The 120077-nt window shown below is 32.1% G+C and overlaps 2 protein-coding genes, 1 long non-coding RNA gene and 1 pseudogene across 30 annotated transcripts; 2 read left to right on the plus strand and 2 right to left on the minus strand.

Moving 5' to 3' along the window:
- Positions 1–5199: 5199 nt before the first annotated feature.
- Positions 5200–30085, minus strand: LOC143240902 (mitochondrial amidoxime reducing component 2-like). 5 transcript variants are annotated; one of them, XM_076484149.1, is made up of 9 exons: positions 29694–29823; positions 29486–29594; positions 28315–28555; positions 26651–26830; positions 24851–25019; positions 17069–17209; positions 15258–15319; positions 8712–8783; positions 5200–7689 (listed from the first exon to the last, which is right to left on the minus strand). In XM_076484149.1, exons 3-9 carry the CDS (start codon positions 28542–28544, stop codon positions 7557–7559), a joined length of 987 nt encoding a protein of 328 aa, XP_076340264.1. In that variant the 5' UTR covers positions 28545–28555; positions 29486–29594; positions 29694–29823; the 3' UTR covers positions 5200–7556. The 5 variants fall into 5 exon arrangements, with proteins under 5 accessions (XP_076340264.1, XP_076340263.1, XP_076340262.1 ...); XM_076484148.1 differs by having other exon boundaries at positions 29479–29594; XM_076484147.1 differs by lacking the exons at positions 29486–29594; positions 29694–29823 and adding an exon at positions 29920–30085.
- Positions 20797–21701, plus strand: LOC143239820 (uncharacterized; annotated as a pseudogene).
- Positions 30086–37564: 7479 nt separating the features above from the next.
- Positions 37565–71504, minus strand: LOC143236614 (transferrin-like). The gene is made up of 10 exons (XM_076474940.1): positions 71210–71504; positions 61991–62084; positions 60120–60247; positions 57619–57876; positions 56748–57032; positions 55747–55908; positions 50672–50921; positions 43119–43234; positions 41676–42154; positions 37565–40102 (listed from the first exon to the last, which is right to left on the minus strand). The coding sequence occupies exons 1-10, from the start codon at positions 71268–71270 to the stop codon at positions 39767–39769; spliced, it is 2169 nt and encodes a 722-aa protein (XP_076331055.1). The 5' UTR covers positions 71271–71504; the 3' UTR covers positions 37565–39766.
- Positions 63815–109973, plus strand: LOC143236615 (uncharacterized). Of its 24 annotated transcripts, none has more exons than XR_013019611.1 (4): positions 63815–63949; positions 73774–73847; positions 92436–92483; positions 101941–102286. It is a non-coding gene; the product is annotated as an uncharacterized LOC143236615 (long non-coding RNA). The 24 variants fall into 24 exon arrangements; XR_013019609.1 differs by lacking the exon at positions 63815–63949 and adding an exon at positions 65350–65479; XR_013019610.1 differs by lacking the exon at positions 63815–63949 and adding an exon at positions 73452–73630.
- The last annotated feature ends 10104 nt before the right edge of the window (positions 109974–120077 follow it).

The following is a 120077-nucleotide window of genomic DNA, read 5'->3' on the forward strand; positions in this document are numbered from 1 at the left end:
TGCGTCGTTTAATAATACTGTATTGGTATTTAATAAATAATTATATAGTGTTCTGTTTGTTTGTTTGTTTTGGAATTTCGCACAAAGCTACTCAAGGGCTATCTGTGCTAGCCGTCCCTAATTTAGTAGTGTAAGACTAGAGGGAAGGCAGCTAGTCATCACCACCCACCGCCAACTCTTGGGCTACTCTTTTACCAACGAAAAGTGGGATTGACCGTCACATTATAACGCCCCCACGGCTGGGAGGGCGAGCATGTTTGGCGCGACGGGGGCGCGAACCCGCGACCCTCAGATTACGAAGCGCACGCCTTAACGCGTTAGGCCATGCCAGGCCTATATAGTGTTCTACTATTGAGATTAGTTAAGTTACAGCTAAAATAAGTATGTTTATTGTTAAGATATCCTATTACTATGTTATTTGCATTGCGATTATTTAGGATATTTAGTAAAAATGTATTTTTATTTGATGAGCAGGAGATTCATACCACCGCTACAATAGATTCATTTAAGATTAGAATATCTAGTGTCAAACATGAGTTTGAGGAGGTGACTTGAATCTATTTTTACGCACAATAAGTTCAAATCTTTACAATAATAATATTTTTTCTGTTTTGGTCTCTGTTATTAGCTCTATCTTTTCGTCTTGCAACGTAGCTTTTAAGTATAAATGTACGATTTTCATATAAATGTTTCACTTATTACACATATATCTGGTTTTACTGTGTTAGTAACGTTTGCAATCTCATATTTCTTGAAAGGTAGTGCATCTTGAAAGCTGATACGAAATACTCTGATTTTTTTGGCTATGAGGTATCCCGTAACTGATTGTATCGTATGTGGTAAGTTTGGTGTTACGTTTTTTTGGCTATAGTTATTAACAGGTCTTGGCCAGGTGGGTTAAGGGGTTTTACTCGTTATCCGAGGGTTGCGGGTTTGAATCCCCGTCGCATCAAACATGCTCGCCCTTTCAGCCGTGGTGGCGTTATAATGTGAAGATCAATCCCACTATTCGTTATAGCCCAAGAGTTGGCGGTGGGTGGTGATGATTAGCTGCCTTTTCTCTAGTCTTACACTGCTAAATTAGGGACGGCTAGCGCAGATAGCCCTCGAGCAGCTTTGTGCGAAATTCAAAACAAACCAGTTATTAGTTCAATGCAGTTTTTGGTTTGTATTAGTTTCAAGTATTCTATGATAAAGTGTATAAAAAGGTTTTTAATAATGTTCATAAATATTTGGTGTTTTCGTTTCTGCTGGTAAGTCTTTATTAGTTGGAATATGTTTTTGTGCTTCTTGGTGGGGATATTGTTTTATGAATGATTGATTGTGCTGGTTGTTTAATAGTTTTGAGTATTTGTGCATATGTTATTGTACTTTGTTTCAGTGGTTATTTCGTCTGTTGATTAGTAGAGCTTATTGTTCCATTATTTCTGTTCAATTGGTTTCTATAATTTCGTAAATTATTTATGCGTTTGTACTTCTCACAGCTTTTGTAATTGACCGTGTGGTTTTTGCCAAAATCACAGCATTTAGGTTGTGGATTTTCTTTAAAGCATCGAGTAACGTGATGTCTATCATCTTCTCCGACGAACCTTAGTGTTGGCGGACATGTCCGAATCATTGCCGATAGAAACCTTATCGCTGATGTTTTTGTTTGTTTATCTTTGTCTTTGATACCATAGTAGTATTCTATTATTGCTTATGTTTAAAATGTTGTATGTGCTGTCTGTATCTATTCATGTTGATTGAGTAATGCACTCCTTGTTATGAAAGATTTTGATTGGGGTTTGTTTTCAGGATAGTGAACTTAACCTGTCCCGAAGGCATCTTTTCGATATCTGTTCAGGTCAGCGACTTCTTGTCCTCGTACAAGAACACCACCCCTGAGCAGACGCCTTATGTGTACTATGTGGCATTTGGTTTACACCTTTTTATTTCTGTTGCTAACAGTGTTTAGTTATAGTTTCTTGACATTCCTTCCATAATCATAGAGAATTTTGGTGTTGCTTGCGTATTGGTATTTGAATATTGAGTTTCTTTGTGTGGTGTTGCGTTTTTGCCTTTTTGACATAACAAGTGTGAACTCTTCTTAATTAGTGTACTCAACTTCTGAGTGTTGTGGCGCGTTGTTTTCTGTTTCATCAAGACCTAAGAATTTACTTTGGTTAGTTTCTGTATTATTGGATGTCTTTGGCTCTATGTTACTGTGTTCACCAACTTTGCAGTTATAGTGTCCAATCGTTTCTTAGCTTCTGAACAAAGAATTTTGTAGGGTGTATTTAAGAGTTCCTCAACAATTATAAGTTCTTTCTGGCTACCTAACAATCTAGACTTACACATTTTTGTTGAATTTTCATCCGGTGTTATTATTATGTTTTTGCTGATCTTGAAGTGAAAATACGTAATTTCAATGGTTTGCTGTAGTCAGCAACACTACAGGGAGTGCCAATTTCTCCTTGACGCAGACGGTGCCGTAGTTTTCGCTGGAGCTTGACTAGGTAACTGTAGCGTGCGTTCTATGTAAGTTGCTGCATGTCGTGTCTTCGTAAGCTGGGTGCACTGGTGAGCGTGACCCGCAGTAATTTTCTTTTTGAAGTCGGCACGTCTAGCTGAGAGCCTTTCTTTCTTTTGGCATGCACATTACTAATATTATATTGGTCATTTATAATGTTCTTACTTTAGTAACTGTTCTATTTAGGAGTAATTTCTCTATTCAACTGTGAATTGTATGTGTACTGCGCAACCGCAAATTTCGCGCTTTTAATAATTGAATGAAGTGAATTTTACATTAAGATCATATTTAAATAATATGTCAGTAACGTTTTTATATCAAGATATTGCTTGCATATAACAAGTTACAAACTGCGACATGTGAGAATATCAAAAGCTCCAAAAATGCATACCATGTAGTAATGTAGTAGTACCATAATATATATCACTGGCTGTAATTGCTATAATCTTATTTTTAATGTGTTTAGATTTTGACAACTATCAGATTAATATGTGATACTAAAATTCATATTATATAGATGATTTTGATTGACAGAAATGTCTTTTAAAATGTAGGATTATAAGTTATTAAATAGAGATAGATTATTAAAGAGAGGGTAAGAATAACTTTATATGATAAATGTGAGATGTATTCTCTTGAAATTGAGGATATTAAAGACAAAAGCAAGGAGATCGAATCTACTGGGGTTTATATTAACAGATATAAAAGGAAAAGGCTTTTAGGGGAAATTCGTTACAGAACACTAAATGGTACTAATGAAATTAGAGAAAATTTATCGTGAGATTAGGATGTCAGCTGTTAATGAAATAATAATTATGGGCGATTTTAATTTTAGGCATACTGACTGGGAAATGCTAAAGTTAAACCATGAAGAATGAAGAAGAAAGATTTTGAAAACTGTTCAAGATGGTTTTCTTCACCAATTCTAGAAACAGTGATATTTTAGGTTTATTGTTAACTTCTAATAATAGAAATTGTAGAGGGTGGTAACTGGGAAACATCTGGCTGCAAGTGATCATTACTGTATAAGGTTTGTTTTACTGCAAATGTAGATCAGGAATAATATTTTCGTCACAGATTAAAAAAAAAAAAGCAATAAATTTTGAAAGGATACAACAAAAATTACCTGCTGTAAATTGGGCAGCTAAGTTATTTGGAAACATTGATGAAATGTAGAAAGTATTTAAAGGTATAACTTTTTTAAATATTCAAAATAAACATACTCCTCAGGGAAAGAAGAGGGTAGCTGTAAGAAAACCAGATTCTCTCTCAAAGGGTATATATAACAGGTGAAATTAAAGAAAAACATCACAAATTTAAAAGTTTTCAATTGAAAGGAGATTCAGAAGATCAAGAAAGTTGGTTAAACAGAAAATTATGACATCAAAAATAATGTATGGAAAAAAGATTCACTGAAAGTGTAAACATTAATGGTAAGGATTTCTGTAAATATATTAAGGGTAGACAATTTTAGGATGAAGGTATGACTTTAAAGGATAAACGTTTTTATCTAATGATTATGAGAGACTGGGTTATTAAATTATGCTTTTACTTTAATTCTTACAAATGAATTTAAGAAGTATTCTTCATCATGAACAATTGACAAAATGAAAATGAGGCTGGAGAAGATGACTGCAGTAATCTGAGCTCAATGAAAAATTGAGAAGTTTAATAAATGATAATGCTCCTGGGTCAGCTAATATTTCCCCAGAGGTTTCAAAGGAAATTAATGATCAGACATGTGTGCTGCTATCTACTACTTTTTTTTGTGAGTCCTTGAAAAGTGAACAGGTGCCAAAGGATTGAAAGTTAGCTTATGTCAATTCTCTATTCAAGGGAAATAATAAAAATTGTCCTAGTAATTATAGACCTATTAGGCTTACATCCGTCATTGGAAAAATTTTGGTAAGTCTAATAAAAGATGATTTACAAGGAAGAGATCTTGGTGTAGTGGTTGATCAATCTCTTAGGCCATCCAAGTAGTGTGCTGTTGATAATGGTAGGGCAAATAGGATTCTAGATTTGATTTTATATTTGAATACAAGTCTAAAGAGGTCAATTTTATTGTATAGGTCACTGATTAGATCACATTTGGAGTATTAAGTTCCACCTTGGGCTTCTTACCTTACAAAGGATACTTAATTGTGGGAATAAATTCGGAAGAGTGTTACTAGAATAATGCCTGGGATTGATGGGTTGTCTGAAACTGTTTTCTCTTGAAAACAGAAGAGTTAGAAGGGATCTGACTGAGATGTTTAAGATTATAGAGAGAATTGATAGCGTTGATGCATCATCTTTCTTTCATATTTAATGGTGAGAACATAAGGGCTATGGAACATAAGTACAAATTTTGGCAAGATAGGAGTGATCTTCAGCCATGACAGATTTATTTTTCCAACAGGATTGCTGGCCTGTGGAATGAGTTACCTTTGGATGTTGTGGAGGTAGTAAATTTGAGTTTTAAGAGAAAGCTTTAACTATATCAATTATAAGGGCTAACTTTAAGGTTTTCAGTTCAGATTACAGTATGGGACACTTGAGATAGACCAACAGTTCCCTTGTTGCCCTGAAACATTGTTATGTATTATTTAACCTCAAATTCAGAGTGAAATGGTTAAAACTAACTCTTTGGTTTTAAATCTGTAATTAAAACAAGTTTATTTTATTATTATATAGTAAAATGCACATAATTCAAAGTAAAGTTTTTATTTTAGATATTGCTTTACAATTTGAATTTACAAATGTAAAATCACTCAATATCATCTAATTATTATTAACATACAACTAAGTTATTGTTGAAAAAATATCTAAGTACACGTACAATACAGAGTTTTGAACAGCTGGTCTTGCTTCCCCCTTTTAATTAGTTTACCGACATCCAGCTAAAACACTGCAAAGTTTATTTATCCTACTTAGCATTATTTTCTCTAAAGACAATCATTAGAATATTTATATTTTCACACAAGATTCATACTAACAGTAAAACCTATACAAGCAAAAGGTCAACCTAGAAGTTGTAAGTTTTCCTTTATTCTCTACAAACCACCCTGCTTCTTAAGTATACATTTTCTGCAATCACTTCAGTGTATACGTAGTTTGATAATTAACTTTATTCACATTTGATTCCCTTCAGTGCAGTTTGATTTCATTTAATTAATTTCAGTTTGAACAATGTTAAGTGCAGATATTTAGTCTGTGGAAATGTGAGGTTCAATATGAGAAAAACATCTAGTTTTATTTGGTGAATGTATATACCTTTTTTCCTTCTGCACTTCTTCTAACATTAATATTTGTACAATAAATCCTTAAACCTTTCATTATGTATAGGTGTCTTACCTGTGTTATAGATCTAAAATACCACAAACATTATATTTTTAAATTATATAAACATTTCATAACAAAAAAACTTAAAATTATAAAAAATATAATCAATTCTAAACAGTCCAATGTCGAAGAAATTGCTAAGAATGGTTTGTATGTTTCAACCATAAATACTAATTACATAACAATTACAAATTTCCTGAATATTAAATACCCAAACATGATTCAATTAAATCTATATAGATAACATTTTTCAAGAGTAAATTTAAGTAATATAGTTACATAATATAACATATAATAATCTAAAACTTTCTACTTATTTTAAACTTTTGTTAATTTTTCTCATGCATTCTGTACTTTAATTCTTAAACAGTGGAAATATTGTAGGTAACAACATCAATTGATGATGGCTGCCATTTAAGAGTTAATAGATCTACACCTTATCTGTATAGACAAGATTTATGCAATCAGCATCTAAGAGGTCATTTTTCAGTATAAAAGCCAACAAATACGTTAATACAAGTTAAACGTATTTCGTGACACTACCTTAAGGTTAATTACATTTTATAAGATGTATCTACCATACTTATTCTGATGGTCATGATTATACACTACTTACCACCACTTAACTTCTGCTGCAACAAGCTTCTGGGAAAAATACAAGAAGATTAAATCTTCATTTGTTTGTTTGTTTGGACGCAAGTGCATAGCTACACAATGGACTATCTGTGCTCTGCCCACCATGGGTATTAAAGTGCGGTTTCTATGAGTGGGAGTCTGCAGACATACCTCTCTGCCACTGGAGGGCCAAGATTAATCTTGGACCATACAGATTTATAATCTTTTCACAATATGAGCCTTCTTGAATTTCAAATTCTTGTTATTTTGTTGATGGTGCCAAGTGTATATACATATTTTTTGCAGTGTATATTGAAGTTGATATATTTACTTTTGTAAACATAGCCTTCATTTTTGTTTACAAAGGTATTGCTTGAGATTATTATGGGGTGTAGTTATGGAGCTTGTAGATGTTTTAAATTTCTTTACAGCATGAATTTGTCTTCCTTTGAGAACCTTGAAGGCACCTTTCTTTGAAATGTTGCAGCCTATAACTCCACATTGTTTTATAATTTTATTATGCAGGTAGTAAGGTGTTATAAATCACCTTAACATTATTATGTATTGTCAAATGTCTGTAATAGGCCATTAATCAAATATATTGGTGCTAAACAAGTCATGTGTAGTATGTATCATGAAATTGCAGCACCATTTTCCAATTACTCTTATAACATGCAATTAATCCTCTAATGTCATATGTTAAATTTTTGAAAACTTGAGAAATAAGTTATATGATTTTTTCTACTCATTATTTTAATCAATTTCTTAGCATGAAAATGGAAGCTAGGCATCTGAGGTTAGATATAAATTATATGTCTAGGTAATTTAGTTGATATGGCACTGACTGACCACAGGTCTTTGTACAATCTATGTACTACTTTTCATGTTCAGAGGAAAATAAGTCTGGAAAACATAATTTAAATAAATTTTCATATGCACAAGTTAGAGCAATGATATATTTTTGTGAAGCCTATATTTCATTTCTTGGGTACTTTTTATAATGTTTTTATAATATCCTTAAAAATACAATAATTTTAAGAGCAACAAACATAAGATGAAATACTTAATGAGATTAGCTACTATTTGAAGAAAACTGTATAAGAAGTGTTTAGTTATCAATAACAGCAAACACTTTATCTCCAACATGAACTTCTCCTTTCTCTTCTAATCCCAGGCTACAAGCCAGTATTGGTGTTTTTCCAAACTTCTGTTTCTCCTTTTCATCTTTTGTCACTCTGTAACTGAAATATATGAAAAGTATGTAATGCACGTACATTATGAATGCTTAAAATATTCCCAATTCCTCAAATAATAAGAAAATTAACATTTTAGTTAGTTTTTCTCTTACAAGATAGAATGACAAAACTTACTTTCATAAAGTACTCATTGAAGAAAAGCAGAAAAATTCCTGAAACTTTTTATAACCTGTTGTAACTGCAAATATGTAACTGTAAGTGAACACATAATTATTTATTTATTAAGATCTGAAGCTTAAACAAATTTCAGAATTAAATAGTTGCCAAAAGGAAACAAGTGTTAATCAATTATTGAAGAAGGTTATGTAAAAAATTTTCTAAATATGTCTTTTTATAGATATGAATGTGTGAATAGTAATCTCAGTTCTTTTTTACTGTTTAATTCTCAGTAAATGAACTGACTGTTATTAACTTTTGAACAAAGCAAGTTATCTGCATAATCAGAAGTTAGAATTAATTAAATAATTAATTCAACTAGTTTAATATAGCAGCCTAGCTAGAAGTATGCACAAAATAACATTTTAAGTAATTAGAATGCATTGATTAATCAGTTGGGTACCTTCATTATCAGCTATGTTTTCTATCATAATACTAATAACATCTTGCAATAATTAGAAAGCTTGAAAAGCCTGATTTAGATTTAGATCTAAAAGGTGGGTCCTCGTTTGTGTAGTATAGTTACACAACACAAACGAGGACCCACCTTTATATCATGATTTAGTTGCAATTTACAATTACTAATTAAATTACAGCAATTTTACCACAGTGAATTAGGTTACATTTCTTTTCAAATATTTTACATGAAAAAGGCTTTATACTTTTCAGTTACCACTTTTATTCCATTTTAAAAGAATACTTATTTAAACTATAAATAACAAATTATTATTTCAAAGGTAAAAACACTTATGTGTATCTTCTTTACTGTCTGTAAAATACTTTTATTACAACAGTGTATGATATGCTTCCATACTAAATTTATCATGATGCTGCTAATGTTGATTACATACGTTTTCAGGGTTTCAAGTGGTTCCTTGTTAGACTTTATACCAGTATCCGGGTTGACGGTAGTCACCAAACACCTAAAGTAGAAAGTACTCAAAAACCTGATAAAAATTGTACACATATCACCATAATAAAAGGGTTAATTGTATTTTTTTGGTTTGCTGTCTTAAGCTGTGCCGAGCCTTGAATAGGTGAAAATGCAGTACACAGCAGTGTGTGCAGTAAATTTAAGAGTGCATTAGGCTTTTACATCAGTTTAGATTTAGATTTTGCCTTAGGTGAAAAGAAATCTGTAATATAATCATCAAATAAACAGTAATTATGAAAAGAAAAATATAACATTGCTTGTGTAAGTGATGAAACACATACAAACAACTAATCCAACTCACATAACATGCATTTACATTACTCACGTTACTTACTTATAACAATGCATTTTTCCCTTTTATGCACTGAACTCCTTAATCAGATCAAAGAAATTAGTTTGTATTCTTTTCTAAACAGAACACTGTCAGCAATTCCAATGTCCTTGAAATATGGTAGAAGAGAGGTAAGTTTTGATAAGCTTTAGATGAGAAAACATCTTTCTACCAAAGCAACAGTAACTGGAATAGTCAGTACTACGCAAAGTGTTATATATACATTAAGACAGAACACACATAAGTCATTTTCTATAATAAATTGCCAGGTATAGCTTATTGTGATATTGGGTGGTATAATCGTGCAAAGCAGTGTTTTTTTTGTATATCTATAATTTATTTCTGGTGCATGAACTCTCAAAAGCTGAGTTTAATCATTAAATCTTTGCAATTCCACAAAGTTCTTCTTTAATAGTGTGAAATTTCAATATATCATATGGTAATCTAAAAAATTTCTCCATATTCTTAAAAGCCTTAAACTGAGTTTCAGTACTTACATAGATTGTATCATTGATAACATTAGAGTTATGAATCTTCAATACTTCTTTAGAATCATTAGTACATTCACCTTCACTTCCTTAATTCAACATTCTTTTTAACTGTTCTTCTCCATTTTGGAATTATTTCTCATTATCTAAACTTTCTGCCATTTTGTAACCTACTGATATGTATTCAGCAATCAAATTAAAAAATATCTTTTACATAATGCTGTCAGCAATTCTAATCTTTCATGAAATATGGCACAACAGAGGTACAGTTCTGATAAACTTAAGACAAGAAAAACTTCTTTCTACCAAAGCAACAATAGCTAGAAAAGTCAGTAACATTATTACCTTGCCTTATTTACTGATAGCATTTACATTTATTAAAAGATGATACCATATAATAAGACACACTAATATCATAAGAATAATCTTATTAAAGAGAGAATCACATTTTAAAACAATACAGATCTCTTTGAGATGAAATTACACTATGTGGTACTTCCATCTAATCTTCTAAAAGTAGTTGTAGGGTAATATTGACATTTATACACACACACACGCCATCTGCTTGAAGATGCTGAAAATAAAAACTTCTAAAGTAAACCAAAAAATATTTCAGCCATTGTACAAGATGAAATAGCATCTTTTAAGTTCAAATTACAACTATGAAAACCACATGGACAGAAGAAATATCATCAACTGATTTGAAGTATTCTTGCTTTTACACCATACATATTTTCACCATTATCATTTCCTTGTTCATGACAATCATTGTTAGATATACAAAACTTTTTAGTGTAAGTTATTATTTAGTTCACTTAATTATCTAATATTTGGTGATTATTTAATTTTCCTAACAAAGACTGTTGAAGGCAATAGTTATGACAAATTTTCTTACATAACCCAGTAAAAGCCATACATTGTGTATAGTTCAAATGTTGTAATTTGACACCACATCACTCAAACCTTCTGTATCTTTTGTTACTTTAAGTGAGTATTTTCACAGCATAACATTTTGTAGTTTATAGAAAGCTCTAGGCATCAATTTAGTAATGTAAACAAGTGAGCACAAGATAAGTGAAGAAGAGTTAGTGAAAGTAAAGATGAAATTAGATTTAGTGATTGCTAATTTAGCTACTATGGGTGATTTATAAATGAGAGCTTCACAGTTTGTATTGTAACAACAGAGATAAAAAAGAATAATTTGTCAAAGCATGTTCTAAAGTTACTGAACCCACCTGTGTAGACCTTAAATAAAAAGAAGACAATTATTTAAAATTCTGGATACAATTGTGGTAACCAACAGTTGCAGTGGTAATTTTGAAGTGAGATTCACAGCATGTATTGTAAACAGATACAAAGAGATATAACTCATCTCGTTAACTGAGTTTTAAAGTAATTTAATCAGTTTGTGTGGACTTCTGACAAAAAAAAATATTGTTGAAATTTATTGCCAGCAAGTCACAGACACCTACTGTAAAGAATCTGGCCCATAAAAAACGTGACATTTGGGGATCCAGCGAGGATTATACAGTGGTATACCTTTATGTGCTAACTGATGGAACAGTGAGAAAGTTTTCCTTAGCAAGAATAAAGATGGACTCTCCATACTGTCTGGGAGACCTTGAGGCCATATGTATAAAGACAGCCCTCTATTATTGGATGATTGGAAATATATGAGGTAGTTAAAATTTGGAAGAACCAAATAGAAGGAAGATGGATGAAGCATCTGCTGTCATGATTAGAGCTTAAGAAAAAAAAAAAAAAGCAAGTAAGACATCAAGCTCCTACAAGTATTAAATGATGACATCCTTAATGTAAGTCTGTAAGAAATAACTCTAACTAGATTCTGCAGATGCAGTCTTAACCAGAATTTTGAAACTCTAACTAAATGAATTTTACTAGTTGATGAACCAGTGCAATGCATAGTGAAAGGTTACTAACTGCAATACTGTATTACTGTAAACAGTCAATAATATTATTTTAATACCAGTAGCAGCTTTTACAAAAAAGGAATATTAATTTTTAGACATTGGTGACCAAAATATAGTATATGTTCTAAAAACAATCTTTCTCAGTGTGTAAAAGCTATAACTTGTGCTAAAATAATAGTTATAATCAATACATAAACTCAAAACTATCAAGTCAATAATAATGATTGTCCATTTTATTATTGTTATTTCTATGTGCAATTATAACATTCCTATGATCTAGTATTTTGAACAAACAAACAAAATCTGTAATAGAAAAAGATACTAAAAAAAAAGGAAAATAAAACAACACTTAACTAAGAAGAAATAAAATGATGATGAGCAAAATGAAGCATAGAGAATTCAAGCTACATACACAAGGTGTATTAAAACATTATGATGGCAGTCAGTACATAACAAACTACCTAAAGACCCACTGGAGAGCAAAAATGCCATTTACAAAACTTCTTACGAATAAGTATTACATTTAATCAGAGAAACAATTTCAGGGGCATGATAGATGCACAAGATTCTGTTACAATGATGTATCTCTAATATCCAAATCTGCCAGAGAAGACCATACAATGAAGTATAATAATACAACAATTATGGGATGTGAACCAAAGAAAAAATTTAAATAAGCTTTTTCCAACCATTTCTAACTAAAAATCTCACAATACAAATTGTAAATCACTTGGAACCCACTCCACCCTATCAAAGTACATAATGCATGAGCATACCTCATGAATAATTTCTATCATTATTTCTTCTTTATTTTATTCAATGTAATCTAATTAGTTTCTAATTTTTACAGTTTAATTACTTTTACAATAGTAAATAAAATTTACATGAAAAACAAGAAATATATAGTACTTACATGGGTCTTTTTTCTTTGCTGTTGACTACAGATGGACCTTAAACCTTTTTTTTTTAAACTAATGGTACTACCACACTAATTTTTTTCATTTAATTAAAACTACATAACTAAGATTAAAAATAATAACACAGAAAACTATACAATGTCCTGTAACTATCATAATTTTTCTTGTTTTCTATGAGAAAAGAATCATTTAAAATTCAACTCACTGGGAATAAAGTTTGAACTGAAAGTGACAACTTTCTGTATAAATATTAAAAAAAAAGTAATGTAATAAGTCATTTGATAGATTAAAACTCTGGCTTTCTGTTGTTTATAAATAGTATAGTATTAAAGATCAGAGACAACTATTTGTAATTTGTGAAATAGAGGATATTACAGTTGGGCTTGGGATGGCAAGAGAGGTCTGATTTTCTAGTTTATGGCTCATTAACCAAATAAAATAGAAGGAAGAAAAACAATTATGCTTTGCCTCAGTATTAACTATTATGATGAGTAACTTATGCTAAATTATGTATTTCTCAGAGGAGTGGTAAATAAATTACAGAAGAGATAAGTCCTAAAGCAAATGTCACAATTTTTATGCTTACTTATAAATTTGAGAACTTCAAATCTACATAACATTAAAAGATGATTCACTAGGTATGTTTCTGTGCCAAGTTTATTTGATAATAAAGCAGTTTAATTATATTTTGAATTTAACTTTGTAAAAGGTTGTGACATGCACTCTTTGATGCAAACAACAAAGGTGACTGATTTAGAAATGTTTATATTTTTATTCATGAAAAATCACTGGAAAACAAGCTACTGAGACTTGTTATACCTGCTACTATCAGCAGAAATTGATGTTACCCACTCTTAGTATTATGCATTCTCATACACACTGTGAAAAAGATAATACTTGGTGAGTTGACTACTTGTAAGATTATTTTAAATAAACACTTTCACAGTTAAAATAACTTGACCTTAAGTTAATACACTTCTCTTTCTTCAAGATTGGTTAATCAACTTCCAGAGAGGTTATTTACTGTAATTAGCAAGTAGATCACTGATACGTGCAAGTGATAAAGGAGTGGGATAAGTCATGCTTCATTTTGAAATGAAAACCATTAACACTATGATAATTTTTCAGGTTTATATTTGGATTTTACAGTAGGTAGCAACAGACATTCCAAAACTCTTTACTAGTAAATCTAGACAGTATGCAGATAGAAGGTGAACAATTGATGGACTGAACATCAGTATAGACTTACTGTAAAACACTAAAATTATTATGGTATTTTGATAAAAGTTAGTTCAAGTTTATGAATTTAAAAGTTTGTGAAAGTTTAACTTGCACATGGAATTTCTTAAAACAAGTAATAGATTTATGTAGTTTTGGTTATTAAACTTTAATTTTTCTATTAAATATGATGAATTATTTCTTAGTGAAAGTGTTATATAATGGTTAATTTCATTTTGATATTTTTACACAATTTGAATGTGTGGCTATCTGTTCATAGCCATTCCTAATTTTAAAGCAAGAGACAAGAGAAAAAATAACCAGTTCATATAATCTATCATCAACTCTTGGGCACTATTCTTATCTGACTATATAATGGGATTTGCTCATTAATCTTACACCACATTCATTGCTCCAAAATGCACTGAAAGTGAGTCTGGGTAGTTCAAATACTTATTACGGCATTATGTTTAATTTTTTAGTAATGGATTCCATTATCTGATCATTTTCAGATATAATACCACAGAGGACAGAATATTCAAATAAATTAAATTATATCTTGAGTATTAAAACATGTTAAAGTGACTTTTTATAATAATCTTACTAGCATATGCAAACATCTTTTGTATACAACAGCACCCTCTTTGATAAAATGTTTGTTGACCCCATTCACCTGAAATTAGTGTTAAAAATTCAAATATATGTATCTCAATGAGGTCTGCTGCTGGGACAGTGGTAAGTCTATGAATTTACAACGCTAAAATCAGGGGTTTGATTCCCCTTGGTGGACACAGCAGATAGCCCGATGTGGTTTTGCTATAAGAAAAACACACATCTCAATGAGATACTACTTTAATATACTAACTTTGATAGTATTAAAAGGCTATTTGTCATAAATTAATTACTGACCATATAAATTCATATACTGTTTTACTGCAATCAAACAATAAACATCATATTTAGTAGAACAATAATGTATGGTATGCAAATACCACATATCTCAATTATTATATACTCATAGTATGTATTTCACATTTCTAAAATTTCAAAGTGTTTTCTTAAAATTCTTGTTCACACATTGAAGTAGCCATGTATAGTTTTGTACAAAAACAAACAAAAGTACTTCCTGAAAAATTATGCATTTAGTAGTATATATTAAATAATACTATGGAATTTAGCCATGCCATAAATCTTCTTGAAAATGACTTTTAACTTCTAAGATTCTGTAATTAAAATTTACCAGCCCATGGAAACAAATGATATTGGTGACTGTATATAAAATTGAAGTCTTGAATGTATTGTTTCACAATAATATATGACAACTATATACATCAATTGATATGTAGTAATGACAAACCTTCCAAACCTATGATTCCAAAACACTGTGGCTTAAGGTTTATCAGTCCACTTAAATTAGCAATATTTTTTAAAAGTTACAAAACTGGTGGCCCATATGTTCAAATCAGGTTCAGATTTTTTTAAATATTTAATACTCTTAGCTAGTGTTTTCTTAAGAGATTAAAGGCATTAATTATTCTCTTTCATTTATATGCAAATTCCATGATTTAATTTTCTCACCTAGAAGTATGGTGTACTCGATAAAAGATAGCTTCACCCATCTTGATGAAAGTCCAATTGTCCTAAAGAAGATTTTTATAAAATTACAATACATTAACTTTAGATATGTACAAATCCTTTAATAAAAGAATACACTGGTAAACGGTTATAAGTCAAGGAATTCTTTTGTAGAAAAACACATAATGGCTTAAAGGCAAAAGCAGAGTAGGTCATGGTTGGAGAGTGTGATCTCCCTCAATTACTTTTATAATGAAATGATCACCAGTGACATGAGTCTTGCATGTGTTCGAGAAGTGAAGGTACTGTTCTGATAGTGAGTAGACATCTTGACTAGTCTCTGTAAATTTTTATGAGCAGTGTATTATTTATTTTCCAGCAACAGCAGTAAGTTTTTTATACCCTATCTTTCTTTAAGAGTACTTTAATGAATAGTATCTTAATTCTTAATATTATTATAAAGATTATTTCCTATTGCTAACTTAATTCATGGATTTAGGAGTAACCTAAATTTACTAATGTGGCTAAGTCAAGTGTAATTAATATTTACTATAGTGTGGTGGGTCTTACTTTAACATGGACCTAAATAACATATAGTTTTACCATATTGTGAATACACAATGTTGGTTAAAATACTTAATATATCTAATTTTATTTTGTATAGTTTAATTTGATGCTTATTATATTAATATAATGATTATTCTGTATTGTTAGCTTAACATATAGATATATAACTAATGTGCCATCTGAGTCGCTGGACATTGTAAAATATTGAGTTTACAGGCAAAAGCATTGTTAGAAAAGAAGAGTATTCAACTGGTGGAACAATTTGTTTTTAATCATGATAAGTAAAATGATGTGAACATTATATTTAATTAGCTATGCAAATCACTATTTTATATTATTTCTGATCTATGTATGTAGCTGGCTTTTATAAGAAGTTAATATTAAATTTAACTGGTTTTAAAAATGCATGTGTGTGTGGGAATTAGAATGGTTGTTATAGTTGGAATTGGATGATTCTATTGCTGTTAAACTTCACAGAAAATAAATTGACCATTAATGAAAAATTAAGGCATACATGTCTATAGGTAAATTACACTGTATACAACACAATTTAAAGACTGAAAACATAAACGTTTTGACTGGTAAAACAAATAACTAAGGAATGTATGAATATCTTTCTAATCTTTCTCATTATTACCCTAATAAAATTCTAGAATTCCACGAGACAGAAAGCAATACACGTACCAATTACTCTCTCAAAATACCATTTCTTAAAACCACAGTCTGAAAAATTTGTTAACAATTTCTGGTAAGAATATATGTAAAGATTTTTAACAAAAATCTGAAAAATACCAAGGTGACAAGGTACACTCACAGAAACATTAAAACACAGCCAGAGCTGATTCTCAAAGTAAAATGAGTGTTTACAGGCTTCAAAAGAAAAAAATCTCAACAGTATATTTATATACTAGAAAATGATTGCTATAGTGGCTGATAAAAAACAAACAAACCCATAAATAGCATATTCCTTAACAGATCCAAATTGCAGTTATTCACTGATTACTAATTGATTAACATATAATATATACATTTTTCAGTATGTAGTAATTATTCTAATAACCAATTCTGATTAAGCTGGGAAGTATGCATTTCACATCTGCATCTATTTTCTCTTAGAGGGTTAATTGTTATAATTTAATTATAAATATTTTCTTTGATTATTTTACTAAGAATAATTTTAACCACTTAGCAGACTCATTAAGGGCTTTTCTACTGAAAAACTTATAAAGTTAGTGTTAGCAACATGCCTCTTCATAAGGTTGACAGTGTTCAATTAGGAAATTTGGTCGAAAGTTGCGGTAGCTAACTTTTTCTGAAAGTCTAGAATTGAGATCTTCCACAGATTCTTCAGATAACAAGCTGAATGCTGATTCATCTTGAAGAGCAAACTGCAAGAATGAAAGTCAGTGATCTCTTTAAAGTAATACAAAAGACAATTCTTAAAATATAACTATTAATTACAGCATCAAATACTAGGTTCTCATATTTTAACATTTTTCTAACCTGATAATGTATTTCCAACAGATACTCACCTCATTACAGAGAATAGCTATATATCCCTTACACATTTACCTATGAAATTTGAATGAAAATAGTCATGACCTAAGCCCCACCTAAAATTCATGTTTAATGTGAAATGTACTGGTGCATGATGATGTTATCATGCAACAATAGCCCTTCACCACCAGGAGGGTGATACAACCTCTGTGCACAGTAACCCCTCCTCTAGTACTTGCACTTGAAATAATTTTATTCTTAGATAAGGCAAGAAGAAAGTGCACTGGAATTAAGGAGATTGTGTGAGAAGGTAAGCATCTATCATCCTATGAGAAATATATTTTCAGCTTAGGAAAACATTAACTTCCAAGATAATATCTTTCTTCCACACATAGAATAGCTACAGCTACACATTTAATTGATGAAGGGGCCAGTGCAAAATGAAATATTCTTGAGCACTCCATAGGATATGCTGAAAGAGGAATCCCAGGAAATGTGAAACCTGAAGGCAGGGGCTCCACAGGAGCACATCTGTGGGAAACAGCACCTTGTCTCAGCCAGAATTTTGTCTTTATTTGGAATGTGATGGGAGAAGAGAGCAAATAAGTCCAAACAGTCACAAGGATGGGCAGAATAAGAACACGATCATTCCAGCACTTGCACACAAGTAGTCAGTGAGTCAATAGGTGTAGTGTAGTTGGTGCACAATTAAATCATATGAGATCTGCTCTTTTCTCAACTGGACAAATTCAGGCTGTAAAGGCATTAGGTGTCATACACATACCAGCACATACAATTTCCTCCAGTGTGTGATGCAACAGAGTTGTCGGGGACATCGAGATACATCAAACTTGATGAGATGAGGCCTGAAGAAGTTTCTGTTCCTTCAATGAAAGGCCAGAGTAAGCCATATGAAGTAATCACTGAATCCAGCCTGTTGAAGTGACAGGGAATAAGTTTCTTGATATAATAGAACCCCATTGGATAAAATAAATGGTGACATGAGCCCAAAATGCTTCAATGCACACTACATAACATCAGAGAGCTTGAACCAGGCTTAAAAGATGATGCAGATCCAAGTGATAATATAACTGTGAGATGGAGGGAACATTAATAGGAGAGAAAAATAATTTCTTTTTTTAGGTGCTGAAGTTTTGGGTAGAAAAGATCTCTCTGGATACAATAAAAAACAAGTGGAATTGTAAAAAGTCCTGTGAAAATGAAGCACAAACACATTCACACGTCAATGCTCATTAGTCAATAACACAAGAAAATGAGTGTAAAGTGAAAGATGATATAGTGAACATGACTACAAGGTTCAAAAAGTCAAGATAAGGCATGATGAAGCATTGTGATATCCCAAATAGGAAACTGGAAAAATAATTAAAATAGATAGCTTGATAAGGTTTCATAAGTAATGACAAAACCTGGGACTCAAACACTTTTTCTTCTTAGAAAATGAAAGGTAGACAATAAAACATCCCCATACAGAACAGCATAGGAAGACACTAAAGCTTTGTCAAATAGATGTCAGAATTTGAGAGACATGTGGTACATTTATTTATTTTCATTGCTGAATACCAAATGAGCATGCAAGTTAGTGATATATATATATATATATATATATGTGTGTGTGTGTGTGTGTGTGTGTGTGTGTGTGTGTGCGCTGTGAACATGCCTGGTCTTGCTTAGAGCACATTGTTACTTAAAACTTTCAAAGTCACTACTACAGTTACAATTATGAGTCGTATTAACTGAAAATAATAAACATTTCTAAATATTTTACTTGTAGTTATTATGTTATGCATGAATTATGAAAAATATATTAAATACACAATAAGAGATTAGAATTACAATATGCATTAAAAGTGAAATTCTTATTGAATATACCATTTAAGCATAACGTATGTTACATCAGTTTAAGCCTGTAAGATAAGTGTAGACTGTAGACAAAGTAAAGTAAAATATATGATTGCACATTTAGCTTTCTCACAATGAAACCAGATGTACATAGAGCCAATCAAACCGCAAATCTTTCAAAATGATTTTATTAAGTTAATTAAATTAATAAAACAATACAAGTATGACTTGATTGAGCATAAGATGGTTATTGATTCAATTTTTCATGAATATCATATCCATACTAACTTGAATACCATGTTTTTGGAACATCTAACATTGACAAATTTAAACAAAATATACTCCTCATTAAAACAAAAATTGTTTGTACAATACATAATTGTTATATTGTTAAGCACATAAAAAATAGCTTTATAAAACTTAAAACTGCCAACATCTATATTAACCAAGATATTAATAACAGAAACATTCATGTGTTCATAAAATGTATTGTGCAGTCAGCTTTAGACTTTGTATGCAGGAAGGAAATTCCATATGAACAATAAATGCATTGTACAGTTATACATATATATAAAATCAAATATAGAAAATTACTCAATGAAACAACTACTGCATGTTTCATTTTATTATAATAAAGGTTTTAATGTTACTTACCTTATGTCTAATGCATAAGAACTCTTTATTGGATGCTATACCTCTGCTTATCTGCTCCTGGATCAACTTACAGAACTATGGTTTTAATGTTACCTCATTCAAACAACTTTTCCCATGATTGTGTTCAAATTACTCTGATCATGAAATAGTATGACTGAATTATTCAAGATGCTGTTATAAATGAGACACAAGAATCAATTTGTTAATGTAAAAGAGCATCATGTACAGGAAACTTATGCATAAGATTCAAAGGTAGTTAAATGTCAGTATGATAAACTAAACCTCAGTCCTATTGTTAGATATTAATTTTTAGCTGAGGTTTCCAAAATGGGTGAACAAAGAATCTAATCACCATCAACATCTGCATTGGGATAATGTTCAGATGTAAATGTAGCAAAATATTTGAAAGCTATAAGAGAAGTGTAAGAACTTAATAATAATGAACAGGTGCACAGTAGTGGCAGTATTAAGGACACATTATTCTCTAGCGAATCAGCTGAAGACTGTTTAAATCATGTTCAAATGTATCAGATATTTTAAGATACATTTAAAACTTTATATCTAAGACCCCAACCCATTGATACACATCTCCCAGCAACCAATTAGCAACCCTTATAGAGGTTAACCCAAAGAAGAGTTAAAAAGGTCAAAACATTGTTCTCTACTTTAAGAAAGGTTTTAATACCCATACCAGCTGTCTTAAGATACATTTTTACTTCAAGTGAGTTTATCATCATCATGTATTTAATTATATTCAGTTGATTGATTTTGCTCTTGGTATATTAAGTAATAATGCTATACAGATTGATACACAAAATTAATTTTGTAAAGAAGTTATGAAAAACACATAAATCTGAGTCTGATGGCCTTTCAGAAAATGAAAAAGTACACTAGCTGACAGTCTGAGAGGATAGATATTGGAATTTAACATTTCTCTTTAATTTTTCAGGTTGGAAGCACATTATTCAACACTGTCCAAGGATGCCAGGAATGTCAGATATTTAACAAGAAACCTGGTAGTTTTATTACCATTTTGAAATTCTCTCTGCAATGCAGGATATATTAATATCTCTAATGAATGGCATGTACAGTGTTCAGTGTTTGAAGCTGCAAATAAATATTGATGGACTTCCATATTTAATAGTTCCAGCCAACAATTATGGCTAATTCTGGGAATGCTTCAGGGCTTTTATCATATTCATTCTTTTATAACTGGACTTTTCTATGATAACAAAAACTAAGTTCATCTGGTCAATTCCTAGTTATAGTTGTGCACGACTTTCAACATTTGGAGTCAGAATACAAATTCCAAGGCTACAGACTAACAATAAAAATATCCTTAGTAGTATATGATGCTCCACTAGTACAATCATTGCAAAAATACTAAATCACACAATGGCTACTACAGCTGTGACAAATGCAGGCAATCTGGAGAATATGTGTCAAATCAAACGACGTATATTGAAACAAATGCAGAAATATAAATAGATGTTGGTTTTAATGAAATGGTAGATGAGGATCATTATCTAGGGTTGTCACCATTCCTTGAGTTACCTCTTGGAATGGTTCCACAGTTTCCACTACATTATATGTATTTGGTTTGCTTAGGGGTCATGAGATGCTTGCTACATTTCTGGATGAAAGGACCCCTAATATGTCAGTTGCCTTCTTTTAGTATTTCAGATTTATCAGAAAAACTGATTAGTCTTAAACAGCACAATTCTTTGGAGTTTCATAGGAAACCTAGATCTTTACATTCTTGATTAAGCTGTTCACAAACAGTTCCTACTATTGTTTGTTGGCATATATATACGTCTTAAGTTGTGCTTAACCAATTGTGATTATGCACATAATGTTTTAGCATCTTTTGTACAGCATTATGACCAAATTTATGGTAATTTGTTCATATATAATATTCAGGGACTGGTTCATCTTACAGATGGTGTTATTTTAAGGTTTTCCATAAGAAAATTTTCTGCAAACAGGTATTGACAATCTTATACATATGAGTATAACTTGTGTGTCTTTGTATGTCATAAATTGTTCATATTATTTTAGGTATTCATCCAAATAATGGAAATGGGAGGGGATAAGCACATTAAGGAATATAGATGTTTTTGCTATTAAAATTACTAAGAGTTGTATATGTTATATATCATGAAAAATAAATAATGAATTAGAGCAGGGAAGTCATTTTGTTTTGGAAAGGGAAGAGAGGACAACAAACGTTTGGAATAATTTGTTAGAAGTAGACAGATCAAGGAGAACTGAAGATATATTCACACAGTTTAATAACCTCACTAAAAATAATGAGCATTTCATTATTTAGTGTACATTGTCATACTACTTATATTCATATTTTCATAATTATTTCTTGAGAATTATTCAATTTTTTTTACTTGAATTAATTTATCTTGTACTGATGTAACCGGAAAAGTCAATATAAATTCACTGTTTAAAATATGTACTATAATTACTAGTTGATAGTGTCAATACATGATAATGTCTTTCTAATCACTACATGTAAAATAAGTTAAATATGTTTTAACCACTAACACTAGTAAACATGAAGAGGTGTGGAACATTAAACTCCCTTTATCCTCCTAGGTGGGATTAGGTATAACACACTGTCAAATCTTTTGTGCCCTTATTTTCACACAGCATACCAATAAATATATGATCCAGCTTCAGATGATGAAACATACAAACTCAGTTATAAAATAACTAAAGAGAAAAGGACAGCCAAGTATTCTTCAGCCACCAGAAATTCCTCGAAGTTTGACAATGAAAATAAAGTTTTAACCAAAGTTTATTAAACTGCAAGAGAATGTTTGGCTTCATTTGAATTTACTACTAATGATACACAGAAAAGACTTCTTACCACTTTATGTATAAATGATGAAATATTAATGCTTATTTTTTTCTTTGCAGCTTAACTGAGCAATTCCTTTCAGTGTAGTAAATGTTCAATTTATAATAACTCAATGTTTTGAACCTTCAGCACAAACATCATCACCTGAATCTGCAAAATCATGGACTCCAAGAAGTTCTTCCTTACAAAACATATCAAAACAAACATCATCTGGGCCAACTGAAAATCATGATGAATTTCATGTAGTTGTAATTTTTTTAAGTGTGTGTAATATGTACATCATGCTTTCAAAATGTATTACTTGTATTGAAGTATAATTTGTAAATTGAATGTTGACACCCAACTCAACCTACATAAATGATTTTAAGCTTCATCAACAGTGATTCAAAGGTATGCTGTAAATGTTAAAATTGATATTTGTCGATTGTGTAGTATTCAAATATGTTGAGTTCTATTCAGATTTTTTTTATACTTCACCTATTGAGACACATCTTAAAACATATTTGAAGTTTTAAAAGGTATTATGGAATTCAAGTATTTAATATAAAAAAATATTCTTTAAGTGGATAACAAACTTATAGGTCATAAATAATTAAAATCATTAATCACACATATAAATTAACCATAAAATACATTTGATATGCTAAATAAGACATATACAAGATATTTCAATAATATAAAATGTAAATATGGTTACATCTTATAACCAATATAAATATACACATACATACTAAATCTACATTAAATGAAAGTTGGCATAGAATTGATGCCTAATGTAGGACCAAGGAAGTCACACTAATATTGGACTGCTATGCAGTAGAAACTATCCTGTAGAAGATTTTTGGGATAGTTCAGAAGCTAAGGTAGAAAGGGAAGAGTGGCAATGGGCCACATCAACTTGAAATTTCAAAGAATTGGGAATCAAGCAAAAACATACTGTATGATGAAAGGAGCTTCTCTGAGATCTCCAAGAACTGAAGCAGACAAGCAAATTCCCTCCAGCAAGGCATCTCTTTTTAAAAGCTCCCAATAAGAAAGTAACCAATATACTATGGAAGAACACAAGCCAAAAATATAAGTCAATAAATGACTAAAATCAATCAAAAATTGTGGATGAGATTTGTGATAAAAATTAGATAACATTTGCAAAGATGATAAAAAAATACAAAACTGTTGTAAATGGGACAAATTATAGAAAACTAAGTGTAACTAAGGTAAACTGTGGCATCTTGTCTTTGACCCCAAATAGGAAGAGGATCTAACCTTTGAGAGTCCAAACAAAGGTCTTCCAAATGATGAAAGGCCAAGGTATGCTTATCCAGTAAATAATAAGAACAAGACATGGCAACACCCTTACCCTCTCTTAAATGACCAGTAAATCTTTTTGCATGCCCAGCAATGTCTGGTGGAAGTGGCAGGAACAAGTAATCAGATGAATGAAATTCCCCCATTAAAAAAGATTTGTAGGCTACAGAAGAAATACTCAAAATATGACAAAGTTGGCACACAAGTTATAGAAAAGTTCAGGAAGCAGAATGTCTACATGAAGCTTGTGACTAACTGTCTGAACAAAGAAAGATGCCTGAAGTATAGAGTTTATATTCTCACCAGTTTGCTCTTGATACCCACGAAGCTCAGCCTCAGAGCTAACAAGAGAAAAAATATCAAAGAACAAGTAAGACTCTACCTCTGCATATGAAAAACTGTATGCCTTCTGGTATCCCTGTTTTCCAATACCTAGATAACACCAGAGAAATGACAGAAAATAACTGAATCAAGAAATTTTATATACAAAAGGAAAAAAAACAAAAATACCTTTATGAAGAGCTAAAGTAATGAAACTAAAGATAACATATATAACTTTATCATGAAAATTAAATTTTATCTCTGTTTAAAATGTGGCAAGAGTACCAATGGCACTACTTTCTACTTTTCAAATTATGCACTTTTTATACTCTCGGGCTTGCTTAGTTTCAACAGTACAAATAGCTTCATTGATGAAAATGCCTATTGATAACTTAAAACAACTGTTGTAAAGCTAAAATTATATGTTTATTTTAGGTATATTTTAGACACACCAATAAAATTATGTATATTAGATTTACTTCTATGCTTTTAGGTATATTCAAAAAAGTGAAAAACTTACAGAATACTGTTTAGGCTTATGAAAAAACCCCATTTTGACAATGGTACATCTTGGTCTGAAGTCTGGTAAAAACTGAACAAATCGAAAATCATCTTTTTTCAGAAAATTCTGAATCCATTTTGCTGCTTCATCACCACAATCAACTGTTTCTATGGAATCTTGAAATATTCTGGTATACAATACAAAGGGTTTATTTACGGTAGTACAGAAATATACAATAAAGCATATTTATAATAGCTTTAACACTAACTGGTAAAATAAAATGATGATTTTTTTGTTTACTTTTTAAATTTGAGAAATTGTTTGAAAAAGCATAGAGAACATTACACAAAACCTTATTTCACAAGTAGAAATTTAAAGACATCTTAAGTAGTTAAAACAACAACAAAAAAAGATCTGTCTTAACAGCAATTGAAGGTTAGACTTTAAATTTGGTTGGATCACCTACCAGGAGATACAGGCTGGAATAACATAAGCTGACCAAAGACCATTCAATCCAATAAAGTCACTTATCATGCAATTTTTCTTATTAAGAAAAACTTTCTCAACCACAAAACTATTGTCCATTAATATTAAAATGATTCAGACAACATACAGAAAAACATCACCAGATAATTTATTTCACAAAAATTAATAGCTCCAAGATAAAAGTAATTATTTTTTGTAACAAATTAGTATTTAAAGGATGAATGCATAACTGAAAGATGTTTACACAGACAAGCCATTTTAAGTGTTGTCTAAAAGATCAGCTTACTTCATAAAGCTAAAAATAGAAGCTAGCCCATACACGCATACCATAAATATTACAATGTTAAATTTTACTAGATCTCTACTTTAATCCAAGATCTTGGTGTACCTTTATTGGTTAAATTTTAATACTCTATACAAGCAGATAATTTCTTTCCTGATTATAATATCTCCCTAACTCCAATCAATCAAAGTTTATTCATAAGCCTTCAATTACTTTCTTGATGATGAGAAACTCACTTGAAATAAAAATGTATCTCAGAACAGCTGCTATGGGTATTAACAGTTTTATTGAAAAGCAGTGAACGATGTTTTGACCTTCCTAGGTCATCTTCAGGTTAACAAAGAGAGTTAACTAGATAAACACACACAATATAGCTAATCTTACAAACAGTACCTTAGTTCAACCATTGCACCATGCATTTTCATAATTGGTTTGATTTACTATGTACTCAGATCTGACTGGTTTACATGGGCAAAATAATAACTGGTAAAGCACCAATTTAACAAATAAGTATGTTAATATCTTTCCTAACCAGAATTTAAACATAAGAAGCTTATATAACATTAATGGTGTGAAGCTGTTGTTTTTTTCAATTGAGATGACCAGGATGCAGATTTCAAGTATAACTCACAATCACTATAATGCCAAAATATTTTGCTAATGCAGTATACAGATTCTACCCAACTTTTACAAAAATCATTAAAGCTGAAAAGTTTTTAATTCAGTGTTCTTTTATGAAACATCACTACCCTAACTGTTAGTCTCTGTAGCCAATACACATTTTTGTTTTGCAAACAGACTTAAATATTAATTTTCTAAAAATATTAAAAAAACTTTATCAAATCTCTACAGTACAAAAGAGATGTAAGGTTAGCTGCTCTGAGTAGAGATTGAAACATAAACCAGATAAGGTCATTCACTGCTGGAGTGAAGAATTAAAATTTATGTTAAGAAATTGTTTATATCTAATTTCAGAAAGAGATAACTGAAATTAAATTTCAATATTTTAAATGTAACCATCAATTTATATTATTGGTGTTAGTGCTTACCTACATTTTGATACTTTTACACTATGGTTTAATTTTTGTAGGCATTCTAGTTTTAATGTCTCCATTCCTGGACCATCAATATGCAACTGATTTCCATGTAAAGATGGTGTCAAAAGTGCCAACTGAGGTTCCTGTCTCTGTGTAACGAAATTTCTACCACTCTTAACAATCATGAAGCATCTAAAATAAAGAAGACACAAGGAATAAGTAAACAAAATTATTAGAATTATTTTGCTTTAATAACAATTTTGTTTGGATAAAAAATGTTAAAAAATTGTCATTCATGTCTTTCAATGATACAGACATTTTACTTGCTGTTAGAAATATTTTAAGTTACATTAAATAAATTATCCTATAAAGATAACATAGGACACATTAAGGAAAGCAGATGTATTAGTTTGTTTACACAATGGTTGTATTTTATGTTAATGGGCAGATCTACTTGCCAGCTTTAAGTTTCTTAAGCTGATCATATTTAACAGAGAGACCCATTTTGAAGGACCAGAAGTCATTTGTACAATGAAATGTATGGTAAAAAGTACCTCATGATTATGTGACCTTCAGATCAGTATATCTTTACTCACATAAAAGTTAACATTCTACCTTTAACACAACACAAAATTAAATTATATAACTTAGAATCATGAGATGTGCATGGTGTAATTTTATCTAAATGATAAAAAAATGTTTATGTTTGCCATTTTAGAATTATTCCATACCTGTCTTTACATCACTAAGATGGGTAATAAAGAGTTTGAAAGAGCACATGAAACTCAAATCCAAGTATGGATGCTGGTTTCTACTATTTGAATCTAAACCAGTTTTCAGAAAATGGAGTAAAATGAAGTGTGAACTTTACACCAATATTTCTAAGACATCTTCAGTGAATTTACTTTAAAGGTAAAATGGTAAAAATAGTACATTTCACTCCTCCATATTACATAAAAGCTTCTTGATGAGATTTATTTACTATCTAATTGTTATAAGGGTTCTAGTTTAGCTATATTTTGTGAACACTGAGTGTTATTTTTTTATATATTTGCATATTTGACTTTTTTTTAAATCTCCAAATGGTCTTGAAGTTCAAAATCAAAGGATCCCCTCACTGAGTCCTAAGATACCCCACTCATGACATTAATCCATTTTGGTCTGAACTTCATTTATAAAAGACTAAATTTTATAACATGATTCTAATATAGTTTACTAATGTATCAATTGCAAGTAGTTTAAATTTTATGGCTACTAATCCAACATTACTAACAAACTAGCCACCCACCAACTCTCTAATCACACATTACAGAAATTTATTTTGCAAGAAAAATAATACTATGGAGATAAACTTTCACTAAATTCACTCTACTGTGTACTCAAATCTTAACTGTAGTTCAACAATACTCTATCTACAAACTAACCATTAAAAACTTACAAGGACTTTAGAAAAGTCATGATTATAATTATATATTTTTATATGTAGAAAACAGCAGTATGTCACTAACTTTTGTCTTTTCCACAATACTAGCATCAGCAGATGTAAGAGAAACCAATGATCAAACCATTTCACACATAGTGGTTCTAATTTCAAAAGCTAAAAGTGTACTATTTGTTGAAAAACATTTTAAATTATAAGAGATTATTAAAGCAGATAAATGAAAAAATCAAAGTACCTATCTCTCCAGTTCTCTGCTCTTAAACCCAATTCTGTGCACTCCACATGTTCCAGTTCTACTCCTCTTAAAGACTTCACAGGATACAAGATAATTTTCTTTATTTGGGCAACATGAACAAACTTTAAATTTTTATGTTTACTCCAAGTTATGATAATAACAGCAGTCAATCCCATAATGATCATAGCAACAAGACCAGAAAAAACATTAACTGGAACAGACTGAAACATTGCTGAAGTTTCTATTGAAAACAAAAACAATAAAAGTTCATGTACATTTTGTCAATGCAAAATAAAATTAAAAATTGGATCTACTTTTGTCTCTAAATTTATTTAGAAAGAATTCCTCATGGAGATGATCTTTAGTGATTCTACAAATATTAAAAATTAATCAAAGCTGAAGAATTGTTGCAAAATAACCAAGCATAATTTATAATTTACTCTTTTTATCTGTTTGTGTAATTATCTTTTTTTTTTTTTTACCTTTGTCTTTATTATCTCTACTGGATTGACACATGCTGCTCTCTAAATATTACATACAAATCAACAAATCCTTACAAATTAGAAATACTTTCTATCATCCACAGTGAAAGCAGAAAGCTTTTTCCACACTAGTACCCAAAATTGAATATTATACACAAGTGTAACAGAAGTGGTATCTCCACATAAATCAACCCCATATTCATAAAACTTGTAGCCACAACACCCGTATGAATTATTCAAAATGACCCGAATTTATATTTCTTTGAATCAAAATAATTTTTATTACTATTATCCATTTAACAACAAAACAAATAATATATTTAAGTAAAATAATAATTTCATTTGGATTTATATGCTTGAATTTAAATTATAATGGTTCCATAAAATCAACTTTTTCAGAATTTTAATGGGCAAACACATTGTTTGGAAAAAATAACTATGGTATATAAGTAAAATGTGGCAGCTTAGTACGTAGTATTACTAAAAAAATAAAATGTTAAATACACAAATGCTGTATTGAATTAATTACTAATACTAGTAGCATTATGTAACCTATAGAATTAAATGCTGGTCTTAAAGCTTTCTTTTTAAGAGTTTCTTATTGCGTGATGGAATTTTTCACGTTAATTTGATCAACAAAACTGTTAAATCTTGGAGAAATAATCTTTAGAGAGCTGCGTACTGTTTACTTGAACCAGTTCTTCGTGTAGCCTGAAGTAATTGCAGAACAGCCAGAACCTGTACACTGCTGAATACCAATCAGGAACGTAAGTAGATCAACAATATTGACACATCGACCTTTTGGAGATATTTATAAGACAATTTAAAAGCATATATCTACTCCAACAAGATAAACAATAATATTCTGTGATACATTTGTAGGAAATTTATACGCACATTTTGAACGTTTACTTCTTCCACTCCTTGTCGATGTATTTAGATTATGGAATAGCGCGTGAGAGAGATGAGCATTTACCCTCTGAATGACGGTGATATCTAATAAAAATTCATGATTTTCGCCCCCACCTCCACCCTCCTTCCCGTTCACATGTACGTATTAAAGATCAAATTAAAAACAGATAAATGAATAAACAACAAAATATATCTAAATCACAAAAATTACTTTTCGAAAAAGCAGAAGAACGCATAACATTTAATCCAGAACCCAAGAGCTTCCAGGGACATTGAACATGCCCTGAATCTCGGCCATAATGGATGCGCCCTTGTAGCACATTCCTTCACTTTGCTCCTACAAATAAACCTTTGGTGTTACTTTTTATTCCCGTCTTACTCCTCTGCTACATGACTAAGTTAAAGAGGTCATTTGATCTTAGAATAGGACAAAAGGTAGTAACACGGAGTTAACTCTACTTGTGCAATATACAGCGAAAACAAATTGCGTTTTATGTTGTGTTGCGCATTATCACGCAACCCTCTAAATATAACTCGTAGACTTCAGAAGGCCTGGCATGGCCAAGCGCGTAAGGCGTGCGACTCGTAATCCGAGGGTCGCGGGTTCGCGCCCGCGTCGCGCTAAACGTGCTCGCCCTCCCAGCCGTGGGGGTGTATAATGTGACGGTCAATCCCACTATTCGTTGGTAAAAGAGTAGCCCAAGAGTTGGCGGTGGGTGGTGATGACTAGCTGCCTTCCCTCTAGTCTTACACTGCTAAATTAGGGACAGCTAGCACAGATAGCCCTCTAGTAGCTTTGTGCGAAATTCCAAAACAAACAAACAAACAAACAAAAGACTTTAGAAATATCATAAGCTCATAAAGACTAAATATGTTTGAAACAGTTTGTGTGTTGGGGCTTTTAGTTAATCAACTATTCATCCAAAGAACGGAGAGAGAAGTTTAGTTGAAGCTATATGGTTTATTCAGATAAAACTGCGTTCTCCTTAATTAGAGCAGTGGGACAAGCCCGCTTAAAAACGGGAAGCACAAATTACTTGATACATTAATAAATTTTGAATTCTCTAGCTCTAAGTTTCAAAAAATCTGGATATAAATGTGCAAAAACACAATTTTACGAACAACAAAATAACGTGCATATTTGACAAAGTGCACCACTTTTGCTATATATTTCACTTTTTAAGTGCCCTTCAAATTTATATCAATTATAAGATATTTAATAAGATTTGTGAGCATTCCAAATTAAACTTTGGTATAAAACTACTATTTACAAATAAAAGTGTTAATATTCATCAACCACTCTGGGAGTTTGAACTTGAGCAGGACAGTCAAGACGGCGTTGAGAGTACATTCTGAGTACATTGAAGAGGGTTTGGATCTGAAAAAGAGAGGGATGAAACTGACACAGAGATGGAGCCTACATACTACATACAAATCCTTAACTACAACATGAAAGCTCTTTAGATTAAGAGATTATAATATTATGCCGTGTGAGAAAAAGTCCTAATTTTCCCTGTTATTCCTGTTGCAAAGTAAGTGTGTAATATTGGAAATCTGTGAACTTAAGGTGTTTATGTAAATTGTTCGTTATTTGTCAACTAACATGATGACCCGATATAAAGGTAAAAATAACAAAAGGTCTATCAAGTGCTATCTTTAAAACTATATGTTTCAGATAAAATGTTTCAATAAAAAAGTTGTCGCGCACAACAGACACATTATTAGAAATGTTACTTTCTTTATGAGTTTTGCATTAATTTTCCTAATATTTGAAATCGACAATATTAGTTTGTATAATTTTACCGACACTGTAACCATGAAAGTATACATAACTCCGAATTCATTATATGTATCTTTAAGTTTTTAGTAAACATTACAAGTCTTGTTGTACACACACACACACACGAATGTTTTTTCCTATAAATTTGTGAAGTTCGAGTCAGTATGACTCAGACACTGACAAGATTGAAAGCAAACTGATCTTAATGTTAAGAATAAAAACTACATCTTTTCATCATACAATCTTTATATTTTATCTGAATCAAATCTTGAATATTTTAAATGAATATAATATGTTTTCATTAGAAGTTTGTATTTAATTCGTTACTATTTAAACCTCAATATTAACTGCAATCCTACCAGAGGCTAAGCAATAAGATAGCAATGCTAAAACTCAGGTTTCAATACTCGTGGTGAGTAAAACGCATATAACCTTTAGTGTAGCTGTGTACTTGTTAAAACATCACTGTTCGGCAATTTTTTTTTTTTTTAAGTACGAAGTAAAGTAAACAATACTTTTTTATTCTTCTTTGAGTTCTCATATTGCCATATTGTTGCTTTTCTAATATATTAATAATTTCAATTGTGTTCTTTTTTCACATATATCAGGCCATCCATTAAGTAATGTCTGATTTTAGGTTCAGAAAAAAGAGAAAGGATTTCAAATGCTTTTAATGTTATTTAATCAATATTGTATATTCCATTATCATCAATTACTTCCTGCCAACAATTCACAAGTTTCTGAATGCCACTTCTATAAACCTTTTGGGGTTTGTAGGAAAACGAATGTAGAGGGAGTAGTTTTGGCATCCTTTTGTGTTCCAAGCTCTTTTCCATTAAAATAGTTCTGCAAACTTCGGAATAGAAGATAATCAGATGGGGCAAGGTCTGGAGAATAAGGAAGATGTGGAGGTTTTTCTCAGTCTAGCTCTTCAGTCTTTCCAGATGTGATCCTTGCTGTATAGGGCCGTGCATTATTCTGGTGTAACACAAAACATTTACGATTGATCAAAGCAGGTCTGTTTTCTTTCAGTGCAACATCCAAGCTCTCTAACTGTTGACAATAGAAGTCTGATGTAATCGTTACATTGAGTGGCAGCAACTCAAAGTGGATCACACCAAGAATATCTCACCAAACGCATAACAAGAATTTCCTAGGGTGGAGGTTCATTTTGGGCTGTGCTTTAACCAGTTTACCTGCACTGGGCCACTGTCTGCGGCGCTTAGCATTTGTATAATATATCCATTTTTCATCTCCAGTCACTAACGTGTCCAAAAAAAGTGAGTTACGTTCGCGAGAGTGCAGAGAAGTGCAAATGTCCACTCTTGTTCTAAGGTTGGCTTCTTTCAAATCATGGTGACCCATTTCCAAGTTTTGACACCTTTTTAAGCTGTTGAAGATGATGGTTAACTGTTGTATAGGTTGAATTAAACTTCTGTACTAGTTCTTTGACTGTTATAGCACAATCTTCATCCAGTGTAGCCAGCAGCAAGTCATCATTAAACTCAACAGGACGACCTGAAAGTTGCGCATAACTTAAGCTGTAGTCACCTGATCTGAACTTCTGAAACCACCTTCGACATTTTTTTCATTGAGAGACTCCGCACTGTAAATACCATGAACGTTTCGTATAGTTTCTGCTGCAGTATTGCCTTTCTAAAACTCATAAAACATGAAATGCCTAATGTGTTCCTCAGACGCATCCATCTTCATAAGGGTTTGTTTAATTAATGATCTGAAAAAGCGGAGTTAGGTTAGTTTCTCTTATTTGTCTGAACATTTTTATACACGTCCTACTATATATTTTAGTCATTAAAGCCTTTCACAAAGACATTACTTATGGGATGACCTGATAGTTTAATTTAATTTCATAGTTTTACTTCCTGCATTATGTGGCTAAGCGGTTAAGTCACAATACAGAGTAGATTTCGTATGTCACTGAACTTTGCATAGCAATACAGAAAGCTAAATGTACATTCACGAAATTCTCAATATTTGATGGTACAAGAGGAAACTTTTTCAACTTCTAAGTTACCACCTTCTGTTTTTAATCTGGAACTAACATACTTGTCGCTTAAGTATGATATTACAAATATAGCGCAACAAGTTATATACGTAAGATAACTTCTTGAAGGTGTGTTCATTAAGACAACTCAAGAAACATCTGTAAAGTCCATCTTTTAATTTGGTGTATAAATAAACACACCTTCAAGAAGTTAGGTTATGCTCTTCAATTCTGTCTGAGGAGCAAACTCCTCTGACAAGCTGACAACATAATAACCTTTGATATTTACAAATAAAAGAAACTAAAATATGTATAGATTTTCAAAGTTAAATTGACTTTCTTACAATTATGGTACATTTACTTTGGTGTAAATAATTGTAATATACTTGGCAATCCTATACTTTGCTTGTTTCCACCTCCCATTTTTAAAGAATAAGTATGTATATATGTAAAATATTCATGATTATTACTTTGGTGATTCATGTTTAAAGACAAATAGAGAGGGAAAATATTCTCATCAAATATGAATTTCTAGATCTCATCTTACAAGTCCTGCTAAAATTTATAAGTACATGTTACTTTTCTTCCGAAAAGCCATAATATGACTTTCTAGAAAGTTGTTTTTATAACTGAAATATTACAGAGTATATAATCATGATTAATTTTTCAGAGAAAATTTTAAGAAAGAAAAAATGTGAAAATTCTCACTGAAAATTTCAGTAAACTAATAAAAATAACCCTGTAACCCCCATTGCTATTTTTAACTTTCTTCCCTTGCAGTGTAGTGTATTACAGTTAAAATTTAAGTAAACCACCTTATTATCAATTATCAATGAAATTAGCATTATGATGTATGTTATAATTTGAATTTTATTTTAATGTTATCTGAGTTTTACTTACTTTGTTTCAAAGGAAATCATTCAAAAAATATTTAAGCTATAATTTTCTTGTCACGTGATCCATACACTTTGAAACATCTCGACTTAAGAAGCAGTTCATTCCTAGCAGTATAAGCTAGCAATGTACATGAGTTTGTGGAGTAAGTCCTATAACTGTATTCACTAAGAAAGAGAAACAAATTTTTCAATTCTTGATGATTGTCAAGCCCAACTTCTATAATTCTCCTTGAAATCTGCATTGTACGTGTAGTTTGTTAGTTGACACAAAGGTATATATTCATTACAAAGAGCTCAGTTTACATTGTATGCTGCCAGTAATTAATTTGAATGATGTATATTGAATATGCAGTCTGTTTTGGCTGCAAAGTTTAATCTGGAATGATAGATAGTAACCAAATGTTTCAATATGTGTGATACCTTACAAGCCTTTACTTATATATACTGAGGATAGCACGTTAGTTTTAAGTTGTAGGTAACTGGAATGTAGAAATCAAGATTTAATGTTCAACATGACGGAAACAATCAATTTAGGTATGGATTTCAGGTGCAGGATATATTTTGCATAGTTTCTAAAATAAATAAACTTTGATTACTTTGGAGAATGCCTTTTATGTTTCATTTATGGTGATTTATTTTACGAGACCAATTACTTGCTAGAACATGTATATTTTACGTTGTGCTATAAGTCAGTATAAACATGTTGGATATATAAAATATGAAAGACAATATCTTTTTCGCATGAAACAGCAACTGAAGAGTTTATTAATGTATATATTTTTCCCCAGTTACTTCACAGATTACGTTTGTTCTTAAAATATTTAAATTATGATACATGTACACTATATTTGATAAATCTTTGAGAAAGTTATCTTTCTATACAGTATCTCATCAAGTTTCACTATTGGGACCTGTTAAATTTAACTCTTACATTAAATATAAATTCAACAATAAATTTATTCAGTCTTGTCAATGCTGATCTCGAATATAACCATCAATATTCATCAAGATTTAACATGTTACAAAAATGATAAATTTAATTAAGATCGTCAATTTCACACTGTTATTTTTTCAGTTCTAGTGAAAGAGGATACACTTGTTTAGTGTATACATTCATAAGATTTTGTTTACTCTATTGTTTGCCTTTGTATTGGTCTTATAACTACTTTGTTTGTTTGATTTTTAATTTCGCGCAAAGCTACACGAGGGCTATATGCGCTAGCAGTCCCTAATTTAGCAGTGTGAGACTAGAGGGAAGGCAAATAGTCATCACCACCCACTGCCAACTCTTGAGCTATTATTTTAGCAACGAAGAGTGGGATTGACCGTAACATTATAACGCCCCCACGGTTGAAAGAACGAATTTGGGTGTAAAGGGGAGTTTAATGTATTTCTTCACTTGATTTTCATTATGAACTGTTGTGTTTAAGTACGTACTAAAATGAAAAACTGAAAATAAATTTGGCCAATCAAAATTTGATAAAACAAAGGGAAACCTATTACATAACGCATCAATTATAAGATAATCCAATATAAACAAAATAGATGAGATATTGTTAACACATGCAACACAAATTATATTATACGATTCCTTCCTTCTAAAAGAAAATATTCTTCAGTATTGCTTTTTACAGATACATAACTGTTTGAGAACCACTGTAAATTTCTCTCATTCAGTTGAAGAAAAAGCGATACTTTCCTTAGTTAGATACAGTTTTCTTTTTCCAAAGTCCTTTCACTGTCACATACGAATACGAGGTCTGTTCAAAAAATATGCGGACTGTTTGAATTGCGCGGCTCCAGTTGGTTCCAGGGGAATCCGCTTGGTGTCGCTAGGTTTGCACAAATCAGCTGATTACGACGCCATTTCCCGATTGCAGATATCTTCATTTGTGTATTAGCTACGCGGTTTAAAGTGAAGTGCGATTTTTTCGTTTGGCGGATTTCAGAATGAATGACCTGAAGGAGCAACGACTTGCTGTGAAATTTTGTGTTAAACTTGGAAAATCTGCGACTGAAACTTTTGCTATGTTAACACGGCTTACGGTGATGTTGCTATGAAGCGTACGGCATGTTTCAAGTGGCATGAACGTTTTAAGGATGGTCGACAGTCTATTGAAGATGATGAGCGTCCTGGACGTCCTTCCACGTCAACTGACGACCCACACGTCGACAAAATCAACACCCTGGTGCGAGCAAATCGACGTCTGACTGTCAGGGAGCTTGCTGAAGAGTGTGGGATATCAGTTGGATCTTGTTACGAGATTTTGACCGAAAAATTGAAGATGCACCGCGTTGCTGCGAAATTTGTGCCTCAGAACTCGTGAGTTTTTGGCCAAACACTCGATCACTGTTCTTCCCCACCACCCCTACTCACCTGACCTTGCTCCTTGCGATTTTTTCTTGTTCTCCAAACTCAAAAGACCCTTGAAAGGAAAAAGATTTGAGACGATTCCCGAGATTAAGGCAAATGCGACGAAGGAGCTGGAGGACATTACAAAAGAAGCGTACCAGGACTTTTATATGCATGTAAAATATTTTTCAACCCAAACGAGCCGTTTTTGCATATAAATTTCTCAACAAGTGGGTTTCTCGACATCACTGAATATTGCTGTATGTCAGGTAAAGCATAGAATAATTGTGCACTAACTGAACATAGTATTTTGAGAGCAATACAATGTCAGGTAAAGCATAGAATAATTGTGCACTAACTGAGCATAGTATTTTGAGAGCAATACAATGTCAGGTAAAGCATAGAATAATTGTGCACTAACTGAGCATAGTATATTGAGAGCAAATATGATGGATTTATAAAACGTAAAATAAAAGATATTTTCTTGCCTTTTGTCCAAAAACGCTTGAAACATACAGGAATAGAATTTCTGGATTCTCGTTCTGTTTTGTAGAAACGAATGCAATACTTTTTTTAACAAATAATCCTTCTCAGACACATTTACAAAAGGACAGAAAGAATAGGAAACCTTGTTAGAACCATGTTTAGACTAAATATTCACTTACAAACACCTATTGCCAACACTACAGGATTGGGAAGAAAAGGCTTATGCTTGAAATTAAAGAGATTTGAAGATTTCTGTACTGTATATCTACTATTAAAACTGAAATACGGGTCATGCAAAACTCGTAATGTGCAACTCAAATCACCAAGACAACAGTGTTTATTGACAGAATTTTTTTTTATTTCAGATTTTGCAAGCATATTGAATCGGACTGTATACACGATGGAACCAATATATTATAATTTAGAATGATTAAAAGTGAAACTAAAACAATTCCTAAATGAAAACACAAAGAAGATAACATACATTTTAAAAACTTAGTTACACTCTTGGTTGTTGCTTTTCACAATGAACAGTATTCGTTTATAACCGTAAACAATCAGTGACGAAGACAAAGCCTGAAATTCTCCATCAAGTGGTAAAATACTGAACACGATTTATTTTTCAAATTGCTCGGCTTTCAGTGTATCAATTTAATTTTGTAAGAACGGGTAAGCAGGTGTTTTATGTTATTACTTTGTAAATAATATACTAATAGTTTCTAGTTCCAATAAAGTATTATTTGTAATACAAAAGTGAAATTGTGTGACCATGATATCTGCTCTTCAGAGAATAATATCTTTACAGTATAAATGGAGTTGATATTATTTTAACGTTCTCAATCTTAATATCATGTATCAGATATTACTTTTTGTCCCCAGTTTCTATTATTTTGCTCATTCTTGGCACTTGTTTATCTTATACGGTAGTACTTATTGTGCAGGGATTGACTGAGAAAACAATAAAACAATAGCTACTACAATCATTATATTACTCTCTGACATTTACAAATAATTGCTAAGGTATAGTTACAGTCTTATTTGAGCACCTTGTGTTTCACAGATTATGAAATTCCCAATATCATTGAAAAGTGTTGATAAAGTCAAGAACTTGTAACTAGCTGAAGAGCCGAAATGTTCGTCTTTCTTTTTATTCCACTAAATTAGTCACAAAATAAGTGAAATGCTTGCAATAGTCTTAGTATGAGAGAAAAACATTGTAAGAGCTCTTGGGAACAAATTATAACTAAACATGGTATTTAATAGGTACTGATAAACCTGTAAAAATTGTCACCATAGTCACTCAATTACTCTATGAAGCTTACAATAGCTACTAAAATTAAATTATATACTTATTTGCGCACCTGATTGCCATTATTAAATGTTTCACAGCTTGTATAATAGTAGTAGTACTCTGTTCTTCTACCACAATGAGGAAATACTAAAAGGAAACTAACACTTAAAAGTAAACTCAGTTTATAACTGTATATATATTATTTCGATGTTTCATAAATAACAGTTTCATTTTTGTCACTAGATCGCAACATAAATTGTACTATATAAAGACCGTTTGTACCTTTTCATTGCACAAACATGATATCTGTCAAAAGATTTCAGTAAAACTAAAGGAAAAAAGGATAATTAAGAAAATCAAGTATTTCTGCAAGTAACAAATCTATGTATATACTATTGATTTCTGAGTTTAAAAACACCAGTTTCTTCATTATCAAAACAATACATTATACAGCAATCTGCTTTTCTTCACATTTTCAGTGGGATTGAACCCAGAAGTTGCGTATGCATGGTATCACACTTGTTGTCTCCCCTATTAATTGACATGACCATAAAATATGGTGGAGTCGACTATATGCACATACAGGTAGTTCGGGTGAATCTGGAAGGTATGGGTTTTCTAAATATCCTTTTAATATTAGTATAGCATTTTGAGATACTTGTACCATCTTGAAAAAAACCATGCCAACTCCACTGGCTTCCATTGTAATCTCAAATTATAGAAACTGACAAAACTCAAATGACTGAAAAAAATAATATACATTACTGTTAAAATATTAAAATAAAACAAATAGTCACTTATCAACCTACTTCGGTGAAAATATTTTAAAAAAGAAAGAAAACAAGTAGTACTATATTTTGTGAAAATTAATTGTAATGAAAGTAAAAACATACAAAAATCTCCAAATAATTAGCCAGTAAGTACTGAGTCAATCTTAATATTTTATGGTTATTAGTCACTGTAAGAATATATAGTACTAGTCACTTTTAATAAAATCTGAATTTTTACAACCGACGGGAATTCAACATTTAGTTGTAAATAAAAGTTATTCTTGGAAAGATTTGGATACTTATATAGTGATGCTTGTTTGGTTTTATGTACTAATCTCCATCTTGTTTCTTTACATTTTGACATTGACATCTCTACATCATACTTAATTTTTACAAAATGTTTTTATTAGTTGTCTCGATAAACAATGTTTATCTTTAGAAAAAATCAAATGAAATATTAATATGTGATGTAAGGTGCTACAATTTTAACTTCAGTATTAAAGAACATAACATTACAAGAGCGAAACTAAGTGTTCTTTTTGAGGCGACTCCTGACGAATATTCACATAGTTTGTGATCAGTCATTTCTATCATGTGAATAAACTCCTCTCCTAAAACATCACGATAGCTAGCTTGGCTTGGTATAGCTTTAAGACTGGTTGTAGTATCAGAGAATATCAAGTCTGGTGTATGTTGATACAGTCCAAATAAACGAAACGACGAGGACTGAGGTCCAAATACGTGACCAGCAGTCACTAACAATCTAATAGCATTCATTTTGTCGTTCTCAGAAACGTAGTTTGACATCATGACCTAGGAAAAAAAAAAGATGAACTATAATACTGAGCAATATCTGAACATCTCATCAAAATAGCTAGCTACATCAACTTTTTGCTTTATAGTAGTCAAAATGACAATTGTTTCGAGGGAGGCAGAGGAAGCCAACAATAATGCCAATGGGAGACTAAGAACGGTTATTTGTTTTAATTAGTTGTTTTAGAGCAAAGCCGCCTTGGATTCTCTGCTGTATCTACATAGGGAAATTGAGTTACAGATTTTAACGTTGTAAGTCCATAGACTCATCAATTTCTTATCTGGTGGTTACCTGTTTTGTAATTTTCGAGTTTTTTCTCTCTTTGGTATTGAAGAAACTTATGCAAAAATTATGCATGAGAGAACTGTCGAAACTGAAGTTTACTACGTGCAATGAAAAAAGGGAGAATGTCAATTACAGTCTAATATGCAATTAACACGGCTATAGGACATACCTAGAGAATTTGACATTTTGTAAGTAAAACGTTATATTCAAAGAGAGTGTGTTTGCATGTGATAGCTATATTTACATCTCCTAATAAATGTTTGTGTCTTTAATAAAACTGTTTATATAAAAGATTTCCTTCTTCAAAATAATCGTTATGTCAGGTTGATGTTCAGTTTTAAATACACTTGCTTAACTAAAACAGTTACAGTTCAAGTTTCGAAATTCAAAATTTATCGTAGAAGTACTACGATGTGTTAAGTCTGTACAGTCCATGTCCATTAACGTAAATTAACGTAAAATGTTCGTTTATATTTTTTTAAAAATTAATACCAACATAACTGAGTGCACTATTTAGCAACCAGCAACAATGCCTATGTGGTTTTATACAGTCAGATATTTCATAATTACCAACTTAACAATTAATCATTATATTTGTTCAATATGTTACTATTCATTCATTGTATTGAAGTCCTAAAAAATACATAAGAATGTATTATATTTATACATATTACTTATGTACAGACTGAAGTGAATTTAAATATCTAGGCAATTAGTTAAAGTTTTAAAAACAAAACGTTCTAATTATCAAATTAAATAAAAGCAAGGAAAATTGAAATCAGACTCAGTCTTTGGACCCAATTTTCTATAGATTTCATTGAAGAAAGACACAAAATATAATAAGTATTACAACTTGCCCAATTTACCTGTTTGTTGAAATTATCAGCAAAAAATTAATTGTATTATATTTGCACCTGTATTAATGTCAAAGCTACTAAGGTTACCTGCAACCATTTATATCTTGGAACTGCTAACTAGATGGATGTCAGCTATTCAACAGCATGCTAAAGGTTTGGCTATCTTATAACGAACTCACACCTCGATGCGTAGAGAATATTTGTTTTTAGTATCAGACAGATTTGAATTTTGCTTATCAACTCTGATATCCAAAACTCAAACACAGTGCTAGCCCATGCTTTTCATTAAAGACTAATCGATGCTACAGTAAAATTATAACATTAATACGGAATTACTGTGTAAAGTAAGCCTTATAAGTGTTTTTCCATTGTGCAAAATACGAACTGAATCAGTTAGGAAGTAAAAAATAAAATAAAATTGCAAACTTACGTATTTTGCAGGAATGGCTGCTATGTGACAGGCTTGATAATCCGCTATTCGTCCTTGGCCACCATAGGAACAGAGAAGTCGAAAATCTTCTTGCAGCTGATTAGTCCATATACTGTTGACATTATCTTTCGAGAAATTATCAAACAAATTACAATCTAAGAAAGCAACATCACCTTTTCTGTCTGTCAAGCACTTGAAAGCACCTTCGTTACCGTAGTAACGTTCTTTCTTGTCTGGTGAGCAGACATGGCTTCCATTGTCACTGCCTACACACAAGTGACAAAATTTATCTATATCAGTTATGCTGACATTTAAAGACGAATCAGCTATACCTGGAACGCAACTGCTTGAAAAAAAATTGGCTACGGCTGATGGAATATCGCAAGTTTCTGAAACCACGAGACCAGCATCCATTAATCGTGATACTGGAGCAATCCATCCAGATATGTCCATAACTCTATTGTGGCATGATCGTCTTCCTGTAATAGAGAAAAATGTTTACCATCACTGTGATTATTACAGAAAGATGAATACAAATTTAAAATTTCTTAAAAACAAATGAATCTAAAATTGAACTGAGATATGGTAAAACATTGTCGAGGACTTTAATCTCTTTACAATAGACATAAGCAATAGCGAAAAAGGCCACAAAAAAAAGATTTTCATGTTCTTCCCCAAATACAGTAAAGAAAGTACAGTATTTATTATATTTTTGGTACTATGTTTTTTACCGAAATATTTATCATAAAAACATTTTTAAACAAAAATTATGCAAGGAATTTAAAACGATTGCATTCCAATATTGGCTACAATCTGACATGTTATTTCATAGGCTAATAGGCTTTTCACTCTTCTCTTCATAGCCAACTTGTCGTGATAAACTTACACGAAAGGTGTTTATTAGAAACATTTTCTCAACTTTTCTAATTTCATATATCATGTTGTATCTCATTGCATGTTGTGTTAATGGCAGATGATATAGTATTACTTTCGAAAAGATGTTGTTCGTGTGAATTCACTAAAGAATGTTTTAGAATATTAGACTTGTCTTATCACTTACCAGTTAACTTGAAGACGACTCCAGAAAGGAGTTGAAAGCTTTCTACATAACACATATTGAAAATAAAGGTAAAACTTTAACTGGATCAATATTTGTATGGGCGCCGAAAGTAAATTTTCTTTTAATACAGGAAGTAAAATCTTTATGTTGTGCCGAACACAATGATAATTTTACATAGATATTATGCATATATTTTTAATTCAGGATAGGGTACGTAATAAGAGTAAAGGTTAAATCCCACTATTCGATTAGAGCAGTTAATTGGCGTTGGGTGGCAATTGATTAAAAGCCTTGCCTTCAGTCAGTCACTTCAAAATTAGATTCTACTAACACAGACAGACAGCTCTCGAGAATGCTTGCGAGAAACTGAACAAACAACAAACCTTTTAACTCCCTCAGTCTCTTAATGTTTGAATCTCTTCGAACTACTGCCACAGCCCAGGATGAGATATCACTTTCATTGTACCTTTCTCCTATTATTGGTTGGAAGCCATAGTACCTAGACAAATAAAAACAACAACAAAACTTTAACGTTGGTTATTTATAAAGGCAATGATTTCTATAAATGATTTCAGGTACTTAATAAAACTAGCTATTTATCAAAACATCACACCAGTTGCGTAGGCGTCTCACCTAAATATATACCAGTAGGCCAGTAAAAAGTGGCATGGACCGGAAATATTTGATGACTGTCAAAGTTTGGTGCCAAAAACTTCACATGAGTATAGTGACAATTGACAAAAAAAATCGACCAAAATCAACCTGAGGAAATGAGAATAAAAAAAATTAAATGTTTTGTATGATACAAACAGACAAGAAGTTTTATTTCATCAACTTTCTTTTAAAAACTCATCTGCTGTGTTTTAACATTCAGTCATACAGCAGCAGTGGTACATGCATCACAAAATTTTACTTTTCTAAATTTTTGGAAAATTAAAGGCATTTCGCAATTCATTTATTGCTACAATATTATTATGTTTGTTCTTACACTTCGCTTCTCACTTGAAGTGAATGCTGCAGGGGATTTCTTTCTTAGATAACCACCACCTGTATATAGATGGTTGTAACTTTTTAAGGCACACAGTATAGATTGGAGAAGATGAGAAAGTGTTGCTGGTTGACTTGTGACAACAGTGGTCAAAATGTTATTGGCTCAGCATGGCCAGGTGGGTTAAGGTGTTCGACTCGTAATCAGAGGGTCATGGGTTCGAATCCCCGTCGCACCAAACATGCTCGCCATTTCAGCTGTGGGGGTGTTTACAGAGCAAGCCTAACATCCTGTGGCTGTAGGCCTACAATCACTAGCAGCAATGAATATTCAGTCTAAAACTCATCAAAGTGTTTACATGATTTTTAATACAAAATTAACATAATGAGGAGTCGAATTACCTGTTTACTAATGCCGACATCATCAGGAATGTAATTTCCAATGTCCCAGACTGGATCTGAGGTAGTAGTGGCAGCACTGGTAGAAGGCCACAGTGATGGCTCTGACAATTCAGTTTACTATTCTGATTCAACCTGATTGACTGTAACAGATTGATTAGATTCAGCCTCGTGAATGGATTTAAAGAACCCATGCAGTGTCTTTTGCTTTTTCAGGCTTAACATACTGAATGATTGTTTATCGCAACTTCTGTTTGTCAACGTCACATTCACAGTACCATTGGCGCCATCTATAGTGAATCATTCACTATAGATGGGGCCAATGGTACTTTGTTAGTGCCATGGTGCTGCCAGCCTGCCACGGTGCCACCCACTGTTCATTTGTGAAGTTAATTCTTGAAATCCAGGGAATCTGAACATACACTGTCCATGATATTTGAATACAGATTATAGATACTATACATATATTTTGCACTCTTCTGAGTCACTCCATATTTTATATGTTGATGACAGGACTGTAGACCTACTTTGGTGGGCCTGATAACTTTAAGTTATATATTATATATATAGGCCTATATATTTATTTATGATTACAAAATAAAACAAACACCTCAGTGTGCCATTCTGAAGTTTGCCAAAAAGGTGGTCTCAGAATACATAATTTAGGTTTTTCTTTTAAATTTCCTGGGGGCAGACCCCCGGACCCCCCTAGCATGGCTTCGCGCCTGAGGCACTTGCATCAAGCACTCAAAACTAACTCTCCCAAATGGCCATTTCTGGCTACGCCCCTGATTCATCTAAGAGCACTTAAACTCGATGTCTTCCATCAAGATCCTTCACTTGGTACTTGTGATGTCGCTGTGAACACGTTACAGATCTACTGAATTTAATAGACGTCATTCCTGCGTCCTGTTGAATTAATACAACAACACCTTGAACGTTTTTCTTTCACACTCGAGTTTTTGGATAACCTGCGTCGTTTCTTCGTTATCACGAAATCCAAGGAATCCTCAAAAACATCACTAGACATTTCATTTTCATTACTCTCTTATGGAATAGGGCAATCAGCCCTTCCTTTTTCTTTCTTCGTAACTCTCATTTGCTCTGCGGCTGTTTCCAACGTGCTTTTCTGGGTCTAAGCCATTGCATCCACACTATATGGTTGATTGATTAATTTGGTGTTTAATGACACAAAGCAGCTAGGCTATCTGCGCGGTATCCACACTGATATCGAGGGGATTTCTCAAAAGTACCGTCCATATACACTTGTACTTACAAGCCATTTTCCTCTTTTCCAATGTTAACGTTGCTTTATCAATACAAGATCAGTACACTTACTCATTCAATGTCAATAGTATGTCGATATCTGTTTTGTGACCAGCTGTGAATTCGGTTTTCACAAAGGCTGTGGGAAATGCTTGTCTTTTTTTGTCCAACCACATTTTGGCAAAAGTGTTAGCCAATAAACAAAAAATCTGGAATGAGTGAAAAATTTAGATTCTACAAAATTCTGGGTGCCTGGCGCGTGGAGGGAGTGTCAATTTTACCCAAGTTTCTTTAGGTTGAACATTTTGTGAGATATTCCTATACTCATGAGAAAATTTTGGCTGTTGCAAACATGTAGTGGTTTGGTCATTTTTACGTGAATTTGTCTGGTCTACAGACTGTTGATCTTGATAAGCATTTTAAAATACGAATTTAAAACGTATTTAAATTATATCAAATCAACAACTTTTTATTTCGAAATGAATTATTTTTATCGACGAATCTTTCCTTTATACGGCTCTCTTAATGTTTAAATAAGTTTCACATACACATTAAAATGTCAGGGGTTCGATTCCCTCGGTGGGCTGAGCAGATAGCCCGATGTGGCTTTGCTATAAGAAAAACACACAAACACACATTAAAATGTATTGAAAATCTTTAGATAAAGCTTCGAAATAATGATACCATGTTGTGGTGAGTTCTATTTCATTGCTATGATTTAGTTGTTTGATAGAAGGAGGTGTTAATCGTGATGAGTAAGAATCAAGAAGCTTCGTCTGATATAAATGCAGCGAAACCTGTCTCAGCCGGAAACTGCATAGAGCGGAAACCTATATAAGCCGGAAATACCAAAGTTTTGCAGCATCTTATTAAGATTTCTCTTGTAAAAGTCCCTCTATATGGTGGCCAAGCGCGTAAGGCGTGAGACTCGTAATCCGAGGGTCGCGGGTTCGCGCCCGCGTCGCGCTAAACATGCTCGCCCTCCCACCCGTGGGGGTGTATAATGTGACGGTCAATCCCACTACTCGTTGGTAAAAGAGTAGCCCAAGAGTTGGTGGTGGGTGGTGATGACTAGCTGCCTTCCCTCTAGTCTTACACTGCTAAATTAGGGACGGCTAGCACAGATAGCCCTCGAGTAACTTTGTGCGAAATTCAAAAACAACAACAACAACCTCTATATGGCAGAACCTGCGTAACGCGGACGGAAAACTACCTTTCATCTACCTCATCTATCAACAAGCTAGATTAGAACCTGAAAAAGGCGGAAAAAAACGTTTTTGATTAAATATTAATAAATTATCGGACATTTTGTTATAGTAAGTATTAGTTAAATATATTCTGTTCTTTTTACTGCCCTCATTATTTTTGCAGTTAAATTAGATTCATGATTTGTAAAAATATATTTGTATTTTATGCGCAAAATTCTACTCTTTAAATAATTCTCACAAAAACAATAAATTCCTGTCTTTCCTAATTTAAAATTTAGGGAAAATTTACTTAATACCCTCAGTTAAAAAAATGAACTACTAAATACCCTCATTTTTAAAAAATGAACTACTAAATACTCTCATTTTTTTTTTAAAGTTGTTTGTTATTACGATTCTGGTGAAATCCAAACTCTGGTTGAAAAGATTGATGCAGATGATTCTGTGAACGCGGAAAGTTTTGTGAACGTTGACAAAATGTTTTAACAGAAAATGATAAAACTGATTTAAAACCTATTATAGAATCTCAAGATTGTAAAAATATGAGAGATTCAAAAGATGAACAAAATGGAAAAGATAGTGAGGAACCAGAAATTCCTACTTCATCGCAAGTGTTAAGTTATAGTAACGCTATCAAATTGTATGCAAAAATGAAGAGGGCAAATGAACTTCATGAAAAGGCCGTAAAACTGGCGTCCTCTTTTAACACTCCTACGAAAATTGGGGCCTAATAGGCCCCAGAGCAACTTGAAAGGTTATTAATATTAGGCTAATAATTTTTTATTTAAATGAAATTGCCATTAACTGACCCTATCCCTTTATATTTTAAGGAGCAATAATATTTTGACTTTTCAGACATTTGTGAAATAATATTTAAAAAAAAAAATTTAAACATCCACTAAGGGTATTTTGGGGCCTATTAGGCCCCAGATCAAAAAACATAAAAAATGACTTTATTTATTTCCTGAATAATTCTAGAACAGGCCTGGGCAACCGAAAAAAGCAAATTATAGTAAAAATATATTAATTTTACAACTTCTTTTCAAAAGATGGATATTTAGGGTAATAACTCTACTCCAACAATAATTTTAGACGGTCCTGATTATTGTCTAGTTTGCCCACGCCTGTTCTAGAACATTCTAGAAACTTTACAGAAGTATTTAGAATAATCTAGAATATTCTTGAAGCTTCTAGAATATTCTAGAAGAATCCACAAATCCTATATATATAGGAGCTGAAATCTTCAAACTGTGTCAAAAATTATATCTCTTGATGAAGCTGTACATTTACTGACAAAACCATCCGACGATGAAAGTGAACATGATAATGTCGAAGACTACTCTGAAAGTTGTGATGATGATCCTTCTGAAGCCGAAAATTATGAACAAATCGCGCCGTACCCTTCTGAAAGTGAAGAAAGTAATCAAGAAGATCTTACTACGATGCCAGTGAACGAACTTTTGTCCAAAGATAAGAATTTTAGTTATTCAACAACACCTTCAAGGATCAACAGGAGAACCGCAGCTCTCAATATATTCAATGGGAACCCAGGCATTACAAGGCAAGCTGCTCCAAGAGTCTCTACACCATTCGAAACATTCAAAATTTTCATTTCTGATAATATGATGGAACAGATCATTCACTCAACAAACACCGTCATGAAAGAACCAATTTTTGAAGAAGACCTCTGGAAATGGATCGCAGCTAATCTTTTCCTTGGAATAAGCAAATCCAAAAACGCATCGATAGACGAAATGTTTTCAACCGAATTCGGTTTGCCATTTTTGCGAAAACTGATTACACAAGACAAATTCAAAAAATGTGCTCAAAATCAGATTTGACATCCACTCTCAAAGAAATAGAGAAATCAAAGATGCCGCAATCTCTGGAGTCTGGAATTTTTCATTGAAAATTGCAAAAACAGTTACAACCCAAGCGAATACCTGACAGTGGATGAACAACTATGTAACTTTAAAGGAAGAGTTGGCTTCAGAACATACATTCCGACAAAGCCAGGCAAATACGGAATCAAGATTTGGTGCCTAACAGATGCAAAGACAAGTTACCTCCTCAACGCTCAAATTTATACTGGAAAGGTTGGAAATACGACAGAAACAAATCAAGGAGAAAGAATAGTCAGAGAACTGAGTCAGCCATTTCTTGGAACAGGAAGGACAATAACGACAGATAATTTCTTCACAACAATGACACTTGCCAAGTACCTACGAACAAAAAGAACAGGACTTGTTGGAACCATACGGAAATCAAGAACCTTCCTGCCTCCTGAAATAAATGCAAAATCTAGAGAGTTATCACCAAAGTTTTTCTACCATGACGACATCACTCTTCTCAGGCACTCGGACAAACCAGGAAAATATGTGCTACTACTGAGTTTTCAGCATCAGTCTGGTGAAGTAGAAGAGAATGGAAAGCTCGAAATCGTCAATCTTTACAATGCAACGAAGGCAGGTGTCGACACTCTCGATCAACTGGTGAGATATTATACAACAAAGAGGCGATCAAAGAGCTGGTCAGTCTGCATATTCTATAACATTCTAGATCTTGCTGCGTACAATGCTTTCGTCCTATACTCGACAAAACATCCAGAATTTCTTCGTCAACATAAATCAAGAGCCAGAAGAGAATTTATACGACAATTGGTGCTTGAAATCAAAGAAATTTACTGCAAAGATAATGACAAAACAACCTCATGTGAACCGCCTGCAAAGAGGGCAAAAAGAGGATGATGCCATTTGTGCGGCAGATCAAAAGATAGACAGTCGAAAATTGTTTGCTCAAATTGTAAAAAAATGTTTGTCAGAGCCATTCTAAAGTTGTTTGTAATGAATGTTGCTAAATCACCGTGTTTCTATTGGAAAAATATATGGGGCCCGATAGGCCCCAAAACCACTTTAGTGGATGTAAATATTTTTTTCGTAGGAGTGTTAACCGCATGAAAAGCCCATTAAGAACACGAAACAGTTGAAATTGGACACTTTCTTCAAATTAATTTGAGTAAGATTTTGTGTACTTACGTATATTTTGAATGTCTGTTTTTATCTTATTCTAATAAACATAGCATAAACAGTACAATAACTTTATTCACAAACACCTTGAGTCAAGCGAGTATAACGTTTCGCTCAAAAATCATATATAATTTGGAAAGGCAAGGTTCACTTCTAAGCCGGAAAATTTATTCGGTCCCGTGCGATTTCGCCTTAGACAGGTTTTACTGTGTATATAAAAATACGTAATTTTAAGCACGAGTAGGCAGTTAGTGAAGTTGATGAGTGTTTATTCAGTAAGTTTATGACTTTAATGCCAGAAAGACTGTTTACAGTTCTGTGTCAGATGTGAGATTTATTGTGTTTACTGATACTCGAACGACGATCAAAGAAATTAAGTAAATAAGTGTTTTTGTTAGTTAGATGTATGTACCACTGGTCTCAAAATTTCTGTTGAAGTGTTCTTTGTGCTCTTACGCCTACACGTATCAGTGAAAGTACTTGTATCAAACGTTGAGGAAAAATAAACTTTTTTTGTTGATGTTGCAAACTGATTGTGTATTATTTTTGACAGATAATTAACACGAACGCTTCAAACGAAAGAACTTGTTACAACAGTGCGGTTGTTCTTATATCAATCAATCTGAATGTGTGTTTATTTCAATTATTTATTTTTCTATAATAAAATGTACTATTGGGTAAACGAAAATAAGACTTGACGATATTTGTTTGATTTTTGGCTGATGTATCGATAATTATTAACTGTAATTCTTTATGATGAAAATTTCTTATCAAAAGGTTAAAGTATTGATTGAAGAATAGATAGTGTTTAGTTTATTTTGAATTTCGTGCAAAACTACACGAGGGCTATATACATACCATTGGAAACTTAATTATGAATTATATGATGAAATAAACCTGCTAATAATTTACAAAGATCATTTGTCTTTTCGTCTCTTAAGCACTGTGTAAGTCCTCTTTCAAGTACATATATATTTTACTGTGATGATTATATTTTCTATTTGCACCTAAATGTTGATCATGTGGTGAATTAATTAATACTGAGTAACTCACCTGCCTGCGTGGTAAACATTACTACTTTCCAAAATCACTACGTCAGCATGGTTTGATTTTACAGTTTCTATGCATTCTAACTCAGACATTTTGTTGATACATCTTATTTCTGGTCTCAATCTCCAAGCATAAGCCGCTTTTTCGAAGTCCTTACATTTTTTATAAGCAGCCAAAGAATTAACGCAGAATCTTACAACATTTCTTTCACATGCTGGAAGATGTTTTTCAATAGTTGACAGATAACTTGACCCTATGGAAAAAAACGAATTTGTGTTATTTTATGCAATTACTACATCCCAGAGCATTCTACATTTCCATTATGTAATATATTTTCGCTTATTTTATTATTATTATTTTATCTATTATGCCATTTATTTGACTTTGTGTTATAGTTTAATGGCACTTTTACAATAATACAAAAGCACATTTATTGGTAACTGTTTCGACATCCACCTCAATTCAAGGCCATAAGCCTTACGACAATCTTTCAAATCACATCAACTTTCAAGCCAGTCATTTCTTTTTTCATGTTTCATAAATGTATATTAAAGCCTAACGAATTTTAAATGTTAACTTATATATATATTATGCATTTCGTAAATCACTGAAATAATATTCAGAATTTAAAAAAAAAAATATCTGAATAGTTTTCGTTTTCAATTAAATATACTCATATAAAACTATTTGGACTCTTGAAATGGGCAAAGTAACTAAATAGGAGCTGCTATCTAGCTGTTAAAATGAAATCTTATGAAATAACAACAACCTTCATAAAAGATTTCCATTCTTGATGGCCTGGCATGGCTTGGTGGTTAGGGCGTAATCTGAGGGGAATGGGCTCGAATCCATGTCGCACCAAACATACTCGCCCTTTCCGCCGTGGGGGCGTTATAACGTGACAGTGAATCCCACTATTCGTTGGCGAAAGAGTAGCCTAGAGTTGGTGGTAGGTGATGATGACTAGCTGTTTTCCCTCTAGTCTTGCACTGCTAAATTAGGGACGGCTAGCGCGGATAACTCTTGTGTAGCTTTATGCGAAATTAGAAAAACAAACCATTCTCGACATTGTTGTAAAAAATTAATGTGCCAGTTTAAAATAATATAGAGTTATCTGAATAAAGTAACGAAACAAATCAGAAAGATTTATTTGTCATCGAAAATTGTTTTTTTCTCTAACCGCTTTCACAGCCAGCTGAACATTAATGTGTATGTTTACACCGGTTTTGGAATCAAGTCATGTTTATAGATTAGTGTTTTAAGTTAATATAATGCTTTATAAAAGCAGTTTTGGATTTTATTCTTATTATGTTATAAACATAACATTCGAACATCATGCATCTCAGGCGCACAAAGTACATATTTAATATTCACAAAATTTTTAAGCATTTCTAAATTTTACATTTAGAATATTGTAAAATCTTTTGCGGTCAAGCGCCGGTTCAAGTTGTAGAATAATTCAGCCATGAAACATTTTATTGTATGGATGTTTTTGATGAGAAAGATAGAATATTTCTCGAAGTTTCTGAGAATATTTTGCTTCTCTTGAATAACTGAAAGAAATCCAATACAAGGAGATTTTATTTTTTCAGAGAAGCTGCCTCAGCTGGTAAATTAAATTTTTTTTATAGTGATTTAGATTTAATGCACAGGGTATTCGAAAATTAAGCAATTTTTCTTCGTTACGCCTATGGTACAAAAATCTTACACAGTGGGGAAAGTAAAGAAGAAAAAAAGTGTTTATTTCCACATGTACACCTATTTAACAATATTTGGATGTGCAAAGAAGGCACGCACAAGACGATGTCAGTCAATCAGAGGAAAACATGTTTTTTGCTCTTCAATTGTTGGCAGCGCGGATAAAAAATACAATGGCAAATAATCTGTAATTGGTGGGAAACAGGATATCCTGGAAAACCCACTGGGCGGCAGCCTAAAAACTACCCGCACAGTGTCCAAGCTGGAACCTGAAAACAGAACTGAAAGTAAAATTATTAATTACGAAATAGCAGTAAAGTAGAAATCACACGTAATAAAAAGCAAGCCTTGAACTGTTAACACACATGAGGAACCAGCTTTATTCATTTCAGTTGTGGCACATATTTTAGTGAATGCTCGAGGCGCTCGAAAATTGACAGTTCTTTACACTTGCTTCTCGTTTTTAAGGTGACCGACAGAAAGATAAATAAATGTTTAAAATACAATAACGATAATAATTGTAAATATTAATGATAACAGTAAATTTATATAAGCTGCTAAGCAGGAGGAGACCAGACGACAACGTCTTGTTCGCCAAATTTGTAGTCAAATATATGGCCTTTATATAGGATAGCATGAATCTGTAAATCAAAAGACAGGGTTTAGGTGTGGTGAGAAACTGGAGTATCTCCCTTAAATACATTCTCATAATAAAATGTACGTTGGCTTTTAAATTGTTAAAAATAACTATGTAGGCGTTCAGTAAACATAAAGAGGACATTTATAAAATAAATATTTATTTTAAAGTTGTATAGATTCACAATTTTCAGGGGTAATTTGATAGATGCATCATCCACTTGTGTAATTTTCATTATTGTAAGGTTTGTTTAGTAAAACCTTGTCTAACTTTCTTGAAGGAATCTTATATCAATAGGTATGTTTTATATTTTGGTTCATTTTCCAATTTCTTTAGGTTAACAAAGGTAGCAAACGATGGTGTATAAGCTTTTTAATAAATTTATTTTTGATTAATGTTGTATGTTGGTTTCCAATTGATGTTGGTTCCGTTGTATGTTTTTTTTTTTTATTTTTATTTTTTTGTATGTTGAACTTTGTGTTGAGAATTCGGCTGATATTTAACCTAAGGAAATTTAAGTTACTGCTGCCTTGTTTTTCCTTTCCAATTGTAAATTTTATATAAGATAGATTTAATATTGTGCATAATTAAGCAAATAGATCTATTCGTCTTGGTTATAAAAACTATATAATACTTCACGAATGTATATCCACCATGTGGATAGAGGGTGTGGCTGTTTTTATTGCTTTTATTAATATACGAATCATGAATAATGTGTTTGTTAGAGTGAACGATAGAGGGCTTCCCATGTTAAGGACGTTTTATATAAATTGTTGTTGGAATTTAAAGCTTTATATCGCTACAAATTATATAAGTTTTATAGTTTTGTTGAATTAAGGTTTTAATTTAACTTTTCTATCGCTGTTTAATTATTTCATAGGTCGGTATTTGTGGAAATATTGAGTTTTACATTGAAACTATATGTATTTGCTTTTTCGTGCGATTTTTTTGGTAGTATTGTGATGACTTCGTTGAAATCTCTTACTGCAGTTTCTGATATGTTAATCTCATCAACAACAGCTATAAGAGTTATTTGCCTAAGTTATATTTAACTGATGGATATGTAAAGACGATTGGTCTTATATTTATCGTATTTTTGGTTTTTTGTAAACTGTTATATATTTTTGGTGTTGTAGTATCTGCGATTTTAACCGCTATTATAATTTATTTAGAAATTTTACTTTCTATATCCTTTTTCGAAGGAAAGTATTTAGGTTTTATTCATACATCTTGTCAATGTTTTTGCTAATATTTTCCTATTTAGAATATCAAACATCATAAAACTAATTGTGTTATATTTTAACCTATTTATGAATAAAATTGCATTACCTGTATTTGTTTTGTTTTATTAATATATATATGTTTGTTTAATTATCTCAGTACAGAGATTTCATATCTTTTTAGGTTGTCTTAAAGTCTTTCTTGTTTTTAAGTGATTTAATTTGCTTCCTTTGAAAATTCGCTTAAAAACAGAGTTTTTTAACGATCGTTAGTTAGCAGCCTGAAGTTTAGGGCGCTCGACTCCCAGTTTACGGATGGCTGGATCGCAACTCGGTGCTAAACATTCTCGCATTTTCCTAAGGTGGAGGTTGGCAATGTTAACTGGTCGCCCTCCTTTCGGCAGCAGTTCAAAATTAGGAATAGTGGCACATCGCGTTCTCATCTTTGCCAAAGACAAACGTTTAATGGTTTTTGAGAAGAAATAAATCATTTTACGTCTTTTGTGTTTCAACTATTTTTACTGCTTTGTTTGCAATTTGGCATAAAACGTTTTAACCTTTTAGTTTTACATGTGTGAACACATTGAGTTTAAAAATTAAGTCGCTTTTGTTCAGATTGTATAATTATTTGAGCTTTTATTTAATAATTGTTTGTGCCGCACCGAATATTTTTTAGGATTATTTAACTTTCACCTGAAATTTAGTTTAGACTTTCTTTTCAGACACTTGAAAGTATCTACTGTTTCATAAGACTGTTGTATTGTGTGATAGGTCAGCTACAAAAACAGCGCAATTTAGGCGCTTTCAGAGAAAGAAAGATTAATTTCGCTTTTCGAAAAGACCAAGATCTGCTCTAAAGTGGTGTGTTTTTGTATAGGTTGATTGTTATTCACGCTAACCGTGCTTTGTCATATTTTCCTTTGAAGATTATTTTAATTGTTTGTTTTTGTTTTGTTAGTTTTACTTTAATTTCACCTTTTAAGCTGAACTCGTCTGAATCAATTGTTGAACATAAAGTAAACATGTTTACTTATGTTCGCAAAACTTCACATGTTTCCTCATTAACAAGCCTTCCAGATACAGCTCAGCATGGCCAGGTGTTTAAGGCACTCTACTCGTTTTCCGAGGGTAGCGAGTTCGAATCCCTGTTACACCAAACACGGTGGACTCTTCTGCCATGGAGGCACTGTAATGTGACGGTCAATCCCACTATTTGTTGGTAAAGGAGTAGCCCAAGAATTGGCGGTGGGTGGTAGTCTTACACTGCTAAATTAGGGACGGCTAATGCGAATAGTCCTCGTGTAACTTTGCGTGAAATTCAAAAACCAAACCTTTCAAACACATTCGAAACCATTCTTTTATGCAGGAGCAGTACACCTGCGTGGTTTTATTATTCTATACTAGGATTAACACTAAATAATGTTCAACAATATAAATCACAATATGAATCGCCGGAATATATTATGTAACCTGCTTTAAAAGCAACCGAGAATATCATCGGGAAAGGTGAAACTAATGCTTACCTAAATAATCATTCCACGTGTTCGTTGTCGGCAACACAGGAACGACGTTTGTAACATTTTCACTGGATACAAAGGCTAAATGACCCCAAGATGGTCTTCCGAGAAGTGTATATCGTGTGAACATTTGCTGGAGGATTCGAACCAATCTATTTTTATTAGAATCTAAAACATTAAAAAAGGTTCACCTGATTATACCATTTTTGTTGAAATTATTATAATGTAGTATAGGAAACTGAACAGATATGTAAAGAAGAGGAGAACAACAAATAAAACAGATGGAACATTCAGCTCCGTCCAGAGTTTTGGATAAATCTTACTTCAATGCTTTAATGTAAAGCTAATGTGAGTAAAGTTAAGCTTAGCCTTTTAGTATAACAGAAAGATTGTGATTTCTAATAGACGAGAAGTCTAGCTTACTCTTTATGACTTTATATTACATCTGTGATGACAGTTCTCAAATATGCAAAAAGAAATACTGTTTGCTTCCCTTTTCTAAGAAATTTAATGTAACAAACAATAATCAGTTTCGTAATTAATAGAAATAATCAAACCCGGAAGCTCTTTTAAAAGAAATCCAGTGTAACGAACCATATTCAATTTCATAATTAACAGAAGTATTCAGAGTATGGACACTTTAAAATACCAACTTTCAAGTAATCAGAACACCTGGAAATTCTTCATTGAATCCGAAGAGCTTTCTCAAAAGCTTACGTATACACTAGATTCAAAGCCTAAAAAAAGTACTTTTTAGAATATTAATAATAATCATATACAAAAATATAAGTTTTTGTGTTAATAAAAAGTACAGGTATTGGGAGTAAGTAATAACCGCGTTCAGTTGTAAACAAGCATTTTACATCAATGAAAATAACGTTTTTAATTAGAAATAGAATATAAATATTCCAAAATGCCATGAATCACAAATGTTTTGTTCGTTTTATGTAGCATTGGGAAAAAAATTCAGTTCTATCTTTTATTATTTTATGAATAAATCTTCCTACCCTGTTGTGGTAAGCCTATGAAAGCGTTAGAAGGTAGTTGAGCCCAGTAACATGGCCTTGGATTTTTTAATGACTCTCTGGTCGTATTGAGACATAGAAATTCGTATTTTGCTTCCTGAGTTCTTCGATTTTCGAAAAACGTTTGAGTTGCTTCTATTGTTGTGAAAGCAATATCGCTTCCTCCATTTATAAGACACCGTAGCGCTCCCTCGTGGCCAGCAAAACTATTGTTTAAACAAGAAGTTCCATTGCCACATCCACTGCATAACTGAGGATACTTTTGTCCTGTAGAAAGTATTTCAGTGAAACACGTACTGAGAAACATGTGGAAACATTTAATAAAATGTTCAATACGTTTTAAATAAACTGATGAAGTTTTTGCACGTTAAAGTTTTGTTTCAAATGCATTCATTCCTTTATTGCCTTCAACTCTTAGTCTTTAAAGTGACAATTAAAAGAAAAGTAGATCAATTTGTAAAATAATAATATAGTAAAGGTTTCACATTATTTGTAAAAAGTAACAAAACGTACATGGTAATTATTTTTTTATTTTTCTTTAGTAGCTATAAGATCAAAGCCCATAAGATTTTGTTTAAAGGAAACATTCTAATTAGGTAAATGAAATACAGGTAATGTAATGCTTATCTCCTTTTCCTTATGTTTTAAAATTATTTTACCTCGGGTGAACTTAGATTACACCGTTCAAGTATGAGATAAACCCACAATTTGATGGTTTATAGCAATTGCACAAGAAATGAAAAATCATTTGTTGAAAATCTTTTTCAGTGTATACCTATAATGTATTTCAAAACTAAGTTATTAGAAGTTTCGTCATGTTATATTTTCCTGTTATTCGTACTACTAAACTTACGAAGTTTTTCTTCCAAAACTGGATCTGTTGACCAGCTACCAGCAACGCAGCTTTCTAAGAAGAAACTTCCTATAGCATGGAGCTCATTTTTACAGTTTTGTGCTATAACATCTGTGCCCATAAGAACACTGATTGGTACGTGCCATCCTACCACATCACTGAATGTTCCATGACACGAACTTTTATTGCGAAGGTCTGCTAAGTTTCTGAGCTCCAAGTCCTTCCTCACTACTGCTGCTGCACGATAAGTATAGGACTCTGTGGAACATCAATAAGGTAAGTTTCTGCTAAGTCCGAGATAATTATTAAAAAATGCTCGAAAGTAAAGAGTACTTGAACTATAATTTGAGAAATATAATAAACAAACACATACCAAGAGTAAATAAGAAATCTTTAGTACAGAATCTGGTATTGACATCGTTAGGGTTGTTCTGTTGAAACAAATTAATGGCCAGTTATGCCTGTACAACGGATGAATTGTATTTCAGTGGGAAAATTGTGCTATACCATCCAGAATGGGCCTAAAAAGAGTGCACTGCACGAGTGTATGTTTCATAGAGAGTCAAGATTCTTCTATGTACGCAAGTGGCATTACACAGTTTACTACGAATGAGGTATAATGTTTTGGTACTGTGTTACGTGGTAATAGAAGCCATGTATGAAATGCTCTGGTTCTTGCCCAAATAGTGTTTTGTCAGAAGATGGATGAATTTCTAGTATTGTTCTGAAATTATTAGCAGTTGCTTATTTAACTTTCTGCTGAAATAAACATCAACAAAGGAAGGGAAATGAAGGTAAATAAAACTGTCAGTCTCATAAGTATTGCTTTTGTTATGTCTTGCCTGAAAACAAGTACTTATTTGCTAACACATATGAAATTGGTGGTAAGTAGTGTGTAAGCAATATTAATTAATTACAGTGGTAGAAATTTAGTGACTTGTTGGCTGAATATGACAATGCATTTTTGAAACCAGATGGTGATTTGGTCAAAGAAAAATAATTCGCAATCACTTAGACACAAGCGCCATATGCCATTGAAACAACTACCCTGCAGGCTTACGTGAAGTACTTAAGATAGAACAAGTGCCACAGTATAGTGGATATTAAAGGACATAATTAAACAGCCTTCACAGAGTGCATAGTCATTTCCAGTAATTACTATCAGGAAATTATGCCATGGATATGGGTAGATTACAGTGACCCCATCGATGACTTTCCACTCCTATAGGCAACTGAATGTTCGGATGAATTGAAATGAGTCCACTGGTTCATAATTGTAGACCTAACACTTCGGCATTGGCAAGTCAACTTTGGTGACAAGAGTATTTGAAATGGCTTGTACGAGTTTCTTTCACTCCATTCAGTCTGGCTTGGCTTAGATTAACTGTTAGCATGCCGGATTGTGAATCCGCTAGGTCCGTAGGTTATGTCCAGTTGCTGCAAAAATATCATGCTAAACGGCTGTAAATGTTTTATAAAGTAATTTTAAAAATCCACTATTTAATTTAGGTTGCTTTAAAGTTGGCAGTGAGCACTGTTTGCTAGCTTTTTCTTTCTCATATATCAGCTAAAACTTAGGGACGGTTAGCACAGAAGGCAAAACGAGCTGATATCTGAGGAAAGAGAGCACAACATAAAGACATCTTTTTTCACTTTTGGATGGTATTTTAAAACAAATGCAAGGCCGGAAAAAAACAAACGTTTCACATTAAAGGAACAGACAAATTGAAACCGGTGTACAAACTACAATGTGAAAAGTGTATCTCAAGTATCTGTGAAAGGGATTCATAAAGGGGTTGGAATAAAATAACTACCAGATTACGTACACATTTCTAAGTATTTATTCCAAAGCGTAATTTTTACAAGAAATTTCGACTTATGTGCGAGTACAAAACCCAACCAAGATTTATACGTAGAATCTGCATTACAAACATTCTCCGTTTAAAGAAGGACTTCCTGTACTTAAGGATTTCAACGGAAATCTTATTTATTTTAATTAAATATTCAAGTTGTTTTAAATATGCAGAGGTGATATCACTTTCTCGCCTCAGTATTTTAAAACTAAGGTTTCTACTATGAGTATTTAGCAATTCATTCATAGAGTTTTCTTCATTTTGGCTTAATCACGATCTCCTCCAAAATTCACGGAATTCAAAGTCATTTTATCTGAAATTTAATTAATTTTTTAAATTTGAGAAAATTCGTTCAGCATCAGTTACGAACATCTAAGTTTTAAACCCTCAACATTAGCGTCATGTATATTCATGGATTAAATTACAAAATAGTTAACAACTTTTTAACAGCTGTTCATTTATACGTTTATTTTCTGGTACATCTAAATCTCTGTTTGTGTGTGTAATATTGCTTTTAAATACCTCTTCAAAGTCATAGCAAAGATTTTACAGTATTGCAAAAGAAAAAACACACCTTTGATGTTCTGGATATTTAATGTTATCTTCTAATTTGTTGCTTTATGTGAGGTATATAAATTTAAGGCTTACTTTCGTAGGCTGTTGCTTCCATGGCTACTGGTACTAAACTGAAATACCTTCCTCCTATGTAAACCTCTTCTGGAGCTACGTTGACCAAGTCAGCTTGTCTGTTCAGAATAATGTACATACAGTCAAGCCTGAAAAAAACAATGATGAAGACGGGTTACTAGAATTATTCAGCTTTATTTAACCTTGTTTTTCTTCAAAAGTAAGTGAAAGTAATCTAACCACCTAAATTAGAATGTACAAAGTGGGTAAGTCTTACCAATTGTAATGGGTAAAGGAAGCTATACATGGCTATTATACTTCCAGATGAATAAGATAGTATGCTGAACGAAATCAGAATATAATTATTTTAATACAAATTACAGCTTTTTTATAAGGAAAAATATTTTTGAACATATACTATGTTTCGATCACTGGAACGATCAATTACAAGCTTTAATGATAAAGGAGGTTTTAGCATTTGAATCAACATTCAAACGTCACCCCTGTTCTGAAAAATAAACTTCCTTACTGTAAAAGCTTTAACGAAACTAGGAATTAAAATTAGATTCACTCTTGACACTATTATATTATATTATATTATATTATATTATATTATATTATGTTATATTATATTATGTTATATTATATTATGTTATATTATATTATGTTATATTATATTATATTATATTATATTATATTATATTATATTATATTATATTATATTATATTATATTATATTATATTATATTATATTCAAACGTGGACCTTTTTTTCTTTTTCTAATGCACTTCTCCCTGCGGTGGCTAAGCGGCAATATATTTTTTATCTCTCTTTGAATTTCGCACAAACATACACGAAAGTTGATGAAACTTTGTAGAACGGACGGCAACTGCCTGTTGTGTAGACACAAGTGTAGAGGACGACGTTTCGAAAGTCTTCCGCCTTTCGTCTTGCCGTCCATTCTACAAAGTTTCATCATGAATACTCTATCAAAACAATCTATCAAAGAATACACGAGAGTTATCTCAGCTAGTCGTCCTTAATTCAGCAGTGATCAACTAGAGGAAAGGTAGCTAGTCAACACCATCCATTGCCAACTTTTAGGTCGCTCTTCTACTAAATAATAGTGGGATTGAACGTCACATTATAACACTATCACGGTTGAAAGGGCAAGCGTGTTTGGTGATAGGAATTCAAACCCACGGAAGTCTGAAGGCTTATAACGTTAAAAACTGGGCTTTGATACTCGTGATGGGCACAGGACAAATAATTCATTGTGCAACTGTGTGATTAACAAGTAACAAAATTATATTTTTTTGTGAAAAGATTTAAACAAGAAAATGTCTATTGTGGTGAGTTACTTGTAATATACGTTAAAGAATTTAATTCAAAGCCAAAGATCTGACAAACGTTTTCATATAATTTATGAATTACAAAAACAAAACAAAAAACAAAACCTTGTATAACATTATTGTTTTCTTTATGGTAAAGCTACTAAGGCTATAGCCGCAGTCTCTAACTTTGAATTACCGACAAAAAGAACAGGAAATTGACTGGCAGCAACCGATATCAACTTTTGGTCTATTATTTTATTAATGAATAATGACTGTAACTTTATAACTGTTTCACAGCTGATGATACGGACAAAATTTGGTTACAATTTTACGACCAGCAAATTTCAGAGTCCTAACAATCAGGTCATGTAAGGCTCTTTAAACAAGAACCGTCATACAATTTTAAACTTTATTAAATTAAAAAAATAATACAAAAATATCTTGTTCAAAATAAAACTTCTCTAAAATAAAATAAAAAAGTGACGTTCACTTTTAGTAAGACTAGAAATCGTTAAAGCTGAAAATCTAATATCTATTCACTTATCTCTATGTTTTTACTTGTCTCGTCCTGAAACACATTGAACAAAGTTTGGCATTTCTTGAGACATAGATAAACAAGCCTTCAGATTCTTCTGTGGAATACAAAGTCGAACTGAAAAACAACAATAAATCATTTCTGTAAATGACATGAAAACTGTTATTATTAAGATATTTAAATATTCTTCATATAACAATTCCTAGTCTAGTAAATTTAACCATGAATATGTTTCGTATTTCATACTTTAATGTTTACACATCCATATAAAGGAATCACCCCACATTGCTCTGCATGTTTCTATTTGTTTACACACATTTGCTGTTTTAATGGGGTTCTTAATATTGTGTTATTTTATTCAATGTCTTTTCTTCATTTGTGATATACTAATCAGTGTTGTAATTATCTAGTTAATCCATCCTTGGCGAGTGAAGCGAGGCAGAATTGAGTATACAAATTAAGATACGTACATTCTTTACATATTCGTTATGCATATTAAGTCATGCCAGTGTAGCAACTGTCGATAGCATCAAAGATCTTTCTGTCTGTGGACAGATCTCCCTATCAACAAGTTGAACGATCCATACCAAACTAGGTATGCTAAATTAATAGTCCAAAAGTAAAGCAAACTCTTATTGAACTTCCCCTACATTGAATAATAAGATCATTTTATAGAATAATTCTTATATCGTTACTACAGTAGTCATTATAAATAGTTGAGTTTGAACAAAATTCACACCACAACAAAATTCTACAAAATGACGATTGTAAATAAAATTATCAGTAATTTGGTTTATTTTCCGTAATAACTAAAACATACATTAATAAAATATTCAAGTAAAATGCGGATTATTCACCGTAACTAATTCTTGGGTCAAATTTTGTTGAACCTAAGAAGGCTAAATTCATCTTCGACTTCTTCCTCTCCTAACAGCAGATTTTATCTTTTACTTTTGTTATTTCAATTGCTGTATCAAATGTTTCTTTCTAAGATAAATGGTGGTATTTTTTATTGTTTAAAGCTTCTGCTTCTTGGTGCTGTAGTTTGGTTAATACAAGTTGTTTCCATGGGCACCACGCTAATGTGTCCAGGATGCTGAGATTTTATTTAATCAGCATAGATAGAATTTTTCATGTTATACTTCCCACATTTGAAATACGATAGATTTATTTTTTAGAGTCCGTAAATAAAACTCCGCATTGCTCTTTTAAGGCGTGTACATATTATGGGCTGATACCATCAACTTTTAGATAATTACAAATAATTTGTTGATGAAGGTTTACATAAAGTCCTACGTTCACGCTACAGTCTATTACACTAATAATGTATAATTCAAATATAAATTTGTTAGTACACATCAAATAAAACATTAAAAAAAAGAAAATTATGAATGTATTGGAAAAATTCTGTACTGCCTAGTACAAAGTTGACTTATTAATAGTATTATTTTTTAAAATTAATAGCAAGAGGTATATCTGATCTTATCCATCATATATGATATAACTTTCTGAGTTGCTCGTTAGGCTTTTTTGTTTTATTATTCTTATAACATTTTAAAGAATTTTCAAGGAGTCTGTCAGATAAACGAGGGACGTTTGGGTATGTGTGTGTTCCTTTGTTTGTTTTGAATTTCTCACACATCTACACCAAGCTATCTGTGTTAGCCATCTCTAATTTAGCAGTGTAAGACTAGGATGAAGGCCGCTAGTCATTACCACTCACCGCCGACTTTTGGACTACTTTTTTACCAACGAACAATAAGATTGACCGTCTCATTATAATGTCCCAGCGGCTATTAGGGTTAACATGTTGTATGTGACTTGGATTCAAACCCGCTACCCTCAGATTGCGAGTCGAGAGCCCTAACCATCTGTCCATGTCTGGCCCAGTATATGTGTAAATGTTAAGTTTTTGACTAGGTACTTTACAAGCTTTTGTGAGTATAAAGTTTTGTGTTTTCTGGCTCAACTACGTTATGCAGGTGGGTTTAAAAACTTTTCTAATGCATGATTTACGTATTTTGAGTATGATGTTTGGTGTTGCTTCTTAATTATTACCTGTCAGAATCATTTTTAGCCAGATCAGGATTTTGATACTCTTAATATGTTCATTCCATTTTATTTTTAATCGTAAGTTAATTCTAAGAACTTTGCATGACATGACGACTTCGAGTGCCCCACTTATATATAGTTAAGATTTAGTTCTGCTTTGTTCAGATGATGTTTAGAACAACATTATCTGTATTTTATGAGTGTTCATTTTGAGCCTCCATTTGTTATTTTTCGCTTAATAGTAGTTGTATATTGAATGATTCTGTTATAGAATTTTTGGTACTCTTTCAAATGGTCACAGCGAACTTTGAGCATTGTGTTGAAGCGAAACGTCGAGATCTGGGAGGGTCAGGTACTACTTAGATTTCCAGTGATGTCGAGAAAACCCACTTGTAAAGAAAAATATATGTGGAAAAACGACTCGTTTGGGCTGAGAAAAAAGTTTTACGTAGAGGAGCGAACAACGTTTCGACCTTCTTCGGTGATCGTCAGGTTCACAAAGAAAGGAAGATGTAACTGACCGGAAGCTGACCACATACTTGAAAAGGGTTGTGTAGCTGAGTGTCGGAATGTAGAGGGCGTGTTTAGATGTTTGAATATATAATTTTATATTATTTATTTTATTATTATTATTTATTATATTATTTATAATATAGATATAAACCCCTTTCAAACATGTGGTCAGCTTCCGGTCTGTTATCTCTTCCTTTCTTTGTGAACCTGACGATGACCGAAGAAGGTCGAAATGTTGTTCGCTTCTTTACGTAAACAATTTTCTCAACCCAAACGAGCCGTTTTTTACATTTATATTTTTCATTACTTAGATTTCTTCCACTCTTCTGTACTGGTGTTATTTAATCCATTTTAGTTAACAGCATTATTCGGGAAATATTCATACATAATGAACATTTCATAAATTTGGGTTCTGTATTCATGCAAAGTTGCTTACTTAATTACGCTATTCCTATCAGACCCATGCCCATTTATGTGCAACTTTGAGTATGTGCATTGGTATACACTTTGCTTTATTTGGAATTTCAACAGTCTTACAATTCGCAAACAGTCCTATACATGCCAATAATTGTACATTTAGTAATATATTTATCATGTATTTAACAATAATACCATAATAATATATACTGACTACACCACACAAATGATGTGGTTAAGTAAGTCTAGTGTGACATATTTATAAGATAGAAGAACTTAGGTTCACTTCCATCACGTATGATACAACGATCTAGTGAACGTACTACTTTGTTTTTCTTTTAAATTTTTTCTGAAAGTAAATCACCGACCTGTTCAGAGGACTGCGTTCTTTCCTGCTAGAATCCTTATGTGGTACAGTTGCTTCCAGGTTGTATGTTTTAATTAGTTTACGTGTGTTTGCCGGGTTCGTTTCAAGTTGTAAGTGAGACCTAGAAATTTTGCTGATGTATCGATCTGCAGAAGGGTTCCATGTAGGTTAACTTCTGGTTTGTTTTTACGAATTTTATTTGATTTTGTCAACATCAGTAATTTAACTTCCGGTTTATACTAGGGTTATAATAAATGGTTAAGACTGAATTAGAGAAGTGTTTCATAAGTAAAATTGTATTAAGATATTTTTTACCTTTTGATGTAGAATATAATTTTCCGCAGAAGCAAAATTCAGGTCATTATTAAATTTAATGCATCAGTTATGCCAAATATAGGCAGTATAAATCTTGACTACATCTCTACTCTGAACTAAGCTGTTTTGAATAAGAAGTGACGCAACTGTTTAGACATTTTTGCCGAGTTTCTCGACTTAAACGTTACAACTTCTCACTTCCGATCCCCATACCATATTTTACGACAGTTTATTAGAAAATGAATGCTGCTGAAAACTCTCGCTGATATTTTGCTCATTTTTGCAAATGTGTCTGCATTGTCCGCGTTTTCAAGAGAAGTTTGTTTGTTTCTTTTTGACTTAGCCGTCCCTAATTTTGCAGTGTAAGACTAGAGGGAAAGCAGCTAGTGATCACCACCCACCGCCAACTCTTGGGCTACTCTTTTACCAACGAATAGTGGGATTGACCGTCACATTATAACGCCCCCACGGCTGAAAGGGCAAGCATGTTTGGCGCGACGGGGATGCGAACCCGCGACCCTCGGATTACGAGTCGCACGCCTTAACGCGCTTGGCCATGCCAGGCCTTCAAGAGAAGAAAAAAGGAGTGGAACCTCCTTAAAATAATAAACAAAATTTTTAAGATAAGTGCATTACAAGAGCTTCAAAAAGAAAGCTCATTATTCTTTGAGAGTTCCCTCTTACCGGTAGACTTTCACCGAATCTGTCAGACTTATGCTAAAGGCAGAGGTGGGTATGCAATTTGCCACTCAAAAAAAAAAAAACAACGTTTTGTTTTACGTGTAATATTCAGGTGTTGTGAAACGTTATCTTAGACAGGAAATAGTGTGGTGGTTGGAGCGAGTGATAACGAAAGTAAATATTTAGGTTTCACGACCCACTACATGAGAATTTTGTTTTATATTTCTATTATAAGAATAACGATAAAATTCAGTATTTTAGAGGAGTAGCCTAGAAACTGGTGGTGAATGCGTGTGACTTATTGTTTTCTTTTAGTCTGTGAAGTGAAAATTAAGAATGGTTAGAACATATAGTTATATTTTTAAATTCGCAAAGAACGCTTTTGCTATTTCTTCAGCAATCTGTTCGGTCCTTGATTTCCTATATTCCAGTCTTATCTTTGGTGAATTCGTTTTGTTCATTTAAAACATTGTAAAACGTTGTTGACAACTAATTATTGTAAGTGATTTGTAACTCAACGTCAAAAATGCTGCTAGCGCAATTATCAAATTTTGTACATGTGATTTCTGTGCTAAGTTCTACGAACTGACAATAAATACTAGTTCGAAACGTTATCCTGTTTTAACAAAAATATACACTTTTTTTCTCTGTTAGTATCCCATCCATTTATTTTTGTTTTATGTAACTATTTGTTTCGTGCACATGTCATACACCAATTCTGTTTGGTATTTATTTATTACTTGTTACGTTTTCAGTCATACAAGAATCACTGTTTTATTTGAAAAAGAGCATAGGTCAATGTTAGAAATTGTGTTTGCAAACGTTATATATTCTGATGCAATTTTCTTTAACAAGGTAGCATATGTAACGATATAGATGTTTTATTAGCAGTGCATATCAACATTTATTATTAGTTTTACATTTTCCGAACAGTATATATTTTGCAAGATACTAAGTGAAAAAACAAAAAAACAGCAAAACCAAAACGTATTCACCAATGCTGGCTAACAGCTAAACAGGTGTGTAGTCAAGCATATTGAAATAGTAAGAAATAAAAAAGGGCTTAGTGGAACTCAATAACATTGATAACTTAGTACAGCGCCTCTTTTGGACATAGATTTTAGTTTGAAGTTAGGTTATGAACTCTTACGTGCTTTTCAGTGTATCAAGGCCCGGCAAGACTAGGTGTGTTAAGGCGGTCGACTCGCAATCTGAACGTCGCGAGTTCGAATCCCCGTTTGCACCAAACATGATCGCCCTTTTAACCGTGGAGGCGTTATAATTTAACGGTTAATACCATTATTCGTTGGTAAAAGAGTAGTTCAAGAGTTGGTGGTTTGTGGTGATGACTAGCTGCCTTTTCTTTAGTCTTACACTGTTAAATTAGGAACAGCTAGTGGAGATAGCCTTCGTGTAGCTTTGGGCGAAATTCAAAACAAACAAACAGTGCATCAAACTGTGTAAAACAATACCCAGTTCACAGACGAGTCATATTTCATCATGTGTGGATATACATTTAAAGAACATCAAAAGATTAATTTTTCCAATCTCTTCATCTATTCGAAATAATTTGAGAAAATGAGTGGTGAATTAAATGAGTATTTATAACATAAAAACGCTTCCAGACCAGAACAACAGACGATTAAAAAACAAATTTGCTACACAAGAGAAGTCTGTCTTCATTTGTCCTGAAAGCCAAGTTTGTCCAATGAATATGGAATTCTGGAATTAAGACAATACATGTAAAGACAATAGTAAATAATAATAAAAAAAACAGACTGAAGGACGGAGTGATTGTCATGTCCACTGACGTGAAGACATTAAAACTCACGAAGCATGTCATAGATAGGTTAACTGCAGAGCTAGCAGAACACACCAGATGGTTATTAGTGTTGAACCTTCTTTACATTCCTTTTTTGTTGTGACACTTTGCAACATAAACTGTTTCCACTCATTATATTTAAATATCTGGCGTAAATTAACATTTAAGTCTGAAGCTCACCATTTATATTTTAACGTACATAACAAAGATATTTCTACAATAATTATCTTACATAAAACTGCACTGGAAATATGTTTATACAGTTGAGATAAACCTTGCTTTATAACTTAATTTGTTTTTTTTAATTAACGTTTAAATTTTACTGCTTTAATGTCGAGAATGAAAGATATAAATACAAATAAAAATTCTCAGTGATACAAATGAGATTCTTTATTTTTAATTTGCAAAAGACAATTTTTTCTCAATACATAAACATTTTTAATGGAATTTCCATTTTCTATCTTTCACTAATTTCTCTGCCCGGCATGACCAGGTGGTTAAGGCGCTCGACTCGTAATGTGAGGGTTGCGGGTTGGAACCCTCGTTGGACCAAACATGCTCGCCTTTTCAGCCGTGGGGGGGTTATAATTTAACGGTCGATCCCATTATTCGTTGGTAAAAGAGTAGCCCACAAGTTGGCAGTGGGTGGTGATGACTAGCCGCCTTCCCTCTAGTTTTACATCGCTAAATTATGGACGGTTAGCGCAGATAGCCCTCGTGTAGCTTTGCGCGAAATTCAAAAACAAACAAACACTCATTTCGCATCCAATCATGTTGTTCATGTTGTAACAAGATCGCTGAACTGATTCTTTTCAGTTGGATTGCATTTTTAAACAACCAATGAATGATATTCCATTCTCGTATTGTATCCCTATGTACGTATATACACTTGTAATCTCTTCCAGTTACGCAGGTCTTTAATGAATTTTACGGGTTTAGTTATTCATATACAGGAAGAAAAAACAAAGGTCAAATTAAAAAAAAAACATAACAAAAACAGTTTCATTACATGTTAGGTAATAATTTGTTAGGTTACCCATAATTATAATATTATTACATAATTATTCGTGGATATAAAAAAACACGTGAAGTTATAACAAAATATAAAAATCTTTATGTTGTTATTAGTGAGTATAACATCTTAATATAATTATCTGATAATATAGCGGTATCATGAAATTCCCCATGAATGTAAAATACCTCATGTAGTTAACCTTTAATATAACATCATTATGTAGATAACTGCGCTTATAGTAAAATTATGTGGTTATCCGTGGATGTAAAATCCGTGTAGTTATCGATGAATATAAAATTATTACGTGTTATCCGTGAGTGTAAAAATATTAGGTAGTTAACCGTGATAATAAAATTATATAATTATCTTTATCATAACTACATAATCTTATTATCTGGAAATATAACAACTTTATTTAGTTATCTGTGAACATAACTTACGTAGTTATACCGAATGTACATGTATAACTCTACAGTTATCCATATACACAACAACATTATACAGCTATCTGTGTGTATGACATTGCTACATGGTTTTTCTGTGAATCTAACAACATTAAGTAGCTGTTTGTGAATATAACATTACGAAGTCATCTGTGACTAGAGAAACATTATTTTTTTTATCTGTGCTCATAACAAGCCTATATAGTCATCTGTATTGGAAGAATATCAGGTAGTTAGTTATTTGGAAATATAAGAACATTGTGTAGTTTATCTGTAAGTGTAAAACGTTTAGCAGTCTCATTATATAAGTTTTTATGAAGGCCTATTGCTAATGTCTTTGATTGTACGTGGTCCAATATTCTAGAAAGTAAAACAATTATATGGAACAACTAGGCTGACTAACTACTTGTTAAAAGTTTTCGTGGGAACAGCTTGCAAAACACAATTGAAAAATAAAAACAAAACATAAACGTGTTTAATCGAAAATCTTCACTTTTATCGTGCACAAAAGTTCTGTTACCGTATAAGTTTCTACATATAATTAGAAAACATTATAGGACGTGTGATAGACATTTGTTAAGTGTGGAAGAAAATAAAATAATATTTTCTTATGGTCAAGAATAAAGTATTTGCGAAAGCGAGATTGATTATTTTTCACGCCCTCCTCATGGGATGTGACATTATAAGGGGTATCTTCACTGGTCAAAGTTTGTCGCCTGAGGTAATGGTTATGTTAAGAATCACTTTTTATTCGTATATAGATCAAAATAAATAAATGAACGAAATTAATATTGACTATGATTTACTTATAATTCCAAGCGGAGTGAGGAAATATATTTCTATATAACTTACCACCATGGTAAGAAAATATCTAAACTTGTTAATTTTTATGACTGATGATCAACTGAAGTCCAATCGATTCACGGACACATAGTGTCAACTAAGGCGAGATCTGGACTTCTCCCGAATAGTTGTGCATAGCATAGTTGTAAAGAAAAGACAAAAACATTCACATTTGCTTCTCCGTACATGAATTGTTATGTCTTCTGATACCTTGGATCATTCATTGTACCTTTAACTCGTTGATTGATATATACTGAGATGCATTATTCCTTCAATATCAGTGATTTACATTTTGATAATTCTGTATAAGAAAAATCATAACGGATCATGTTTAAGCTCAATGAAGCCCTAAGAAACCGGATGTAATTTGTGATACCATGTTGAACTGCAGATGAGCTAGTTCTACAACAGCAACCGAAACGATTGCGTTTCTAGATAAAATGAAGTCGTCTTTACATTACGACTTTTATTTTTCTTAATCGACTCCTGCTTACGTTATCAAGAAAACTTATTTCAATATCATATATACACTTTTTAAGATGATTTGTGTATCCGAGCTAGAATCATAGAATATCTGATTATAATAAGAAATAACAGCTTATAAAAATGTTATTTTTAAAGGGATATCAGATAAATCTCTAACATTTCCCTCCTCTCACCACCACTAAATGATATAAGAACAAACAAACGAAACAATATAGTGGTACTCACAAAGAAAATAGTATCAAAATGCACCTGAAAATGTAATAGAGATAAGTATAAGATATGGTTTACCTGGTTCAGTTGAAACAGAAGTTAAATAGAACAGAAGAAAAATCAAAATTGACAGAACCATTTCTCTGTAGAAAACGACGACAAGCAGAGGTAATCAGGGTGCTCGGATTAAATGTTTCCACTTAATAAAGTGAAAGAAGCAATATTAATAACTCCGTATTATGTGCAGTAATTATACATATAGTAAAAATGAAAGCTGCGCATGCGTAAAAAATTATTGGTTATAAAGAGGTACCAATTCAATTCCCTTATTTCTAAGTAGTTCCTTACTATTATGACACAGGAAACAGAACACACGTTTAGTGTTAAATGTTTCTGAAAATGCCCTTCCCTTTCTAAATGTTACTGTTCTTGTTATTCATTGTTTGCTTTGACACGGTTCTGCTTGAATGTTTGAAGGTCACGTGATAAAGTAAGAGCCTGTGAAGGAAATTGTCTACTCTAGAGGAGACCTCCACCTAGTACGAAACTAAAATTATTCGAGAAGGGTGTGTGTGTGTTTTTTTTTCTTACAGTAAAACTACATCGAACCTCTGATTTTAGCGTTTTAACTCCTTAGACTTACCGCTGTCCCAGCGGTGGACTATTAGCGAAGTTTTCAAGTTTTAGGATGAACTTTAAATTTTGGTTAGGCACTAATTACATGAGATAATCAACCACACATGCTTATCATACTTTATTTGTACATCATTTAAAGGTAAAAGAGTAGCCTGAGAGTTGCCGGTGTGTGGTTAATGCCTAGTTGCGTTCCCTCTAGTCTTTGACTGTTAAATTAGGACGGCTAGCGCACATAGCCCTCGTGTATCGTTGCGCGAAATTCAAAACAAAGTCAACAATTCTTTATTACGAGAAACCCACTTGATATAAAAATGTCTCTCTTTCTTAAAGCAGAACAAAAATTTGACAAAGGGTAATATATTTCTTTCCCCCTGCTGGTACAGCGGTAAGTCTACTGATTTACAACGCTAAAATCAGAGGTTGGATTCCCCTCGGTGGACTCAGCAGGTAACCCGATGGGGCTTTGCTATAAGAAAACACACACAAACATACATCATTTAAACATATTATAATTATACTGGTATATGAACCGGCAGAGCACGTTTTATATTTATCCATCTTTTGTAAAACTTTTTCTTTACCAGTTAGGCAAAACTATAAATGAATACTACAGGTAAAACAAAAACTTACTTTTGTTCACACAGTAACCCTTTCTTATTTGGGCCTAGTCTATAATTGCTATTACACACGATAGTGTTTTGACACTTTCACACGTCATCTTTAATAGTACAAATCACAATAACTATGTATTGTTTATTCTTTCTATTATACCATGATTTACATATTTTTACAGGATACCATGCCATTTTTTACATTATTTTCTGCAAATCACTCACCTCTGTTTAATATATTATTTTTTAAAATTTAATTGGCTCGCGAGTATTTGCGGAGAATAATATATGAAGATGACGTGATATCCTATAAAAGCATGCAAATTAAGATATGCTAAAAAGAGTACAAATAATATAACGTTTTTGTGATCTGTACTGCTAAACATGACGCGTTCGAGCCTTGAAACATGTCAAATATAATAGTGACTGTAGATCAGAGTTAAATAAAAATGTTTACTGCACGAAAAAAAGGAAATTATTGTTTTAAGTGCAGTATTTATCTATCTTATTCATACATTTATCATACCTAAGTAGATTTAGGCAGTGACTTCTACCTAGACGCTATAGAATTAACAAATCCTTTAAATTTTTGTTTATCGATGGCAGAATAATTTTTGAAATGTTTTCATACGTACCTGTAGTTATGTCTTGGCGTTTTTTATATAGATACCTTACAGTAAAGTTTTCAAAATACATCAGAGATACATATGAAAATACGCAATTATTACCGTAGGAAAGTAATTAAAAGTCAGTCGTTTCATTTACCACAAGAGGTTATAGAAATAACGCCATGAAATATAGTGCTCATAAGTAATTTGATGTAATTTTATACACACCTAATAAATAAGTCTAGCCAAAATACATTATATGTATGTTACAAAATGTACATTAAACGCATATTATCTATTGTTTACATCAAGAGATGGCCTTCGCGTGAAAGTGAAATTTAACTGTTTTCCTTGTATTGTTGTTTTTCACAAGGTTTACACCTGGTGTAACATAGTAGAAACTGCCAGGATAATAAATGTGTGTGTCGCACAACCCTTGAGCCTAGTCGTGGTAACCTTGGCGAATCCAGAACCGCGCCCTCTCTTGTCAACAGATTTCACTGTCATTACATATATCTAACATAAATTTCGTAACTTAACTGTTTGTCCACAGAAGAAAGAATAATTCTTCTTATTTACGTTTGATTTTTTTATTTCTGAAATTACTTCCTGGTTCTTAGAATAATACAATAGTTATTTACTAGGTGGTGTTTATAGTATGTTTTTAAAGTCATGTTTTTTAACTGTCAAAATGTGAAAGTTTTAAACAGGATAATAAAAAAAGAAACACCAACTTATAAACCTTAGTTTTTCTTTGTAAGAATTCTTTCCTAATTGTTCTATTCAGGGGCATTTAGAAATGGACAAGCAAGGTTACGCCACTATCCGGATAACTCTATGCATACAGACTCAGTTATCTTGGTGAGTATATTTCTTATTACATGTGTGTACTGAATGTGTGTACACTGATACTGGTCATATACAGGTGTGTGTAAAATGTGCGTGTTTAACGTTTTCCTCTACCTAAAAGAGTGGTCAAAATTAAATTCTTACACACGGCTATTATTCTATTATAGATGTTGCATCATAAATTTCAGCATAGATCAAATTTTCACGATGTGCAATCTGTCTAAATTTTTCTGTTGGTTCCGTATCTAGAAAGCATAGTGTTAACATTAATGATAAAATTTATAGAAAATTGTTATACTGTTTAAAACTAATAACTAATAAACTGGTGATACAAGTTAAAACTAAAGAAGTTGGTAACGAAAATCAAGGTTGTTGTGAGGTAGTGAAGAAACATCATATTTGAAAAAAAAAAGAAAACGAACCGCTATATCACTGCATTCTAGGCAAGAATAACAACAAAAAATTATAAAAATTATTTTATTAAAAGAAATATTGTAAAAGTATAGGTTTATCTTATTGATGCTTCAAGTAGTCTAGACAAAACTGTTAAAAAATTGAGCAGTTTTGAGAAATTTCTAACAGAACATGGATGTTTGTGTGCAAAGCTTATGTTATTCAAACTATTTTGAATTTAATAAATTTGGTAGTGTTCCTACAGACTGCATTACAGAACAATTGTTTACCAACTACGTAACATGTACAAATTTTCACATTTAGAAAGGTGCCAGTTAAAAAAATTTCAAGCATGAAAAATTGTTTGCCGTTAATTAAAATATATTATAATAAATAATGTTTTAAAATACACATCTATACCTGTTAGTCAAATGCCGATAACAGCTTATAGAAAGTTGGGTTTAGGATAAATATGTCAAAAGATTCCAGAATACACTTTGTGATGCACAAGTTTCGTTTTTGAGGAACCAGCTTCTTCAGGTAAATAGCGCCAGTAATGGTTTATGAGAATGACAAAAATATCAATTCAAACAAAATTTGTCCAATACATACGGATAAGTCATGAAGTTCATGTTATTAATAACATAGTAGAAACTTCCAACAAAATTTAAACTGAATTTTACTCTATTTTGTTACTTAATGTACTACTAACCATTACTCAATTTGGTGTGTCAAAGCACATTCTTGACAGTTAGTCTACATATATCTTATACGTCATAATCTTTTTTAATATTTATATTATTACGTTTATTCTTCAGCCACAGGTTCTCTCTTACAACAGTATTTTCAATGACGACAAAATGGCAGACGGTTTACATTTCAAAAGTGAAGATAACTTTAGGATATACAAGACTGTTGAGCTTAAGAGTTATTGTTTAGTTTATATTTAATATTTAATGATTATTCAGTTTCCGTAACAAAAGTGTTAAAGTTAATTATTTTAAAAGCGATAGTTATGTTAAGTCTCCTTACGTAACTCTGTACGAGTCATACGTTGTGTATCCAGTTTGATTTTTGTGGCACAACGATATGTCTACAGTCTTAAAACGCTAGAAACCGGTGTCAATACCAGTGGTGGGCAGAAAATAGATAATCCAACGTGTCGCTTTGTGCTCGAATACAAACAAAGAAACAAAAAAGGTTGTTGTACTAGGCTTTTGTGATATTATTGACACCACCTTACTCGAGGCTTCTAAGTTTTTCTCGTCATGTGAATATTGTTGTCACTAGAGGGATATATATTTCTAGATTATTCTTTCAGTTGTTATAAATACATGCGGGTACCGAGCGCACGAAAACGTTAAAGCTAAGCCAGCGAAAGTGAGACAAAGTTAGTGAGGGATATATAATTTGTTTTGTCAACTGGACTGCAAGGTAAATGAACCAGACTGTGTGAACTTTATGAGGTAAAAAATAATTATTTAAAGCACTGTATACAACTATGGTGACCCACGAGGTAACATAAATTAATTTATCACTAATAATATTGTGAACAGAGTAGAGAATAATAATTTGTCATTTGTACAATTAAAAATTTGTACATTTATTGTTGAAATTTATCATCATCAAGTCACAGACACAGACAGTAAAGAAGCACGGCCATATAAAAGCCGACAATAACTCTATATATATTGAAAAACAAATGCCAAAAAAGAAATAGTCTTCATTTAACTTTGCAGTTACTACCAATTTTACCATTGTTTGTTCGTCTCCATTGTTAAATAAAATCGGATGCGTTTTTATGTTTTTTTCTTGAGTCTTAGTTATAACAATTGTTTAAAATATTTTTTGGAATCTCTAGATATAAAAGTTTTGACATATTGACAGATATGGTTGTAACAGATTAAAATCATTTCATTTTCAAATTCTTCAGAATTTTTTCTTATCAATTTTGTCTTTATCTTCACTTGTTGGCATGAATCGTGTGACTTTTTAAATGCCATACACATTTTTTTTTCTCTAAATTTCTTCGAATAATAGAGATTTATGGATAACTAAATGGGAACTGAGCTTCTTCTATTGTGGTGGCATCTTAATGCAGTAGTATTTTCAGATGAAGTGATTCCTTACCAGAAAATTTATGGCGTAACCATTGTTTTATGAGTTTTTTTATGTGCAGACGTTATTGGTTTCAAAATTTAATTTAATTGTTAGCTTGAGAACAAATCTGAAACAGTGAAACGAATAAAAGTGTAATATGCAGCATACGTTTTCTGTTTGTTTTTTAGTAATATAAGAATTTTTCCTCTTTTTTAGTTTGTTATTTTATGCAGTTTAACACAAACTGTTGGAGTCACCTTGCCCAGATTGCCTTGTTTTTCACCTTTAGTAGTTAATGCCTACAGTTACGACACAAAGTGTTCGTACCCCTGCGTCGTGAGTAGTTTTTTTTCTCATAACTTAAAAAAGTGTCACGATCAGGCTAATAGACTTATAATGTATTATAAATATTATACTAACATACATTTACATAACTTGTTATGTAAATTGAACGACAAATAAACTGTTTATAAGCAAATAACTAAACATAGGAGGGACAGAAAGTGTTCGTGCGTCTACTTTAATGGTCAGTTGTGCAGCCTTTCAGGTGAATTACTTGGCACAATCTCTCCTCATAACCCTCCATGATCGTTTGACAGTACTCGACTGGTATTTTCTTCCATTCTTCTTTACAGAAGGCTTCCAACTCTTACAAGTTTTTCGGATGTCGCTGATGAACCCTGGTCTTCAACTATGCCAAACGTTTTCAATTGGATTGAGATCGGGTGACTGCGATGGCCACTCCAGAACGCTTATATGGTTCCTCTGCAACAAGCATTGCACATAGTTCGATGTGTGCTTAGGGTCATTGTCGTGCTGGAAGATCCAACGACGTCCAAGTCGCAAGTTCTGAGCATCATTCTTGATACAAGTGCCTAATATATCAACGTACTCTTCTTTTTTTCATGATTCCGTTGACGTGTGGTGAAGGCTGCCTACACCAGAAGAGCTGAAGGAAACCCCATAGCATGATCGAGCCACCTCCGTGTTTAACTGTAGGGACGGTGTTCTTTGAAAGATTTCGTTCCCCCTTCTTACGGAAAATAGAGCGAACATCATTGTGGCCGAAAAGCTCGATTTTAGTCTCTTCTGACCAAAGAATACTCTTCCAATAGGTAAAGAGTTTATCTTCATGCTTTCGTGCATACCTCAATCGTTCTTCTAAATGAACAGCCTTTAAATATGGAGTTCTACGAGGACGGCATGCTTTGAACCTAGAAGAGCGTAACATGTTCGTAACTGTAGAGGTGCTTACTTCAACCCCAGTTTTCCTTACCAATTTCTGTTTGTCATTACGTGTTAAACGAGAGTTTCTACTAGTTTCTCTTAGAACCGTTCTCTTGGTTCTCTCCGGAATTTCGGTGGGGCGTCCGGAACAAAGGAGGTTAGCAGTTGATCCTGTAAGCTTAAACTTGGCAATTATGCTTTGAACAGTAGATTTCGGCACAATAATTTGTGTAGCAATACCGGAAAGAGACACACGAGACTTGTATTTTACAATAATTCGGGTTTTTAAATCACTGGACATTTGTTTCCTGTTCGCCATGATGACCAAGACAGAGACGGCGCTAAATTACAGGAAGTAAATGTTTTGCTGGCTAAATTCCAATAATTATAAACCCAATGTCTAGTTCTGGAATGGTATAATGTAGTTTATTTGCCAAACTAAACAAAATTTTTACGGGAATATTAGTTTTTTCACACGTTCTGAAATGTACGAACACTTTCTGCTCCTCCTATTTTTGGTTATTTGTTTATAAACAGTGTATTTGTCATTTAAGTTACATAAAAATTTATGTAGATGTGTGTTAGTATAATATTTATAATATCACACATCTATTAGCCTAATCGTGATACTTTTTAAGTTATGAGAAAAAAATTACTCGGGACGCAGGAGTACGAACACTTTCTGTCGTAACTGTGTGTGTGGAGTGAAACGTTACCTAAGATGTACTACGCCCAGTAGAGATTGAACAGTCTTGTAATTTTACATATTCACAAAAAAAAAACTATTTGAATGAGTTTGCTGTTTCAAATGAATCTATTGAGAATTAGAACATATATTATAATTGTTTGGTCGATTTAAGTAAAAAAGTTTAACGATCAAGTTGTAATTAAACTAAATATTTACTGATTATTAATATTAAATTTTGTGTAAATAAATAAAATTAGAATATTAAATAACCACTCTATCTTGTATTAAAATTATTGCCTCAAATGCAAGCTCAAAGCATAAAAAATCTTTTTTTTTTTTTTACTGGTTGGATGCTCTTTGACCCATTCCCTTTAAATTAAACTGCTTGTGGCAACTATATTGTTGCACACTTGATGCCCTACCAGCAAAATGTAACTTTTTCTAGGGCGTATTTTTGATTCAGATAAAACTGTGGTTTTGTCACCATATGACTCGATTATCTCTTCTTCTAACTCTTAATTCACTATAGGTTCATTTCAAGAAGATGGTCGACATGTATTACTTCTCAACTTCTGCAACAAGTACATTGATGTATCAGTTTGCTGGAGTACAAGACGAAGTCCGATACAGTTAGAGGCAAAAGGCTTCCCTGTTATTGGCACACATCATAACTATATCTAACCTATCTTTTTGTACAGAAATTTGTTCACTGTCTTACTGTAGCGCCTCTTCTATTGTCTTTACTTAACTTGAAGACAAAACCACTCCATATATTACTGGCTACAATAGGGAGCAAAATGCATGGCTGAATATGAGCATATTCAAGAAATAACCTAAAGATCTTTGTTCAATTGCAAAGTATGCCATAATTGTGCAGGACAAGTGTTCATTCCAGTTGGTTTGGTCACGGTTAACAAACTTTGTAAGTCTGTACTTGACAATATGTATCACTCCTTTCAGTAAACTATCAAATTGGGGAAGGTAAGGTGAAGTATGCATTTTCATCACATCCAATACGCTACACAGCTCAGAGGGAAGGTTGATGGTTAAAACTAGCTTTCTGATCCCTGTGGATCTGTATAATTGTTTTGAACAGGGTTCTCCTCTGCCCCACCATCAATCACTCAAGAACTTTTCAAAAGTATCAACCAACTTCGTGAAGTAGTTGATAGTAAAGATATATACAGGTGATATGATTTCAGTTCTTGGGGTGAACTAATAATATAGAGAGTAGTATTCTCTTCAAAGGAGAACTAAATATTTTTTTACTTTGGTACCAGTTTGAACAGGATAAACCATTCATCTATTATTCTTCTGAATGTTAGCATAAGTTACATCTAGTCTCAGTATGATGCAAAGTCTAAAAATGTCGTGTTTCAACATAATGGGGACTACCAGCTATAACACAAAGGCTGAGAACCATTGTTTGGCAGTTGGTAACAATGATACAGCGTACCTTGATGTTTTTACAACTGCCTGTACATGAATCTTTGCGATATTCCTCAATATGACTCAGTCATACTTAAATTGCTGTATGGTAAGAAGTACCTATGCAGGATTTGATTTCTTCATTAATTTTTCTTCGGGCTTTCTAAATGGAATCCATGTATTTGAGGAATATTTTACTGTATGGCTCGTTGTTACTGCGATAGAAGCTATATCAGCTTTCAGACAGTGTCCACCAAGACAGTCGGTCTGCATTTCTATATTGCAAACTTGTACAGTAATGTATGTTTTAAGCACACTTCTTGAATGTCAATTTTCAGTGTGTTAGCATTTATTTAAAGCTTTTTAATGTTAATGAACCATGTAAGTGATACATGATCCATTCAAATGGTGAACTTTTTATCATGCGAATAATTTTTAAAGCGTTTTACAAAGGCCTCAACTGCAAGCAGCTCCTTTATATAGCATATTTTATCAGTAGAAGTGAGAATACAATAAATGTATGGAATCACACGTTCTACTTCATCCTGCAATTTTGATAATACTGTTATAATTATATTGTTATTGGTATTAATGTATAGCAGAAATTTCCAGTATTGTTGTGGATATAAGTAAACTGTAAACACTAGGGCTTCTATTAAAGCTCACTTCAGGAACTACAATTCTTGCTCGAATTCTCTACTGAATTTTAAGTTAGGAAATCTTGAAGAAGGATCGCATGAACTACAGGTGGAAACTGTGGACTTCTTTGATCACAGGCTGAAGCCAATTGTTAACATTTTAGCAGGATCCATGACGATTCATTCTCTGTAAAAAATATGGCCGAGACATTCATCTCTCATATGAATGAACGTACATTTTACGGCTACTTGAGTGAAACTGTATTAGTCTTTCGAAAGTGGTGGACATGCTAAACAGGCTAAATGAAAATGTGCACAATTCACAGAAGTCATTTATTGTGACTTTGGATATTTTTCTGTTTCTCATTTTGGTATTGAGTTTTAATTTAAGTTCAGTTAACTACAAGTTAGCTAGTGTTTAAAATAACTGTGTTTCTATGGAAGTTAGTGAATCTAATGTGGCAAGCGCTAAGCAGTCTTTGTAAGTATTGAGAAAACAGGTGGAAATACATGTTGACTGATCTACTAGCGAGAAAGAAAGTAACAAGATAGTTATTAAAGGATATAGTATTGCTGTTTGTTGCTTGATATAAAAGGTGTTGTTTGAATATTATATTTGTTGTATTTTTTGGAATTAGATATTTCTTTCTGGTTCGGTTTTCCTGATTTTATTATTATTCATTTATCAAACTTTATGATAAATTGTTCATTAATATTGGTGTGAAGTTCTGGCCAAGCATTTTATTACTATCCGTGTTTTAGTTAGTATTAACTTTATTTGTAAGTGTTGTTATTGTGAATGAACCGTTACAATCTACTGTGTTCCAAGGAAGTCCGCATTGCAGTTATTTTATTGGATATGTCATTTGCGTGTAAGTGATGTTGTATGAATGTTGTTTGATAAAATCACCCATTTAATAAATATACCAGTACATTCCACCAACAAGTCAGCGAGTTGCTGCTTCTGCTGTCTTTAGTCTACACTGTCTGTACAGTTCTCAACCAGCAATCTTAAACGTATTGGTAATGAAGTATTAATTTTAAGGTAAGGCACAACTCAACCTTTCTGGTAGTCAGACATTCTGAATCAGGGTCTTCTGTTTCATAAAAAAAAAAATATTTAAGTAAAGACAAACATGGTTAAACAAATAAGTATGCTACTTTGATGACAGAAGTGATGAGTTGTTGCTATCACAGTGTTTTGAATTAGCTGCTAACTGAAAATTACCTATCTCGCCTACTGTACTATTTCTAGTTCTGTTAATTAATATAAACATCATTAATATTTTATGTAATTTTTAGAATAACATATTTCTTAATTTGGTGAGCAATTTTTGAAATGTAAACTTAACTACTAATTTATAAAATGTTTATCAAAAGACAAGATTGAAGATATTTGTATGTTTAATTTCTTATATTGATTTGTTATTTTAAGTTTTTAGTAAATTGCTTTTTGACAAGCGATATATTTACTACTTCTGAAACATTTATTATATTACATTAACAACAAAGAAATTATTACACTCTTATTTTTATCAACTGCTAATTACTGCTAATTTGTGATAAAATAGAAGCCAACTGCAGGTGTTTTTCACATTTCTCATAATTTGCCCATTTCCAGTTCAAATCTGAAATTTTATTTCTACATACCTCTGAGTTTGAATTTACAGTATACAAATAAAGAGGAATGTTAAAAAAGACACAAAGAATTGTTATTAACTTGAACTTTATCACATAATTTTATGGTTATTGGTTTATAATGCTTCATCAGCTTTCAGCGTTTAAATAGTGATGTTTATAACTGTTGATATTTAGCGATAAGATAATCTAGTTTCATTTGGGTTTACTTACTGACTAATTATATTTAAAACAAGTTACAGCTTTTACGGTAAGTAAGATTTTTATTAAAGCAGTTACTATGTTTCGGTCACTTATGTACTTGAGAATAATCGTAGAAGCAATCGCAATATCGTACTTTTTCTTAAAACAAATCTTATTTACTTTAAAAGATGGTTTATAATACAATAAGACAGTCTGTTAACTCCAGTTTGTAAGGTCATAATATATCGTGTTATAAACATTACATGAGAAAGAAAGCATTGTTTGTTTGTTTGTTTTGGAATTTCGCACAAAGCTACTCGAGGGCTATCTGTGCTAGCCGTCCCTAATTTAGCAGTGTAAGACTAGAGGGAAGGCAGCTAGTCATCACCACCCACCGCCAACTCTTGGGCTACTCTTTTACCAACGAATAGTGGGATTGACCGTCACATTATACACCCCCACGGCTGGGAGGGCGAGCATGTTTAGCGCGACGCGGGCGCGAACCCGCGACCCTCGGATCACGAGTCGCACGCCTTACGCGCTAGGCCATGCCGGGCCAGAAAGAAAGCAAGAAAAGATTGTTGCTTAATAAACAAAATACGACAACTTTTACAGTTATAGATGAAAGTTGTTGTTGTTTTGAATCAAGCAGAAAGCCACACAATGGGCTATCTGTTCTCTGCCCACCACGGCTATCGAAACCTGGATTTTCGCGTATAAGTACGTAGACATACCGCTGAGTCACTGGGGGGCATAGATGGAAGTTTTATGATTGATGCTATAAAATGTTTAAGATAAAAGTTTGCAGTTAAAAAGTGAAAAACAGAAGTTCTTTCTTTAACACTGTTTTAATACTGTTTCGATGGACAGTACTGTTATTTCCACAGTCGATCTCTGGTTACAGAAAATAAAACTTTTATCTAATTTGTTGAGAAAAACCGTGGAAATCTTCATAATGTTTTGAAATAAAAGAAAATAAGCCTGAAATTCCGAGACGTCTCTAGATGCAGGCACAAGGGTCCCTTGTCTAGATTTTATTCTAGAGTGTTCCGGATTCTCTATTGATGTTTTGAAAAATTAGAATAGAAAGCCATGACTGATATCATCTGAAGCGTTGAAAACTCTTGCGCCTGGAGGGTCAGACGGCCCGGCATGGCCAGGTGGGTTAAGGCGTTCGACTCCTAATCCGAGGGTCACGGGTTCGAATCCCCGTCGCACAATACATGCTCGCCCTTTCAGCCATGGAGGCGTGATATTATGTGACGGTCAATCTCACTATTTGTTGGTAAAAGAGTAGCCTACGAGTTGGTGGTGGTTAGGTGATTCCAACTAACTGACAGGTATGATAAAATTTACAAAACTGAGAAACATCTTGCCTAATTTTTATGTCACATGTCTTGTTAATATCTAGATGACATATCATGGGTAGTTCTTGGGCAACTCTCAATATTTCAGAATAATATGCTTTTGGAACAACAATTTGATAAATTACAGTCAAGTCCTCTGAAGCTAGTATATTTGGTGGTCTCCATTGTCTCATGAGTATATCATTTTTGAAAAAGTAACCATTGAGAACTTTCTCCAGTTTATCTTTTTGGAGTGCATATTTAAACAGTAGAAATTTGATAATCATTTTTCTGTTCGGCGATCAGTTTATTGGAGCAAACGGAACTTAACCAGATGAACTAAATCCATCACGTCCATTATTGTCACTCACTGAAGAATTGGTAGTAAGACAAGATCCATGTTGAATCCAAAATTTTCAAAGACAAATCTATAATGTCATCCTATGAACACATTGCTGTCATTTTTTAGCTCAATTACTTATCCTGAACTCGAGTCACAACACACGAGAAAACATATTTGTATTCTCCTCAAACATAATATCATTCTTAGATGAAACACTGATCGGTTTGCTAACCATTCTCAGTTTGGCAGCAACTTTTCGCCAGGCAAAGTGTTTCCCAACAATAATAATACACCCTTAATTTTCAGTGAAGGTCTTACTCCAATTACAATCGGCCCCGAAATTAGATCTGATGCTAAATAAATGTTAAGATGAGGAACATTAACAAAATCAGCCTCAATACCCTAAGGAATAACAGACTCGTTTGTGGCGTAACTCGAATCTGAAGGCAGTATGCCTTCGAACAACAATGAATGAGTCGTTCCAGTATCATATAGAGTACGTATGAATATGGAGTTAGTAATGTCATTTGTCAAAGACACAGAACCAACAGACACAAAAGGTCTAAATTCCTCCCTAACTACACCAGTTTTCTTCGTCAGTGGCCAAACCAACAGCATAGGATGATCTGGTGAAACTACGTCCATATGTATACACAAACGCACTAGGTGTTGTTGTTGTTGTTTTTTTTTTCAAACACCCACAATCGGAGTTAACAAGACAAGGTCTTTTACAAAAATGGCAGACAGGGCTTAATGATTCTGATAAAATTTTATCCTGACTATCAGATGATATGAAACAAAAGGAGCAGAATTTTTAGAAGAATCCTCAACTTTAGTAGATTGATTGAACAAGTAGAGCTTTTTGCTGAGGTGGTAGAAATTTTTTTTATAAAAAGTAGCCTTATGTGATAAAGTGTAATAATCAGAAAGAGTAGCTGCTTCTTGCAGTGTTTCAACTTTCTTTTCATCCAAATAAGTTTTGAGGTTGTCATTTGTACAACATTTAAATTCCTCATTTTAAACAACATTGTCTTAACTTGTCGAAACTCTTTCCAATATGCATAGAATTACACCATCCATTAAAATAAGCCTCTTTTTGTGGACAAATTATATACAATTTTTTTGGTTATCTAGCTTGTGATAAACTCGAAACTTTTGGCGGTAATCGTCTGGTATTAGCTCGTATACTTTGAGAAGAGTCGCTTTTAATCTTCTCACATTCCATACAATTTTCTAGAGAAAGAGCAGCATAAGCTTCTTGTTCTTTATTAGTTAAAACACAATTTTTCGATGAACCATTCCATGGCTTGGGCAACTTGCTAAAAATGTTTGAAATATTTATTAACTTCATTTTCATTAAATGATGATAGTTTAATATACCAATTGAGTTCAAAGCTGTAATTTTGTCTTGGTTAATGGAAGTTAAGCCTACTTTCCATTTCTTTCAGCCTAATTTCTTTCTCGGCTTTGAAATAAACTTGTTCGGCACGGAGACGTTTATTTCTTTTTATCAGCTACTAGACGAGTTCGTCTTTCTGGGCTTCAATACGTGTTTGTTTTTTGACAGGTTAAATACAGGCTTGCTCAAGCTCAATTTGGTCTAATTTTAACTGAATTTCTGACTTATCTTTATCACTCAACTTTAAGAGGCTAGTGAAGGCACTAGAGTATTCCTCTAACACTTACTCAGACTATAAATCATCATCGACTAGCATTTCAATAATAAGCTTTATAGTTCATTTTTTTATTGATTTCTAAACCTATACTTTTAAAACTTTGGCAATTTCAAGCAATTTACTGTTGTTATATCTTTCTATTTGTTTGGGGGAGGGTGATTAAAAAGCCATGATAATCAGACATGATAAAATCTTGTTGACACTAATAAACATAAATTAAATTGCGCATATAGCCCTCGAGTAGCTTTGCGCAAAATTAAAAACAAACAAACAAATAATAAATTAAATTAATATTTGGATTTGAATTTAGAATGAATTTTCTCTTTAATTCAGATCTCGGACACGAGCCCTCAGTTTATTATTTTACATATTATAACTGATCTCGAACGAGTTTCCGATTTATTATGTTATGCATTACGATTTCAAATATCCTGAAACCAAGTTAACTTATAATTCAAATTTTGGAATTAATTAAATGACGATATGTATCAAATCTATTATGTTTGCCAACAAGATTGACACAATTTTCTTTCTTAACACAAATATATTTTAATATATAAACAACAACACAATTTATAATAATAGTTGTTACAAATAATGGTTCATATACAAGTGTTTTACAAACAATACTGAATCTTCTATCTGGTCCGGTACTTAATCTTTTATCTATGGTTTATGGAGAACGAATTAATTCTATGCTGATACACAGATACACACACTTCTCTTGAAGGGAAAGCTAGCTAGCTCTGTTCTTGACTGACCTCACGGTTTACAACTTTAGTGAATAGGGGGAGAATTTCGCAATACTTATTTAACAATATGAGTTTACATGCATTGCTAAATATATATTAAATTGAAACAAATGTAAATATGAAAATAATTATATAATATTAAGTCCGTTACAAACTTTTGTGTTACTGTTTTAGTAACTTATTACTAAGATATAGAAGTTATATAGCCTATTATAATATTTTACAGGAGAGTAGTTCTATTATATTACTGCAATATTTTTATTATACCTATCTATCTAATAGTTTACTTAACTCTGTACACCGTAAATAAAGGATTACATTTTCCTTGTAAGTTTTTCAAAATGTTTCCGAAAGCATCATATGAATCATTTGATTTAAATTTGGATACACATGTGACTACGGTTGTGATTTCAGAAGTCCTAGTGTAAAAAACTAATAACACTTACATCTGTAGTGTGGTGTTTTAGTTTACAATGATTTTGTATATTTCACAATATTAAACATCTCATACCCTTGAAATAGTCCGTGTTTCATATCTCTACTGTTACAATGATGCTAAGAGTTTCGTTTCAAACAAATAGTTTCATTGTTACAGTTCAGGGTTCTAAGACGTAAGTTTGTTACTGAGTGACTGAAAGTGTATCTTAAAATGTACGTTTGTTACTAATCGAGTACAAGTGTGTACCAACACGTAAGCTTGTAAACAAATAACTGAGGAGTGTTCTAACACATAACGTTTTCGTGATTTGTAATGGATTTACTAACGAAAATTTATTGTAATATCAATGTTTACTTTAGTTAAATATATATTTCCAAATGCATGTAATATTGTTAAATGTGTATTGTGAAAGTCTCGCTATTCTCTAAATTTGTAAAAGATTATCATGTGCAAGACCCAACAATGTACTATGTGTGTAAGTAAAGTATTATTGCCAACTGAACTGGCCCAGCATGACTAGGTGGGTTAAGGACTCCTAATCCGAGGGTCACGGGTTCGAATACCGGTCGCACTAACGATGCTTGCCCTTTCAGCCGTGAGGGCGTTATAATATGACGGTCAATTCCGCTATTCGTTGGTAAAAGAGTAGCCAAAGAGTTAGCTGTGGGTTATGATGATTAGCTGCCTTCCTTCTAATTTTACACTGCCAAATTAGAAACGGCTAGTGCTGATAGACCTTGAGTAGCTTTGCGTGAAATTCCAAACAAACAAACAAGCCAACTGAACTTTCGAGAACTTCGCCCGAGAGTTCATAAACTGACGAGCGAAAAGGCAGTTTAATATTCTTAATTTGTTAATATTAGTAATCTATAAACCTTCAAAGCTATAACTGTGATAAACGCTTATTAATCCGAAAATTACAAATATTTGACCAGGAATTTCTTCGAACATTACAAACCATTCAACTTCAGAAAATTAATTTTTAACGTTAATACTTCTATGAAGACACTGTATAACTTCTGCTGTGGAAAACTCACTTGATACCAGCCAAGAATAAAGCTAGCTAGCTCTCCCGTCAAGTGAATTGTGCCTGTGTTTCAACAGAGAATTAGTTCACTCGTAGAAACCGTTAATAATATATATATATTTCCAGACCAAATAGAAGATTCAGTATTATTTCTAACTTTTTTAAAACTTTTGTATATAAATCATTATTTGTAATAACTATTTATAATACCCTTTATTATAAGTTATATTATTATTTCTTTAATAAAATACACTTGTGTTAAGAATGGAAATTGTGTGAATCTATCTTGTTGGCAAATATCATAAATTTGATACGTATCAACATTTAATTAACTTCTAAATTTGAATTAAAACTTTATGCTACTTGAAATCGTAGTACGTAACCTAATAAATATGAAACTTGTCCGATATAAATTATAATAATAACAATATACATATATAACAGATCTCTCTTCAATAAAAGAAATGTGTTATTGATGTAGAATTGTGTAATCTGGTTGTTTGAATTTTGTTGCATTAATTAAAGAATAACCAAACATTTGGAGAGAGCAAGTGGGAGACGAAGCAGGACATCATATACTTATTTGTAATTTTAACATTACTTGTTATTCCCTCCCAAATCATAGCATACTAAATTACTTTGAGCTAGTGATGGGTTTCAAAAAGTACTTTGTATTAGTTTTGAAGCCCCAATATACTCACAAACCTTGGAAAGGTCAAGTATACAGGAAACACAAAATCCCATAAAAGTTACTGCGCATGAAAACGTGTTTTACTGTTATAAACATTACATTTGCTCTATGTGTAGAATTGAATTGAAGAGCAAGTGAAGAGTAAAGGATAAAGAACAGCATCGCTACTGATTTTTAAAACATAATGATCGGAACCAATGAATCGATTCAACGCAAAACGGAGGAAGACGAAAATAGCCCACTCTATAACAGAAGTTTTAAAACATTTTAAACATGACGATAGATTAGTACTTTAAATATACAGAAAGTTAGAGAACTCAGTCTTCTTAAACCTTACAATGTTAGCAGAGAATACAACTAGATCCAGCATTTCTATTGATAGAGTTAAAATACAAGTAATATTTACAAAATTTTAACATACCTTTCAGTGGTGTTGGAGGCAAAGAGAAGGGGGTACTTTTCAATATGAACCAATAAAAGCAAAGCTAGGGAAATGAAACTATTTTTAGAAAAATAAAAATAATGTATAAAACGTAATCCATAATCCAAGTACTTTCAAGAATTTAAGCAATCCCTAGGCCTCAGCCGTATTGGGTATGCTTTTGGTACACGTTCTCTCGGTAAAATAAGCCTTCCACTTTCTAATATCAATTCCTACACCTCTGCTGTTGTAAAATTTTTATGAGATGTTTAAATCTAAAATATGTGATAGTAACAAAAATGAATACAGTCTTTTGACTAACATGAAATAAGTGTAAACATTTTTTATAATTTAATCTTATTTGCCGTATAGATAGAAGAAAAGTGTAATCTTAACAAAAATGCGCTTTTTAAAAAAGTTATGCCTTTTAGTTATTTAACTAACAAGGCACAGGTTTTGTGATTCAAAACCATTTGACTCTTAAAGTGATGTTAACTCAATTTATAATAACCTAGGAAAGCGAAAGATATACTTCATATCAGTGTCAGTGGATGACGGTTTGAATATAAATGTAAGAAATTAGATTAAGACAAAGCTATGTAAAAATTCGAAACTTGGAATCGCTGAATTAGATTCTGTATAATTTGATGCAAACAAAAGCAACTCTTTTAACTTATAAAATTCTTAACAGTAGTTCCCATTTTATACTGAAATGTGCGAGATATTATGGTTGCTTCTTTGGTGCCATCTAGTAGTCATAACTAATACTTATTTAATTGTTTGAAAATTAAATTATTTTCTTTCCGCTGAATGGAATATCTCTCCTCCTCTTCTAACAAGTATACTTATGAACAAATGATATAATTATTGTAATAACATATTCGTCTTATCATGATCTTTATACGCGTACCTTAGAAGGTATTGCTTCTTTCATGTAGAATAGCAGGAAATTTATAAAGGAGATCAATCCTTTATAGGTCGTGATGACGAAAAACCCACTTGAAGTAAAAATGTATCTCAAGGCAGTTGGTTTATGGGTGTTAAAACTTTTATTAAAATAAAGTATAAAACAATGTTTCTACCTTCTTAGGTCATCTTCAGATTGACAAAGAGAGTTTGCAACTGATCGTTGCCAAGCACGTGTTACGGATGAGCGTGTGAACGGGTACGTGCTTGTAGGGGCGTTGCAGTATATGTTCCTTTATATTGGTTCCAATTGTTACATAAGTTGGACTTCTTTGATGTAGCGTTTGTTTATGTTTGTTTCCCTACTTAATATTTGGTGTTTTCTATAGTTATGTTGTGTTTATTTGGTTTGCAGTGTTCAAAAACGTGTGAAAGTGTTTTTTGTGAGTTCTTCGAATCTGGTTTCCATTTTTCTGCTTTTTTTTTTTTTCAAAAAGAAGTTGTTGCAGTAGTTGCATTATGTTTTGTAAATAATGTTGTTGTTGTGTTTGACGGCCCGGCATGGCCAGATGGGTTAAGGCGTAACCTGAGGGTTTCGGATTCGCATCCCCGTCGTACCAAACATGCTCCCCTTTTCAGCCGTGGGGACGTTATAATGTCGCGGCTAATCCCATTATTCCTTGGTAAAAGAGTAGCCCAAGAGTTGGCGGTGGGTGGTGATGACCAACTGCCTTCCCTCTAGTCTTACACTGCTAAATTAGGGACGGCTACCGCAGATAGCCCTCGAGTAGCTTTGCGCGAAATTCAGAAAGAAACAAACAATCTTGTTGTGTTTGTCAGTGTAGTTTTTATATGGACTTTAGTTTTGTACCTGCTTTTTGAATAAATTTGGTGTTTACTGGAATGTTGTGTTTTGTTATAAATTGTTTCTAAATGTTGGTTAATTTTTCGTTGATATCGGGAACATATGGTATGCAGCAGTACAAGGTTTTGTAATTTGCTGTTTCTTGGGATTTATTATTGTTTGTTTGTTGTTGACCGTGTTGAGGATCCAGGTGAGTGTGTGTGTGTGTATATAATTTTGTCAAGATTTTTTTGAGAAAATTTGTTGATGCTGACAGAATGTTGTTTTAGTTTGTTGATTTCATTGTTAATTTTATCAGGTGAGCATAGTTTTCTGACTGTGTTTATTTGGTTTATTAATACATTGAGTTTTTGTTTTGCTTCTTGTGCTGAGCCCCAGGGAATGTATAGTTCAGTATGGGTTATTTTTCTGTGAATTTCTATTTTAATTGTATATCGGTTCTTGTGATCTTGAGATTGGAAAATGCTGTTTGGTTGGTTTATCGTGTTTACCAAACATTACAAACTAGCAAATCAGATATATATAAAATCTGTTTAAGAAGCTCTCTCATAGTTTACATTATAAGTTAACTATCTCTGATCTCAACATGTTTGTCACAAAGTTTCAAACTTTCAGATATGGTTCAAATAGCAGTATTTGTTATCTTTTTAAACAACTGCATATAAACTCCAAGACATTATATTCTTATTAAATAATGAATATGTTGAGAGCATATGGAATGAGAATATTGGTTATGATTGATCTGAATCTGTGTTTCTAATACAAACAGTTTTCAAGTATTAAGTACTCGCGAAATGAACTCTTCTATTATTAAATAAAATGTGTGTTATTCTAATAGCTAAGCCACATAAGGCTAGCTGCTGTATCTACCAAGGGAAATATAAACCCTGATTTTAACATCATAAATCCGAAGATTTACCGCTGTCCTGCCCCGGCATGACCGAGCGTATTAAGGCGTTCGACTCGTAATCCGAGGGTCGCGGTTCCAATCCCCGTCGCACCAAACAAACTCTCCCTTTCAGCCGTGGGAAAGTTATAATGTGACGGTCAATCCCACTATTCATTGGTAAAAGAGTAGCCCAAGAGTTGCGGTGTGTGGTGGTGACTAGCTGCCTTCCCTCTAGTCTTACACTACTAAATTAGGGGCGGCTAACGCAGGTAGCCCTTGAGTAGCTTTGCGCGAAATTCAAAAACAAAAAAAAAACAATACTTCACACTTAAACTCACATCATAGATATGTCAACCTACTAACACATATATGTATATATCACGTTGCATCGACCTGCTACATTAAAGTTATGTGTAGGTTTGTCATAATGATGGCGATTTATCGTATTTATGTTTCACTCTAGGGAATTTGTTACATAATTGCGTTCACAGTTTTTAAGACTTTTGCTAATAAAAACTGACTCCATAGGACAATGGTAGTATACTAAGATAAACTGAGTAACTGACAAAATGAAAACGAAATAATAACATTTTTATTCGTGATTGCAATTTTAGCTTTTATTCATCTTTGCTTATTTGCTATAAAAATCCACAAAGTTACGGGTTGTACAACAGCATTGCTAGATACCTGGGGCTCCATCCCCCGTGGCACAAGAGTATTTCTGCAAACTCACAATGCTGGAATTTGGTTTCGATAGCCGTGTTGCGAGAGTACAGATAGCCCACTGTGTTTCTTTGTGCTTGACTTCAAACAAACAAACACGACACCTAGTGAACACAAATGTGTAATTTACACGAGTATTATATATTTTTTTGGTTTTTTTTCGTTAATTTTACTTTTTTCTCGCCCCTATCCCGTTTTATCATACTTTATCTTTTCTCTTCTTTCAGATCTAACGTGGCGTAGTGACCTAGGCGCTCGACCCCTGTCAACTGGTTGTGAGTTCGAATTTATTCATTTAACATATCACTCTATCATTTTTTTTTTTTTTGGTTGGTTTGTTTTGTATTTTTCGCAAAACTACATGAGAGTTACCTGCACTAGCTGTCTCTAATTTAGCAGCGAAAGACTAGATGGAAGGCAGATAATCATCACCACCCACCTCCAATTCTTGGGCTACTCTTTTACCAAGGAATAGTGGGACTGAACGAACATTATAATGTATCCGGAGATGAAAAGGTGAGTATGCTTGGTGGGACAGAGATTCGAACCCTCTACCCTCAGACTGCGAGTTGAGCGCCCAATCTATTTGACCGTTGTGCTGAAAAAGAAACACACTCTCTATTTTAATTTTTTATAAATGTTTGAACCACTAAATATATTATTCAGACGTGTGTTGTACATTGTAAAAAAAATGTATTGTAAATTAAAACAAACGCTGCATAATTTTACATTATAAATTGTATTATCTAAACACAGAACTGTGTGAGCTATAGAAAATTGTATGAAAATGATCTAAAATATTCATGTTAGGGTATTATACGACAACAACAGCTGGTATATAACTGGTGGGACAAAACGTATCAGAGATACACACATTTTGACATTATTCAGGAAACACGAAACTTCCGTAAATCGATGAGTTCTGGGAAGAGGAAGGTAGCAACCGTTTCGGTCGCAAAACATTTACACATTTAAGTTTTGTACTTAACTGTGTAGAAAAAAAACAATATAATACAGATCAGCTTGGGCACCCAGAACCATAAAAAAAAAAGAGACCCGCATGGAGTTGTGACCTAGCTATGATAAACAAAGTGCCCCATCTTGCAATAGGTGAGAATCTTCAGAACACAAAGGTCAGGGGCAAACGCTGTCCTCATACTCCAAACAAAAGTACTCAACTAAAAATGAGAATCTTCGTCTGGAAAAGCGTCACTAATTACGTGTACACCCGTTGCATCCTAAATGTTATCCGCTCAATCGTGGTATATGACAAACAGCTGCAGAATGAAATTGGTATTATGACAAACTTATGAAGTCGCTTGACGTAACACCGATTTATTTTTGTGTGATCGACTGTTGAAACAGGCGCTGGGAAACTTTCGTTTCGGAACTAGATGAATTATGGAAAACTTGCAGAGAGGAGCAGTGTGCATTTAAAATGAAAGATTCCCAACGGAATCTTTTGAAAGAGAAAGTATCGTACAAAGATATTTTAGAGATTAGTTATATGGAGTTCGACAGGATCTGACGATACTGAGTTATAGTCCATAACGACGAGATGAAACTCCCAAATTTGTTTAAATTACCCAACACTGTATAACACAGCTATTTTTGTAGATATAAATATCGAACTTTCTAACTATAAAAGTAGCACGCAGTTTTCAAATGAAAAATGTTTTTTTTAAATATATTGTTTTGTTATGAAAATACACTGTTATCAAGTTAAATGTACGTTAAATGTCATTAAACGTTTTGTGCACCAGCGAACACATTTGTGTTTTGCTTAATTAGTCGAGAATAATTGTGTTGTTTTTTAGTGTTGTTTATGTTTTGAATTAAGCACAAAGCTATCTGTGCTCTGCCCACCATGGGCATCGAAACCCGGTTTTTAGCATTGTAAGTCCGCAGGCATACCGCTGAACCACTGGGGGGGGGGACTTGTTGTTCATGTAGAAGCCATTCAAATAACAGAAGTGCGTTCCACAAAACAGGAGTTGTGTTACTTTAAACACAAGTTAATGTGCTTTTTGTTGTTTTTTGCTGAAGGTATGACTTTAATTATCTTTTTATATATACGACTATGATTATATTGTATATATGTTCGTGATGGTAATTAAAGCGATGTGTTAATACTTTAATTTATGTATTTATTTAATTATTGAAAGTTTATGTGTTGTATATATTTGCGAACAGAGGTTAAGGTCAGTAGACAGGGTATCTCTACCGCTATATGGATCCTACTACTGCAGTCACGTCCAAGTCAGGACAAATCTGATAATCCTTATCAAAGTCTGCAACATTTTACTGTGTAGTGTTTTGTAAAGTTTTGTTTCGAGTTATAAATACGTTTTATTTCACCACAGACTTCGTTTTTGCTATTTGTAAAGCAGTTCTTTCTTTTTAATGTAAATATTAACTTAACTGTTTAGTTTATGCTTGCATTACATATATATATACACACATACACATGTCTATTTAAATAAAACAGAAAATTCTTCAATATTTATATTCAGGTATTTCATGTTTGTTTACAGTACAGATTCTATGTAAAGTAAAATCACCGTTTCATTGACAAAACTTACCATTAACATGTTTACACATAGAGGTAAAGTAAATAATTAATCAATAAACAGTAAATTAAATAATAATTAAAAACACTGCATTTTTTCATTGTTTGTATTTATTTTTCATTTTTTAATGAACTATTTTGGTTTAAATTTATATCTATATAAACACAGACACATAAATATACCTAATAACTTTTAATGTCGTTCTTTATATTATTTGAAACTATCTATGACAGAAGACACGTGAGTTGGTCTCATAGACTCATTATTAAAGTTCTATGTTAAAACTGAAAAGTCTAATAACTAAAACAGCGAAAATATGTATCAAAATTAATTATGATTTATCAAAATAAAATACGATTTACGAATTTAACCACTGCGTGTAGTCTTCCAGCCCGTCATATTTTTAACTTGTCATTCTTACTTCTGCTTGTCTCACTTTTCACTTAAAAAAACATTGTAACATGAAAACAAATCATTACTGTTCAAGGATGCTTATACACAAACAATTGTGGTTCCTCGAATTGAAAGTGTACGTTATTTTTACCGAAAACAAACTTATGGGTCAAAGAATGCGTTAAAAACTGATTCTGACAAAAAACTGAGTTACAAATTAATAGAAAAAGAGAAAATCCCACTTTAGTTTCGAAACTTTAGAATTGTTATTGTCAAGAGTTTATTTTAATAGAGATTGAAGAAATAAGGCGGCTATGTATTATTAGAGAGATAATCGCTAAAACTGATGTATTTATTTCGTATATTAATTTAAAGTTTGTATTCTGTTGGTACGTTATATTTCGCGTTTCTTTTACTTTCATGAATAGTTTGATAATACAGCAAAATATTTTAATTTTTAATACATGTACTTCAAATTAATTGTACGGCATTCTAAAGAACTGAAGCGTATCAAAACACCTACTAACATTCAGATAAATTACCAAAGCTTTGTTAAGTAGGTTGTGTTAACAATGCTCTTATTAATAATTCAGTCTGTGTCAATTATAATTCAGAATTGAGAAAATAGATTATGAGTAATATACACAATTGTATTTTGAAAGTAAAGACGGTAAAAAAATAATAGTTTGTCACATTTACGGAATATGGACCTAGTCCTTAGGATGTGAATGTATCTCGTTGGATCACCTTTAAATTAAAGGTTTATTAATTAGAGAATGCATATTAGTATATAGTTGAGCTTTACTTAATCTGTATATTCTTATTCAGTTTCGTATTTCCAAACATGAAAAACAAATATTTAATAAGTGTCATCTATTACAGATTTTGAAGTATTAAAGATATTTCATAAATGTAAAAAACATAATGTCAAGTTAAATAAATGTAGTTAAGTTTAAATATTTTTAACAAATGTAAAGTATGTGAATTAATCCCAGACTTCTTAAACTTCAAGACTACTACGTTTAGATTTTAAAAAATGAAGCAATAAAAAGGTTTTGGGGAGCTGGAATTGAACGGAAAGAAAGATTATAATGAAGGATCAGGGCTATAACTGTAGAGTTTCTTCTTGAGTAATGTGAATTTTGAGGTAAAGCAACAATAAATTCTGTGAACTAGCAACTAAAGAATTGCATATTTGATTAAAAGAAAGATATACTATCAAATAGATGGAATTAGTATGGGGTTTAGTTTGGCTCTTATGTTAGTAAATGTGTATATGTGTTATTATGAAAAGACTGGTTAACGGCACATCCTAAAGATATAAAAGTGTACGATACATCTTCTGTATTTGAGAATGAAGAACAGATAGAGAAATCTCTTGAATATCTAAACAAACAATAATTAATTCACTTTGGAAGATAAAAAACAAAGACTATTTCAAATCGAACCTAGAAATCTTGATAATAAAATACAGTGGGAAGTTTGAAATTGAAGTTTATTATAAAGTTACATTTTCAAGGTTTATATTTTAACTACAATACTCTCATATCAAAGAAATGTAAATAACTCTTTAACATTTTTTGCGTACAGAGCTGATAAACATACTAGTAATATCGAACTGTTAACAAAAGAAATAAATAACATTAAATGCTATTTCAATAAGAATTGTTTTCCAACGAAACTAATAACTAGAATATTCTTTAAATTATTACCTAGTTTGAGATTTCAAAAAATAAATTTGTAACGAGTGTAATCCATAATGGATATTTTAGAGAGGTATTAGAGAAATTTCGAAAATATGAAAAAGCCTACGTCAAGACTTTATGTGTATATAATAAATATAGTTTCAAAATATGTTCACTAATTATCTACTGTGGCCTAAGACTGAAGAAAACAGCATAATGTCATACTTTTCGATAGTTTGTAGGATTACGCTGTCCATGCAGTAGTAATGATAGCTCGACCCATAAACGATTTGTTTTTGAATTTCGCGCAAAGCTACACGATGACTAACTGAGCTAGCCGTCCCTAATTTAGCAGTGTAAGACTAGAGGGAAAGCAGCTAGTCATCACCACCCACTGCCAACTTTTGGGCTACATTTTTACCAACGAATAATTGGATTAATCGTCCGATTATAACGCCCTCACGGCTGAAAGGGCGAACATATTTGATGCGACTGGGATTCGAGCCCGCAACCCTTGGATTACGACTCGAGCGCCTCAACCCACCCAGCCATGCCGGGTCCACATAAGCGAAAAGATCAAAGAGTACTGTCTGACGGTCGGTACAGTCTCTAACTACCAACAGTTAGCAACAGAGCGTTACAGCCATGTTCTCCAACGTGATTTCCACCTGTAGGTAAAAATTATTTAAATAGACATTGTTTTATCCGAATAAAATTTTGTAAGAGTAATTAAATATAATAATTACTGAAATTTATGTTTATATTTACATTTATCTTTATATTTATATTTAACCAAGCAGTAATTTCTGTCATGAAGAAATATCAATGAACACCACGTATTTTAGGTTAATTTGCAGTAAAGATGATAACTAATGAAGATGCTTTCTGAGTTACCATGGGGACGGCAAGTAGAGCTATCAGAGTATAACATGCCAAAACTTTACACTTTACAAGGAAATGATGGAAGCCCAAAATTTTTCTCTTCACGCATTTTAGGCCACTTCTGTCAACTTATATCCAATGAAATATTCACCACAAGAAGAATATAAAGAATTCTACTAAGTATCATAAATATAAACTTACCTGCAATGAATGTATTGATTTTTCATTCAAATACTGTAATGAATAAAGTTGTATACGAATAAGAAGATTTCAGTTTGATTAGAAAGAAACTAGAATCTGTGTGTGTGTGTGTGTGTGTGTGTGTGTGTGTGTGTGTGCGTGTTTCGTTATAGCAAAGCCACATCGAGCTATCTGCTGAGTCCACCGAGGGGAATTTTAAAGGAGGTAGCGCAACTGAGCATCAGCTAGCTCGTGGTAGTTACCACGTTTTTTTGGTTTTTTTTCACTTCCAGTCTTGTGAACCTGTCATTCCAATATAGTTTTAATTTCCATGAAAAGAACTACTTTTGGAACTAATGAATAAATATTCCTGGTTTGAAAATATAATTAATAGGTATGTAAAGAGAAAAGACCGGAGAACTGATCTTCCTTAGAGGTAGGGCTAAATTAAGGTCGTTATTAAAATGAAAACAAACTGATTGTCTAGCTCTATTTATGCTTACATAATTTACATATTTAGTTACTAAAAACGATGATAAAATATCTTATTGATAGTATTAATTCTAAACAATTGTTACATGCATAAATTAGGGTATATAACACTTTATAATATATTCTATATATATAGATATACATACACGATATAATGTAGATAATTTGGGACTTTCCAAATCTCCCTAGCTACCATCTCCCACTGGTATCACTATCTCTACAACTTTGTTTGACGATAAGAAATCAAATTAAAGAGCCGTCAGATTTTCTTTTATCAATATATGACGTAACGTGTAATAAAAAGTATTTTATTCTGAACCGTTTAGTAAAATTAGGGGTGATTTTGCCCATTACACAAAATTAACAACTTCAAAAAATACCTCTAATACTTACAATAAAAACTAGACCATTTTGAAGTAAATACACAGATGACCTTAACCATACTTCCTACGATTTATTTTAAAAGGCTGGTGTGGAAATAGTTATTTTTTTTGTCTCTTTAATAGTGTTAAAAGTAAGGAATATGCCACTATGAAGAATGATTTATTATTTTTGAAATCCATGAATAGAGAGTGACAATAAGAAAAGGAAAATAATAAACTGTAATTGTGGGAGTAAAATTTAAATGCACTGACATTAAGAAACGAAGCTCCACCTACACACTCCTTGTCTAGACATTAGAAGTTTATTCGTTCTTCTAACTCTTTGGTGCCCTAATTTGAAATAAGACCAGGCTCATAACTTAATATCCTACTTTCTTTTGTTGTTGTTGTTCCAAGGAATCTTCAGTTATCTACTTGTAAACTACAATCTTCAAGTTGCTTAATCGCACAATATCCTTGGCCTACGATAAATATCGTAAGTCATCAAGTTTATTTTAGTGCAGCTTTGAAGAAGAAACTTGTTTTTCCATGAAAAAACATGCATTTCTTTAAATATATTTTTTCTTAATTTCATTATCGTTGGTGTAAAAGCTTATTACAGATTTAGTTAAAAATACAATGAATAAACAGAATAATTTGTTATGCATATAGTTGTTTCTTTGTTGAATTTCGTGCAAAGCTGTAGGTTGGATATCTGTGTTAGCTGTCAATAATTTAAAATTGATTGGCCACTCTAGCCGAACAAAGGGTTTGACCATGACATTAGACAACTTTGGCTGAATCCATGACCCACAGGTTGCCTTAACCACCATACCTACACAAGTATGAAAGGAATAACTCTTAAGTTAATGATAGAGAAATAGTTTGTTTGTTTGTTTGTAGTTAATCACAAAACTCCACAATCAGCTACTTGTGTTGTGCCTACCACGGGTATCTAAACCAAGTTTTTAGCGTTATAAGTTCGCAAACTTGCTGCTGTGCCACCGGTGAAGAAAAAATATAGATATGTTAAAATATAGAGCATATAGTAAAATACATAACACATCGGCTATAAATCTATATCTATATTTGTTATGATTCTTTTTAACTTATGATTATTAGCTTTCTTCTTTATATGAACCTCACATTTTTCAGCAGAAGTTATTTTTATTTATTTTCCTGTGAATGAAACGAATTTTAGGGAATTTTGTTAGTTTTTGTTGAATTTTTCTCAGTTTTATTTTTAACTGAATTTTTTTTTGTGCTTTCCGACTCACATACTGAAACTTCTGTTTAAATATACACCTTTCCAAGTACCGATAAATCGCTGAACACGTTTAATTGTGAGACATTATAATTATGACAGTTAATTCAAGTATTTGGTTACGAATAGCCACACAAATGATAGATGAAGGAGCATTTTAATGATGAGAGGTAATTCCAAAATTCGGTTAATGTTATGGGTGTGAAGCAAAGTTCCAAGTTGTCCAGTATTTATAACTAAGTGTGGAGATCAGAATCCCAAGATGTTCAATATTATTAGCTAAATAAGGAGATCAACATCTAATGCTGTTTATTTCAGTATTGATAATTATAAAAACCGTTGTTGCAGTTGATAATTTAGTAATAAATGTAAAGACCAACGTCTCAGGTTGTTTCGTACTGGGACCCGACACGGCCAAGCGTGTTAAGGCGTGCGACTCGTAATCTGAGGGTCGCGGTTTCGCATCCCCGTAGCGCCAAACATGCTCGCCCTTTCAGCCATAGGGGCGTTATAATGTGACGGTCAATCCCACTATTCATTGATAAAAGAGTAGCCCAAGAGTTGGCGGTGGGTGATGATGACTAGCTGCCTTCCCTCTAGTCTTACACTGCTAAATTAGGAACGGCTAGCGCAGATAGCCCTCAAGTAGCTTTGCGCGAAATAAAAAAAAATTGTTATTAAGCACAAAGGTACACAAAGGGCTATCTGTGCTTTGCCCACCACGGGTATCGAAACAAACAACAGTAATAAATGAACAAGGATAATATATAATAGTAGTAGTAAATTGGAGTAATAAACTAATAATAATAGTAGTTATCAGCTCTAGTATTAACAGAATTATATAGTAGTAGTAGTTTGTAGTTAAGCACAAAGAGATGCAATCTGTACTCTGCCCACCATGAGTATCGAAACCATGTTACTAGCAGTATAAATCCGCAGATATACCGCTGTGCCACTGAGGATAAACGTCTCCACTTGTTACGCACTGGTAAGTGTGGAGATCAGTATTTCAAGTTAATATTAGTGACTATATGATGAGAGTTCATCTTCTCAACACTTTTATTTTTGCATTACTAATTAATTATGAAAACTACCAGCCTGATTGTTGTTGATAAAATGTGTGTAGACAAACGTCCCAGGTTCTTCAACATTAATAACTATGAGGAAGTAGGTCGAATAAAAATCAACTTTATTTTGAATTGTTTTTACTGATAAAATCAGTCAACGTAGATAAAATAACTTATTTTCAGTTTGTAAAATTAATTTGTAATTTCTACCAAACAACATGAACATTTATTTTCCTAAGTGAAATTAATCATGATGCTTATTGGTTAATTTCTTGGGTGGGGAACAATTACTAGGAAACTATTATAAAAAAGTGTTTTCACCATAAGTGTTTGTTGTTAGATTCTTTAGGTTACAGAATGTTATTATATAGAAAACACTTTGAACCATTCGAAATGGAAAAAACAGATGGTAAGAAAACACAGTTTCTTGAGAGAGTTTTGGAATTTCAACGTCTTTAATACTTCGGTTTCGAAGTCATATTATGCAAAATCGCTGAATCAAATCCAGTCAAATAACTAACTTAATAGTCTAATTGACAATATAATTTTATTACAACAGTAAAATATAATTTAACTAGTTATATAGATGAAGATAATGTAAAACATAATATATTTAATTACTAAGTCTTTCTTGCGTTTACAATCAATTTACTGTATTTTTTACATATTTTAACACTTGTAATTATGATACCGTAATATCGTATAAACTTTTTATTTATTTCAAAGATGATCTCAGTGTAAGTATAGAATACACTTTGGAAACCATCTTAATGTTTTGTTTGTCTGTTCATCTTTTTCTTATTTAGAAATCGTAATGTTTTAATAGCTTTTTTTTAGGATGAAACCTGATCCTCAACTGAAAAAGCCTTGTGTTAAGATCAAGTGGGGCATCTGTATAATAGTTTGACACCAGTGTGACCTACGTCCAGATGTTGAGCTGTAATAAGTTAGATTCTACGTTTGTGTTACACTCACGTGATTTATTCCTGCTAGAGCGAAGCGTTCAGTACAGATCGTGAGAGAAATGTGACGGCACTGTTTGATTTCTCCTTCAACTTAGAGTGATCTCTCTGATTTCTGTAGGTTGCGTAAGAAACCCTTTCTGAAGGATGTACAGCATGTGCTAGATGATGTAACTATACAAACATAACATTATGGAGAAATAAATCACCCTTGAGAAGTGTTCTATGTTCAGAGATTTTCAACAGTTCATCCGTTTCTGGTTTAATTGAAATTAATACTTCTCTAACACAGAAATAAATATAATTACATACATGTAAAATCAACGTCGAATCACATGTTCTTGTAACGCTCTTCAGGATTTCAAACAATGTATTAAACTAAAATATTTTTTTCAACTGGAAGAGCAATTATACCACAAAATACTTATAATTTAATATTAATAATATTATAATACTTATAATAGTCGTCCCAACTATTCCACATTTAACTAAATCATTGTGAACTATCACAAGCACTTCCTTCTCATTCATAATGTTAGTAAATTCTATTAAGTTTTAAATGTTTCCATAACCTCCTTACTAGTATGTTTTATTCAATTCAAAAATGAGGACTAATCATTGAGTTTTATTTAGATAAAACTGTCGTGCATACTCTTACCTATACTACATTTGGTCAACTTATTATTGTATACTTTAACTCGAATTATCCTTTTAAAGCTAAAGATAATATTCATAAATAATATTATTAAAAGTAGCTATAAGGTCATAAAAATGAAATTACTTCTAAATAATAATCATAGATTTTTAAAATTTAAAATCATATGCTCTATTATTATACGAGCCTTGTTGTAAATCCTTGTTAATGACTATAAACAACACAATAGGAGAATTCGCAATTCTTATTGGTGAGTGTAATCAATACAATTGGCAAACTTCCTTTTCTTGTTTATTACTATAAACAATATATTAGGTTGAGGAATAATTCGTGAGCGTTTTTAAATAATTTCATTCAAGCATTACATGCAAGACTATACAATACTTCAATGCATGAACACATTACACCCAAAACATTTATTATGATACTTTATTTCATGTAATACCTAGGTATATAGTATGCATTGTTTTAAACGAAATTGCAAGAAATTAAATACGAAAAGCAGATGGTGTCGAAAATGCTCGATTTTGTCCACTTGACATTCCATTTAATGAGCTGAAAATGAAAGCAAAAATTAAAGACATATGAAAATCAAACACACCATCTATTAGAGCAAAAAATTATCTACCAAATGACATGAAATATTTTGCGAAAGCGTTTCATTTATGAATATATTTTTTAACTTGAAAAAACGCTCACGAATTATTCCTCAACCCAATAACAGAAAACTTGACCTTCTTGTTAATGACTATAATCAGTGCAACAGGAAAATTTACCATTGTTTTTGATTAATATAAAAATATAACTGGAAAGCTTACCATTGATTTTGATTACTATAATATGCAAATAATGAGGAGTTACAGATTTCTGGCGCACAAAATACTCCAGAAACTTTTAAAAGAAAACGATAATTATTAAGCAGTTATTATAAAACGGAGGTGTTTTCTACATTAAAAGAACTATATTCTAAGAAACTCATACCTTTTCTTGGAAAGATTAGGATAATCTTTTCACTATCTTGCAATGTTAGAATGCATACCTTTTCTTGGAAAGGTTAGGATAATCTTTTCACTATCTTGCAATGTTAGAATGCATACCTTTTCTTGGAAAGGTTAGGATAATCTTTTCACTATCTTGCAATGTTAGAATGCATACCTTTTCTTGGAAAGGTTAGGATAATATTTTCACTATCTTGCAATGTTAGAATGAGCACATTTTCTTGAAGCTATTTGAAATATTTATTTATTTTTTAAATGTGATATGTAAAGATTTGTATAACAGTAATTCATTTTGAGTTTTAGGCCGGTAAAAATAATTGAGATTATTAGAATGAAACTCACTCTAATATATTTTATATTTATGAGAGGTATGAAAAAAGTAACTAGAAAAAAGTAACTAGACATATTTCAAGTAAAATATTCATCTCACATCTTAATAACTAAAAAGAGAAACTAAGTGATATATAAATATCGTATAAACAGATAATGTGTAGATAGATAAAGAACACAGCTTGAGTTGTAAACATAATAATATAACTAAGTGAAATACAGAAACAAACATTAAACAGTCAGATTGACATAATTAAAGTTTTTAATACCCATACCAGCTGTCTTTAGAATATAGAAAACATTCCTGTTCATGAACTTAATAGCTTTGCAATTTATTTTATTTGTCATTACAGGTAAATAACAATGCTTATATAATAGATATTCAATAGGTAGCATATTAAAATATATTTTTAATTGGAAACATAATTTAAACCATAAAAAGGGCCAATGATTATATTTTTGGTCGTACTCACCATTACAAAAGGAAAATAATAAAACGTGTATTCATTAATTAACTAAAGTAATTTTCTCGTGTAGAAAAAGAAAGAAAATGAATGTAAACTTGATCCATTTCTGGATAATAGTGTCTCCTGTGACGTATTAAATACAAAATACTGACAGTATTTTTCTTTATCAAAAAAAAAGTTGCAAATGTTTTGATAATTTGGCTTTGTGCAAGAATCACGAAAATACGTTAATAAATGTATATGTTTGTACTAATGAAGGTGTTTGGCATTTCCACCATAAACATCATATTATACCACAGCTGGTCCGGTTAGAAATCTCATCGTTTAGGTAAAGCTGTTCTTAATTTTAAACTTTTAATAAGATGGAGGGTGAACATTTAGAAGTAACAGTCGCTTGAATGATTATTCTTTACCGAATAGCGACATTAACTACCACTTTTATACTGTTTACATAGCTGAAAGTGCAACGTGTGGTCAGAGGAACATCATGAGCTTCAACTACAGCCTCCTGTTAAATAATAGAAAAATGTTTCCAGAATATTAAAAATATTAAAAACGAATATAAAAAAATATTTGCACAATAAATAAACTTTATTAAATACAAGTTAGTTTTGATTGTAATTAAGCACAAAACTACACAAGCGGCTATTTGTGCTCTGCCCACCACAGGTATCGAAACCCGGTTTCTAGGTCCACAGACATATTGCTCTACCACTGTAGGGCGTTAGAAAGAAAGCATCACTTAAAATGTCTTATTCTAATTTTAACATTCTTTAATATTTGTTTAGGAGTGTACATGTATTTAACTAAATGTTTTAAGATTAACTGACAGAACCCTCACTCTTCATACGTAGTTAGTGCTTAAAAATATTTGAACGACAAAAAATAAAATCTTACGTAAATCAGAATAACATAGAAGTAAGCAAATATTTAAAAGTAACCTAATCAGTATTGTAAGTTTCTTAAATAAATACTCAATTTAAATCTTATTTTATCCGATACATTTATCACTCAAATACCATTCATCCGTAAGAAACGCTCAATACTAGATTCTATAAAAGTGAGATGGTAAAAGATATTATGTACCAAAGGAAGTAGACAACAGTAGCAGATTAATAACGGTATTAATAGAAGTAAACATTGGTAATAGATGGACAATAATAACGAAGTAATAAAAGTAAATAGTTCCAGTAGATGGGAAAATGTATTATACAGTAATGTAAGTAAACAACAGTAACAGATTGATAATAATATTACATAGTAATATAAATAGAAATAGAAAGGCGTAATAAAAGGAGGACGATATTATATTATAATAGAAGTAGACAGCACTAATAGATATTTGATGATCTTATGTATTAACAAAAGTAGTAATAGTGGCAGGATATTACATAGCAATAGAAGTAAACAGCGGTAATAAAGGGGCAATGATATTATATAGCAACAGAAGTAAACAGGAGTAGTAGATGGGTAATACTTATAAATAGTAATTGATTTAAATAATCATAGTAAGCGGACAAGTATATTATCTAATAACAGAAGTAACAAGCAGTAATAGAGGGGTAGGTATATTAAAAATAATAGAAGTACACAGCAGTGATTATAAGCGCTAATAAAAGTAAATAGCGATAACAGATGGGCAAGAATAGTATATAGCAAAATATATGAGAGAATGTATTACGTAGCGATACAAGTACCAGTAACAGACGCTTAAAAATTACTTAATGATTAAAGTAAACAGCAAAAGAAATGGACTAATATATTTTATTATAAGATAATTAAACAGCAGCGATAAATAATTAAGGATAGTAAATTGCAAAAGAAGAAGAATGTAGTTAAAGATAGGCAAAGATAGTAATAATGAGAAGTAATATATTAGAAAATATATTATATATTACCAGGAATAATTTGTAGTAATGAGTGGGTAATCATATTAGATACTAATAGAAGTAAATAGCAGTAATTAATGGATAAGAATATTACAAAGTAATATAAGTAGAGGGGGCGTAATAGATGGGTAAGGATAGAATATAATAATACAATTAGATAACATAAACAGGTTAATGATAATATTAGGTAGTAATAGAAGAAAACAGTAGTAATAAATGTAGTAATAGGAGTAAACTAGATTAATAGGTTGATAACAATTGTAGTAATCAGCAACAGTATTAACATAATTATACAGTAGTAGTAGTTTGTTTGTCTGTAGTTAAGCACCAAGTAACACAATGGACTATCTGTGCTCTGCCCACCATGAGTATCGAAATCTGGTTGCTAGCGTTGTTATTCTTCAGATATACATGAAAGAGTAGTAAAATATTGAAGAAGTAAACATCAATAAAAACAGACGAAGATATTAAATAACAAGATAAGTAAACAGCAATAACAACAGATTAAGATATTAACCAGTAAGAGAAGTAAACAGCAATAAAAAGAGACAAGGATATTAAGTAATGAGAAAGTAAACAGCAATAACAACAGACCAAGATATTAAGCAGTAAGAGAAGTAAACAGCAATAAAAAGAGACAAGGATATTAAGTAATAAGAGAAGTAAACAGCAATATAAACAAAGATATTAAACAGTAAGAGAAGTAAACAGCAATATAAACAAAGATATTAAACAGTAAGAGAAGTAAACAGCAATAAAAACAGAAAATATATTAAGTAATAAGAGAAGTAAACAGCAATAAAACAGACAAAGATATTAAATAATAAGAAAAGTAAACAGCAATAAAAACAGACAAAGATATTAAATAATAAGAAAAGTAAACAGCAATAAAAACAAAGATATTAAATAATAAGAGAAGTAAACAGCACTAGTGAACGTGCTTTCGTTGCTTTACCCCATCCTGCCTCTACATCAAAGGGTTCCTGCGTCTACTGAATGCTCCTTGAAAATATAACTCACAAATTATCTAAAAATTTAAGATTCGATGACATGAGTATTTTGATCATTTCCACAATCTCCCTTATAAACAAATGAAAGATATTTCATTTCATTCATTTGCTTAATAACATTATTATCGAGCTTTTTATTAAATCTTTGAGTTAAAATATTTATGGAATTCATCTCAGATATTATCAATTAACTGAAGTATAATATTTCGCCAAACCGAGATTTAATTAATTTTCAGATTAGAGTTCCATAATTTACCTTTTGTATTTAGTTTACTCATCTTACAAGTTTCGATGTATCGATGTTTTCCAATAGTACCAATTTATTTTACAACTTTCATTTATACGTTATAAATTAATGCTTACCTTTGTATGAAAGATGTTAATACCATATGTTGTTTGTCATCATTCAAGCTAAGGGCTTCCTTGTTAACTGGAACAAAATATATTTCATACTTTATACTTCTGATTAGATTATTATTTTTATAAGCATATATTTTTGATTAAATAAATATTTTTCAAATGTAATTCTAGTTTTAACAATAACTTACTTACACTCTTAGACTTATAAAATCTGTCATTTTCTTTATTTGTAAAGCATATATCTTAGTTTTAAACCCTACAAATCTAGTCAATATTTTCCATTGTATCTGTCTTTCATTCTACCTAAAACGTTTTTGTTTACTAACCCTAAGAATTATATTTTGAATAGTATAAAACATTAAAGAAATTAACATTTTATTTTTTATTTTATAGAGATCGTCGGATTTTGTCTCATAAACATAAGAATCAAAAGATTGGGGACCCGGCATGGCCAGGTAGTTAGGATGCTCATCTCGCAATCTGAGAGTCGATGGGCTCAAAATCCCCGTCACAACAAAAATGCTCAATCTTTCAGCCTTGAAGGCAGTATAATATGATGGTCAATCTCACTATTCGTTGGTAAAATGAATAGCCCAAGAGTTGGCAGTGGATGGTGATGAGTAGCTGCCTTTTCTCTAGTCTTACACTACTAAATTAGGGTCACCTAGCGAAGATAGCCCTCGCATAGCTTTGTGTGAAATTCAAAGCAAACAAACAAACTTAATGCATTGTATTTATTGATATGAATAGATACAATTCGAGCTTTCTACATATATATATATATAAAAAATGTAAATATCGTTAAATAAAATGTATACAAGAAAGAAACGTTAGTCATGGTCTTTATGAAGTGTTATATACAAGAAAGAAACGTTAGTCATGATATTTATGAAGTGTTGTATAGAAGAAAGAAACGTTAGTCATGGTCTTTATGAAGTGTTATATACAAGAAAGAAACGTTAGTCATGGTCTTTATGAAGTGTTATATACAAGAAAGAAACGTTAGTCATGGTCTTTATGAAGTGTTGTATACAAGAAAGAAACATTAGTCATGGTCTTTTTGAAGTGTTATATACAAGAAACGTTAGTCATGGTCTTTATGAAGTGTTATATACAAGAAACGTTAGTTATGGTCTTTATGAAGTGTTATATACAAGAAAGAAACGTTAGTCATGATCTTTATGAAGTGTTATATACAAGAAAGAAACGTTAGTCATGGTCTTTATGAAGTGTTATATACAAGAAAGAAACGCTTGTCATATTCCTTATGAAGTATTATATACAAGAAAGAAATGCTAGTCACAATCATTAAGAAGTATTATATACACTTATTCAAACACCGAGTGATTTCAACAAGAATTGTGTTTTATTAAAAGACAATAGTAAGAGTTTCAGATTCTAGAGTAATTTAAGAATAATTTAAATAAGAGTTGAAGCTCCCATCGCTGTAAATAACGAAAATTATTATTTAGCATTAAAATCTATGTCAGTGGGTATCACGAAACAAAATTAATAAAACATTTTAAAACATGCTTTTAAATATTACAATATGTGTAATGGAGTAACAACTGAAATGAATTATTGTTTATGTTAAACTATTTAATGATATTCTTACAAAATTTGGTATTCAGTTTGAAAATTCATGGTTTATAATCAAATTCTCTCAAATTAACAGCTTGACTTAACTGAAAATAAGTTTCAGGAAATACCAGGATTTGATTCTGATCAGGAATAGAGAAGAAAACATACAACCAGCCTCCCTAGAGGTGTAGACGACATTCACATTAATTATCATGTTTTTAATGAAGTATTATATAGTAATGAGTGTTTAATGAAGTTTTAAATTGGTTTACTCATTGTGCTCCACCATAAATTTTAATTACAATTGAAGAAACAAATTCAATATGTGCAGATATTAATACATTAGATTATATTTGTAGAACAAGAGTGAAAATTACAGATTTAAACAATGGTCCAACGAAATCGTCTTGTGTATAGATTATATAAACTACTTTTAAGCAAAAAAAAATGAATTATAATAACCATTGTTTGTTTGTGAAATGTCAAAGTTTGAGAAAGGTATTTTTGCTGATATTTTGCACTAAACAGCAGATAAAGCTTTTGAAATTTCAAAGAGTAAAGAAAAAGAGTTCATAAAAAGTAAAATGAGTAATATATTAAGAAAATCTACTATTTTAAATAAGAAACCTTAAACATAATATGAAATTGTACTTGAAAGATTTAGATTTAAAATAAATGGAAATAATTTGGGATTTAACGAGTATGTCTAATTATTAACAAATCATTATATAAACTTTTCAATGCAAACAACATTGCGACGATAGGGATATCAACGAAAATGAGAATGCTAAACATGAATTCTACATTAAAGATATGAATTATATCATTTTATATTCTAATGATTATATTTATCCAAACTTAAAACTTACAAAGCAAGACGATTCCTCAACTGGGATGTGTAAGTTAATATTCGTTAATACAGGAAATATTTTTAAAAGTTGAATTACACATCGGTAATTGATTGAATAAATTGAGTTACCCTGTCTCGCTCATCATATCATGTAAAGGACCAATAAATATCACGAGCGAATACATCATAAGTGAGTAACTGGATATGTTCGTCTATATCGTTACTTTAGAAACTACAAGTAACAAGATCCTGGTATTTGATGACAATGGACCTAAAATATTTGAAGTTTCAGATAGTAAGAATGGAACTGATAAGTTAATATCAACATGAAGCCTCTTACGATGGTGGATTCATCAAAAAATGGATTCAATTTGGATTCTTTAACAATTTCAAAAAAATATCTCAAACGGTGATGGGAAGTTTGTTTCCTCTAAAAATAAACATAATTTATATTAATATAATTAACAAAAATTATAAAGTTGTTATAAGCGATATTTTTATTGTTACTTCGCATTAAAGTGTACCCCAAACAACAAACTGAATATAGTAGTTTTGTACTAATTGCTAGAAGCGATGCATTAAAAATATTTATATTGTTTCCCAATTTCAAGATAAAAAAGCATAATGACGAAAACAGCATAACATTCATGTATCTCAAAGAGGTTTCTTGCCATCACAAGTATAATATTCAATAATCTTGATATTTTAAGAACGTAGGTTAGAATTAATAAAGATAAATATCGCTCTGTAAGCTACAGTATTTCAATCAAAGATGAAAAACTGGATTATTCCAGGTATAACTGAAATTCATTAGCAGCTGAGTTAAATAACATTAATACAGAAATTGGATATTTATTTAGCTAGCTATAACAATTACAAAAGATTGTATCCAGAAATTTGTTTGGACGTTTAGAACCACAAATCTTATAATAATTTAACGAATTTGAAGACTGATTATTCTGATAACTCGAAGAAACACCAGCAACTCCACATATATTTTATTTTTTATTGGAAATGGACATAGAATGTTGAATATTTCTAATAAAAGCTTCGAAAGTACAGTCTTGGTTAAAATGATTGAACGCTGTTCTATAGTGATGTTCTCTATATGCATGCAATAGTTATTGTGTAAAATACTCTGAGTAGTAACAAGGAAACTAGTGCATGATCAGACAGACATATAGTTATAGAAGTATATAATAGTAATAAATGGACAAAAGTACTTTATTTCTCCGAAATGGTCACCTGATGTATCACATACACCATTGTACAATAGTCTGTTGTCCGCTAGTCAGCCAGTAGATGCTAAAATGACGTTACATAAGAGACGCTTAACGTTGCAATTTGTATTATAGTGACGTTAATGAAACGTAGGCTTGCCATGAATCACGAGAAAAGCTACACATTCTGTAGGCTTATAATATAGCATGACATATGAATTTCAGAAGTACAAAACAAAGTATTTGTTGTTTTTAATTTCGGCTTTATTTAGATACTTTTCAAACAAAACACTTTTGTGACCTGCGGAAGTACATCTAGTAGTACTAGAAGTAATTAACAATGATACATGAGTAAAGATATTGTAGAGGAACATGATTAAACAGTCACCATAGGTGGGTAAGGATATATTATAGACTGTTATAGATAAACAACAGCAATAAATATACAGTATTATTGGTAAGCAGCATCATTAAACGTGAAAGTACACTATATTCTAATAGAAGTGTGTGTGTGTGTTTTCGTATAGCAAAGCCACAAAGGGCTATCTGCTCAGCCCACCGAGGGGAACCGAACACTAATAGAAGTAACCAACAGAATTAGACATTACACATAAATAGATCTATTATCTATGTATTGAATTAAACAAGTTTTTTTCTTCTCTACGTTACAATAGTTTTATTTGCAAGTGCCACCTCAGTAGCACAGTGGTATGTCTGCAGACTTAACCCTAAAAACATAGATTCGATACCCGTGGTGGACAAAGCAGAGACAGCCCTTGTGTACTTCTGTGTTTAAATCAAAAATAAAAAGTAAATATTATTGGTAAACGCTGGACCCTCTTACCAGAGCCTTTATCAAATTTTTGCTTGATGAAGGCTCCGGTGAGAGGTTCGAGAGCTTTCAAATAAAACCATTTTAACGTAGAGAAAAATTAATGTATAATTATAAATATTCATTTACCTACGTTATGAATTTAAAAAACTAAAAATGAGCTATCTGTTCCTTGCCTTTAACGAGTACCTAAATACACTTTTAGCGTTCTAAGCATTCTGACGTACACTGCTGGCCAAACTTTTCAGGCCATTGAACATAAAGAAAAAATAAGCATTTTGCGTTGTTAGACTCCACCACTTATTTGAGTAGTGCTTCGAAAAAGGAAAATAAAAATAAAAAACTTTGTGAGCATTTAATATGGAAAATGAAATTAGCCTAAATACTAGCTGGTCAAAAGTTCAAGATCATACCAAAAAGAAGTCCTAAACAGGGTAGGAAATGCCCAACAAAAGATCTCAGTAGTGAGTTGCACGGCCATCATTGCGAATAACTTCAAACATTCGCTTTGGCATGGTCGATATAAACGTTTTCAGAAGGCTGGTTGGAATGTTATTCCAAGTGGTGAAGATGGCTTCACGAAGATCATGCACTATTTGGAATTGACGTCCATTTCTACAGACTTACCTTGACATCCATCCTCAAACATTTTCAATGGGGTTCAGTTCGGGCGACCACGCTGAATGGTCCAAAAGAATCATGTTATTCGTCATGAAAAAGTCCTTTGTCCTGTGGGCATTGTGGATAGCAGCGTTGTCATGCTGAAAGATCCAGTCATTTCCACACAAGCGAGGACCTTCAGTCAATAAAGATGCTCTCTCCAACATGCCAATGTAGCCAGCTGCTGTTTGACGCCCCTGTATAACTTGAAGCTCTATTGTTCCATGGAAGGAGAAAGCACCCCAGATCATGATGGATCCTCCTCCGCTGTGTCGTGTAAAAAATGTCTCCGGTGGGATATCCTTATGGTGCCAGTAACGTTGGAAGCCATCTTGACCATCCAGGTTAAATGTTTTCTCATCAGAGAACAAAACCTTCATTTGCTTTTCTACATCCTATGTTTGGTGCTTCTCAGCAAAGTTTAACAAAGCTGTTTTTCATGGTGTGGAAGGAGGCGTGGCCTATGAAGACGTTTATGGTTTTTAAAGCCTTTCTCTCGTAGATGCCGTCTTATTGTTCTCGAGCTGCATTCTGCGTCCTTAAGGGTTTTAATCTGGTTCGACGATCGGCTGGTGTCTTGTCGGACAACCCTTCTAATCCTCCTGCTCAACGCCGGCGAAAGTTTCTTGGTCCAACCACTTGAAATTCTCGTTCCATATCCCTCAGGGTCTTGTAAGAAATTTGTTACAGCAGTTTTACTACGCTCAATCTCACCAGCGATGGCACGTTGAGAGAGACCTTACTTTTGCAGCTCGACAATTCTGCCACGTTCAAACTCTGTCAACTTTTTAGCCTTTGTCATATTTTTACCCAATGTAACACAGGAGATGTCAGTGGGAGATGTTGAAAACGATAATTCTTGATCACAAATGACTAAATTTTGTTACGTGTTTACCGATTAACGCTTCGTTTCAGTATGGTCTTAAACTTTAGACCAGCTAGTATTTAGGCTAATTTCATAGTGTTCACATTTTTTCTATTAAATTCTAAAAAAAGATTTTTATTTTTATTTTCCCTTTTCTTATTTTCATTTTTCGAAGCTCTACTCAAATAAGTGGTTGAGTCTAACAACTCAAAATGCATATTTTTTCTTCGTGTTAATTGGCCTTAAGATTTTGGCCAGCAGTGTATATATTGTCTACTGCAGCAAATAATAATGGAAGTAAACACCTGCAAGAGATGGGTAAGAATATTACACTATAATAAAATTCATGAACAGTAAGATATCAGTTTTGTAAGACACATAATACGCAAGCAATATTTATTATTATTATCGTTGTTATCTATAGTATGTTACTTTATTCCAGCCTAAAGTCTATATTCAGTTACCACGTTTTCATGCAAAAGTTATAGTAAATGTTTTCTTTATGTGCCGTATGTCTTTTTAGGCCTATTTGCATCTGCTGTTAACCTTTTTTCCAATATATAAATATCCTAAGTCAATTTTCTTTTATTTAGAGACTAGTATTTATGACACATATATATGCAGTTTACTCTTCTATGACCTACAATTTATGTACAACTAGCAACCTTCAGTGTGCAACATCGTTTTCTACACCCAAAGGAATAGTGTCAGTGTCACTATGTTTCTGTGTCACAGAAGATATACTTACGCCTCCTCATAGTCGTTTTCCTGCGTGCGTCCTAGTTGTAGCGTCACCTATCATTTATCAATCTATGCAGCCATTGATTGATGCATCTATATCAAATTTTTCCGGAAGATGGCAATACGTGTACTTTTTTCATACCCTTTATAAATTGTGAATAATCCATTTTATTTATAATTATTTTAAGAAGACAAAACGTTAAACTTTAAACATAATTTTCATTAGATAAAAAATATGCTGATTCAATGTTGAAGCTTTTTTCTTCATTTTAATGTATATTTTATACTGCATTAACATTTTCTAGGGAAATTCTTCCATGTTTTCAGACTAACTAAAGACTTTTCTTCAAGCTATGGTTTTAAACGTAAGATGATCTGACTTGTGATCTCATTCTTAGTATTCAACCCAGCGCTATCTAAGAGAAAGAAACAGAAGACAATACGATTGTCTGGTGCTTGATGATCTATTTTTTATCTACTTTAATTACAAGCAAATAATTTTATTCTTGAACTTTAAAACTAGGTTAGTAGAACTGTATTATTAGTTTCCTTAGTTTAACCCATCCTTTCTTCTAGCGGACTAACGTTTAGTGGGTCATTTTCCTAATAAACATTGAGAAGGTGGGGCTACTTACGCATACTCCTCCCCAACATTTTAAACTGACCAATTATTTCATTACATCAAGATTTGACGTAACTTGTATGTTATATGGAAGGAGACTATAAATGAGCATTCATTCTCTTTGGTTCTTAAGAAACCAAGATTTTTTAATAAGGCAATGAAGAAGTCCATTTCACACAAAATGGTACACAGTACAAGTGGACAGAGGCCAGTAAAATGGGGCTTGTTAATAACATGTATCTTTGCCGTAGTGGTTAAAGCTTCTCGGTATTGTTCGGAAGACAAGCATTGTCTATAAGATGTCACTGGTCACCGAGTGGTCAGAGGAAAAGTTCCCGAAACAGTATCCTCAGTGGAGACCTCACGCTCAATGGTCGAAAACCTTGGGTAAGTATTAGAAGTCTTGAAAATTACGTATTTTCCTTACGTTACGTTATACACACACACATATAAACTGAAGCTTTTATAAGACATTTTTTACATATGTTTAGAACTCCCAAGCATGAATTCTGCGTCGCAAGAAAGAAATATTGTACTAACAATAGCAAACATGTATAAATGATGGTTGTGACATTTTATATGTTATTTATGTTTCCAATAATTTTACTTATTTCTATAAGAAATGTTTACAAAGTTTTGAATAACAGTAAAAATTATTCTGAAAATAGCTTTCAAATTTTTCAAATATTAGTTATTAAGAATTTTCCAACTTTCTATTTGTATGTATTTTCTTTAAAGATGATTATAGAAAGTTTACTAAAACGGCTTGATCACAAAAATATATATTATATACCATGTTTAACAGACGTTTCAGAATAGCACAAATACTATAACTAGCAATGCAAATGAAACAGGAATCTTTATAAAACTATCAGATTATATGAAACAACAAAATAAAAAATAACATACAAGTGTTAAAAGTACAAGAATGTTAGAACAGGTTTAAATGGAAAGAAGATTATAAAATGTAAAGCGTAGTGAGGAATTATTTGAATTACAACCTTTCCTTTATAAGATTTATCGGTAATTAAAATGGTAACGTTTGGTAAAATAATCTTATGTTCCGTATTTCCGTTGGGTTAGTTTATTACAATTCGATTGGGATCGCTGAATTTGTTATTTGTTAGAACTTACATCTCTGCATATAAACAGCTTTGCCTAGTTTGTTCTTGAAACTATATATTTGCTCAGTGGTTATCAGGCATGAAAACATAATTAATAGAGCTTTTTTATTGCTGTGTGTTTATAATACCAGGCTAAAACTTACAAATAAATCAACACTGATTAATTTCTTATGTTCTAATTTCAAATAACGTGTCATAATGTATATTATAGGTAAATAAAAAAAACTTTCCAAAAAAGGAAATAAATTTTTGGATAACTAATATGCAAACAAGATAGTAGGAAAGATATGTTCTTGAAATCAAGATCTTAGACTAGTGTGTTTAAGGTGCCTCATGTTGAAAATTTATACAGCCTGCACTAAGTAGCATCTCGCTTTGCACATCGTAAAAAAATCTGGTTCGATTACAGTTAAATCTTTAAAAGAAGAACAATAATTCAAATATATTTTTTAACATCTAGTGTCTTCAGTAATCGCTATGATTACAATTGTAACCCTCTGAAGATTTAGTAAAGAAGTCATTCTGAACTAACTCTAATTTCATTTTTATTAATATTAATAGAAAATATGACTGCTAAAGTTGTTTTTAATCATCGCAAACCAGATATTCTCGCCCAAAACACTTTACGAAATAACAGTTAATTTAAGGATATGAAAGAACAAAGTGTTTAAAACAAAACCATAACAGGCTATCTGCTGTGTCCACTGCGTTAAAGAGTTGTAAGTCCATTCTGGGGGATAAAGAAGTGAAACTCTGGAGCAAAATGGATCTATATTTGCGGCTTTGATCACGTGACAGATTTTATTCCTTCACATTCTGTTCTTACTATTTCTGTAGGAATTATTCCATGATGATGTAACAACCGTAAAACATTTATCTAAAAAGTCATAATGAGGGTACTTTAAAAATGAGTTTTGTGAAATAATTGATCAAATCAACTGATATATTTATTTTCTTGCTTCTCCTGAACTTATTACCATTTACTTTTACTTTATGTAAAGACTTCTTGCATAATTCAAATCCATATGATGTGAATATATACATATATATATATATGTATTACAACCATAAGCACATTAAAATTAAACAAAATACGCTGCATTTTTTAAAAATATCCTAGGGTACAAGCTACAACGTGGGATTATAAAATGTATCCTCGGTTTTGGAAAGGACTGAAGAAGTAGGACCCACATTCCGGTGGGGATACACCGTCTATCAGTTTTAACCTCCAATACACTAGTCTCATATAAGAAGATTAGAAATTAGGAGAACGAGATGTGGGTGCTCAAGCCCACAACGTCAGACAGTTGTAAGGAGGTGATTGCTCTCCCAAATTAATATAAGAATAAAAAAAAGATAAACATAAGAAGATAAAAAACTAAAAATAAAATACATCATAAATTGTAAGTTTATAGCATGTTACCAACTTTTACGTTCAGTTTCGAAATTTTGTTTTTAACATTGTGTTTATTTTAGTTTCATTTCTATGAAACGAAATGTCACCCTACTTAGCACCTAAAACACGTGGAAACACGTTTTCTTTCGTCGGAAAAATTCTCATAATTCTTCAGTAATAAATGTAACACTACTATCAAGTAAAGTATATTTACATTTTGTATGTATTACTAATTTCAGACATTATTAAATAGCCAAAAACGCTTAACTTGAAAGCGATATATATATACATATTATTTAAGGTTTTAGATTTTTTTACATAAAATAAATATTTTAAATTCATTAATTGAAAAAAAAATATTTTAAGGAATAGTTCAACCGTTTCTATAATTATTTCTGAGACATAGGCTCTTTGGATCTACAAATGAAACTAAACTAAAACTAGTATATAGAAGGAGATTATCTTAAAATTTTGTTTTGCTGCGTTCATTATTTTATGTCATTTTATACGGTTAGAATTATCCTTTATTTGATTGAAATATAAAACAATATTACATACACCATTATAGTACAGCTTTTTGAGTTTGAATCTAAGAAATAGAGAAAAGTAAGACCACATTTTTTTATTACTTCTATGTTTGTTTGTTTGGAATTAGACACAAAGCTACACAACGGGCTGTCTGTGCTCTGCCCACGACAAGTACACGTATAAATAGCATGTTATTTGAGTGCTATGACAAATAATAACTTACGCAATATCCTAATAAGGGCGGCAAAAGTAGAGAATGACCAACAACCATTACATATTGAATCGCAAATTATCATTTTGTATAGATAACACTAATTCAATACTAGAAATGTACATAATCTTACATACATAAGTAGTGTTATTGAGGATTTTATTAAAGTGTACTCATAACTTGTAATTTCATATCTAATGAGTTGAGCAGTCTTGAATATATACTTCATGGCACTGTAAAGCAAAGGAATATGAATCATTTTTTGCATCTCAGCATTTAGAAAAAGACCTGCAATAAGCAGTATGTCAGCCATTAAACGAAAAGTGCGCCATCATAACAAGAGAGAATCTACGAATATAAAGGTCAGTTCACAAAACAAAGTATTTCGACTGTACCTCTAAAGTTAAAGAATGAAACGAATATTTCACGCTATTACATACATTTCATCAGACGAGCGTAACCTGAGCCCTTTCATCCATTGAGGCGTTATTACGTGACGGTCAATCCCACTATTCGTTGGTAAAGAGTAGCTCAAGAGTTGGCGGTGAATGGTGACGACTAGATGCCTTCCGCTATTCTTACACTGCTAAATTAGAGATGGCTGGCGAAGATAGCTCTCGTGTAGCTTTGTGCGAAATTCGAAAGAAACCAATCCATCAAACGCACGGCCAAATGAATTTCTGTGCAGTCAGACTATTGAAACGGAAGCTCGAAAACAGTTCTTCTTTGTAGACTCAATGACATATAGAATTCCTGCAGCATAGTTTTCATTGAAAATTTATCATGAGACTGTTATGATCGAAGCACATCCCTTCTTCTTGCAGGTTAATATAACCCACTGAACCTTTGAAATCTATAAAGTTTATTGAAGAAGTCTCATTTTAGCGTAAACATTTAGCATTGCCCCAAGTTTTTAATTTGTTTTTTTATAATTTTACTGTTTTTTATTGTTTTAAAATAAAATATTCCTGTTAAATTTGTTTCATCGTATTTTTCTTGGCAAGGTTTCTAGTACATAAAACTCGTAACCATACTCTTTTGTAGGCGCCAAGCAGTCTCTTCTGACACTATAATCGCTCATTCTAACTGCTGTTTCTTTTGCTAAGTTGTTAGACTCCTGCACTAAAAGGATCTTCGAAGATTAAGTAATAATAATAATCACAGAAAACAAAAAAACAAAAGCCAAACGATGTTAGACGCTCAAGGTTTCACAGATGTGTCGAAAGGATGACACGCAAACTGAATTATCAGTAGAAAGGAAAAGGGGGGTACTTTGATACAACGTCTTGTTAACATCACTAAAATAGACGTATGACAAAACATCATAATTGTGGTTGGATTAATAAAAGTTTAAAACCATTTCTCAAACAATTAAGCTGGTAAAATAAAACAACTTCTTTTCTGTGTACAACTGTATTCATTACATATGTAATATTTTATTACTATAGATTTACATTCGTTTGTTTGTTTTGAATTTCTTTCAGCTACTCGAGGGCTATCTGTGCTAGCCGTCCCTAATTTAGCAATGTAAGATTAGAGGGAAGGCAGCTAGTCACCACCACCCACCGCCAACTTTTGGGCTACTCTTTTACCAACGAATAGTGGGATTGACCTTCACATTATAATGCCCCCACGGCTGGGAGGGCGAGCATGTTTGGCGCAACGCGGATGCG

This window comes from Tachypleus tridentatus, chromosome 13, assembly GCF_004210375.1.
Source record: "Tachypleus tridentatus isolate NWPU-2018 chromosome 13, ASM421037v1, whole genome shotgun sequence".
NCBI classification, from domain to species: Eukaryota; Metazoa; Arthropoda; class Merostomata; order Xiphosura; family Limulidae; genus Tachypleus; species Tachypleus tridentatus.

Excerpts from the sequence above, each read along its gene's own strand:
- LOC143240902 (XM_076484146.1), bottom strand. The coding sequence starts at position 28,830 with ATGTGTCAATCCAGTAGAGATAATAAAGACAAAG. Across the intron at positions 26,831-28,314 it reads GCAGAGAACTGGAGAGATAG|ATGCTTCATGATTGTTAAGA; the intron begins GTACTTTGATTT and ends TCTTTATTTTAG. Across the intron at positions 15,320-17,068 it reads ACTGTCAACCTTATGAAGAG|GACAATTGGACTTTCATCAA; the intron begins GCATGTTGCTAA and ends AATCTTCTTTAG.
- LOC143236614 (XM_076474940.1), bottom strand. The coding sequence starts at position 71,270 with ATGGTTCTGTCAATTTTGATTTTTCTTCTGTTCTATTTAACTTCTGTT. Across the intron at positions 57,877-60,119 it reads GGAAGCAACAGCCTACGAAA|AGTCCTATACTTATCGTGCA; the intron begins GTAAGCCTTAAA and ends GATGTTCCACAG. Across the intron at positions 43,235-50,671 it reads AATGTTTACCACGCAGGCAG|GTACTATGGCTTCCAACCAA; the intron begins GTGAGTTACTCA and ends TTATTTGTCTAG.